The sequence below is a fragment of the Melanostigma gelatinosum genome (genome assembly GCF_949748355.1).
Source record: "Melanostigma gelatinosum genome assembly, chromosome: 16".
NCBI lineage: Eukaryota > Metazoa > Chordata > Actinopteri > Perciformes > Zoarcidae > Melanostigma > Melanostigma gelatinosum.
In genome coordinates this window covers 20,804,608-20,946,107 of record NC_136649.1, presented here as the reverse complement: position 1 = coordinate 20,946,107, position 141,500 = coordinate 20,804,608, and the positions used below count along the sequence as shown (strand labels likewise).

Below are 141,500 nucleotides of genomic sequence, written 5' to 3'. Positions count from 1 at the left end.
CACTACAACACGAACACTGTTGTCAGAATGTTACGTGCAAAGAGTTCTCCGCCTGTGAATATTCTGTCAGTGCAAACCAACTTTTTAAACTTCCTGTTGAGTTTGTCTGATTTGTCTTCGTCCTCTAGACTTTCTCCAAAGATTGGATTCCCCTGGAGTGAAATAAGAAGAATTTGTTTCAGCGAAAAGAAATTCATCATCAAGCCCATAGATAAGAAAGCTCCTGTAAGTATGTAACGACTCTTAGTCCTCCGTAGCATATCATGTGTATGTAAAAATGTGTGAAGATAAGTTACAGATTTGCACCATGAAGCAGCAGTAATGTGGTGCACATTTACAGAAAAATAACGGGATTAAAGTTGTACAAATCGTATTAAAAAGCCCACATGCAACAATTTTAGGTACATTTGTACGTACATTTTTTCAGGTATCTGTGCAAAGACAACAGACTCTGACACGCTTAAAGTTCAATTCAAACATTCTTACAAAAGAAAAGCTTTTTAACGCTTCCTTTCATAATTACATCCTTGATATATAGGAAATCAAACATAAACCTTGAGGACGTTTATTCGTCAAATAAGTTGGATATACTACATTTTAGTTCGAGGTTAAGAAGACGGAACCACAACTATACAGACGGACCCTGACACTTTGTTCACTTCTAAAGGATTTTCTATTCTATGCTCCACGACTGCGAGTCAACAAGCACATCCGGCAGCTGTGCATTGGCAACCTTGAGGTGAACATGCGCCGCCGCAAGACCGACACCATCGAGGTTCAGCAGATGAAGGCTCAGGCCAAAGAGGAGAGGCTGCACAAGAAGATGGAGAGGTAAGGGAGAGGGCTTTTAAAAGTCTAAAAGTCACTCGCGTTACCGTCATGGTCTCTCAGCATTGGGATTTGAATCTTCAGGCTGTGATGAATATGTATGATCAGTCTTTTGTTCTTGTGTTCTGCAGGGATCAGCTGGAGAGTGAGAAGAAGAAGAGGGCGGCCATGGAGAAAGAGAAGGAGGAGATGGAGAGAGAGAAGCAGGCGCTGATGATGAAGCTCTACCAGTTTGAAGAGACAACCAAGAGAGCAGAGAGAGGTGAGACGGAGAAGCTCAACTCGGACTCCTTCTGGACCATACTGGTCATATTACGCTGTTGGGAACGTAGAGGAGCGTGTTTGGGTCATCAGCATCTAAGAAACTGAATTCTTGACATCAATGGAATTATTAATGTAAGTAACAATTATTAACGATTATTAATAACAACGGGGCACCACCCTGCGAACAGGGACCAATAACCAAACGATAAAACTAAGTCTCATAATTAGTAGTCACTCATAATGTCAACAGTCTGAGTATGACTACACATTCAGTGACAGTGAAGGTTTAAGTTCGTACACAAGGCTACGACATCCAGTTTTCATTACACACATATGCACAAGTAATCACAGACGACTGCTCCTTAAAGTATAACAGAGTTTATCAAATCAAAATAATAAATGATCAAATCAAGTAACATTGCAACCAAAAAATACCATCATACACTTTTATGTCTAATACCTAAAGTCAAATGAATAAAATGGGGAAGGATATATGTACAAGCCAAAAAGAACAGGAACCACCACCTCAAGTGAAACAAATGATTTATAATTGCAGCAGAATGCAGAAAAAAAGAGTTCCCCCTGTAGAATAATTTCACTGACTTTGTCCTGCAGAGCTTCAGGAGCAGCTGGAGAGGGCCATGAGGCTGGAGGAGGAGAGGAGGAGGGTGGAGCAGGAGGCGGCCCGGCTGGAGGCTGAGAGGATGGAGGTCATAAAGAGCCAGGAGCAGCTGGACAGGGTCACGAGGCTGGTGGAGGAGAGGAGGAGGGTGGAGCAGGAGGCGGCCCGGCTGAAGGCTGAGAGGATGGAGGTCATAAAGAGCCAGGAGCAGCTGGACAGGGTCACGAGGCTGGTGGAGGAGAGGAGGAGGGTGGAGCAGGAGGCCGCCCGGCTGAAGGCTGAGAGGATGGAGGTCGTAATAGCCAAGGAGGAGCTGGTCAGGCAAGCTGAGGACCAGATAAAGAGCCAGGAGCAGCTGGTGAGTACACGGTGCAAGAAGCACTCAAAGCTTTCACGTGAGAAAAAGTCGTGATAGAAAAACACTCATTACACACACAAAGCTCCTCCACTCAGGATGAACACACATGAACTGTTGTGATTGCAGTTTGAACTCATGCTTTCTTTTCGTTTGGGGGATTTCTCTGGGATTTACTTTCTCTTGCAGCGTGAGAAAATTATTTTCGACTCTTTCTCACTTTAAAGCTCCTGAGAAAATATCAAATATCCACGATGTCACTGAGCAAAACAAGGATGCTTTTTTGTTTTTATCACATTTTCTGAGCTTATTGGAAGTTAAATGTGAAGTCTTCATTTGTAAATGACAAGTACTACATTTATTCAATCGTGGGTTGTTTTGTTTTGTTCATCCATTCATAAAATGCAGTGGTGGGCCGTCAGGGAACGCCGGCCCAGCTGTTTTTTGTTGTTGTTCCGGGTTCAAAAGGTCACACAGTCCGTTGTCTGTTACGTGAGCTCAGTCCACCGAAAACATTATATTTCCCAAAATTTAAGCTCCTGCATTTTCCAAATGCACCAGTATTATTGAAATGTATTGTTCAGTTCGTAAGCCTCGTACCAAACGGTTTAATACGAATACGTGATGTTACACCCCTAGAAACAAATAACCGCTCAGGACAGCACAGAAGGCCCAGGTATAAAATGCACGGCCCGCCACTGATAAAATGCCACCGTGTTCAGATAGCCGAGTGTCTATTCTCGGGCTTTTTAACGACACTGGCGGTTTGTGCCGCCCTTAACCTATAGAAACACATTTGATCTGACAGTGAATATCTCTTGTGTGTGTGTGTGTGTGTGTTGCAGCTGAAGGGTAAGTGTGTGTATGATGTGAAGACGATAGTGCAGAGCATCACACAAGGAGCCAGAAATGAGCTGGAGAAGCTTCGTGCCATCTGGGTCTGGCTGTGCAACAACATCGGTGCGTATTTTACTGAACTACACTTACTTTCATATTGATGCTACAGTTCTGTGATACTTCACAGGCGTTTGCTGTTTTTCCTTTTTTTTGTATTAAAATAGATTTTTTTATGTGATGTACCTGCACATAATAGTCATGTTGTGGTGTGTGTGAATGTTGGTTGGTGGTGATGGTGGGCAGCCCCTACCATCAGCGTGAATGACGACAAGTAATGTGCATGCGCTTTGAGTGGTCAGAAAGACTAGAAGCTATACAAGTACAGTCCATTTTCACCCCCTTTGCTGTAAAGCCTCTGATAAAGATCCAGTGATATAAATGACCTTCAGAAGTCACATAATTTGTTTTAAAAAGTTCACCTGTGTGCAATCTAAGTGTCACATGACCCAACGGAGCACCATTAAAGAACATGGCTCCACAGCAAACCTGCCAAGAGAGGACTATATTACCAATTATGATTCGGATAAAAGGAATGCTGTCTTCCTAGAGTACGACGTGAGCGGGTTCCTCGGCCGCTCAAAGATGCTGTGCTCCCCGGAGGAGGTGCTAGCCACCGGTCGGGGCGTGTGCTGTGGCTACTCCAGCCTCTGTCGAGAGATGTGCCGGTAAACACAACTAAATTAAAGTCTTACGTCTCAGACTAAACCGTTATGCCTTCATTGAGATTTTCAAGAGCTGTTGAAAGAATACAAATGCAATAAGAGCTTCCTGTGTAAAGTGAAAAACATGTCACAAAATATGATTCCATAGTGCAGCACATTTTTCTGTTCAACAGTTCAATACAAAGTTTAAACCCGCTAAGCGCTCATTCTCTTCAGATTCTTCCACCTCGGCATTGTGCTGCGTCCTTCCCTTCTGAGTTGAAGATATAGTATCAATAATGTGGTTTTATTAAAGACCTACAGCACAAACATAACCTTGAACATGCGCTTAAGCACACCGGATAAAAAAAAAAAAAGAAGCAATAAATAAAAGAAGCAGTGAGCGCTCTGTTTGGTTTGTGTTTACAGAGAGGTGGGCATTGAGTGCCAAGAAGTGCAGGGCCACGGTAAGGGCGTCGGGTACCTTCAGGGCCAGAGCCTCAAGAATGTGAAATCCGACCACATCTGGAACTCTGTGCTTCTGGGAGGACAGTGGTTCCTATTGGACGCCTGCTGGGGAGCCGGACGTACAGATATGCAACACGAAAGATTCATCAAAAGGTTTGCGAAGGTTTCCGTAAAAGCTAGGATTGAGTTTGCCCTTTCGCTTATCGTCACACACGCACGAAACCAGCAGCGAGTTGAGTCTCAAACCAGTCTGCCGTCGCCATCTGTTGCCTCCAAGTTTAGACGATTTCTATTTCCTGACGGACCCAGAGGAGTTCATAGTGTCGCACTTCCCCGATGAGGAGAAGTGGCAGCTCCTGGACCCGCCCATCCCCCTGGAGGAGTTCGAGAGGAGGGTCCTCAAGACCTCAGGCTTCTTCACCATGGGGCTCCGGCTGATTCAGCCTCACCACTTCCACATCGTCACAGGTCCGTCCTCAGCTCACGGGCTGCAAATGTATCAATCCTCCTGTTTTTACATCATTTTAGGCACTGAAAATCAAATGATATGCATGTTATTTAAGTATTTGCTTCTGTGAAATGGATTCAAGCTATTATGCCCCACCAGCTCTTAAAAACAGATACTTCTGGTTTCCTCCTCAGATGATGGCGAGGCAAACGTGTCCCTGAGCTTCTCCAGGCCAGCGACTTTTAACTATAAGATCACACAGCACCAGGACCTTCGACATCGTGGAGCTCCAGAGCAGAAAGACTACAGCAACTTCGGCCTCCTGACGGTTTCCCACCGGAGCATGAATCTGCAGCTGCTGCCGCGCGCGAGCGGCGTGTATGACGTCAAGGTGTTTGCCGGGCCTTTGGCCACCAAGTCTCAGAGTTTGGTCTGCTCCTTCACGGTGGAGTGTCCGATCCCCAGGGCCATGGAGGAGATCCCAGAGAACCCTTCATTGTGTTGGGGCCTGCGGCCCGATGCCGAATCTCTGGGCATCGTGGGCAGCAGCCAGGGCAGCAGCCAGGGCAGCAAGGCCGCCGAGGCGGTAGAAGGCGTCTTCGAGTTGGCGTTGAAGACGTCCAGGCCTCTGATGGTGCAGTGTGAGCTGGTCCACCCAGGGCTGGAAGCTGCTGTGGCCAAGCGCTGCCTGGCTACGCAGATCCAACCGGATGTCCTGACCTGCCACGTCCTGTGCCCCCTGCGCGGTTTCTACCGGCTGTCTGTGTTTGTGCGAGACTACGAGAAAACAGAAGTCATGCTCAAGAACGCTGGAAACTTCCTGTTGCACTGCAAAGGGAAGGTGGTCGGACCGGATGAGCTCTACCCTCCTAACCTGAGCTCGGTGTGCGGGCCGGGGACCTGCACGTTAGAGGCGGGGCTTTCCAAATTCAGCCACACGACGGCGCTGGTGAGCACCCAGCAGGGCAAGTGTAACATCACCTTCCACAACCAGCGGGACCTCGAGATTCTCACTGAGCTCAGCAGAGAAGTGAACAAACCGGCAGCCGTCCCGCTGTCACGGCAGCTCTTCTGCACGTACACGGACAGCAAGGTGACGGTGAGCGTCAGCCTGCCCGACGCCGGGGTGTATCGGCTGGGCCTGTACGCCAAAATCACCCCCGGTAGAACTTTCAGCCCCATGTGTGACTTTGTTCTGAGAAACAGCTGCGATCGGCCGGGGCCTCCGTTCCCCGTCGTCTACTCCGCCTGGAGGAAAGGTTGCGTGCTCTTTGAGCCTCTCGTGGGCCTGCTGGAGCCCATGGCGTGGGTCCGCTTCAGGGTGAGGGTCCCCGGGGCCCAGAAGGTGACCATGATAGGGGAGACGCGGACTGATCTGAAACTGAATAAGAGCAGAGTCTGGGAGGGCGAGGTCTTCAGTGGAAACGGTCTCCAACCTCTGCAACTGGCCGCCGCCTCGGGAAACTTCAGTCACATGGATGTTTTATTGACCTTTGACATCAAGCAGCTGGAGGGTAAAGTGTGATGGTTCTCTGAGCGCAGCTGCGTAATAAAGGTATTGATACGGATTTATGTAAATCACATCCAAACTGTGAGCCACAATCATTCAGGTTTAACTGCCTCAACACAACATGTTCCTGTGAATGTGTCAATTTGTAGCAATGAAGTGATACAAATGCAACACCAAACTTACCTGGCAATTCTTTGGGATTTCTTTTGAAAGCTATGATTTGATCCAGGTCGTATTCAGTGGTGCTCAGCAGTGATGTCATACAGAGAGTGTATTTGTGCTTATTATTATGATGTTTTAAGAAATAAACCTGCATTATGAAATGATGGTTGTCAAAAAAGCGTGCAATAAAAATATACTGTGAAAACAACATCTACAAACTGGAGTCTTTTTTTCACACTGCAATTTTCAATTTCCACAATTACAGTATTACTCATGTAATGGAGGCCTGTCAATGACATTAAAACATTTGTTTTCATTCAAATTAAAGGTTAAGGTGCCTAAACATAATATCCAGAAAAATACACAAGTAGGCTACTATAAACTCAAGACCTGCTTGTATCCAGACCGAGGTTTTAATAGTTTTGAATCTTTAGTTTTTATTTTTATTTGAGTGTGCTTAGTAGTTCTGAGTTTAGTTTCAGTTGGTCAGACGTGTTTACTTTTTATACATGAGGTTTGTTTTTGTTAGGGCAGGTAGAATGCATCTATATAGAGCCAGTAGAGTGATGAGTGTTTACATGCGGGTGTCATAATAGCCCGGAAATAGCCTCAGTAAAAATACAAGTATACACTTATATGGTCCGACCTCTTCATAACTCTCTCTCCATAACTCAGACAATCATTGAATAAGTTAAATAAATCATCAACTTATGACAGCATAAGGTATAGATAGATAGATATCATCATCACCATCGTCATCATGTATCTGTGTGCCGTAGCACCCCCTGCTGGAAGAGGCCTTGCAATACACAGTACACACTAACTATATACTGGCTTTGTTGGGCAGTGCTTCACATACTGTACTGTAGGTTCAACTTGTCAAGACCCTGAAGATGAAACCAATGCCAAACTCCTGAAAAATGTGCATGTTTAAGACACCCTTGCTGTTTAGAAGCGCTGACAAACGACTGATAATTATGACTTTACACACCTGCCTGTTGAATTTGCCAAATATTAATTTATTCTACATCTTATATTAAGCCGTACGACTTGTGTTCCCTTCTTGCTAAGCAAGAGAGGTTTAAACAGGACATTTTATTAAAGTCTGGCATGAAGTTTATTTCAGCTGAATATACCATAATACTAGATTCATTTGCTGAGCAGACAGGCAGCCTGAGGTTTTGATATATTAAAATATTCTCCTTTTTCATTGAGAGCAACAGTTTGGAATGAAACTCACCCGGTATGGAAGATCATTTCTGACAAGAAAAGAAATAAAAAACAGATGGAAAGTTAGAAATGATCGAAAATACTCAATATGTCAATATCAATATGAATCAACTTGTAGAAATAACATTTAAAAATGTCAACTTTTCAAATCAAGATTTTGAGATGCTCGACTTGATGCATTTATATGTAAACAGATTCATGCATGATGAGAATCAACAGATGTGGAATGTGGACACAGTTTTGTCTTCTGACTGCATCTGATTCTCTCTCAGGAATCACTTTGTTGTCTTGTAATGTGCTGTTTGGACACCAGGGGGCGCAGCGTCCTCGTCTAAGAGTTTGAGCTTCAGCTACCTGAACAAACATCACTGGACAAGCTGTAAAAATAACTATTCTTTATTGAGAGACTCAAAGAAAAGAGGTAATAAATACAGAAAAGGGACAGAATCAGCATTTAACATCCAAATTACAGAGAAGGTTTCAGTTACACAGACAGGAAATCAGATTTATAAATGTTTTATGTCTTTTTTTTTAAAGTATGATGCCTGTTTCCCAAAAGCACAGAAGCATACAAACCATAAGAAATCAACGTGTTTGGCAAATGTACATCGGGATTATTACAACGTAAACAAGGATGGAGTTAAAGATTAGAACAAAGAAAGAAAGATTTGTGTTTCATGATAAAAATCTGAAAATTATCAAAAAATTAAATGCGAATACAATGAGATGATTTCAGAATTGTTTGCGTATTTTTGTTTATCTTGCAGAATCTTGATTATAACAGATTCGTTTAAGCTTTCTGTTAAATAATAGTCTAAATACAATCTTGTATTTACGAGATCCTTATCGTAAATACAAGATAAAGATCTCATAATCCCTAAATAATAGAAGATACAGATCTAATAATAAAAACATACAAATCTCATCAAGAGAAATATATTTCATAATCACATCTTTATTTTGTAATTACTAGATACGGTTCTCAAAAAACTTTATTTTATGATTGATTATGAGATTCTTAAAAGTCATAATTACAGTATCCACATTTCTTTCTCTTTAATTTGCAGTTCATTCGAGGATCCAGCAGGTTTTTATTTTATAGTTAGAATCTATTTTATGTAAATTCGATTATTCCATTTCAAATGAATTAGTGCTGATTATGGTTATTTTTAAAGTTATCTGGGTTAAAATTAATCAAATCAATTCAGTAATATTTTTAAAATACAAATAGAGGATATAAATTTGAGTATTTTCACTATTTTCTTTGTTGTACTTCAATTTACTATACTACATCTGTTTACAGAATCAAACACACTGGACTATTCAGTGAAAAGTGAATGATTTTGGTTTCTATTGTTTCTATTGTTGATGATGATGATCTCCTTTATTAAATATATATATATATATACATATATATATATATATGGTATATATGCGTGTCTTTCTATGTATTTTGTATACATGTGTATGTATCAGTTCTAGTTGGTATATGTATACAGTATATATACACAGTGTGTGTGTGTGTGTGTGTGTGTGTGTGTGTGTGTGTGTGAACATATTTCTATCTTTGTGGGGACCTGATCTTCTGCCTGCAAAGTAAGGACATTTTATTTAGTTTTTTCTTCTTAAAATGGCTTTTTAAGGGTTAAGACTTGGTTTTAGTGTCTTGGCAACTTTTGTGGAGTATAGAAGTACAAATGTGTACTTGTATTCTTTGTGAGGACATATTTCTCCACCCTCAACGTGGAGATATTTTGTAAATCAAAGATATTTTCTCTTTCATTGCCAGGATGTTTTGAGGGTTCAGATTTTTAGGTTTGAGTTACGTTTGTCATCACCAGTATAGAAGTAAAACATGTGTGTGTGTGTGTTTTTAATTGTTCTCTGTGAAGTCTCGGCAGACGCCTCGGACCAGCAGAGGGATCAACTCGGCGAGGCCGGTGAACTTTCTGGTGTAGAAGGCGTGGCTTTCCTTCGGCTCTGATGACATCGCTTTGACGTCGTCCATGGGTGCCCAGGCCACGCCCACCGAGTACATGGTGATGCCTGGTGATTGGTGGAAACAGGACATTTGTCTAAGAAGTGAACACAAGCTGCTGCTGTTTTTCCTTTATTTCAACACGCACCTTGTCTCTGTGCAGCCATCGCTGGAAGTCTGACGTCGTCGTACGATTGGCCGTCTGTCACCACGATGAGGAAGTTACGTCCTGGTCCCGTCCGCCTGGTGAAGAAAAACAAACAAATCTAATTCAGGCGTTTGTGTTTTTTTTCTCCTTCGGACACGATGAACCCTGCTGAAAGAAACTTCAACAATCAGAACACCACTTCAGGATTTTGTCACATTTCCCTGCAGGGAGCTTCCAGCACTTCAGAGTTAATTTTTAAATCTCAATTTTCTCTTTTTCTCTGTGAAAATGTTCGATTCAAATGTTGTTGTTTTTACGCGGGCAAACATTTTGTCATTTAGTCAGCAACTTTCAGGGGTTTTGAGGTGACTAACATGGTAGAAAAACAAACAAATATATTTATGTTTTAAAATCTAATCCTAAAGCCTCACTTACTCTTTGGGTAACTGGTCACCTGTGACATGCATCAACATGTTTTCCATTGCTGCATTTAATGTTTCTCAATGTGTCGCCTATCATTCTATATTTTCTCATCATCAAAAAACCCATGTGCATATCCAAACCAACAACTCGTTAGTCCGTCTCTCAATACTGTCTGTCTTCCTGCCTGTGGCTCTCAGTTCCAAACCCACTGGTTCCTACTGAAGATATAAATCTTTAAAAACACAAATAGATAGTTTCATTTTGTATTAAAAAGGCTCAGTTATTTCCTAAAACAGCTGGTCACTGTCGTTTTTATCAAACAAACAGGAGGAACTAGTGGATTTGTTGGGGACTATTTTCAGCGGCGGATGAATCCTCATTTAGTAGGATTAATTCATATTTAGTTTGTGTTTAAAAAAATGCTAATTATCACCAGCCTTCAACTTGATGGGACAGTTTCTAGTGGTGACGATGCAGACTGCAACCAACTGAAACTTCTCCCGTGTGCCAAGCGAGTAGGAGAATGACTCATAATGGACTCAGGTGTGTTGTTACCTGAACAGGTTCTGGGTGGTGTAGCTGATGGCGGCTCCAGTGGCCGTTCCCCCGTTCATGTAGGGGATCCTCCTCAGGGCGTTGATGGAGTCCTCTTTGTTGGAGTGGTCAAACATGCCGAACTCCAGCCTCTGATCGTAGGTGAACTGCACCGCACCTGGACATCCAACACACAGTCAGCAGGCTAATCGGCTCGTCAATGAATCAATGAATCAATAAATCAGTTCATTTTCATATTGTGAAGCTGACCGACGCGAGCTCCCACGTCCGAGACGTCAAAGCTTCTGGTGATTCCCACCAGGAAGTCCAGGACCAGCTGAAAGTTTCCCTCCCCGAGGCTGGAAGAACCGTCGATGAGGAACCCGATGTTTACCGAGTTGTAGCAGGTTTTACCTTAAGAACACACGTCAACATTTCCTCAGCTTGGCACTCAACTTATTTTACCACCAAGAACTGTGCAGGAACCATAACATGTGGTAATACAACATGTTCTATGACTTGTGGGACTTGTTGCAGGTCCAGTCTGTCAGGAAATCTGCTAACAACAACGGTCTTAGAACAGTATTAAGATCCAACTCTGCATGAAGCAAATGTTGAATTTCTAACACAGTCCTAACACAGCGGGAGGCTGAACTGAACCGTGTCGTGGTGCTGAGTGCTGAGTTGTAGTTGTGTCTCACTGCAGAGCAGGCTGTCCAGAGAGCAGAGCTTCTGAGCGAGAGGTTTGACGTGTTTGGTGGTGCTGAACCAGCTGGGCATGGAATAACTGAAGAAACCGTTATCTTTACACACCGCCTGCAGGAAGAAGAGAAACACCAAAACGTTTCAGGCTCTACACGTCTTTTATCTGGTAAAAAGTCTCTTTGCTAACAGAGGTTTAGTTTGGTAGACAGAGAACTAAATGCTGTTCAATGGTTCAACTCATGCTACATCCACACTACTCCGTTTCCATTTTAAACGCATATGATTTGCTACGTCTACACTGAGCGTCCACACTACGCCGGCGTTTTCGAGCACTGAAAACGGATACGTTTGAAAACGCTCCCGAAGACGGATAAGTTTGAAAAGAAGGTTTGTCTTTTTAGCACTATAATACCATCTGAACTAATCACAGTTTAAACCTCTTCAATCAATATTTTCTGATCAATAATCAAACTGATTCAACTGATTCTGTCATGTGACCCTGTGAGGAAGTCTGAATCATTTCACATGTAAATAAAGCATTTGGTGTCTGAATTAAACTCTGTTAGAATAGTTGTTATTGCTCATCAATATAACAGCTGATTCATAACTTTTAGAAAACGGTCGTGTACATTACATACGTATGTTTAATAAATGAGAGAAGATGTGAATGAAACGGGCACCTTCTTCATGAAGTCCTTGTCTGGCACCATGGCGAGCTCCTCGGGCGCCGGTTTGGCCACAGACACCAGGAAGACGTTAATGCCGGACTCTCTGGCCAACATGGCCGCCCGCTCCAGGTCGTCAGACGGCCAGCCGTCGATCAGCACCATCATGACCCGAGGGTGACCCCGCCTACCCCCGGTCTCCTGGGTGAAGAAGGTCTCCACCGCGTGCATCATGGCTTTACCTGCCACGAGACGAGGAACCAGTTAAAGAGACGCTTTAATGCAGGTTTAACACCATTACAGCCACCGAGGGGCTGCCAAAGCCTCATGGGAGCTGTAGTTCACCCTTGTAGTTTTATCTTGGTTAAAATGATGATGACAACAAATAAAATAAATAATAATAATAATAATAAACGATACAAATTGTCATCGTCATTGTTAAGGTTAGTGACTCATCAATGCTTTATGTTGTGTGTGTGTGTGTGTGTTACCTGTGTTGGTGTCTCCTCCCAGGTGGGTGAGCTCCTTGATGGCAAACAGCAGCTCTTTAGGTTGAGTGTAGTTGGTCAGTAAGAACTCAGTCCTGGGAGAATCACTGCAAACGCAATCCAGGTGAAAGACACGCCAGTTGAAAATGTTGTCTCAAGTAAAAGTATAAAAGTATTATGAGCAACATGTACTTCAAGTAAAAGTCCCGTGAGAACCACAAATCCCTCAAAAGAAAAACAGCCATTTTCAGCTTTGTGACGATGCATTTTCCAGCTGATCCAAGAGGCCTTTGAAAGAGTTCATTTAGCTGAAGAAGTAGAAGGAATTGCTTTTGATGTTCTATAACCGTAGCATGAGAGCAGCAAGGAATTAGCAAGCTAGCTAGCTAAGTAGCTCGCCCCTAAATGAGTAAAATTTAACAACTTAATGCTTCATCCATAACACACTAAAGCACAATTTATTTTTTTAAAGCAGATAATTTAAAACTTTTGGAATTTATTTTCTTGAGCATTTTCTGGAAATTTTCTTTCATACACATATTTTGTTTTCTATTTTGGATTCTGAATTTGTTAATTATTTACACGCTTACCTGTGTGTGTGTGTGTGTGTGTGTGTGTGTGTGTGTGTGTGTGTGTGTGTGTGTGTGTGTGTGTGTGTGTGTGTGTGTGTGTGTGTGTGTGTGTGTGTGTGTGTGTGTGTGTGTGTGTGTGTGTGTGTGTGTGTGTGTGTCTCACCTGGCCTGGATCAGTCCTATATGCGGCCCTGTTGATCCGACTCTCAACATGGCCGCCAATTTGGTGACAAAGTTCTTCTGGAGGTTGAACCTCCGCTGCCCGATGTTGTTACTGCTGTCGATCACCATGGCGATATCCATCGGACAGTCTGCATACACACACACACACACACACACACATTAAAACAATCTTAGTTCATGTTCAATCTTTTAAGTCCAAAATATCAAATACACCGAGCGCACAGTTTACCTTTATTTCCGCCTGTCAGAGCTTTCTTCACTGACGGCTTCTTCAGTAGTTTCTTTGCTGCAACACACACACGCACACGCACACGCACACACACACGCACGTCAGCTAGGGTAACAGTATGTCTGGTGGAAACATCACACTCCTGTTGTGTCTGGAAACTCCAGGAAAGAAGAAGAAAAAGTAGTAGAAGAAGAAGAAGAAGAGTCCTGATAACAGGAAAAGTGTTTCTTTACTCCTGCGTCATTTCTGTAAATTTTCAAAACAAAGCTGGAATTCAAATAACAGCATTCTTCAATAATCACCAGCATGAACAGATTTATTTTGTAATCTGATTATTTTCTGCATATTTTTTTTGAGCGTCCACCATATTGTAGCCGCTCAGTAACGTAGCGTTGGTTCTTCTTGGTTCTGGAACAGCTTTTACGTTAGTTGATTCAGGAAATGAATTGATTTGTTGCACAGCTCTTTAAATAACATACTTTTGAATGATGTAATAATATGTATCATTACCTGGTAGTGCTGCTGTAGGCAGGGATGTGGTGCTGGTCTCACTGGTCAACTCCAGTGGGACGTTAATAGGCTCTGGTCACACACGTGCACACGCACACACACACACACACGTACGCACACACACACACACACACACAGGTTTAGCTAATTAGTTTTGCATATTAAAGTATATTTAATGAACAAACATCAGTCATATCTGGTAGATTTCCTTCATTTCAGTGAAGCAGTTTCCCAGTTTAACCTTTGGCCAAAGATGTTAATGATGATGCAGTAGTATTAATATTACTATATTTGTACAGTACACGGTATTGAGGAAATAAACATTTAAAGCTGCATTAAGCGGCTTGTTTTAGGAGGCGGTGGAACGCCACAACAAGCTGTAAATCTTGACCCTTTAGGCCTACTCTACTTACACAGCATGTGTAAACTCCATCTACTGGTTGAAAGCTACTAAACAAGTGAGTAAGTGGACCTTGAGTTGTTGGTCAAACTGCTGATTATGAGGTCAAGGACGAAGATCCAATTTCAACTTTTAAACCAACGTGGTCGAAAAGTCCTCAGAGTGCTCAAGTTTGAACAACGAAGAAAACTCCATCAGCTGATGAAGACGGTGAGGTGCTGTTGAAAGCTCCAGAACAAGCTCGGACCTTGAGCTGAGATTGTTTTGTGAAAGACATAAAAAAAATGGAAAAAAATGTCCAATGTGACTTCAAATATCTTGTTTTTTTTCCGGACCAATAACCCCAAAATGATTAAACTTCACAGGACAATAAACTAATCAACCATCCGATCGATCGGATGAACAAAACGGGCTCCGACCTACTGGTGAGGCTGAAGGAGGCGGTCCAGCGGGCCAGGGCCTGTGATTGGATGTCGTGTGCGTAGGAGCTCATGTAGTTGTGTCGTCCCTGCAGCTTGTGAACCCTGACGGGGCCGCCGGACCGACCCAGAACCCCCCTGGAGAGCCGAGACACGGTCAGAACATCAAACCTTTAAACAGTTCGTCGGCTGAGCAACACAAACTTTATTCTGCTTCTCATTCTACGTTTGAACATACGAGTGCAATAATTGAAGAATAAAAAAAATATCAAAACTTACAACCAAATATGATGAACAAACAAATTAAGAGTGTGTTAAAACAAGAGTTGTAGCTTAGCATAAAGACTGGGAATGGAGGGAAACAGCTAGCCCGGCTCCGTCCCAGAGATGTGGACTCGAGTCGACTCGTGTCTCTGTTTTTATGACTTGAAAGAAAATAAACGACTTGTGACATGATGACTTTAAAATATTCAACTTAAAATATCAAAAATGGAATGACAGTCGGTGTGGTGATTGGATGACGATGCTGTCTGTCAAGCTCCTCCCGGTGCTACCCGATGGTTTATTGATCAGATCAAATTATTTTAAATTAATTGTGTTTGTTAAAACGTGATGGGGAGAGAATATCTTTTTAATTGAGAAGAATTTATAAAAATTTAGGCTTTTAAAAAGACATTTTTGTGCTTTGGCCAACATGATACACGGCAGCCAGAACAGACCACAATATGTTGTAATATATAAATAAGATGATAAAGGAAAGGACACAGAATCCTTATTATAATGAAAGTACAATAAAAACAATGGTGTCTCTGGACTGACCCCGGATCTGAGAACAGGAAGCATTGTTCGATACATTTAAGAGATTCAGACTTCAGAGGGAAGTGTGTGAAACTAAAGCAGAGAGGACAGGAAGAAGAGATGTGAGCCAGTGGAGGAAGGAGTTTCCCCCCCCGAGGCCCTCAGCAGAGGAAGGAGGAGGTCATTCAGGGTTGAGAGCTTAATCCTTCAGCGCTGCACATTCCTTCGTGGTGTTGGTGTTTAGTCGAGGTTCAGCAGACAGCAGGACTCCTTATTATGCCACATCTGCAGCTGCTGTCGGTCGCAGAGTCTTCGATCCACGTGTCTGTCCGGCTACGCAAACCTCCAGCTAACCTGCCTGACTTCCACCAATCAGCACAGAGATCTGCTTCAGTGTGACGAGTGTGAAACGAGGACGCAAAGAAAGCAACAATAAAAGGGTTCGAAAACAATCGACCCACCTGTGGACGGCAGCTCCGCAGACGGAGGAGACGGAGGCGTAGATCCCCGTCCCGAACACCGGCACCCTCCGCTGGGTGCAGTCTGGAGGACACAAGACCTCCACGCCGTCCTCCACCAGGTCGGCTCCACGGGTCACACAGGTCACCGGGTACGGCACTGATCAATAACACAGCGACATCAGAGGGACTCAAGCTAATTCATCCGTACGGTTTGTCTTTGAGTTTTTTTGTACTTTCTTTGTGATTTTTCTCTATTTCATGTTTTTCTATGTCTAAATGAAATGGATCCTCATATCCTTAAAGATATATTAATTATATACAAAACCTCCGTCCATATACATGTAAATATGTGACAATATTATAATAAAAACAACAACAAAGTAACAATTACAAGAGTAATTATATTGATTTCCCAGCAGCGTCTTTATGGAAAGTATAACCAAGGCTTGAAACTAGTTAGCCAGCAAACAGCAACAGGCTAACGTTAGCGGTTAGCCCTCAGAAACAGAAAGCCAAAAGTCAATGCATAAATTGCAGAAGTGTCCGATGCATTTAAATAAACATTGGCTAACGTTAGCGTTCGTCGCTTGTTGTTGTGACCGCTGGAGTTCACGTTACCAGAGCGACGTAAAGAAGTCTTGCATCACTTTTAAGGTTTAAGATAACGTTAGTCCCTAGATTATGTTTCCTTAGATTGTGGGTCGATCACCTTTTTGTTGATCAGTTCATTTGTTATCGATCTGCCTTGCTAATGCTACATCTGTGTGCGGAGAATTATGCTAACGGTACGGATATAGTGCAAGACATTCATGCATTTAGTGTCTAAATTCTGAGGGGATCATTTGGCCTCTAAGCTTCGTTTTTATGTTGAAAGCTAAAGGAAATAAAAGAAACTGAAAAATATATATTTATATATATATGAATATGTTATCGGTTACAATGTTTTCAGCTGTTAACTTGTGAAAGACTAAAGTTAAAATAATAGAAGGAACACATTTAAAAAGGAGTTTTTAAAAAGCAGGTTTACTGTTACATAACAGTATTCATGAGAGAGAGTCAGAATTATTATATTATTATTCAGGATCATGAATCGCCTCTTTGACTTTGGATAAAAGGAGCTTTTCATCTGTTAGAGCGAAACAGAGCTTCAGACATTTTGTATGATTCAGGCTCAAAATAAACAACTTCTGAGGATCAAGAAGGAGTCACGCAGAGAAGTTTAAAGTTACCGCTACGTGTTTCTGAGAGCCAACAGAAACAATTCATGATGAAGAAGAAGAAGAAGAAGAAGAAGAAGAAGAAGAAGAAGAAGAAGAAGAAGAAGAAGAAGAAAACTACATTTAATTTAATATAAAAGTGTTCTGCTGCTGCTCCAAGTTCAGATCCAGGAACACTAATGTGTGAAATGATTCAAGTCCTCTGATGAAGAAGAAGAAGACATATAAATGACTGAAATTACTGAAATGACTTAGTTAGGTTCAGGAAAAAAGAAAGAAAAAAAAAAAACAGGAAACATTCAGGACTGACCGCTAGATTCTGATCCAGACGTTGAGGAGATCAAGAAGAAAAGGCCTGCAGATAAAAAGAAAGATCACATGAACCCGTCATCAAATACACAAGGACAGACAAGTTAAACCACAGAAGAAGAAGAAGAAGAAGAGCAGCTCACCTGTCAGAGGCAGCAGCACAGACAGCTGAGACATTTCTGCACCTGAAACTGTCATCAATCATCAACAATGAATGTCATTAAACGTTTATATATCTGTCTGTACACATGATGACACTCACTAAACTATACACATGAAACAGGGTTAGACATTCACGTCTTCACCAGTAAACAATCAGAACACCAGACAACCAAAATGAGTTCACACTGTACACAAGAGACACGATCAAAGAACACGAAACCAGTCAGCAAAGCAGGTAAGTGATGGTGAACCAGTTAGTAAATGGTTAATAAAATCAGTCCGCTGGTACGGAACGAGTAGAACATTTAAGTTAACTCACACATTAGCTGTTCGTCAATAAATCAACTGAGTAAACTGGTTAAATCCACAACTAACTCAGTTTTACAGGCTGTTTATGTACATGATAGAACATTAAACAAAGACTTAAATAGAATAAAGTGTATGAAACCAGTCAGAGAGGCTGTGAACCAGTTATCAAACAAGGTCAGTCACAGTAAAGATTACAGTGACTGACTGTTAAACCATGAAACAATGAATTAACAAGTCAACTGTAACCAAGTCAGCACACAAGATAGACGATACAGATGAATTATAAACAACACAAAACCAGTTGGCCAGACATCAAACCACTCTAGTTACACACAACCAGGCTGAGGGAGGACCGATTCACATGGAACAGCACTACGTAGTTAGAATACAACACAATGAACTCTGTTGATGTTGAACAAAAAAAAAGACGTAATCAGATTACCAATATTTTAAGCAACACAATTGGAGATTATTGGCAAGATTACAATTTCAAAATTAGTTTTAAAAAGGTGCTAAATACAAGATACAAGGAGCATTTATACAGCCTCTCAACATGGTGACTGTTGAGCCGGAGGCTAGGAGCTAACAGTGCTAACTGCGGTAACAGTGCTAACAGTGCTACCAGTGTTTACCTGAGGGCGAACAGAAGGATGCGTAGACGTTACTCCACTATATCTTTACATAGATGATAGTTGTTTGATGAGATATTAATGATCTGAAAGTCAGATTTAAGATACGAACATGCACACAAACACATTACGAATTCTCCCATTTATACGTAACCCAGGAAACAGGAAGAAAATCACACAAAATACTTTTCTTTTGTTTTCATAAATTTGGTTTTGAGGTAATCCAAAAGTAACGGAAAGTAATCAAGTTACTTTACTTTGATATTGTGATACTGAGGGTTTAGATTAGTTACTGCATTTTTAACAGGTAATTGGTAATGGATTACATTTCTAAAGTTATCCTCCCAACCCTGTAAGTAAACCAGTAAACTGTCAAACCAGATCAGTCAACTCAGTTAACTAGTCAGCCATAAACCAGTCAACTAGTTAAGAACAAGTAGTGGTTAAAACAACAGTTAATTAAAGCAGTCAGTTCACTAGTTTCTTACATGATGTATGGTTACACTGAGATAACCAGCCAGTAAACAAGAATACAATGAGAAAAACTGTGAAACTGGTCAGCAGTAAACCAGTTACCCAGTAAGCAAACTATTCAGGCAATAGGTGAACCAGTTAGTTAGGTAATGGTAAACCAGGTAAACGTCAGCTTGTAAAGACCAGTCAAGACAACAGTTAAGCAGTCAGCCAGAAAAAAAACTCATTTAAAACTATCAATCAATTAGTAACCACTGAGATCACCAGTTAACAGACAAAGTCAACCAGCAAACAATCTTTAAACCAGTCTTCCAACTATTGGGCAGTCAAACAAACAATTCGTAAATAACCAGTAAAAAGGTTAAAAAGGTTAAAAAGGTCAGTTAACTCAGTAACCAGTTAACAATAAACTGCTCACTACTACTATTACTGCTACTAACTAAACTACATGTTAACCAGTCAACCAGTTATTAGACAGTTCAGCCAGTCTGTGAAACAATGCAAAATCAACAGCTAACTGGTTACCCGGTCAGTAAAAACAATTAATCGTTGGTCAGTCAGTTAACTTAGCAGCCGGTTAGTAATTACTAATTACTGTTGAACCAGTCAGTCAGTAAAGAAGTTGGGTTAATACGGTCAGCAAGTCACTTTGTTTGGATTTAAATCAGCCAATCAATCATTCAATCATCCATTACTCCAGTCATTCATTAGTTCAGTCATCCATTAGTTCATTCATCCATTAGTTCAGTCATTTATTAGTTCAGTCATTCATTCGTTCATTCATTCATTAATCAGTAAACTCGTCTTACTGTTTCTTCAGCAGCCGTCTCTCAGGAAAACTGTTCAGAGTTTATTCCCTGGAAGCAGCAGACGGTAAGCTGATGATGCTGAGCTGGTGTCGATCGCCCCGCGAGAGAGAGAGGCAGCCCTTTAAATAAGCTCTCACACACACACACACACACCTTACAGTTGTGGCATCAGAGGGGGAGGTGGGAGGGGCTTCACTGACAGGTCGACCTGAGAGAAAAACATAAAAATGAAAAACTTTCCACAGTTCATTAATGATTCAACAGCTGAGTGATGTTTACTGTTTACTTATAGTTGTTACTTTGTAAACAAGTTGTTCTCTTCATGGCGTCCATGTCAAAAAAAAGCGTTTACAGTCTGAACATTACACCTGACAATACACATTATTGTTATTATTAATTTAAAAAGCCTTACTTTACAGGGTTGTGTTGTTCTCCCCATGTTTAGAAAAAAGACAATTTAATATTGAGGTTTATCCAAATGTAGAGCCTTTAATAGAAACTGGTTCCCATCAACTCATCGCGGGTAAAACGTACAAAAGAATCAACAAAACTAAAGAGACGAGTCCATTAGTCAGCAGATGTTGCAGCTAGAAAGTTGGGTTTATGACTTTACAAATGTTTTTGAATTTTATGGATAAAACAAAACAAGCTAAGTTTTATCTGTGCACACAAAATAACTGTTAAACTTCGTTAAATTCACAAATGTTTCAGTTTCTAGTCGTGAGTGCTGTAGTGTTCTTCTGTTGACAAAGATGAAAATGTAAAGAAACGTGCCTTTAGACCAACTATGGTGGTCATCTTCATGGAAAGAATCTCTCAGTGCTGGCGAGGCATGGGGGAGTTTCCAATGTACAATAAAGTCTGGATTGAAGTCTGTTTTTTGGCAGATGATGTGATCTTGTTCATGAGTCTCAACAAAACCCTCTGAGGATCAGGGAGGAACGAATCATTTCATTGGTTAAACATATTTCCGCAAATATTCTGCAGGTGTGTTTATTCAGTTTTTGTAATTTTCTCAGCAAATTGTTCTGAAGAAAAATCTGGTGTTTTGAGTGAAAAGGTTTGACAAGGAATGTTTCTGACTTTATTCTAGACAAAAATAGTCAAATTAGTTGAATGTAGCCTTCAAAACCTGAGTGTTGAATTTGCTTTGCACCAAAACAAAACCTGATATTATATCTTCCACAAAGGTTTCTGGCACGTATTGACGACTCATCGCTGCAGGACTCGTCATGTTGGCCTCGTTCTATCACCTCTGAAGCTCTTCTCACCGTGGACGGCCGGCTCAGGTAACGTTACCTGTGTGGAGGTACCTGTACAGGATCACCAGACAGCAGCGGTCAGGAATTCAGCTTTGGCCAGCTCCCAGCCGGCCGCCGGTAAAATGAGAAGGGCGAACAAGAAAATGTCTGGAGGAGGAATGTTTCTGCAGAGAGGGAGGACATTTTCTGAAAGGCTTTCATCGAGAGACACAGATAAAAAGATATGAAGTATACACGAGAACAATGCTTAAGAAACATCTCTGTGGGCAGATTACTATCAACTTGTTTCAGATGGAAAACATTACAGTACATTACAGTCATTTAGCAGACGCTTTTATCCAAAGCGACTTACAATAAGTGTATTCAACATCGGTTTTCGAGAGAATAACCAGTCACCAGAAGTCACAAGTGCATCTCCTTTCTTCAAGCAAGCATCTAAGAGCATAAACCAGAGCCAACGTACAGTGCAGAAACAAACTCATGCAATAAGTGCCACAAACTAATATGAATACAATAAGTGCAATAAGCTAGTATGAATACAATAGATAAAACAAACTACACTGTATTTGTGAGTCTGTTTCAGGTCTCAGCTCCTCAACAACACGTTTCCCATTTGATTGAAGCTGTTCTGAGTTTCCAGACATGAAAGTCTGGTTCCTGTGGACAACAGGAAGTGACTCACAGCTGGAGCTCTTTACGTTTCTGACGAACGTGAAACTCTGCTGGTTAAATCATCAACTGTTTTAGAAAATATCTGCTTCTTTCATAGAAAGTCAAAAGCTACAAGAAGCCTGTGGACATAAAAACGTAACGATGAGATCATTAAAGCCACACAACGTCCATTCTCACCTTTCACAATAAAAGCCTGAGAACTTTACACTGCTTATCACTGCGATGAGGGGAAAGCTTTCAACACAACAAGTACATACAGTAACAGTCGATGAACAGTAGATAATACGAGGAAGAACCGGAGTAACCAGCAAACCTGAAACTTGAGATGTTTCGGATAATAACAATAAAAAGTGCTCAACGTCCATGCTTGCTGAGTTCAAGTCACCTCGGTCAAGGATCTGTGTGGGCTCTTTTTATATTCTCTATATATGTATATATATATATATTAGGGGTGGAACAATACGCGTATTCGCATTGAACCGTTCGGTACGAGACTCACGGTTCGGTACGCATGACAATACATTTGAATTAAAAAAGAAACTAATTTAACAACCTTTATTTAACCAGGTAGTCCCATTGAGATTAAAAATCTCTTTTGCAAGATGTAAGTAACAATACAAGATGTAAGTAACAATACTACATAACATTAAGGAGCAGTTTTTGTTTTTTATGCTTATGTGTTGCTAAGAAGACACCCCAGAAGATGAGTCACTCAGGTATAGTTCCATCATTGTTCAAAGTCAAAGAATAACTTTGTTAGTTTTAATGAATAAATGTATTTTAAAATCAAGTACATTTCTCTGGCATTTATAGTTTTCTACTGAACCGAAACGTACCGAACCGTGGCTCCACTGTATCGTACCGAACCCAACCGTGGATTTTGTGAACTGTTGCACCCCTAATATATATATATATCTATATATATCTATATATATATATATATATATATATATATATATACACATATACACACTATAGTAACAGCTGTAGCAGCGTTTTATTGATCGCTCTGCTCTTGTTTTCTGTGGAGACAAAGTGGCGTCAAAACAGGACAGGTTCCATTTATCTGTCCTCACTGCTGTCCTCTTTATCTCTCTGATCTCGCCTGAATCTTTTCTTCACTAAAACTTTATTGTTCCAGTTGATTAAATATGAACATTGGTGTTAACATTTAATTAAGGTTTCCTCTCATCCAGCACATTAAAACTGAACTCCCACGTTGATCAGCAGCTGCTGACAGTCACAAGTGTGTGTGTGTGTGTGTGACAAGAAAAAATGAAAGCTGCGACTTCATTTGTCATCAATTTAGCAGTTGGTATTAATTATTGAATAAATTAACAAATTATATAATTTATTTATTTTAATGGAATAAATTAACTTATTCTATAAACTTTACTCTTTAAAATATAACAATTCAATATTTTATCCAATAATTATCCCATTAAAAAGACAAATTAATGGAATTTCTATAAGATTTTAAACCAGCTATTCTCCTCCTTTTATCCCATGTTTTTCATTTTTTACCTCCTGTTCCTCTTCCTCATTATTTCAGCTCACGGGTCAAAAAGTCAACATAAGAGGGTCGACATCACCGACACCGAGCTGGGATTAACTCTGTGTGTGAGTGTGTGTGTGGTCTCTGCAGTAGAAACAATACAACAGATCCTCCAGCAGAGACCGGTCCACCGTGGACAGACCCAGATCCTCCAGCAGAGACCGGTCCACCGTGGACAGACCCAGATCCTCCAGCAGAGACCGGTCCACCGTGGACAGACCCAGATCCTCCAGCAGAGACCGGTCCACCGTGGACAGACCCAGATACTCCAGCAGAGACCGGTCCACCGTGGACAGACCCAGAGCTCCGGAGGGAGCAGGAGAGCTCAGTTCCCAGCAGCAGCAGCAGCGTCGTTGCCTCCTCCAGGAGCAGAGCTTCTCCTCTCTGGGAGCCGACACCACACTGCTGGAAACCCAGGACGTATTGCTGGACCCGCTGGAGGGAAGGGAGGCACGGGAGAACCAGACCCAGGACTACCACTTTAGTCCACAGGGACCACCAGAATCAACACAAGATAAAAGTTCTTCGCAGTAACATTAAGTTTTAACCTAAATCCAATTTATCATCTCTAAACTACACTTTTACTATTTGAGCTAAATTACATGAATCTAGCGTTTAATTGAAGTTTAGTTAAACTTGTATTCGTTTTCTTCTATCAGGGCCTCGTGGAAATAACATCAGGAGGCCAACCTATGAAGTCACACACACAGATTAAAATGCCACGGTGACATAATCCTCGAATCGATCTCCTTGTTTTTTTTGGGTGTTTGAGCAACATGGCAGCAGAGCTGAACCACACTGAGCCAGGCTGCCTTTAAAGTGATGGATGGTGTGTGTGTGTGTGTGTAGTACCACACACTCGTCCTCTCAGTTGACAGATTTTTCCAGTTCGTCTGCAGGATAAAAACAGTCGAAGGTTAAATGAGGCGGAAAGTTGAAGCGCTTCAAAACGCTTAATGTTAATTTAGTCACCTCTCTGTACAGGTGAAGTTACAGAGCTCACAAACAAACTCCAAAAACATACAAACAGATGAAGAAGAAAGACGTCACGTTGATTCTGAATCACCTGAAATCAGTTCTTCAACCATCTCAGAGAGCTTCGTGGGAAAGACGGAGAAAGAGGCCGAGACTGTTTTTATTTAGCTTTATTAGTGCTGAGTGGAAGAGACAGAAATCACAATGAAGACAGGAAGTGTTTAGTCCATTTTTTTTTTTACAGAAGAGTTTAATACAAAACATCTGGAATAAAGAGGTCAGAGATGGAGAGAGAGATTCACATATCGGTGGAGTCGTCACTTCTGACCGAGCTGGGAGAGCTGTGGAGACAAAGGAAGCGGTCAGAGGTCAGAGGGTGGACCGAGTACAAGACAGGTGAGCGACGGGAGGACGGGTGATGAAGAGGACAGGTGTTGCGTCTCACCTGTTTGGTGAACTGAGCAGCGTTGGAGAGTTCACTGCAGCCATAAACGACCTTCTTTCCCTGTTTGACCTGAAAACAGAGAACAGAGTCTGTGAAGGTAAACAAAACTAATTCACTGAGTCATCAACCTCCAGTTCTTTAAAGAGAAGTCAAAGCTTCATGTGTTAAACCTGCATTCTCTCTAGTGTCCACCAGGGGGCGACTCCTCTGGTTGTATAGAAGTCTATGAGAAAATGACTCTACTTCTCTCTTGATTTATTACCTCAGTAAACATTGTAAACATGAGTTTATGTCTCAATCTCGAGTTTCAAGTCTTCTTCAATACAGCATGATGTTCATTTAGTACATTATGGTCCATTTAGAGTCACACAGACCATAAAGCAGGGGATGCTTTAGGGCGGGGCTACACGGTGATTGACAGGTCGACACCAGAGACGTTGTCTGATCAACTTCATAACAACAGACGTGACACATTTCTAACTAATTGTACACAGAATAATCAGAGTATCTTGCAGTAGTACTAGCAGTACTACAGTACCTTGGCGTAGTCCACCAGGTTCTGGTACTCGATGTAGTTTCCTCCTCCCACCACGAACACGATGGCCTGAAACACATCCACACTGTTACAACAACAACATTACCCATCATGCACTGCAAGTCTGTTTCTCAACCCTGAACCTTTCATGCTCACATTTCTTTCATAACCAAATATTTGTTTTTAATGTTTTATTCATGTTATGTATTTATCTTAAAGAAAGAATTATTGGACATTTTAACAGATATTGAGAGCAGACAAACGATTTAATTATGACTTAATTATGATTTAATTATGACCTTTCAATGTAACGTTTCTGGTTTGTTTTCTATTATTAACGTCTATTAGTTTCACAAAGGTTAGGACATTGTTAACATTTAAATTATTATAATTATTCATTAGTTATGACCGAACAACAGTCGACACTCATCAGGAGATAAACGGTAAAGCTTGTATGTGAAGATGAATTAACTAAATTAAATAATAACTGACTGAACTCACCTCCTGAAACGGGTTCTTGTTCCTTGGAATGGAGCTGAAGAAGAAGAAGAAGAAGAAGAAGAGCCATTACCCAACTCTCTAGAAGTTACTGAGAGTTAAACAAAAGATGATAAAGATGAGTCAGAGTGGTACCTCTCGCTGCCTCGCAGCATCTTTGGGTCAAAGTATCGATAGTCGTCTGTTTCCTGAAAGATCAAAGAGACAAACAGCTGATTCATTTGTTCTGGATCTGAAACGAGCAGCGTCTCTCCAGTTAAAAACACCGTCAGCTGGTTCTGACAGTTTATATGATAAATATGTGAATATACATCATAAAAACTGTCTCCATGGTTTATTTGATGTATACAGACTGAGGCTGCTTGATTACGGCAAGAATCATAATCCCCATCACACACACACACACACTTCTTTCATCTTCCTCCCAGTCCTGTCTCCTCTTCCAGGTTCACAACAACAGGATCTTTGTTGGTCGTCTGTAACTGTAGACACTGAGAAACCTGCACAGTGTGTGTTTCTGTGTGTGTCTTTGTGTGAGTGTGTGTTGGTGATATAATCTCCTCATCACTGTATGTGGGGTATAAAATAGTCTCAACTCATCACAGTTTGCTTGTCTGATTAAAAGCTACAGAGACCAGCTGTTTCATGAACGATGAAACCGTCTGAACCAATGAGCTGAGAGCTAAACGATAAAGTAACACACATACAGAGTAACACCAGACTCCACCGGCTAAATGTTGGTAAAATATGGAATAAATAATAAGACGAGTGAGAGAAGAGAAACAAACTCACAGGGTTGGACTTCATCTCCATCAGGTTGTCCAGGATCCGAGTGACGGGAAGGTTCTGGAACACAGATCATGTGTTTGGGTGTCACATTAAATCAGTACGGAAGCCTTTCTGGTTGTTGTAGTGCTCATTCTGTCCACACGAGGCTGAAGTGCACCACTACCTCATGTTCTTATCTACCTAACGTAACACACAACACATATACGTCGTGTTCTTTTAAACTGGCTTCAGTCTCGTTAAGAGCATGAGGTAGTGGTGCCTCTTGTGGACAGAATGAGTATTACAACAACAAACACTTAATAATGTCACCTGTTTTTAAAGTAGCTGAGAAAACCTTTTTTCACTGAATAGAATCAATGTCAGTTTGAATGACGCTGTATTCAGAAGACTTTCACCGGTTTAATGTGAACACAACAGTGACTTTAGAGTAGCTGGTGGTTCGGTTCGGTTGTAGTTCTATTTGGCTAAAAGACGTCCACAGCGGTTCATCTCTGTGTGCCTCAGACAGACACTTCAAAACACCTGAACTAATAGAAAAGTGAGAATCACAGATTTTGGTGAAGTGACTGAAAACCAGAGTCCATCGAAATCACACCTGTGTAATCTAAGAAAAGATGGGTGAAAAACTACTTTCACCCAACTACTACGAAATATGTTTTTCATTGTATTTTATGAATTTTATGAACGTTAGATGCCTTGAAGAAAGTACATCAGCTATATTTAGGATGTTTACCTTCCTGCTCTCATCAAACACCAGACTTCATTCATAAAAGCAGTGATTTGACCTCAGAACTCAGGAGTTTCTGGTCAGTTAGTTCGTGTGACTCTTTAAAACATCATCAAACATCTAACGAGTCCTTCAGGCTGTGAAGCATCGGAGCCACAAAGTCATCATCAGTTCACTCACATGTTGTTTGAGCACCAGGTTCTTCACTCCCTCCATCACCAGCTGGGAACCACTGTTCATCACTCTGGAGAACAGACTGGGGAGGGGGGGGTGGGGGGGGGGGAGGAGGAGGAGGAGGAGGAGGAGGAGGAGGAGAGGGTTAATCTGGTATTCTGAAGAAAAGTCCTGTTTCGATTGAAAGCGTAAATACACATACAGACATTAAGATATGAATGCTGATATTCCTGTAAACCATCTGCTGATGTCTCTGGCACTACAAAGAGTACCACTAACACTTCCACTACTACTAATACTAATACTACGGCGACTAATATTATACTGTAAAACCTACTAGTTATAGGTGATGACGTGTTTTTAGAGACTCAATTAACGCTTCAGCTAATTTTAACTTTTATTGAATGACCAACAAACACTTCAACTGCTTTCATCCGTCACATTGTGCTCACGTTGACATAAAAAGTACGATACCACGTATTAGTACACAGACCAGACAAAACCATGTGTATATATAATATACATGTATAAATCAGACTATGGTACGTACAATGTCGCAGCCGTATTTATGCTGAGGCGACGTTATTTGAAGGGTTGATGGAGCAGCTACAATGTTAGCATAGCACTAAAGGATCCAAACTCCATTCACAAAACAAGCGTTCTAATAGAAGTGTTGTTGTAAGAAAAGAGCTGAGAAAGCGTGAAGGATAGTAAATGTTAGGATGTAAATGAAGGACTGTTGTGTTAATAAACAGCTAACTGAGTGTTTGTTATTTAAAAGTGATGAAATCTAAATGGGACTAAAACAGACGATATAAAAATAAAAACAACTGATTTCACAAGTCATGAAATAATAAATAAAAACATGAAGGTTTTAAAAATTAAAAAGGGATGTGATCTAAAAATCTACTGTTAAAGACACCGAGTGTGAAACTGTTTTGTTTTTTTTACCCCATGGGTTTGACTCCACTGTTGCCGTAGTTAGCCGGGGTGGCGGCCATCTTGGTAAACGCCCTGGAAAAGATGGGAGGAAACCAGAATGACTCAACACTTTCATTGACGTCAGAAACATGATTTAATTCATTTATAATGAATTCTTCAGAAGTGAGACGACTCGTTACGGTCACCTGCTCTCTTCTAGCTGAGGTTTTATACGACTATGGGACAATCCAGTTGTTTCAGTGGAGAGTCTGGTTCACAAATATAAAAGTTAAAACAACAGACTTACTTCCACTGCTTGATGTAGTTGAGAGGTGAAAGGTCGCAGCCTGCGTCCAACAGAGCCGTCTTATACTGATCCAAGTCAGACTGAAACACAAATCAAGTAACAAGAAGAGATCAAACACTTAAGATCACGATCTGAAAGAGAGAAACTCTTAAAACCACAGCAGCGTCTTAACAAGCTGAATATATGAGACAAGCAGTCCGTCTGTGGAAGAAGAGACACCACGAGCACGACTTATGGTACGTAATGTTTAGCATATTAGCTTGTTAGCATGCTAACATTCACGCTATGTTTACCAAGTCAAATGGAGGAAAAGCTGAGATGTGTATCCGAGTGAAAACCTCTCCGTCCCAAAAGCTGATGTCACTGACTAACGGAGGTGGATTGTTCCGAGTCGTTCTGCAGGTGGAGCAGCAGAACTCTCCTGGAGCCACTGATGACTGCTTCTGAACCTTTGGGGCTAAAGTTCTCTGGTCATGATTGATTGAAATACTTTCTGGAGTTCATGGGAATGAGTGCAAACATTGTCTAAACATGCTAAAGAACTTACTTTTTATTGTCTTATAATATTTTCTTATAGCAGCTGGTATTGTCACTATTATTAATGATGTGTAATAATGTGCTTAGAGCTTGTTAGGAAGTTAAACAGCTCATAATTCATCTCTAATATCTATTTTATATTCATGTGAAAACGTCTCCTTCAAACTACTGGATTAAAACTACATTTTACAGATCACATGTGAACAGATCATGATAACGTTATAATGTACCTTCAGCCAGTACTCATGTTCACTGAGCAGAGCCTGAAGGCATCATAATGTAACTGAAGTGAACCTTCGTTGGTTAGCCGTTAGCGGTGCTGCTAACGTTACTAGCTCTCCTCCTGTTGGTTTAAACACTGATTGGTTGTTTACAATGAAACATTATCAGAGATCAGAGACTAGAAACACATGTTCTACTGAGTCAGTAAAACTTTATTTACACCCTGATGGTTAACGTTAAAACTTAATTTACACTCTGATGGTTAACGTTAAAACTTTATTTACACTCTGATGGTTAACGGTAAAACTTTATTTACACTCTGATGGTTAATGTTAAAACTTTATTTACACTCTGACGGTTAATGACGTTAAAACTTTATTTACACTGTGATGGTTAACGTTAAAACTTTATTTACACTCTGATGGTTAACGTTAAAACTTTATTTACACTGATGGTTAATGACGTTAAAACTTTATTTACACTGTGATGGTTAACGTTAAAACTTTATTTACACTCTGATGGTTAATGACGTTAAAACTTTATTTACCCTGTGATGGTTAACATTAAAACTTTATTTACACTCTGATGGTTAACGTTAATCTGTGTTATTAAACCACTACTCCATCCATTCCACCACTAAGACTGACCTCCTGGTCAATTAGATCTTTAGCAGCAAACTGAAACTAATAACAATCACAGTCGCTGTCACTTCATAAAGGACGGGAGGCATTTTCTGCCAAACCAGACCTGATCCAGGTCTGACCGAGTCTCGGGGAGCATGGTTTCAATCATCTTTGTTCTATCATAACGGCTCATCATGAACCTAGAGCCAAGAAGAAGAAGCACCGTCCAAAACGAGTCCATCGTTTCCAGTGTCATGAGGTTTTTACATCTGTTTAATCCATTTATACCTTCTGCCAAAACCCACGGGAAGAACTGGAGGTCTGTCTTCTGAGACGCAGAGTGACTCTTAGTTTGTTTGATTTCGGGCTGCAACTAACGATTATTTTAATAATCGATTAATCGGGTGATTATTTTTTCGATTAATCGATTAATCGGATAAAAGAAAAACAAACAAAAAAAGCATTAATTTCCAACCCTTTGTTCAAAAACAGAACTGTTTTTCAGAAAGTGCACAAACAGGTTGCTCCTTGAACATCCCTGAGCTGCTAAAGTAATAATTAAAAAACAAAAAAACAAATGGACTAACACAAAAAACATGCATGTGAACAAAAATATGTATATTTTAATTTAAAGGGACCTGAGCTGTCAGAACAATAAATAATTTATAAAAAATAAAGAAAAATACAAATCAGAAAACTTAACAGGATTTGTTTGAACGTCAGAACTTGTTCTCCACACTACACTCACAAACTGAATCATCACCGTGGTGCTCCCGTGCCATATTATGTCGCTTATGCATATCTTGCAATGAACACACTTTTTCAATTTATTAAGTGTGAAATGCTCCCACACCTTGTACGACCATCTAACCAAGCCACACGACCCAAACCACCTAACCACCCACCTAACCATCTAACCAAGCCACACAACCCCAACCACCTAACCAAACCAACCAACCACCTAACCACCCACCTAACCATCTAACCAAGCCACACGACCCAAACCACCTAACCACCCACCTAACCATCTAACCAAGCCACACAACCCCAACCACCTAACCAAACCAACCAACCACCTAACCAAGCCACACGACCCAAACCACCTAACCAAGCCACACAACCCCAACCACCTAACCAACCACCTAACCACCTAACCAAGCCACACAACCCCAACCACCTAACCATCCACCTAACCTAACCAAGCCACACGACCCCAACCACCTAACCATCCACCTAACCTAACCAAGCCACACGACCCAAACCACCTAACCAAACCAACCAACCACCTAACCAAGCCACACGACCCAAACCACCTAACCAAGCCACACAACCCCAACCACCTAACCAACCACCTAACCACCTAACCAAGCCACACAACCCCAACCACCTAACCATCCACCTAACCTAACCAAGCCACACGACCCCAACCACCTAACCAAACCAACCAACCACCTAACCATCTAACCAAGCCACACGACCCCAACCACCTAACCATCCACCTAACCTAACCAAGCCACACAACCCCAACCACCTAACCAAACCAACCAACCACCTAACCATCTAACCAAGCCACACGACCCCAACCACCTAACCATCCACCTAACCTAACCAAGCCACACAACCCCAACCACCTAACCATCTAACCAAGCCACACGACCCCAACCACCTAACCATCCACCTAACCTAACCAAGCCACACAACCCCAACCACCTAACCAAACCAACCACCTAACCATCTAACCAAGCCACACGACCCCAACCACCTAACCATCTAACCAAGCCACACGACCCCAACCACCTAACCAAACCAACCAACCACCTAACCAAGCCACCCAACCCCGACCACGTAACCACCCACCTAACCTAACCAAGCCACACGACCCCAACCACCTAACCACCCACCTAACCTAACCAAGCCACACGACCCCAACCACCTAACCAACCACCTAACCTAACCAAGCCACACGACCCCAACCACCTAACCAACCACCGAACCAAACCAACCAACCACCTAACCATCTAACCAAGCCACACGACCCCAACCACCTAACCAAACCATATTAACTTCCACTGTTACTCTAAAGCTGTTAGAATTGTGGCCTATCTTCTATTTGCAATTAATATGCATTCAATCCAGTTAAATTATTTAAATGAAAATGATAATCTACTCTGGCTAAAGTAATTTATCAAGAGTAAAATAATAGCTGTGATCTATACACACCTCTGCATTACAACCCGCCGAAATTAAGGTACAGGCACCTTAACCCTCTCATTACTTCAGAGTTCTTGGGAGCAACGTGGGACTGTTGGGACTGTTCGTACACTGGCTGTGGTCATTACAGTGAACGGTGTGTACAGTGTGATGAGGACACGTGAGCCCTTGTTGCTGTACTTTATCTCCTTGGAGCAGAGGCTGCATTTAGCATAGCTGGAAATGAAGACGCTGTAGACATCTGACCGCTGATTGGCCAAGACTCGACACATCAACGATGTTTTATTGCGAAGATCACGACATCACCTTTTCCCCTCGTATGACTCTAATCTGAGAAACGCTGGCTGGCCAGTTGAAACCCCCCCCCCCCCCCCCCCCCCCTAAAAAAAAACAACTCTACGGATCTACACGATTCACGTGGATGATGTATTTTTCACTCAAAACGGTGAATTTCACCGAAAAGTGACAGTTTTGCAGGTATGAACCTAACCACGCAACCAACCAACCACCTACCCAACCAACCACCTAACCAACCCAAACCACCCATCCACCTAACTAATCAACCAACCTACTGCCCAACCAACCAACCAATGCTCTTTGTGTTTAAAGGTGAACTTCTCCTGAAGGTCTTTCACAGATGAGGCTCAGCTTTAAGAGAACAATTGAGACACAAGAGCCAAGTGGCTCCGGTTGTGGTTCAGTCACTGGTTTCCGTGACTCACACTGGTCTGTGGTCCCAGTTCATTACACAATGACAGCTCCAGTAAACCACTTCTGAACACATTCGCCACAGCAGCGGTTTGGACACACTCACATTGTTGGAGAATACAAAGCGGAACTGATTTGAAATGAAAACACGTTCCTCATCATAACGAAAAGAAGCTGTACTTTTACTCAGTGATATTAGTTATACTGTTTACTGTAGTTATATATGTAACTACAATTTTGAGGTACTCTGAGTATTTCCACTGTGTACCATACACTTCTACTCCAATACATTCGTTTGATAACTTCAGTTAATTTGCATATTGAGATAATTAATACTGAATATAAATCAAAGTATGCTTTATATTATTGTCCACCATGATCTGGGTGAATACTGGATTCTGATTGGCTGCAGGGTGTTTCTTCATTTGTGTGTGTGTGTGTGTGTGTGTGTGTGTGTGTGTGTGTGTGTGTGTGTGTGTGTGTGTGTGTGTGTGTGTGTGTGTGTGTGTGTGTGTGTGTGATACCTCTGAAGGAACCTGCTGAGCAGTGATGTAGTAGATGAGGAAAAGTCTCATTTTGTCTTCGGGGGTTCCGGCTGATAAACGCAAACATTTAAAGACACTTTAATTTGTTATTTTACTGAAATTAAATACATTTAATGTATACATTTTATAAATTAAATAAAGTACAAGACTGTGTGTGTGTGTGTACCGTCGGGGTCACTGATGATGTCCAGCAGAGATTTGTCTAAAGTTGACTTGCTCATCAGTTTCTCTTCGTACTCAAAGTAAACGTCCAGTTTACGACTCTGAAGACACAAACAGCATCAAGTTACTGTATAAACTGTGTACTAATACTACTGTATAAACTGTGTACTAATACTACTGTATAAACTGTGAAATAATACTACTGTATAAACTGTGTGCTAATACTGCTTTATAATCTGTACTAATACTGCTGTATATAATGTGTACAAATACTGCTGTATACGTCGTGTACTAGTACTGCTGTATACATCGTGTACTAGTACTGCTGTATACATCGTGTACTAGTACTGCTGTATACATCCTGTACTAGTACTGCTGGAACTGGCTGAGGTCAGTAATGATGAACCCATGTGATGGAATGGAGCCGTGTGATTGGTCGGCAGCGTGTGGTACCTTGATGTGGTCGAGGACGGCCGTGGCCACGTTGGTGTGCAGGTCGATCAGCCTCTTCTTCTCCAGCAGCTCAGGCAGAGAGCTGCAACACAAGAGCAACTTCTAACAAACACCTCAACACTTTCATCTGGAGTCAAAATCTACGGAAGCCCAGAGAGGATAGAATATGAATTCTGTTGATCCATTTCCTTAGTCTGATCTAAATAGTTTTCTTTTCTGTGTTTATGTCTTAAGAACAGGTGAAAAAAAGGGTTTTGTCAGGATAAAGTATTTTATCCATCTGTGAAACAGTTGTTGTTGTTGTAATACTCATTTTGGCCACAAGAGGCAGAAGTGAAACAGGCATTGGGTTTCAGCTCCTTCAAACAATCGCTAAAACTACACCTTTCATAGCTAAAATAAAACGTTATCGGTCCTTGAACACATCATGTGTGATGAGGGCTTCAGTCAGAAATGAAGCTTAAAATCATATTTCATCAAAAACATTGTATTCTTCATGTTCTCATTATAAATCTCTCCACTAATAAAGCGTTCACTTTAACCACATTGTGTAAAAACATTAAATTGTGAGCTCCTCAGTGAAACTATCAAGTCATGATTGATTCATTGGAGACCAACAGTCATGTGACAACAAATCAGAGAAACTCTGAAGACTGAACTTCAGGAAGTGAACACAGAGCAGAGAGGAGAGAGGAGAAAGGAGAGGAGAGGAGAGAGGAGAGCGTTTTTTCTTTTTAAGGATTGATGTCATTATAACTCTTATTCTACACTAAAGACATGTTCTAGTTCTCTATACTTCTAGTCCTGATGGTTCTGTTTCTATAGAGGAGCAGGACTTTTATTTTGAAGGGAAAATCAAGACCACAGAGAGAAATGTGACAGGAGCCAAAAAAATGCCCCAAAACAGCCTGCGGTTCAGAGGAGAGAAAAGTATTTAGATCACTTAGAAATTGATCCCAGGGCCACGATAAGAAAACTCCAACACGTCACCACAAACACATCTGTAAATCCCTTTTTACAGTTAAATTTAATTCTTTGAGCAGCAGGTTGTTTTGAGTCTCTGTCACAGTTTCATGGTTACAGATGTTGTGATGGTGGAAAACAAAAACAAATTTTCCCTGGCTCTGTGCTCATCTGTCCTTATTGATGAACCTGAGAAGGTTTACACTGAAGGGGGAAATTAAGTAAAAAAAAAAAAAAAAGAGGGATTCTCAGGCACAGCGTGGTCTGATGGATTTTTGTTTGGGGATTTGTTGAAGGGAAACTTACTGGAAGTCACTTCTCCACAAAAACAGTTATTCAATGTTATTATTTTAACAGGCTGTTCAAAGAGGAAATAAAGTAATTCTCTCTGCACAGCTTTAAGACCTGATTTGACTTTCAACAGCAGTTTTTATGTTTCTCATAAAAATATCTGTCTGTTCCTTTGGCCCTATAAAAATTGATCTTGGTAGTTGTATAAAAGAAACTAAAGATTGTAAAGGTTCTGCTGAATGAAGTCAAAGCTTCATGTGTTAAAGCTGCATTCTCTCTACTGTCCACCAGGGGGCGACTCCTCTGGTTGTATAGAAGTCTATGAGAAAATGACTACTTCTCTCTTGATTTATTACCTCAGTAAACATTGTAAACATGAGTTTATGGTCTCAATCTCTAGTTTCAAGTCTTCTTCAACACAGCATGATGTTCATTTAGTACATTGTGGTCCATTTAGAGTCAAATAGACTATAAAGCAGGGGATGCTTTTGGGCGGGGCTACACGGTGATTGACAGGTCTCTACCAGAGACGTATAGAGAGTATGTTCTCTTTACAGACATGTAAGTGTAATCGAATGGTAAAATAACTCAACTACTCTGTGGTGATCAGTACCTGACAGCAGAGGTGAGTTTGGCTGTGTTGTCTGACAGCATGCTGATGGCTCCTTCATCTTCTCCCTCTAAACCCTGCAGACACAAAACAACATGAGCAAACAATACCGAACTGGGATCAACTGGAACCAACTTGACGAGTTGGACTCAGGGACTAAAAAGTGACCCCTAGGACTGAAAAGCTCTTGAGGGTTTAAATATCACCTTTAGAGACTTGGACATTGTCTTGATGACTTGGACATGACTTCAGGGACTCTGAAAAGCTCTTGAGGGTTTAAATATCACCTTTAAAGACTTGGACACATTAACTCTGGGACTTGAACCTGACTTCACTGACTCGGATGTCAACATTGAACCCTGAAAACGACCGATTTGTGACTCAAATGTGACCTCTGACTTGGACTTGAGGTTCGACTTGTTAACTACAAGCCATTTGTTGACCACATTGACTACCATGATGTGTGCGTCTCACCATGATGCACTTCAGGCGTTTGACCTCGTCCTCCTGGGCTCTGTAAGTGTCCAGCTCCTCCTGGACCGACTCCGCCACCTCTGGGAATGGACTGAAACACAACAAGACCAAACCAATAAATGAGCTTCTGACTTTAAAAACATGCATCAACAACAAAACCTGAAGGGTTTGTCCCAAACATCAACACTCCGGTTGGACAAAAGAGTTCGTCAAGTACAATAAGATATCATCAGCATATAGATTTCACTTATGATGTTGTTAGCTGCACTTAATGCCTATTATGAGATAATTGTGTCTTTTTGTATGTAGAATGATCTTCATGTGTGTTGATTAATCACAACTACACAAATTAGAAATGTTTCAGGGTGCGAGAATTGTTGATCGAATGTCAAACTGAGCATGAGGTGAAGACAAATTTTCAATATTGTCCTGATCCGAAAGGGACCCGCAGACAGTCAGACCTTTTTCAAATAGACACAAGAACAATCAGACCAAATCCAAAATGGGGTGGAGCCAAACAGACCCTAACCCCAGACCCAGAGAACCTACTCAAGAGGGAACTGAACCCACATTGGTGCCAAGCCGGTACCATCCTACATGAACTGAAATAGAGCATTTGTGTTATCAATAACTAACCAACCAGAAACTAATACGAATTATATTTAATAATAGTCATGATGGCTAATGTTAGCCACCTGTAAATCCAGACCTTTATAGCCTTTATACTTGTTACTCTGTTTGAAAATTAACTAAATTAGCATTTTCCCTTTGTTTGGCTAACGTTAGTCAGCAACATCTCTGCAGCGGCGTCCTACATTAATATGGAGATAAGACAGTCAACGCTGGTAAGAAATAATCATTGTCAAGGTGTGAATTAAAAAAAAAAAAAACTTAAATGTACTCAAGGACGTGAATGTCAGCAGAAACATTTTTATTTGGGTTTCTGAAAGACTGCCGGATGAACTGATAAGGACCCAATGATTAAAGCCTCATTTAAAGAACTCACCTGCCCTTATGTTTCTGCCAGAACTTGTCGGCAGCAGTCAGGTCATAGGTCTTTCTGTTCTTCTTCTTTGGTCTGGCGCCGGCGGGAGATGGCTCCGCCCCCATCCCCTCCTCCATCACCACCCTGTTCAGCTGGTAATCCTACAAAACACACACACACTTCCATAAAGGTTGGCTGTAGTGCAGCTGATGCCCCTCTCTGTGTTATTACTTGTTTTTCCTGCATTTAATGACCTAAATCTGCTCTTTAAGTCTTCTTAAACGCACTGAATCCAAAGTAAAAAGACACTTCAGTTTACGGCCCTAAAGTCCTGGAGGAGATCCTCAGACACCTAATGAAAATAAAAACAGATCCGACACCAACAGATTCAAGCCCAGAGAGCGCTGCAGTGTGCAGGATATCTGGGACGAGGTCCAGACCGAAGACACCCAAGTGGATCAAAATATCACTGTTATCATGGGAACAGACCAGGGATGAGAGCCCTGCTGGGAAGTAGACGGGTGAGCTCAGACTCTGGACTAGTTTATAGGAGAGAGAAAGAGAGAGACAGAAAGCTGGCATAAAGGGGCCACAACAGAAACCAGATCAGGGTCTGGATTCTGGACCAGACATTAAAAACTAAATTAAAAAAAGATGGCGGAGAGTTATGTCACCCGTTTCCAAAACATCTTCAATTTTAAGTTTTATTTTCATGACTCTGATGCAGCAACACGTTTCTCTCTACGACTGGTTCATGTATGTTGATGTAAATGGTGATGTAAATATTCACATACATACATACATACATACATACATACATGTTCGGTACGATACAGTGGAGCCACGGTTCGGTACGTTTCGGTACAGTAGAAAACTATAAATGCCAGAGAAATGTACTTGATTTTAAAATATATTTATTCATTAAAACTAACAAACTTATTCTTTGACTTTGAACAATGATGGAACTATACCTGAGTGACTCAGCTTCAGTCACTGATGTTAAAACCCACAAACCAAGCCAGAAATCTAGGTGTAGTTATGGATTCAGACCTCAACCTGAACAGCCATATCAAGACAATTACAAAATCAGCCTTCTATCACCTGAAGAATATATCAAGGATTAGAGGACTTATGTCTCAACAGGATTTGGAAAAACTTGTCCACGCATTTATCTTCAGCAGACTGGACTACTGTAACGGTGTGTTTACAGGTCTCTGTAAAAAGTCCGTCAGAAAGCTGCAGCTGATTCAGAACGCTGCAGCTCGAGTCCTCACTAAGACCAGGAGGGTGGATCACATCACTCCAGTTCTGAGGTCTTTGCACTGGCTTCCTGTCCAACAAAGAATTGACTTTAAAATCCTGCTGTTGGTTTACAAAGCACTGAATGGTTTAGGGCCAAAATACATCTGTGATCTGCTGCTACCTTATGAACCATCCCGACCCCTCAGGTCGTCTGGGACCGGTCTACTTTCTGTTCCCAGAGTCAGAACTAAACATGGAGAAGCAGCGTTCAGTTTTTCTGCTCCACATATCTGGAACAAAGTCCCAGAAAGCTGCAGGTCTGCTGAGACCCTCAGCTCATTTAAATCAAGATTGAAGACTTTTCTGTTTGCTGCTGCCTTTAATTGAACCACATTCAATTAATATATCAATCAATTTCCTGCATTTCTGCATTTTACTGCTGAATTTTATTTCTTACACCGTTTCTTTAATTGTTTTTAAATCTCCTTTTCTTTTGCCTTATGTTTTGATGCTTTTAATGGTTTTATGTGAAGCACTTTGAATTACCTTGTTGTTGAAATGTGCTGTACAAATAAACTTGCCTTGCCTATATACAAATATTTACACCAATATGTAAATTTTCTTATGTATATTGATGTAAATATTCTCATGGATATTGATATAAATATTCTCATGTATATTGATGTAAATATTCTGATGTATATTGATGTAAATATTCTTATGTATCAGAGGAGACTTGGTACCAGCAGATATCAGTCATAAATAACCTGGATCAAGGCCCAAAAACAAATATAATGTGTGGCTCCTGATGACATATATTTGTTTATGTCGTGCATCATATCGATGTTTTAGCGTCTCAAACATTGGTAATAGTCAGTAGAATTACTAACCAGCTGAATTTTGTTCCTCTGAAGGACAATTTGTCCTGAAAGATGAAAGAATAAAACCTTGATGTGGATTAAATTACAGATGTGTCTGGTGTGAAGTGTTGGAAACATTTGTGATAAACTAAGAACACAACTCAACACATTTAACACAGGCCTGCTCGTTTATAGACGTTTTAATGAGGAAACGTTACATATTATTAAACCTTTAACTTTGCCGGATTTACTCTGCTGGTGCCAGTAAGAGTGTGTGTGTCAGAGACTGATGACGTGTTACGTAACACATCCATGTGGCTCCAAATTCCAGTGCTGTCATCAGTAACCTCAGCAGCTGACAGCGCTCTGGCTCTACATGTGGGTGTGTGTGAGAGAGAGTGTGTGTGAGTGTGTGTGTGTACCTTTGAAGATCCCTGACACCCACACACACACACACACACACACACACACACACACACACACACACACACACGTGTGTGTAAACGAAGGGTTCTGCTCTTTAAACTCCAAACAGGAGCAGCTGCTGCTTTGTTTGTGTTAAATGTATTTAAAGAGGAACTGGTCAATGTTTCCGTCTCAGTTTTCTAAAATAAAGTCAAAATAAATCTTCATGTTGAACTCTAACCAGCTGTGAGTGGGTCTCCTAATGAGTACTCACGAATGCACCACATGTGGATTAATCCGCCGCAGAAAATAGACCCCAAAGTCTCCATTTCCTCCTGTTTGTTTGATTAAAAACTACAAAGACCAGCTGTATTAGGTTTGCAGTAGGAACCAATGGGATTGGGGCTGAGAGACACAGACAGGAAGTCAGACAGATAAACTAAATGTGAGTCAGTGTTTGTAAAAACCCTTTGGTCGTCGTTATTTATAACATTTTAATGTGTATGATTGACAGCTCACCAGGACGTCGTGGATCAGCGCCTGATAGGTCCAAGTGTGGTGGAGGGGCGTGGCCATGTCCACGTTACGGTCGGCCAGGACGAACAGAGGCCTCTGGAAACTGGAGAGGAGAATCATTACATCACCACACAGAGCACTGCACTATGGGAAGTGGAGTTTCCCCATGACCCCCACACTGTTTACCTGAACTGTCCGGCGGCCATGTTGTCTCCGGTGAAGAGACTGTTTCTGGCGTCCCGCAGGTTCTCACGGAGCTTCTTGTCCAACTTCTACAACACACAGAACCACGGTCAGAAGAACAAATAAATATAAATAATAGATATTATATTAAAATAGATATTATAATATATTATTTATATATACATTATCATATATGTTATGATATATATAGATAGTAAAGTTTCTGAAAATTGTATTGATAAACTGTTCATTAGAAAGGAAGATCTTTAAATGAAGTAGCAGATAAAATGAAGGCGCTTCATCATATTGACGCCATTTTACCATAAATTAGTAATGGAATACATTTTAAAGCTAAAGTGTTATAAAGGGAACGTAAATATCATCACATCACCAAACAACAACAATAAGATCAATAAGTTATATATCAAAACATTTGGAGGAAGTAGTACTTTATTACATTTCCTAGTTTAAACGGAACGTCAGTTTGGTGGAGACAAAGGTGTAAAAACTACAAACATGTCTGCTTGTATCAGAGTTTTTGTTCCGACATCATTGAACCAATCAGATCGACTGAGGCCAGCGTGAACTCACCACGGCGACCATCTCTGCTGCGTTTCCACGGGGACAACGAATGATCGGCACTGCACCTGAAGAAGAAACAAGACAACAACAACAACCCTTTGAATACAGTCATATCATCCATAAACCTGTAGAAGAAGAAACAAGACAACAACCCTTTAAATACATTCATATCAATCATAAACCTGTAGAAGAAGAAAGACTTTAAACCAGGAGAATCAGTGTGACAGTGAGGTAACACCTCCCCCTGGTGGACAGAAACTACACTGAGAAAAGGTTAATTCCTGCCTGAGATAAGTTAGTTTGTTCTTTATGAAACCTGATGATGTGTTATGTCTTTGTGGTAGAAAGCTGCTCTAATCTAAACATAGACTTAAATCATAGTTCAATCATTTGTTCAATAACTCAAAAGGGTTAAATAGAGAAATCAGGGTGCTTCTTTATTCATCACCAAACTCTAATCACCCAGAGAGACACGAACTCCCCCAGAGAGACTCTAGCTCACCCAGAGAGACTCTAACTCCCCCAGAGAGACGAACTCCCCCAGAGAGACTCTAACTCACCCAGAGAGACTAACTCACCCAGAGAGACGAACTCCCCCAGAGAGACTCTAACTCCCCCAGAGAGACTCTAACTCACCCAGAGAGACTAACTCACCCAGAGAGACACTAACTCACCCAGAGAGACTCTAACTCACCCAGAGAGACTAACTCACCCAGCGAGACACTAACTCACCCAGAGAGACTCTAACTCACCCAGAGACTCTAACTCACTCAGAGAGACTCTAACTCACCCAGAGACTCTAACTCACTCAGAGAGACTCTAACTCACCCAGAGAGACTAACTCACCCAGAGAGACTAACTCACCCAGAGAGACTAACTCACCCAGAGAGACTCTAACTCACCCAGAGAGACTAACTCACCCAGAGAGACTAACTCACCCAGAGAGACTCTAACTCACCCAGAGAGACTCTCACTCACCCAGAGAGACTCTCACTCACCCAGAGAGACTCTCACTCACCCAGAGAGACTAACTCACCCAGAGTGACGAAGAAACAGAACAGACTGTCCACGATGGTGTCCATGATGGCCTCCATGTCCGTGTCCTTGAGGTCTGCTCTGTTGATGGCTGCAGGGGAGACATGCAGGTCAGAAACAAAGGTGAGACAAGTAAGTGAGACTGAGGAGACGGACTAATGTTGTCTGTAGTTTGTTTGGGTTCAACTGGATTCAAATGGACCAATCGGGAGCCATTCAGGAGTAAAGAAAGGGTCACATGACTCAGGCGCAGCTTGTTTATTGGACAGAGTTGTAGTAATGTTTGAATAATGGCTTTTTATTCCACCTCACTCTACCCATAATCCTTTGTGTTTTGGAGCTGTGTGTGTGTTACCATGGTAGGAGATGAGCTCCTTGTTTAGATGGCAGAGGGTAAACATGTCGTCTTCCAGAGTGATGAAGTTCAGGTACTGATCATACACCTGAGACACAAACACACACAATTCATAGACATAAATATAGTTGTGATCTCTAACTCTGAGGATCTCTGGCACTCCAACATGATAATAATAATAATGATAATAATACTCTGATGGTGTCAGATAATACAGAGTAACCATGCTAACCATGCTAACCTTGGTGACTTGTGCGACAGCGTTAGCGGCCAGAGCAGCGCTGGCGACGTCCTCCAGTTTACTTCTGCTGATGGCCGAGATGAAGTTGAGGAAGTAGGACTCGTACAGCTGGTTCCTCAGGTCCTGAACCAAAAATAAATCATTATTATTAATTTCAATTGATTGTCACTAATTCACCTCTGTAGCCTTCTGCTAACGACGTCTTTCAGGCTTCTGATTGGCCACAAATCTTCACCTTCTTCTTTGCGTGATTGGCCGACATGGCTTTCGAGCAGGGGTTCTTAACCTTTTTGACCTCGGGGCCCAACTTTTCAAGTACAAAGTGTCCCGGGGCCCATTCAAATATGAACACCATTAGTTTAACCAATTGATCTCACTCTTGGTTTGATTTGTATTCAATAACTATATTGTTACCCGTTTACCCTATTTTGGAGCAAAACCGCCTAAAATGACATACCCAAATTGAAATGGCTGTAGCTTCTGAACCGCTCTGACTATATGCATCAAAAGTGTCAGAACACCTGCAGGTCATACAGAAACAGAGCAGTGGGCCTTTGGAGTCAGTAAAAATAAAAAAGTATCTTTCAGTATAAATAACTGTCTGTGGCTGTATCTGTACAGGTAAAGGACAGTATAGGGCTGTAACTACACTATCAGTGAACAACTGCCTCACATGTGAAGAAGATTGGACAAAGTATGACCATTCTACAGTGTTTCTTCCATGAAGAGATCCAGGCGGAGCTCTAAAAGGATATTTGGAGACCCAAATGGACACATGGTAACCAAATGATATTCTGACACACTAAAGGTGTTTCTCCCTTTATATTTTGATATTATATTATTTTCCTTTTATTTTTAGCCTTTGCAAATTGCAAAAACTAAGTATATATGGTCGAAGACGTGGTGTGTGAGTAGCGGACTTGCTGTGCGTGCTGTGCATACAAAACAAGAAGCCCAACAGGCTTTCCCACGAACGTTGGATGTTTCATCGCTTGGTGTCGCTTTATTGTTGAAGGCTCCAGTGCTTCGTTTGATAGCATTAGCCCACATTCCACACACTGAGCCCTCGGCTCTGCCTCGTTGCCTCCGTTCACAAAGCCGTACTTAAGAAAGTCAGGATTGTACTCGCGCACACATTTAGACTTTTGGGGTGGTATCGCACCACTGTCTTCTTCATTTTTTCTTTTTAAAAACATATCCATAACTTTCGCTACAGGCTAGCGGCTAGCTGAGTGTCGTCTTCTGCTTATTGGAGCTTGTTAAACAACTGACTGATGCAAAACTTAAATAAAAAACTTTTTGCAGCCCTCTAGGTGGCAGATTGCACCTAACTAAATATCCCTCAGCTAAGCCCCTCCCCTTTTACAAACTATGGTGGCCTTCAGGTAGAGAGAGGACGTTAGTACTACTATGAGCTGCTCTTATCAATACTCTTCTCTTATTCATGATAAAATTATTGTTTTTAAAAAGATTTATAGAATTTTAAAAACAAATAAATTCAGAACAGGATGAGAATTTATATTTAAAATATATGTAAATATTGTTAATGGAGCAGCAACAGTTATGTTTAAAACTATAAAGTAATTTTATGAAGTCTTTAATATTCACTGCTGGTTGATTTGTCGCAGAAAAAAAAAAGTTTTTCATGATGTTCTTGTGCCTGTAGTGAGAAGGACAGGTTAGACAGACAGGTGAGACACGCAAGTGAGACAGACAGATGAGACACGCAGGTGAGACATGCAGGTGAGACAGACAGGTGAGACACGCGGGTGAGATACGCAAGTGAGACACGCAAGTGAGACACGCAGATGAGACAGACAGATGAGACATGCAGGTGAGACAGACAGATGAGACATGCAAGTGAGACACGTAAGTGAGACAGAATAATTGCGTCTGTCTGTGTGTACCTGGCATATCCTGTCGATATTCTCCTCTGTGGGCATGATGAAGTAGATGGCTGGAACATCTGGGATCGGATCTCTGTCCGAGTGAAGCAGACTGAAAAGAATAAAACACACAAAGTAAATGTCATACTTAAACCTACAAACAAGCTTTTCTATCTTTGTGAGGACCGAGCTGATGAAGAGATTTAACTTGGTGTTATTGTGAACAGGTGAGTCTCTTACAGGTGCAGCGTGATGCCCATGTCTCTCAGCTCTTTGACGGACAGCAGAGGGGAGATGATGTCCTGACCAAACCTGTCGTATATCAACACCTGAACACACACACATAGTAATAACTTACTACTCTAAAATAAAAAGTTGAACTACATAGTACTTAACTTAATGAGACAGAGCGTTTGTTACCTTCCATACTGGCTCAGCTGCTGTGTTCTTCAGTGGAGGAGCGTTGAAGTTCAACATCCGCTTCAGAGCGACTGTAGAAACAGAGAAACACAACATGTGGATGAACTACTGATCCTTCAGAGGGTCCTCATGTTATCTACGAGAAACTATCTCTGTCCTGTGTTCACCATGTCCCCTCTGTGCTGTGTGTTCCATCTGTCCCGTGTGTTCCCTCTTCCCTCAGCCCTATGAGTGTCCTCTGTCCTATTTTCCCTCAGCCCTATGTTCCCTATGTCCCTCAGCACCCTGTGTTGTATAACGACAGTAAATTAACCTTGACCTCACTGACAGTCCTGTAGTCCTGACTCAGTTAGTTTTACATCTGAAGACACTACGCTGAATGATTTCTTCACCGTAGAAACAGGCTAGCTTCACCTAGCTAGCAAGCTAACAGTAGCGTTAGCTAACAAGCTACGCTGCTGGTTAACCCGTCATTTAACTATATGACAGTTTAGTGAGTTCATTAATATGAATGTCAAAGAGACGTTTGAGGAGATGAAATCAGTGTATCTGCTCAACGAGCGGCACCTTAAAGCTAGCTTTAGCTGGTTAGCTTTAGCTACAGTCCCGGATCAACCTCTTCCGGTCTGACTCTCTGTGGGTCGTTTAAACTCTCCGCCAGCGGTTACCCTCGCTGTCGACCGCTGAAAAATAACCATTAAATGAAGAATAATATCAGTTTGAACCAACCTCTCTGCTTCTCCCGGACGGACGCCGCCATGTTGGATGTTGTTGGTGGTGACAGAGCGCCTGATGACGTGGCAAGCGAGGCAAAGAGGAGAGAAATGTAATGAGTTCTCACTCTGCCGGTTTCTCCAGAGACAAACAATAAGGAAATAAGCACAGAGGTCTCACTCTGCTGGTTTAAACATGGACAAACAACTGATTTAACTTTCTTGACTCGACTTTATACTTTCACATATTATGAGTTCTAAAATGATTACGCATTATTATCAATTTAACTACAAAACAGTTTATTAAGTTGTTTATATTACCACTATTCTGACATTAATCATCATCACGTGTGCAGCAAGATGCTGGAGATGTTCTACCAGTCTGTTGTGGCCAGTGCACTTTACGTCACCGTGGTCTGCTGGGGGAGCAGCATTGGAGCCGGTGACACCAACAGACTTAAACTAGTTAAGAAGGCCGGCTCCATCATTGGCTGCAAACAAGACAATCTGGAAGAGGTGGTGGAGAGGAGGACACTGAAGAAACTATTATCCATACTGGATAACCCGGACCACCCTCTCCACCGCCTCCTGCAGGGACAGCGGAGCACTTTCTCCACCAGACTGATGCAGCTCCGCTGTCACAAGGACAGATACAGGAGAACATTCCTGCCTTCTGCAATACGACTTTACAATAACACAGCTCTGGCCAGATCATCCTCCATATAACTACACACTGCTCACTGTTGTTTGCTGGGGTTGACTTTTGCACTACTGTTCTTCACCTAGTCAGATCATTTAACACTATTCTATTTCATTGTATATACTGTGCATTTTTGTTGTTTTATCTTATATGTTCTATCTTCTGATATTTAATTTGTCATACTCTGTTATTCTATTGTGCAGTTTTTAATACTTAATATTTTTGGTTACTTTGCTAATTGGTGTGTCTTGCTGCTGTAACACAAATTTCCCCCTGGGGATAAATAAAGTACATATCTATCTATTAATCATCAATAATGATATATATATATAAAATATAATGCATACAAATATATATATATATGTATTGTATTTTACATGTAGACTACCGGTATTTTCACAGTGCAGGAAATAATCTGAAAATTTCATGTACATATTTTTTATTATATTTTGATCGTCAATTAGTTTTTTTGACTGTTTATTGTTATGCACTAAAACACTGAAGCGAATTCCTCGTGTGCTTCAAGTCATTTATTATCTTTTCCACTTCAGATATGTATAAAAAGAAAAACATGCAGGTTGTTGGATATTTTAACAAATTCTGATTTTATTTGCTTCCTGAAATGTTTGAATTTTTGGTTCAATCAAGTAAAGAACTTTATTATAAAGTTTGTTATAATTAAATGTGCCTATTGGATATAATCTTAATCTGAATCATCTTTATTGGAATTTGACTCCGGTTTCCACTCCGCTCTCAATGTACAAACACAAATTTACAATAAACAACAAAAAAATATATATAAAGAATGAAAAAGGGCAGCAAAAAAAAGTAGAACAGATGTAACGTACACATATTCATAATGTGAGTCAGAGATGTTGAGTTTAGTTCTTTAAAGTTTAAAACATGAAGAAAACACAAAACACAGAAAACAAGAAAGTTGAAGAAAAGGACAAAAATAAAGTGAAAATCAGGAAGTGAACAAATTATTATGAAGATATTAAAAACACTTTATAACTGATCCTGTACAAACCTAAATAATTCTACACTGCAGCGCTTCATTGTTCGTGTAAATCTTCCTGAATTTACCGTTAATAAGGATGTCGTTTTAAGGTTATAATCTATAAAATATATCACAGTATTTGTGACATTAAGGGTATTAGGGTATTAATACGACACATATTGTGAGGATCCTGTGGTTGTAAGTTTAGTTTGAAACTGAAAACATTTTATAATTTGGGATTCGAGCCAATCAGGAGGCAGCGATGTGAAGTCTTCAAACAACACGAGAGAACGAATAATAATAAATGTTCCTCAGAATCTGATCCAATCAGGATCTTTACGTTTTTATTTCTCAGAAAACAAAAAACAAAACAAACAAACGGAAAATCTCATCAGAACAAGAATCAACAGAAGGGACGCACCGACACTGATATCAGGATATATATAATATATATATATATTATATATATATATATATATATATATATATATATATATATCACAGTGTTACAGTCTGATCAATGATTCCAGTCTGTTCACACAGATCAATAATAAGACGCTGCTCTCTGATTGGTTCTCCGTATCACCTGATGGTGCGTCTCTCATTAAAAACTTAAAACTATGTACAATAAAAATATAAGAATCAAAAGTAACTGCGAAGATAAAAGTTGTAAAGTCATAAAACATAAAAGATATTTATCAATTTACAAAACCTGATGCAGAGAATATTTCATGACATCACAGAAAAAAAAGTTTGTATTGTTTTATGAAGTCAAAGTTTCAGATTTTTTGAAATCATTAAATCATTTGACTCTTCATCTCCTCCTCTAGCTGGCTGTGAGGAGGTGCATCTGGTGGCTAACTGCCTGCTCCATGGAGCTCTTGAAGGCCTCGTAAGAGGAGGAGATGGGCAGCAGGAGGCGTCTGGAGTCGGGCTCGCTCTGAGGGAAGAGATGTTCGTCCCTCAAAAACTCCTCACTCCTTCCTCCTCCTCCTCCTCCTCCTTGCTTTGCGGGATGGAGGAAGGAGATGGAGGGAGAAGGGAGGAGGCCGGCTGCTGGGAGCTCCTCAACTCCCGTGGAGAAACGAAGGAGGTCTTGCAAGGAGATAGAGCTCCTCCCAACTGAGGAGAGGAGAGCAGAGTGAGGAGAAAGGGGAGAGGAGAGGGGAGGGGGGAAAGGGGAGAGGAAACAAGATGGGAGGAGAGGAGAGGGAACAAGAGAGAAGAGAGGAGAGAAATGTATTTCCATCCTTTAAATAAATAAAATAAAGTCGTTTTTGGTTCAATGGTGAACAAAACCAAAGCTTCTGTTGCTGTGGAGACGTTTACATTTAAACCTCTCTGAGGTCCTGGGTCCAGGATCCACTCAGGAACCTGAGTCCAGACTTGAAGTTCAGGACCCTGAGTGGATCCTGAGTGGATCCTGTCTCACCTTCACAGTCCAGCAGGAAGCGTGTCCAGAAGCTGCAGACGGGCGTCTCTCTGCTGCGTCTGTCCTCCTGCTGGGAGACGAGGACGCTGAAGATGTGAGCGAGCGTCTGAGCCGACAGACGAGCCGAGCAGAAGACGTGACAGAAGAGCGACGGGTAGAGCTGCACCTGCACCACGTTTAACAGGGTTCAGGTCTGTGTACTGGTTTAGTATTTAACATCACGTCACATCTTTCTCCCACAATATTCACAGCGATAGTCACTGAAGAACAGAACATTTTCATTTACTGGTTAAATTGATGAAATGAGATGTCAGATTTGAAGCTGATGCATTGTGGGTTAAACAGACACAGGAAGAAGCACAGATGGGTTAATACATCTTTAAGTCACCTGATCAAAGACACCCAGCGTCTGCAGACCGGCCCGAAACCTGCAGGAGACAAAACATTACAAATAATAATGAATAACTAGTTGGAGGGACCAGAGTCGCAAGAGAGGTCTGCGTACCTCTGCAGTGGAAGCTGCATCCTGGTGATCATGGTGAAGCCGACCACATCCTCCACCAGAGCCTCTCTCTCCTCCAGGCTGCCGATTGGTCGGTTGCAGCCGGCCAACTCCAGGAACTCCCAACTCGCCGCCATGACTTCCTGCAGCTCATCCACAGACTCCGCCTCCGCCATCTGAAACCAGCAACAATCATTAAACCTTTGGCTGGTGAGCAGCCTGTACCGTGTGTAAAGCGTCACTCACCCGGCTGACCCGGCGGGTGACGTGCGTGTCGGGGGTCATGTGCATGAGGCAGAGCGGGCGGTTGGCCGGGTGGTTGAAGAGACACTGGTAGAGAGCGCGGGAGAAGAAGCCCACAGGAGGACCACCGTGAGCCAGAGAGAGAGCCAGCAGGCAGCCCACGTCGAAGTACAGGTCCTCCCTCACAGCTGCAGACAGAACACAGCGCCATGAACCAACCACGGGCCTCATGGGCCCTTCAAAATAAAAGTCCTGCTCCTCTACAGAACCATCATGGCTAGAAGTAGAGAGAACTAGAACATGTCTTTAGTGCAGAACAACACAGTTATGATGAAATCAATCATTAAAAAGAAAGAAAGGCAAGTTTAATATCTTTGATAACTGCAGCGAGACAGAGCTCCTCCCAACTGAGGAGAGGAAACAAGAGAAGAGAGGAGAGGAGAGAGGAAACAAGAGAAGAGAGGAGAGGAGAGAGGAAACAAGAGAAGAGAGGAGAGAGGAAACAAGAGAAGAGAGGAAACAAGAGAAGAGAGGAGAGGAGAGAGGAAACAAGAGAAGAGAGGAAACAAGAGAGGAGAGGAAACAAGAGAAGAGAGGAAACAAGAGAAGAGAGGAGAGGAGAGAGGAAACAAGAGAAGAGAGGAAACAAGAGAAGAGAGGAGAGGAGAGGAGAGAGGAAACAAGAGAAGAGAGGAAACAAGAGAGGAGAGGAGAGAGGAAACAAGAGAAGAGAGGAGAGAGGAAACAAGAGAAGAGAGGAAACAAGAGGAGAGAGGAAACAAGAGAAGAAAGGAGAGGAGAGAGGAAACAAGAGAAGAGAGGAAACAAGAGAAGAGAGGAAACAAGAGAAGAGAGGAGAGGAGAGGAGAGAGGAAACAAGAGAAGAGAGGAAACAAGAGAAGAGAGGAAACAAGAGAAGAGAGGAGAGGAAACAAGAGAAGAGAGGAAACAAGAGAAGAGAGAGGAAACAAGAGAAGAGAGGAGAGGAGAGAGGAAACAAGAGAAGAGAGGAAACAAGAGAAGAGAGAGGAAACAAGAGAAGAGAGGAAACAAGAGAAGAGAGGAGAGGAGAGAGGAAACAAGAGAAGAGAGGAAACAAGAGAAGAGAGAGGAAACAAGAGAAGAGAGGAAACAAGAGAAGAGAGGAGAGAGGAAACTAGAGAAGAGAGGAAACAAGAGGAGAAACAAATGTATGTCCATCCTTTAAATCGATGAAATAAATAATATAAAGTAGTTTTTGGTTCGATGTGAACATTCAGTGAAATCTTTTGTTGAACAGAACAAAAGCCTCGACTTATTTGACAAAAAATGTAAAACAATAGAATCTAAATATCCACCATGTTCCCAATGTTGGATAAATAAACTGAGACTGTTATGAATATTAAACTATGAACATGTTTCCAGCCTCCCCTCCCCTGGTTAAAGAAAACGCTTTATGAGAGGAGCGATTTATAATGAGAACATGAAGAATAAAGTGTTTTGATGCTTTGTTTCGGTTGCTTTCTTTGTGTGAAGTGTTGGTCATACATGATGTGTTCAAGGACCATCGGAAAAATGAAAGATCCATACCCTGGGAGTCCAGCGCCAGGTTCTTGGATCTGTCTGGACCCTCGAACACCACAGAGTTCTGGATCTGCTGCACCAGCAGCTTCAGGAAGTACTGCCTGGCCGTGTCGCTGTCCCGGAGGCTGCTGGGAAACGCAGTCAGCTGGTCGTCTTTGAACCTGGACGGAGCCAATGAGAAGAGACGAAAGAAAATGTTCAGAGGAGTAAAACACGTTGATTAATAACCGGGTGGAGACTAACGTCACTGAAAAATAAAAAGGTGCGTTTGTCGTCCGCTCACCGGACGGACAGAGTGCGTGTGGGATCAAAGTCGGGCCTCCTGACAAGCTCCACCCCTGCAGACAGAGCCTGGTCGCCATCCACCTCCACCTGCATGCTGAGGGGACCGAGCTGACGGCCCAGAGCCTGCAGGATCTCTTCAGGTGATCCGGATCCAACAGGTAACGCCGGCCTGAGAGAGGGAGGAGTCACGTAGCTGTCAATCAAATTTAAAAGGACCATTCATCATGACAACAAACACCGGGAACAGAACCCAGTTAATCAACGGTGCGTTACAGCCAACAGAGGAGAGGTGCGTCAGGTTCGTGGACCTCTTACAGACGATGGAGGACAGGGGAGTTACGTTCTCGTACCTCTTACAGCCGACGGAGGAGAGGTGCGTTAGGTTTGTGTACCTCTTACAGACGAAGGAGGAGAGGTGCGTCAGGTTCGTGCACCTCTTACAGACGACGGAGGACAGGGGAGTTACGTTCTCGTACCTCTTACAGCCGACGGAGGAGAGGTGCGTTAGGTTTGTGTACCTCTTACAGCCGATGGAGGACAGGGGAGTTAGGTTCTCGTACCTCTTACAGACGACGGAGGAGAGGTGCGTTAGGTTCGTGTACCTCTTACAGACGACGGAGGAGAGGTGCGTTAGGTTTGTGTACCTCTTACAGACGAAGGAGGAGAGGTGCGTTAGGTTTGTGTACCTCTTACAGACGAAGGAGGAGAGGTGCATTATGTTCGCGTACCTCTTACAGACGAGTGGTGCGTTAGGTTCGTGTACCTCTTACAGACGAAGGAGGAGAGGTGCGTTAGGTTTGTGTACCTCTTACAGACGAAGGAGGAGAGGTGCGTTAGGTTCGTGTACCTCTTACAGACGAAGGAGGAGAGGTGCGTTAGGTTCGTGTACCTCTTACAGACGAAGGAGGAGAGGTGCGTTATGTTCGCGTACCTCTTACAGACGAGTGGTGCGTTAGGTTCGTGTACCTCTTACAGACGACGGAGGAGTGGATGGGGGACAGGTGGCGTTTGGACAGCAGACTCCTCCTCTGTCCTCCCTGAGGAGATGAAACCAGGGAGGCTGGAGGAAACAAGCACAGACGTTATATGATGATCTAGACCCGATCCGGTTCCCACCAGTGATTCATAATTAATAAACTACAGTGGGTCCATCAGAGACTCAGACCTCTTCCATCAGTCGCCTGTGTGCAGTCGCTGCAGGCCCAGTCTCTGGTGTCCGACTTCAACCCAGAACACTTCCTGTGACTCCCTCTGGAGCCACAGAGCCGGCAGCGAATCACCTCGAACCAACTGAAACAAACGACGACAACAACATGGTCACACACTGTGTGTGCTGCTCCAGTTACAGTTTACAAACCGGATCAACGATGAAGCAGCAGAACCAGACATACACCTGGTGCCTCGTACCCACAATGCAACACTTCCTCTGACAGATGTGCAGAAAATGAATTTTAATTTGAAAGACTTTAGAACTCAAAACAAGACTATTTGTTTACAAACAAGAACAATAAAGAAATGTGGATTATTTAGTCAGCTACACATCTTAGTGAGTTTTCTTTTTGTTGCTTTTTTACATTAATATGTCAATTTAATAGATTAATTTAATAAAACATTGTCAGCCTTGATGTGCAGGATCAGGATGGTGTCTGTAATGACCCCTGCAGCCTGTAGAGGGAGCTAGTTACATTCTTAACATAGTTCTCCACCACTGCAGGTAAACAGTGTGTGAGTCTAACATCGTGAATGAAAACAGGAAGATCAGAACTTAAATACCCCGTCTTGGCCGAGTGCGTTCGCCCGTTGTTGCAGAGGCAGACGAGAGCGTCGCAGCGCGCGTAGACCTCCAGCAGCTCTGAGTACGCGTTGGCCTCCAACTCCCATGATGCATCTCTGCAGACGAGAAGAAATTGAAAAAAGAGGTCTCCTGCTTTAAGCTTCATCCACAATAATAGCGCGTTTTTAAAAACCAAAACGTATTCATGTGGATGTACGAGCATCATTTTAAAGGTCTCCGTTTCTGTTCGTCCACACGAAGATGAAGAGTTCTCAAACTAACACGCCGTCTGTAGCGTCTTCAAACGCCTCTGATTTTTGGGGTTTTAAACCTCCGTACTAGTGTGGATGTAGCCTCATTTTTCCCACAATCCCTTGCCTGCTGTGGTCATTGCCTACTGTTGTAGATTTCAGGTGTGATCACATGACCACGTTACCTCTCTGGGATGTAGATTCCCATCCTCAGCATCTCCTCCTGGAAGCTCTCCTTGTTGCTACAGAGAGTACATCTGAAGAAGAAGAGGCCGGCGCTGTGGGCCTGACGCTGAGACACAGAGAGAGACACACATTATATATATATATATATATATATATATATATATATATATATATATATATACATAAATAAATGCATCTTTATATTCCCACATTGTGTGATCTGCTTATGAATTATTTTGTATTAATATTAATTTATTCTTTTTTAATGGCACCACCTTTACGGCTGGTGAACATAACAAAATAAAACAGACCTGCACACAGTCTCTGTGGAACCAGCTGGCGTGGCAGGACGGACATTTGAGGATGGAGTAGCTGAGGACCGGATCGATGGGGTCCAGACAGACGGAGCAGGTCTGAGGCAGACTGAGGTCTAGACCACCACACAGAGACTGAGTAGGACTGTGGTCTGGACAGTAAGACCTGGATACAGAGAGACAGGGAGACCACGTAAACCTTCTCATCGGGGAGGTCAGAGGTCATCAGTGCTATCAATGCTAGTACTGCTATCAATGCTAGTAATGCTATCAATGCTAGTAATGCTATCAATGCTAGTAATGCTATCAATGATAGTAATAGAACAAAGGTGTTTCCTGTGTTCACTCACGGGAAGTGTCCCGTAAACTGAGAGATGAAGCTGCGTTTCCTCCCACAGGGGAAGTGAACCGTCCTCGTGCAGCTTCTGACGTTACAACCGACACAAGCTCCCTTCCGCTTACAGCTGCTGCACATCTGGAACACACGTAAACACACAATAAACATACAGAGATAAATAAGATAAAGATCTCTTTAATCGCTCACCAGTCGAGCCGAGCGGCGGATCTCCTGTTTGATGTCGTCCACCAGGAAACCGAAGACGCCCTCGTCCTCTTCTCCTCGCTGGTAAACTCCACAAGACGTCAGCTGAGACACAACACAGGAGAACAAAGCATCACACCAGACCCCTATCACACCTCCAGATCCCCATCACACCTCCAGACCTCCATCACGACCTCCAGACCTTCATCACGACCTCCAGACATCCATCGGGACATCCAGACCTCCATCACAACAACCATCACTCCATCACAACCTCCAGACCTCCATCACAACCTAAATCACTCCTTCACTACCTCCAGACCTCCATCAGGACCTTCAGACCTCCATTACGACCTCCATCACAACCTCCATCAGATTCTCCAGACCTCTTTCACAACTTACAGACCTCCATCAAAACCTACATCACAACCTCCAGACCTCCATCAGAACATCCAGACCTCAATCACAACCTCCAGACCTCCATCAGAGTCTCCAGACTTCTTTCACAACCTCCAGACCTCCATCACAACCTCCAGACCTCCACCACAACCTCCACACCTCCACCAGAACCTGTTGATACCTCAGGAGTACCAACAGGTCCGTCTGTGTGAAGAGCTTCAGATCATTAAAACACAGACTCACCAAACAGAAGTAGTGGACGGAGAGTTTGTGCTCTTTGAGAGTCACTTTCTCCCCAAACATGGCCGGGTCATCATCACTGAGCCTGCAGAGAGCACAACCTGAACACACAGAAAGTATTATCATAGTATACTGGTGATCACATTTAAATACGAAGCTTCTTTCACACACAGTTCCTCATAAATGACTGAGTTTAATCTTTTAGATTTTCAATGTTCACACACATGAAGAACATTCAGGAACATTCACATCTTTTCACACATGTGAAGACAACAAATAGACATCCAGAAGATGGAGGAACCACAGCACTTATGGATGACAACTGCTTTAAAACGAAACAGAAGAAGAAGAATAAACAGAAGATGAAGAAGAAACAGAAGATGAAAAAGAAGAGGTGACAGTTAACAGTCGATCACTCACACTCATCTGAGACCTGAGAGCTCCTCGTCTTCTTCATGTTGATGTGACGCGGCTCTGCAAAGATAATAAAAATAATCTTTATTTGTACAGAAAAAGTACTTCAGAGAAAACGGAAAATACAGATTTTGTTTTTAAGAGTACAATTATAAATCTGAAGAAGTTCAATTAAGCCAAGAAATAGAGACAAAGATAAAAGACAATGAATTATTATATATAATGAAAGTATTAAAACTATTTCCCAGATAAACTGGTAGTGAATGAATACAGCTGCTGATTCAAGTGAAATAGCTACAAATATGTATATGTTACCATCGAACATATTAACAAACCATACAAATACATCTAACGTTACCGAAACATATTTTTATTAAATTATTAAAATTAGAACAATCAGAGAAACACGTTAAAGTGAGTTTTACAAGAAGCTTAAAAGTCACAACGTTTTAAAAAACAAACTTAAATGTATCTTCTTTATGAAGAACATTAAAAGAAGAACTTACTTTTTACATTCAGAGATGAAACGTGTTAGATTTGGATTTGTTCGCTTCGTTTCGTGACGAGTTATTGTTTGTGTACTTCTCACGATCCGTTGAGTTATTTTAAATTTCCCTCTTTCAGAACACAAAGGAGCTCATTTCCGCTGCTTCTTCTTCTTCTTCGACAGTTCGGCTCTTTGTTTCCGGTTTGACGCTTCATCGCCCCCTGGTGGACGGACGGCGAATAGCCTCAAGGCCAGTATCTCCACTTTCTGCTAGTTTATACTTTTACTCAAATACATCTCAGATCACTACGATCAACAAAGTCTTATCTAAACCTATAATGATACCAAAATAATACATCATATAATGTAATAAAATACAATGTAATGTATATGTAACATAATATAATATATTATACAATATATTATATTATATATTATATTATATAACATAATATATTATTATATAACATAACATATGTATTATATATGTATAATGTATGATAATATTGGCGGTGCAGTTTACCAGGATCCTCTGTGAGACTGAAGTCAGGGAGTTGAGTCAGACGTGTCCTTACCTTCCTCTCATGGGCCTCGTGCCAGTGACACATGTGGGCACTCGCCCTGAAAACAACTCAGACTGTGTCGGAGACAGAGAAACAGAGGCAGCAGCAGTATTTTCTGTCCTATAAATGTCCATCATACATAACTTCTCTTTTCTGCTCCAAACACGTTCTGAGTTGATCCAATTGTTGTTGTCTAAAAACCCTGTTTTTATCCGTTCTTCCACTTGTTCGTCAGTCTGTCTGTCTTTGACACACATTTTATTATTGGAGGTGAAGATTCTGGCATCGAGCTGCTCAAGCTTGGACTCACTTTGACTTTTACCCACCTTATCTCTAGTTAATTGTCTCCTGTATCTTCAGAACAATCTCGCATAATTACAAGTTTGAAAGGATACACCAAACGTCTTAAACACTACAAGTCAACACACGTCTGTCCCACACACCCGAATGCGTGAGAATACCTGTTTACTGTTACATCAATAAATTCTTTCTCCCCGGGTGGAATTCTTTTTTCCAGCATCGGAGCGGCAACCTCGAACCCCGTCTGAGGAGGAATCAGCTAAGATCACTCCTCCGATCCCGTCCTCGTCGCCATGTTGATTATTTGTATTAATTTCCCTGTGAGAAATAAACGTGATGAAAAACTGTCAAAATGTCTTGAAGTATATTATTGACACTGATAATAATTCAGCTGAATGGTCAGAGCTCTTTCCCTTTTCTTACAAGTTACATAAAAAAGAAAATACTGATAAATGGCCACAACAGCCAGCATATTAAAATGGAGTTAAACGCGCCGGTATGACAGCTGTCATACAGCTGTCATACAGATGTGTGACAGATGTGCGATCACTACTTTAAACGTAAAGACAAGAATTGAGGAGCTCAGGAGAAGAGTTTCTGAGGGGAGAGTAACTCCCTTTGGGCGTGGACTTCAGGCTTTGAAACTTTACAACCTTTTAACATACAAAGATATATATATATATATATATAAATATATATAATATACATTCTACATACACTGCACACTTGTGGTCAAACTACAAAAAAGAGAGCTTACAGAGACTTCAAGTAGCTTATAATGACGCCATGAGAATACTGTTAAAGAGACCGAGATGGAGTAGTGCTAGTGAAATGTTTGTGGCTGCACGAGTCAACACTTTCCAAACTGTTTTACGTAAGAAATCTCATGTATAAATTCATTTATTGACTTAATGACTCTGAAAATGATATCAGAGTTGTTTTAACCAACATAAGGTTTAGTAGCACACGAGACATTGGTACAGCTGTCTCTTTGTAAGGCATTGCTAGGCCTCCGTACTTTAATTGTTTGTGTCTGTCATTTTATGTATCTGTCTATCTGGACCCTGAGTCTGAAATAAAGTCTATCTGTACACTAAAGGACAGAGAGGAAGCAGAAAAGATCAAAGGTCCTCTTTAATGCTTCAATCATTATAATACAATAAAATAATATTATTCTGAAGTGGTCCATTGTGCTTTTCCTGTAACAGAGTACTTCTACACTGTCATATTAGTACTATTACTGTAACAGAGTACTTCTACACTGTCATATTAGTACTATTACTGTAACAGAGTACTTCTACACTGTCATATTAGTACTATTACTGTAACAGAGTACTTCTACACTGTCGTATTAGTACTGTTACTATAACAGAATACTTATACACTGTCATATTAGTACTGTTACTGACAGAGTACTTCTACACTGTCGTATTAGTACTTTTACTGGAACAGAGTACTTCTACACTGTCGTAAAAGTACTAATGTACTTTTACTGAAGTAATAGATGTGAGTACTTCTTCCATCTCTCACAGGAGAAACTTGATAAAGAGCAACAGCAGAGTCAGTTTGAATCAGGAGTTCACTAAATCATCAGAACTAATAAATCAAAATAAAACTATTCAGTGAAGGAGAAACAAACTGACAACACATGATGTATGATCACCATAGCAACACATAGGAAGGTGCTGGATGTGTTTAGACCCATCAGGCTCCATCAGTCCTCCCTTCAGGGCTCTGTTTTTATTGTGCCTCTCTTGTTTCGGAGTAGTCCTGGGAGGAGATAAATCCACGAGGGAGGGATTTAAGAGTTGCGTCATTTTGGAGGCAGAGGCAGCTTTCCAGATGTGTGAGTCAGAGCTGCATTTGAGTTCTGGTCTCAACCTGTGCTCGTGCACAGTGAACGTCGGGTTCTCCTGCCGCATTTGATGTCAGTAAGATTTCTTTGGTATATTTGTAATATTTTGGTGCGTTTGAGCGCATCACTGCTGCTTTGCATTGATTCAGAAGGTGTAACTTCTTCAGCGTGAGTTGGTAGTTGAAGCTTAGGAAGCTTCACTTCCTGTGGAACATAGCCCGGTATAAGGAGAAGGTTAAAGGTGCCTTAATGAGAGTGGAGAAGTTAGTGCCAGAGGGTTACAGACAGCGATTCTGAGGTATTACCACCAGACTTAATGTTGACTTTGCTGGAGAGAAAAGCATTCTTGTTGATGGTGTAAGGCTGAAGGTCTGTGAGCTTGTGATGTTGGAGGAATTTAAAGGTTGTGCGTGATTGTGTTATGTATTTCAATGAGCAGAAAGTGCCCCCCCCCCCCCTGCAGACTCTGGAGGATAAGTTTTCTCTCACGCACAGAAATGTTTTTCTCAAAGCGGGATTCTCCTCATTGTGACTCTGGTGGCACATATGTGTCACGTGCCAATGTTTCTCAGTTAAGGGAGGGGGTGTTAGGTGCCTTGTTGTGTCTTCTATCTGCTCTGTCTTTCCAGGGTCCATTCGGGTGCCACCCTTGAGTATTGTCATGCATTTGATGCTGCGAAGTCTCTCCTCTGCAGTGCTCCAGTGCTGTGTGCTCCCAACTTCTCTCCCCCCTTTAAGCTTGAAGTCAATTCTAGTGCTTCTGGAGCCGGTGTTTTGCTGTTGCAAGAGGGCGAGGGCAAGGTAGATGTGTGCCATCCTGTGTGCTACTTCTCTGCGAAGTTCAAGCGCCACCGGCTGAACTACTCCATCATTAATAAGGAGACTCTAGCCATGCTTGTCGCCCTGCAGCATTTTGAGGGGCATGTTGGCCCCAGTTCCTCGCCGGTGACTGTGGACACCGATCACAACCCTCTTATCTTCCTGGCCCAGATGTACAACCATAGCCAACGGTGTTAGGCACTGCTGGTGCAAGGTTTTAATATTTAATATAATATATACCTCTTTATGTACGCAGATACACACTGAGGACAGACACACAGACGGGCAGAGAGACGGACAGAGAGACGGGCAGAGAGATGGTCTACCTGGACGTCATGGATCACTTGTTGATGCTGCTGCTGTTGCTGTGGAGCTCAGGTAGGACTCTGATTTAGAGATGATGTGTTTTATTACAACATTTACGTTGTATCTTTAAACCAGAGAACACACACAGACACACACAATCACATAAAATGCAACGATGTGCCCTAAACTTTGCAAATTCAAGTTAAAATACCAGCCGTATCAGAACCGTGTTGGGATCTGGCAGAAACCTGTTTGGTTGTGAGACAAGTAGGACAATTAAGTTGTTAACATTAATTAAATTATTAATATCAATCAGATTAATAACATATCAATAATAACGGGGCACCACTCTAGGATCAGGGATCAGGGACCAAAGGATTGAACATTAGTATTCTACATTCAGAGTGAACAGTGAAGGTTTGAATCACATCACGCTGTTATTACAACACATATGTACGAAATAATCATCGAAACTGCTCCTTAAAATATAACAGTTTATATAACTACCATTACTGATTAAAACCGATAATATGAATCAACAAACATCTATTACACAACTACAAGCAGACTACCTAAAGACAACAAACAATCACGTGGTGAGGAGTTTGCGAGTGTGTGCGTGTGTGTGTGTGTGTGTGTGTGTGTAGGAAAAAGGTGGGGCAGCATCAAAACAATCTAATACGTAGTGGAATTTGTGACAAAAAAAACAAATGTGTCTATTTCTCCAGGACTCCAAGCTGAAGGAAATCACACATCAACAGGTAAATAGAGAAAGAAAAGAGAAACAAAGAACCAATGAAGCAGAAGTCAAGTTTTAGTTTGATATTATATGAATTCAATTTATTTATTGACTGACGACTCTCTTGTTTCTGTTCAGAACCTTTGAGGTTGGTGGGAGGAATCGGTCGCTGTGCAGGAACTGTGGAGATTAAACATCAAGGAGACTGGAGACCAGTAGATGGCTATGACTGGACCCTGAAGGAAGCAGCTGTTTTCTGTAGAGAGCTGGACTGTGGCTCTGCTTTTTCTATGGGATGGAGAAAGAAGTCCTCAAAGAGATCTGTGTGGTTCATCAACACCAACTGTGTTCAGTCTGGATCTGCTCTCAAGGATTGTATAACGTCAGGTTCCTCTCCCTCCATCCTGGATCTCACCTGCTCAGGTAATCCCATCAGTGACATCATCTCTGATGGGATCCTTAAGGAGAGAGTCCAGCCCCATCTCTTTTAGATTTTAGGGATCATTTAACAAACAGATTCATATTCTGGGTCACTGATCAGATAAGACAGAATGTTATTTAGTGTCTGGTGTCTTTTATCTCTTTCTCTTTCATCTTCTATCATCTCTCCAGACTCTGTCAGGCTGGTGAATGGGACTAGTCTGTGCTCAGGCAGACTGGAGGTGAAGTCTAACCAGTCTAACCAGTCTAACCAGTGGTGGTCCTCAGTGTGTGAAGATGACTTTGACCAGCAGGATGCAGAGGTGGTCTGTAGGGAGCTTGGCTGTGGGGCTCCTTCAGTCCTCCAGGGGGCGCTCTATGGAGAAGTGGAGGCTCCAATGTGGACCAAAGAGTTCCAGTGTGGAGGCCGTGAGTCTGCTCTCCTGGACTGTAGAAGCTCAGGCTCAGATAGAAACACCTGCTCACCTGGCAAAGCTGTTGGACTCACCTGCTCAGGTAGAAGAGGAGCTGCAGCTTTGATCTGGTTCATTTCTGTTCTACTGAAACTCACTTTGTTCTTTTACTGACGACTCTCTTGCTTCTGTTCAGAACCTGTCAGGTTGGTGGGAGGAGACAGTCGCTGTGCAGGAACACTGGAGATGAAACGGGGAGACTGGAGACCAGTATTTGGCTATGACTGGAGCCTGAAGAAAGCAGCTGTATTCTGTAGAGAGCTGAAGTGTGGCTCTGCTGTTTCTATAGGACGGAGAGTGGAGTCCTCATTCAGATCTGTGTGGAAGATCAACTTTGACTGTGTTCAGTCTGGATCTGCTCTGAGAGAGTGTTTAACATCAGATTCCTTTTCCTACACCCTGGATCTCTCCTGCTCAGGTAATCCCATCAGTGACATCATCTCTGACAGTAATGTATCCAGGTGGACACACACATGCAGCAGCTAGAATGGCAGCAGACTTGTCTGATGAGCTGCTGCCTCAGTAAAGCAGGTGCTGAATGCACCAAGATATCTTCATATGTGAAACCTCCATGTCTGCTGCTTCAGGAGTCCTCTGGGCCGACCACCAACCAGCCTGAAAGGACTCCTCCTTCAGCTTCACAGCTTTCTTATTCACTGGTTTCCACCAGCAGCTTCTTTGGTTTCCACCATAACAGGCACCAATGACCTACTGGACACAACGTAGAGCAGCTCAGCTCAGCCGGGGGCTCGTCAGTATCTCCACACCGTCCTTCACCCTGGACACTCCTTAAGGAGAGAGTCCAGCCCCATCTCCTTTAGATTTTAGGGATCATTTGACAAACAGATTCATATTATGGGTCACTGATCAGATAAGACAGAAAGTTATTTAGTGTCTGGTGTCTTTTATCTCTCTCTCTCTCTCTTTCATCTTCTATCATCTCTCCAGACTCTGTCAGGCTGGTGAATGGGACTAGTCTGTGCTCAGGCAGACTGGAGGTGAAGTCTAACCAGTCTAACCAGTCTAACCAGTGGTGGTCCTCAGTGTGTGAAGATGACTTTGACCAGCAGGATGCAGAGGTGGTCTGTAGGGAGCTTGGCTGTGGGGCTCCTTCAGTCCTCCAGGGGGCGCTCTATGGAGAAGTGGAGGCTCCAATGTGGACCAAAGAGTTCCAGTGTGGAGGCCATGAGTCTGCTCTCCTGGACTGTAGAAGCTCAGGCTCAGATAGAAACACCTGCTCACCTGGCAAAGCTGTTGGACTCACCTGCTCAGGTAGAAGAGGAGCTGCAGCTTTGATCTGGTTCATTTCTGTTCAACTGAAACTCACTTTGTTCTTTTACTGATGACTCTCTTGTTTCTGTTCAGAACCTGTCAGGTTGGTGGGAGGAGACAGTCGCTGTGCAGGAACACTGGAGGTGAAACATCAAGGAGACTGGAGACCAGTAGATGTCTCTAAAACAACCCTGAAGGAAGCAGCTGTTCTCTGTAGAGAGCTGGACTGTGGCTCTGCTGTTTATGTAGGACGAAGAGAGGAGTTACCATCCAGAACTGTGTGGTGGATCGACTCTCGCTGTGTTCTGTCTGGATCTCCTCTGAGGGAGTGTTTAACATCACATTTCTCTTCCTCCATCCTGGATCTCACCTGCTCAGGTAAGCCCATCAGTGACATCATCTATGACAGTGATGTATCCAGCATTCAGGGTCCATCTTATTCAACGGAGGGTAAACATGAACTTTCATCATCTCTCTGTGTTTACAGACCTGATGCTTCAGCCAATCATCTCTGTGTCCTCCTCAATGTACGGGGTCTCCGAGGCCCAGCAGCAGGGGGATCAGGTGCTCAAAGGCTCCAACTTCACCATCCGCTGCTCTATCCAGCCACAGTACCCAGGAGGCTCCTTCCAGCTCACCTTCACCTCCTCCAACTCAGCACACAACTACACCCAGCCAGCTGTCAATCACTCTGCCCACTTCCTGTTTCCTGCTGCAGAGCCCGCCCACCAAGGAAGCTACAGCTGTGTTTATCACCTCTATGTTTTTTCTCATAACTTCTCCTCTGAGAGCCGTCTGCTCTCCATCACTGTCTCAGGTAAGCTGACTGTTTACATGCAGGTTTGAAGATGATTGGTCCAAACTGACTGAAGATGATCAGCTGACCACAGAGTCCATGCATGTTGTTGTTTCTGGAATGACACTGTGACTCCTATCATTGTGTCACATCACACATGTCATATAGTAACCAAACCTAAACACAGTCTATAAATGACAACAGCTAACAATATACTGTAGGACAGAGCAGGTTTGGTTACCAGGATAACTCTGGTTCTCTGAGAACTGAAGCAGTTTCTGACGTGACCAATCACAAAAGCTCCACTGCCACCACATTAGTCATAACACCTCTTAGCCCCCAACTCACCATTTTCAAGTGTAGTTCCTCCACCAATCAGAAGAAAGAAGGGCTGTGTGCTCTGATACCTCACACAGAGAACCAGAGTAATTCTGGTTCTGTGGAATTCTGTGGATTTCTATTCCATTTACTAAAAATAACAAACGTGTATATTTCTTCAGGACTCCAGTCTGAAGGCACGAACTCATCAACAGGTAAATAGAGAAAGAAAAGAGAAATAAAGAACCAATGAAGCAGAATCAGATCATTTAATAAACAGATTCATATTATGGGTCACTGATCAGATAAGACAGAATGTTATTTAGTGTCTGGTGTCTTTTATCTCTCTCTCTTTCATCTTCTATCATCTCTCCAGACTCTGTCAGGCTGGTGAATGGGACTAGTCTGTGCTCAGGCAGACTGGAGGTGAAGTCTAACCAGTCTAACCAGTCTAACCAGTGGTGGTCCTCAGTGTGTGAAGATGACTTTGACCAGCAGGATGCAGAGGTGGTCTGTAGGGAGCTTGGCTGTGGGGCTCCTTCAGTCCTCCAGGGGGCACTCTATGGAGAAGTGGAGGCTCCAATGTGGACCAAAGAGTTCCAGTGTGGAGGCCATGAGTCTGCTCTCCTGGACTGTAGAAGCTCAGGCTCAGATAGAAACACCTGCTCACCTGGCAAAGCTGTTGGACTCACCTGCTCAGGTAAAAGAGGAGCTGCAGCTTTGATCTGGTTAATTTCTGTTCTACTGAAACTCACTTTGTTCTTTTACTGACGACTCTCTTGCTTCTGTTCAGAACCTGTCAGGTTGGTGGGAGGAGACAGTCGCTGTGCAGGAACACTGGAGGTGAAACATCAAGGAGACTGGAGACCAGTAGATGTCTCTAAAACAACCCTGAAGGAAGCAGCTGTTCTCTGTAGAGAGCTGGACTGTGGCTCTGCTGTTTATGTAGGACAAAGAGAGGAGTTACCATCCAGAACTGTGTGGTGGATCGACTCTCGCTGTGTTCTGTCTGGATCTCCTCTGAGGGAGTGTTTAACATCACATTTCTCTTCCTCCATCCTGGATCTCACCTGCTCAGGTAAGCCCATCAGTGACATCATCTATGACAGTGATGTATCCAGCATTCAGGGTCCATCTTATTCAACGGAGGGTAAACGTGAACTTTCATCATCTCTCTGTGTTTATAGACCTGATGCTTCAGCCAATCATCTCTGTGTCCTCCTCAATGTACGGGGTCTCCGAGGCCCAGCAGCAGGGGGATCAGGTGCACCAAGGCTCCAACTTCACCATCCGCTGCTCTATTCAGCCACAGTACCCAGGAGGCTCCTTCCAGCTCACCTTCACCTCCTCCAACTCAGCACACAACTACACCCAGCCAGCTGTCAATCACTCTGCCCACTTCCTGTTTCCTGCTGCAGAGCCCGCCCACCAAGGAAGCTACAGTTGTGTTTATCACCTCTATGTTTTTTCTCATAACTTCTCCTCTGAGAGCCGTCTGGTCTCCATCACTGTCTCAGGTAAGCTGACTGTTTACATGCAGGTTTGAAGATGATTGGTCCAAACTGACTGAAGATGATCAGCTGACCACAGAGTCCATGCATGTTGTTGTTTCTGGAATGACACTGTGACTCCTGTCATTGTGTCACATCACACATGTCATATAGTAACCAAACCTAAACACAGTCTATAAATGACAACAGCTAACAATATACTGTAGGACAGAGCAGGTTTGGTTACCAGGATAACTCTGGTTCTCTGAGAACTGAAGCAGCTTCTGATGTGACCAATCACAAAAGCTCCACTGCCACCACATCAGTCATAACACCTCTTAGCCCCCAACTCACCATTTTCAAGTGTAGTTCCTCCACCAATCAGAAGAAAGAAGGGCGTGTGCTCTCTAATGTCCATTAGGCAGCGACTCCTCAAACACGTTCCTGCCAGAAAAGATAGAAGAAGGAAGAGTAGGAGGCACTCAATACAAGGCAGATCCTCACCGCAGCAGTAAAGTACAGTAACTGTAACTCTGTCACACAGAAGCCCAACTGGTGAACTCAGGCTCGGTGGACGGGTCACTGGACCTTAAACTAATAAAGTATAGTTTACTGACTGTGCTCGCAGTGGCAGATTTTAACACAACAAAGCTCAGCAGAGTGGAACAACAATATCACGGCAGCAACAAGCACAACAGTTATGTTACACAACACTCAACGGGACACAGCGATGCGTAAAACACTCTTGAATAAGGAGGAAGTGTTTAGGAGAGGAGACAAGGACAGGTTTAAAGAGTCTAAGCACAGGTTCAGCCATGAGGTCAGAGCTGCTAAACAACTGTACTCAGAGAAATATCAACAGCAGTTCTCAGCTAATGACTGCTTCTGTCTGAAAGGTTCTCACACTGAAGAATACTCAAGCAGCACAATGCTTGTTGTGATTCTATGTCATGGTGGGTGTGTTGGAGATGTTTGGATGTGAGCTGCTGTCTTCTTAACTTCGGACATTTCTTTCTTTAGCCCCTCCCCTCAGGATGCTTTGCTTTCTATCACGCCACCCTTGTTAATACGATTTAAATTATTATTATTCTTTTTTTAATCATAAATTTCCTGATTTTCGTATTCTCACAACATATAAAACCCTTTAATATGCTCTTCTGTGATTGGCTGAAACGGATGGAGACATCTAAAAACAGTCTTGTTTGTAATGCAGGTTCAACTGTCTGAATATAAATGTATCAGCATCCAAATAAGTTTTTGATGAAAATTGCAAATACATTTAAAGAAATATGTATTTGTGGATTTCCATTACATTTACTCAAAAGAACAAATATGTGTCTATTTTTCCAGCCTGAAAGTAATCACACATCAACAGATTAATAGAGAAAGAAAAGAGAAATAAAGAACCAATGAAGCAGAAGTCAAGTTTTAGTTTGATGTTTTATGAATTCAATTTATTTCTTGACTGACGACTCTCTTGTTTCTGTTCAGAACCTGTCAGGTTGGTGGGAGGAGTCAGTCGCTGTGCAGGAACACTGGAGATTAAACATCAAGGAGACTGGAGACCAGTAGATGGCTTTCACTGGACCCTGAAGGAAGCAGCTGTTTTCTGTAGAGAGCTGGACTGTGGCTCTGCTTTCTCTATGGGATGGAGAAAGACGTCCTCAAAGAGATCTGTGTGGTTCATCAACACCAACTGTGTTCAGTCTGGATCTGCTCTCAAGGATTGTATAACGTCAGGTTCCTCTCCCTCCATCCTGGATCTCACCTGCTCAGGTAATCCCATCAGTGACATCATCTATGACAGTAATGTATCCAGGTGGACACACACATGCAGCAGCTAGAATGGCAGCAGACTTGTCTGATGAGCTGCTGCCTCAGTAAAGCAGGTGCTGAATGCACCAAGATATCTTCATATGTGAAACCTCCATGTCTGCTGCTTGAGGAGTCCTCTGGGCCGACCACCAACCAGCCTGAAAGGACTCCTCCTTCAGCTTCACAGCTTTCTTATTCACTGGTTTCCACCAGCAGCTTCTTTGGTTTCCACCATAACAGGCACCAATGACCTACTGGACACAACGTAGAGCAGCTCAGCTCAGCCGGGGGCTCGTCAGTACCTCCACACCGTCCTTCACCCTGGACACTCCTTAAGGAGAGAGTCCAGCCCCATCTCCTTTAGATTTTAGGGATCATTTGACAAACAGATTCATATTATGGGTCACTGATCAGATAAGACAGAATGTTATTTAGTGTCTGGTGTCTTTTATCTCTCTCTCTCTTTCATCTTCTATCATCTCTCCAGACTCTGTCAGGCTGGTGAATGGGACTAGTCTGTGCTCAGGCAGACTGGAGGTCAAGTCGAACCAGTCTAACCAGTGGTGGTCCTCAGTGTGTGAAGATGACTTTGACCAGCAGGATGCAGAGGTGGTCTGTAGGGAGCTTGGCTGTGGGGCTCCTTCAGTCCTCCAGGGGGCGCTCTATGGAGAAGTGGAGGCTCCAATGTGGACCAAAGAGTTCCAGTGTGGAGGCCGTGAGTCTGCTCTCCTGGACTGTAGAAGCTCAGGCTCAGATAGAAACACCTGCTCACCTGGCAAAGCTGTTGGACTCACCTGCTCAGGTAGAAGAGGAGCTGCAGCTTTGATCTGGTTCATTTCTGTTCTACTGAAACTCACTTTGTTCTTTTACTGACGACTCTCTTGCTTCTGTTCAGAACCTGTCAGGTTGGTGGGAGGAGACAGTCGCTGTGCAGGAACACTGGAGATGAAACGGGGAGACTGGAGACCAGTATTTGGCTATGACTGGAGCCTGAAGAAAGCAGCTGTATTCTGTAGAGAGCTGAAGTGTGGCTCTGCTGTTTCTATAGGACGGAGAGTGGAGTCCTCATTCAGATCTGTGTGGAAGATCAACTTTGACTGTGTTCAGTCTGGATCTGCTCTGAGAGAGTGTTTAACATCAGATTCCTTTTCCTACACCCTGGATCTCTCCTGCTCAGGTAATCCCATCAGTGACATCATCTCTGACAGTAATGTATCCAGGTGGACACACACATGCAGCAGCTAGAATGGCAGCAGACTTGTCTGATGAGCTGCTGCCTCAGTAAAGCAGGTGCTGAATGCACCAAGATATCTTCATATGTGAAACCTCCATGTCTGATGCTTCAGGAGTCCTCTGGGCCGACCACCAACCAGCCTGAAAGGACTCCTCCTTCAGCTTCACAGCTTTCTTATTCACTGGTTTCCACCAGCAGCTTCTTTGGTTTCCACCATAACAGGCACCAATGACCTACTGGACACAACGTAGAGCAGCTCAGCTCAGCCGGGGGCTCGTCAGTATCTCCACACCGTCCTTCACCCTGGACACTCCTTAAGGAGAGAGTCCAGCCCCATCTCCTTTAGATTTTAGGGATCATTTGACAAACAGATTCATATTATGGGTCACTGATCAGATAAGACAGAAAGTTATTTAGTGTCTGGTGTCTTTTATCTCTCTCTCTCTTTCATCTTCTATCATCTCTCCAGACTCTGTCAGGCTGGTGAATGGGACTAGTCTGTGCTCAGGCAGACTGGAGGTGAAGTCTAACCAGTCTAACCAGTCTAACCAGTGGTGGTCCTCAGTGTGTGAAGATGACTTTGACCAGCAGGATGCAGAGGTGGTCTGTAGGGAGCTTGGCTGTGGGGCTCCTTCAGTCCTCCAGGGGGCGCTCTATGGAGAAGTGGAGGCTCCAATGTGGACCAAAGAGTTCCAGTGTGGAGGCCATGAGTCTGCTCTCCTGGACTGTAGAAGCTCAGGCTCAGATAGAAACACCTGCTCACCTGGCAAAGCTGTTGGACTCACCTGCTCAGGTAGAAGAGGAGCTGCAGCTTTGATCTGGTTCATTTCTGTTCAACTGAAACTCACTTTGTTCTTTTACTGATGACTCTCTTGTTTCTGTTCAGAACCTGTCAGGTTGGTGGGAGGAGACAGTCGCTGTGCAGGAACACTGGAGGTGAAACATCAAGGAGACTGGAGACCAGTAGATGTCTCTAAAACAACCCTGAAGGAAGCAGCTGTTCTCTGTAGAGAGCTGGACTGTGGCTCTGCTGTTTATGTAGGACGAAGAGAGGAGTTACCATCCAGAACTGTGTGGTGGATCGACTCTCGCTGTGTTCTGTCTGGATCTCCTCTGAGGGAGTGTTTAACATCACATTTCTCTTCCTCCATCCTGGATCTCACCTGCTCAGGTAAGCCCATCAGTGACATCATCTATGACAGTGATGTATCCAGCATTCAGGGTCCATCTTATTCAACGGAGGGTAAACATGAACTTTCATCATCTCTCTGTGTTTACAGACCTGATGCTTCAGCCAATCATCTCTGTGTCCTCCTCAATGTACGGGGTCTCCGAGGCCCAGCAGCAGGGGGATCAGGTGCTCAAAGGCTCCAACTTCACCATCCGCTGCTCTATCCAGCCACAGTACCCAGGAGGCTCCTTCCAGCTCACCTTCACCTCCTCCAACTCAGCACACAACTACACCCAGCCAGCTGTCAATCACTCTGCCCACTTCCTGTTTCCTGCTGCAGAGCCCGCCCACCAAGGAAGCTACAGCTGTGTTTATCACCTCTATGTTTTTTCTCATAACTTCTCCTCTGAGAGCCGTCTGCTCTCCATCACTGTCTCAGGTAAGCTGACTGTTTACATGCAGGTTTGAAGATGATTGGTCCAAACTGACTGAAGATGATCAGCTGACCACAGAGTCCATGCATGTTGTTGTTTCTGGAATGACACTGTGACTCCTATCATTGTGTCACATCACACATGTCATATAGTAACCAAACCTAAACACAGTCTATAAATGACAACAGCTAACAATATACTGTAGGACAGAGCAGGTTTGGTTACCAGGATAACTCTGGTTCTCTGAGAACTGAAGCAGTTTCTGACGTGACCAATCACAAAAGCTCCACTGCCACCACATTAGTCATAACACCTCTTAGCCCCCAACTCACCATTTTCAAGTGTAGTTCCTCCACCAATCAGAAGAAAGAAGGGCTGTGTGCTCTGATACCTCACACAGAGAACCAGAGTAATTCTGGTTCTGTGGAATTCTGTGGATTTCTATTCCATTTACTAAAAATAACAAACATGTGTATATTTCTTCAGGACTCCAGTCTGAAGGCACGAACTCATCAACAGGTAAATAGAGAAAGAAAAGAGAAATAAAGAACCAATGAAGCAGAATCAGATCATTTAATAAACAGATTCATATTATGGGTCACTGATCAGATAAGACAGAATGTTATTTAGTGTCTGGTGTCTTTTATCTCTCTCTCTCTCTCTCTCTCTTTCATCTTCTATCATCTCTCCAGACTCTGTCAGGCTGGTGAATGGGACTAGTCTGTGCTCAGGCAGACTGGAGGTGAAGTCTAACCAGTCTAACCAGTCTAACCAGTGGTGGTCCTCAGTGTGTGAAGATGACTTTGACCAGCAGGATGCAGAGGTGGTCTGTAGGGAGCTTGGCTGTGGGGCTCCTTCAGTCCTCCAGGGGGCGCTCTATGGAGAAGTGGAGGCTCCAATGTGGACCAAAGAGTTCCAGTGTGGAGGCCATGAGTCTGCTCTCCTGGACTGTAGAAGCTCAGGCTCAGATAGAAACACCTGCTCACCTGGCAAAGCTGTTGGACTCACCTGCTCAGGTAGAAGAGGAGCTGCAGCTTTGATCTGGTTCATTTCTGTTCTACTGAAACTCACTTTGTTCTTTTACTGACGACTCTCTTGCTTCTGTTCAGAACCTGTCAGGTTGGTGGGACGAGACAGTCGCTGTGCAGGAACACTGGAGGTGAAACATCAAGGAGACTGGAGACCAGTAGATGTCTCTAAAACAACCCTGAAGGAAGCAGCTGTTCTCTGTAGAGAGCTGGACTGTGGCTCTGCTGTTTATGTAGGACAAAGAGAGGAGTTACCATCCAGAACTGTGTGGTGGATCGACTCTCGCTGTGTTCTGTCTGGATCTCCTCTGAGGGAGTGTTTAACATCACATTTCTCTTCCTCCATCCTGGATCTCACCTGCTCAGGTAAGCCCATCAGTGACATCATCTATGACAGTATCCAGCATTCAGGGTCCATCTTATTCAACGGAGGGTAAACGTGAACTTTCATCATCTCTCTGTGTTTATAGACCTGATGCTTCAGCCAATCATCTCTGTGTCCTCCTCAATGTACGGGGTCTCCGAGGCCCAGCAGCAGGGGGATCAGGTGCTCAAAGGCTCCAACTTCACCATCTGCTGCTCTATCCAGCCACAGTACCCAGGAGGCTCCTTCCAGCTCACCTTCACCTCCTCCAACTCAGCACACAACTACACCCAGCCAGCTGTCAATCACTCTGCCCACTTCCTGTTTCCTGCTGCAGAGCCCGCCCACCAAGGAAGCTACAGCTGTGTTTATCACCTCTATGTTTTTTCTCATAACTTCTCCTCTGAGAGCCGTCTGCTCTCCATCACTGTCTCAGGTAAGCTGACTGTTTACATGCAGGTTTGAAGATGATTGGTCCAAACTGACTGAAGATGATCAGCTGACCACAGAGTCCATGCATGTTGTAGTTTATGGAATGACACGGTGACTCCTATCATTGTGTCACATCACACATGTCATATAGTAACCAAACCTAAACACAGTCTATAAATGACAACAGCTAACAATATACTGTAGGACAGAGCAGGTTTGGTTACCAGGATAACTCTGGTTCTCTGAGAACTGAAGCAGCTTCTGATGTGACCAATCACAAAAGCTCCACTGCCACCACATCAGTCATAACACCTCTTAGTTCCTCCACCAATCAGAAGAAAGAAGGGCTGTGTGCTCTGATACCTCACTCAGAGAACCAGAGTAATTCTGGTTCTGTGGAATTCTGTGGATTTCTATTCCATTTACTAAAAATAACAAACATGTGTATATTTCTTCAGGACTCCAGTCTGAAGGCACGAACTCATCAACAGGTAAATAGAGAAAGAAAAGAGAAATAAAGAACCAATGAAGCAGAATCAGCACTCAAGTTTTAGTTGCCTCTTTTGTTGATTCAATTTCTTGACTGACGACTCTCTTGTTTCTGTTCAGAACCTGTCAGGTTGGTGGGAGGAGACAGTCGCTGTGCAGGAACACTGGAGATGAAACATCAAGGAGACTGGAGACCAGTATTTGGCTCTGAAAGGACCCTGAAGGAAGCAGCTTTTTTCTGTAGAGAGCTGGACTGTGGCTCTGCTGTTTCTGTAGGACAGAGAGAGGAGTCCTCAGAGAGATCTGTTTGGTGGATCGACTCTCCCTGTGTTCTGTCTGGATCTGCTCTGAGAGAGTGTTTAACATCACATTCCTCTTCCTCCATCCTGGATCTCACCTGCTCATGTAAGCCCATCAGTGACATCATCTATGACTTCATCACTGACAGCAATGTTTCCGTATATGTTCCTTCCTCTGTCACAGTGACAGTCAGTGGGTTTCCATTGGACTGAACTGTAAAGTTATCCAGGATGACATCCTGAAATGTAGAGAGGTGGACTTGTTTCTGGAAGCTTCAAACCCTCCATAGACTACTGAACTCCACCTGAGAGGACACACCTGTCTGTCTGTCTGTCTGTCTGTCTGTCTGTCTGTCTGTAACATCACGTCCTTATTCAGGGTCCATCTTGTTCAACGGAGGGTAAACATGAACTTTCATCATCTCTCTGTGTTTACAGACCTGCTGCTTCAGCCAATCATCTCTGTGTCCTCCTCAATGTACGGGGTCTCCGAGGCCCAGCAGCAGGGGGCTCAGGTGCACCAAGGCTCCAACTTCACCATCCGCTGCTCTATCCAGCCACAGTACCCAGGAGGCTCCTTCCAGCTCACCTTCACCTCCTCCAACTCAGCACACAACTACACCCAGCCAGCTGTCAATCACTCTGCCCACTTCCTGTTTCCTGCTGCAGAGCCCGCCCACCAAGGAAGCTACAGCTGTGTTTATCACCTCTATGTTTTTTCTCATAACTTCTCCTCTGAGAGCCATCCGCTCTCCATCACTGTCTCAGGTAAGCTGACTGTTTACATGCAAGCAGAAAAGGACTGAAGAAATCCTAAAAGTTAAATTGCTACAGTTCAAAAAATGTAAAAGATATGAAAAAGCTGAACCATGCGGTAATAGTTCAGGGTTTTCTCAACAGTTTAGAGTTAAAATAGTGTCTGTATTATATACGTAGACACGTATTGTTGGAATGCTGAAGCAGCATTCCAACAATACGGGTCAGTGATTGTAGATTTCCGGGTCAATGGGAGCTGTTCGACTCATGTCGTGTGACGTGATGACTGTCCATGTGTTTGTTCAGTTCCAACACCTCTGATCATCAAAGCGGTCGTCCTGCCGCTGACTCTGCTGTTGGTGATCGTTGCCCTTTACTTCTACTGCAAGGTACTGACACACGTCTGTTGTTTAGACCAGCGACTGAAATGGAGCTTTCAGAACTGTCCTGTCTTCAGTTCACTAAACACGGACTGTCATGTCTCCCCAGGCCAGCAGGGGGCGGATGCCGTACAGACAGAAGAACACTGAGCTGGATCAGTATAACCTGGGTGTTCCTGCAGCTGAAGGAGCTCAGGGAGCAGAGTAGCACCTCCAAGGAGCTCATCTCACATGCAGATGGATTTCTACCACACAATCATCACCAGCTCCCTTTTATACGCATGTTCCCTTAAACCAGAAGGCTGAATATGAGATCACATTATTATAGCCTGTCTGTGTTACTCTCAACAATGTGCTGGTCTCTCCATACCTTCTGACTTCCTGTCTGTGGCTCTCAGCTCCAAGCCCATTGGTTCCTGCTGAAGACGTGAATGTCTAAAAACACCTCACAGATATAAAGTTTCATTTAAAAGTAGACTTGAGAGCAGGTTTACCAGAGAATTGTAAAGTTTATGGTCTCAATCTCTAGTTTCAAGTCTTCTTCATACAGCATGATGTTCATTCAGTAAATGATGGTCCTTTTCTCATACGATCTGACTTCTTTTTACGACCAGAGGAGTCGCCCCCTGCTGGTCAGGAGAGAGAATGGTTCAACGTAGAGGTTCTTGCTGAGAGTTAGATGGGAAGTATTTTCCAGTATTTCCCACTGTCGAAAAACTGTCAAACTTGAAATGTGATGTGATGAATAATGGTCTTCCTGATCGGGGCTTCATCAAAAACAGACAGTTTTAACCTTCCTTGAATGTTTCTAAAAACAGAGAATTTACCAGGTGATGTAATGCCATAGCTGACCTCTGTGGAACTATTTTTGTATTTGACATAGATAGTCAGGTCTGTGGCCAAAGTAGAAAACAGCAGATGGTCCAGCCACAGGGGGCCAATACAGGGATTTGTCGAATGGATACTCCTTCTCCTTCTGCAAGACATCAGTTAAAACGTATACATTTTGTTACCTAACAGCTCAATTTAAGTAGAACTCCATTCAGTATTCATTTAATTTGGTAAACTCTTATTCTTCACATGTATGTTGACTTTGCTTGTAGAAAAAAATTAACCATTTCCCATATTCTTGATTATAACCAAAAATACATTGTTCTTTTCAAAAAACGTATTGAAGATTTCTCGGGAATTATTTGGATATTATGCACCCGTAACACAAAGCATTAGCATATAACCATGCTGAATCAACACCTTAACAAAAAAACAATATTAGAGGTGTTCTGGTGTCCTAATTAGAAACTATATATTAACAACCTTTTTCCATAACAGTATTTTGCTGCCTTAAGTGTTTCTGCTATTTTGTCCACCCCCTGCTCGCTGTACCACATGGTGATATACCAAATATACATACACAAACCATGACATAAGGATACGCCGCCATACTGTCGGCTCGTGACTAACCTGCTGTAGTTTGTCCGGAACTGGACTTCAGTCAGGAATCCGAGAGGGAAACCATCTGGACCAAACGGTTATTTCTATACATTCAGCAGGCTTTTCTCACACAGCACAGGGGGATACACATCATGACGATGGTAAAATCACATGACTACATTATATTTTACTGACACTGAATACAGAAATTCACAAATCTTCTCTGTAAATTATGATTTGTTTCAAGGTGGATAAAGGTGGAAAAGCAAGTCAAGAGCAGAGAGCATCATCATCCATCACCATGTGCAAACAGTACTTATATACATCGATCAGGTACAGGTGCAAGACCTGAATCAAAAAGTTTTTACGTGTCATTTCTGGCGCTTTTAATGTCCATTGTGTGTCACACATGGGTGTTAAAATCTTCCCACATTCCCATCATCCTGACTCTCTTTTAATTTTGAGGTACTTGTACCTTACTTGAGTATTTCCAGCTTTATGCTTTTCTATCAGGCGTCAACTTCCAGGTCTGAAATGTTTTGCTAATGTGAAAGTGCCTCAAACTTGCATTCTTTCTAATGGCCATCAGGGGGCGACTCTATGAGACTCTTCAGTCTATGAGAAAATGACTCTACTTCTCACTTGATTTATTACCTCTGTAAACATTGTAAACATGAGTTTATGGTCTCAATCTCTAGTTTCAAGTATTCTTCAATACAGCTTTGAATCATGGATTTAACTTGAACCCTTTCACAGTGTGTGTTTTGGGTCATGAAAGTTTATTGTAACATTTTGGTCCCTAATAATGTCTTGTTCAGAGTTCGGTTGTACTTTGCTCCGGCCTCTCGTGTCACTTCTGGTTGCAAAAAGCCAAGATGGCGAAGGTCAAAATGCTTCAAAACCATAGTCCACAAAACATCTTATTTACAGTCCACAGCATGTTCAAGGGGAATATTTTACTTTTTACTCCGTTACATTTATCTGAAAGCTATAGATTTTGCATTAAAGAAACATTAACTTATAAAATATGTATTTCTAAAAAACAATGTAAAACAAAAAGCATCTAACTCAACCCATTTATGACCTTCGAGATGCATATGAGTTGTAAGCACCTCCTTGATATCTTAGACTTGTATAGTTGCACTCTTCACACTTTTTATTGCAACTTTTGCACAGCAAATCTTGCCTCAAAGTTTATCTGATATTATTTTTATGGTACTGCAACACTCACAGGACACGAATGCAGGACTTTTACTTGTAATAAAGTATTTTCACATTGCTGCACTGCTACTTTTACTGTGGTAAAGGCTCCTCGATGATGGATTTCTCACCGTAAATTTGTTGAACTGCAGTTCAAATATGATCAAATCCCTCATAATAAAAGGAACAAAAGTTTACCTTTTTTGACAAAACATTGTCAGAAATCTCATTTGCACATGCCAGAAATAAACTTAACGTAATGTCACGTCATGTCGCCTACAGAAAAATATCACAACTTGACACCAAAATAGGCCCAGAAATACAACAATTGGTATTTGAGGGTGGATCTTTTTTTCTCTTCCATCAATCGGAGAGACCAAGTCTATTGTGGCATAATTATCTGTGATTGACAACCAGTTTGTCAACCATTGTCAAAACACAGAAAACCTCTTCCCATCTGCCACTCCAAACTGCTCCCATAAGTAGTTTGCATCTGCTGAAGGATCCAGATGTGATTTGTACAGCTCTGCACACTCCATGTCTGAATGGCTCATGCGTTATGTTCGACAGTCAAGACTTCTGTGACGCATCATCGTCCTCCGGCTCAAATATGGAAAATGGAAAATATCAAAAAATGAAAATAGAAAATGGAAAATATCTAGCCTGGCTCTGTCCAATCAAAGGTAAAAAACAGAGCCAGGCTAGGTGTTTCCCCCTGTTTCCATTGTCTATGCTAGGCTAAGCTACTGGCTCGCTCCAGGTAACTATCTAATAAGATATTTGCCGAAGAAAGTCAGAGTCAGGCTTGAGGAGGAACGGATACGGAGTTATGTAATTAGGATACAAACAAGGTAATTATATTCTGTAACGGTTATAGAAAAAAAACGTTTCTAAATATAGCATTTAACAGAACGAACAATACATTACCTTATTTATGCGGCCACATTACAACACAAGTCTCACACAATGATGTTTGTGAAAAAATGCTTTAACTGAGTGGGTGGGTCCCAAAGGATATGAAAAGACAATACCCACCACAGCCACAGCCTGTTCACCCTGCTGCCGTCTGGCAGGAGACACAGAAGTATCCGCTGCCGTACCACCAGACGTCAGAGCAGCTTCTGAGGGCTGAGACTCCTGAATTCATCCTCCTCCCTCCCTCACATATACTTTTGTTTTTGTGCGTTTGTCTTGTGAAGCAATATGGGACTACATACTGCATTTCGTTGCACAACCCTGTTGAGAATAAATGAGCCTTGTAACCGTGTGAATGTTGCCATTGCTTTGTATGTGAAGCAGAGAAGGGTACCGTACAATGCGAGTTATCTCAAAGCAGGATCGTTTGCACACTTTTCCAGTTCATCCAGATTGTTCTTGTTTGCCGAGAGGCATCCCAGCGTGAAAGGAAATTGACATGTGTGCTGCTGCTGCTCAGAGTTAAAATCCTAATGTGCCAAATGATTGGAGTCCTTGGATGATGAGAGCATTTTCACAGCTGGAAGGCAGAACTTGCACTGTGACCTTGTTCCCCTTATTCTGCTACGCATACTAAATAAGGGTGGAATTCAAGTATTGAAGTTACTTTATGATACTTGCTTTAGGTCACAGAATACATATTTTAGCATACAGATGTGAGAGCATTGATCTTCTCATCTGACAAGGAAGTAAATCAGCATGTTTCCAAAAATGTTGCACTGTTCCTTTAAACAATCCATATGCAGCATGTTAATATGTGAGTCGAGTTTTACCTTTGGTCAGAGCCAGGTTAGCTGGTTTCCCTGCTACCTGTTATTCTGAGCTAAGCTAATCACCTACAGACACATATTTTCCAAAATGTTTAACCATTCCTCTAATAGTGTGCTTCACAAGTACCTGATTGTCGTGTATTTACTGCACTCTGGCTCCCGAAGGACTGATGGAAGCATCACAATAGAGTTGTTGATTTAGCCCGATGATCTTCTTTAAGAGCTTAGTCGTGTTGTTAAACTAGTCCAGTTCAGTGTGTTTCAGTCAGTGCCGGCGAGGATCTACTTGTGTTTATGCACTTTTACTACGTTAGGGATATGTCATCGTGATTTTTTTATTTTTTATTTCCACGTTACATAACACTGCAGAGTGTATGACTGATGCTCCAGCAGTTTGGGCCGAGAGCTCTGAAAATCACAATAATAGAGGCAGAGACACAGAAGTGATGAGTCACATTGAGTTATCAGTGTGTGTGTGTGTGTGTGTGTGTGTGTGTGTGTGTGTGTGTGTGTGTGAGCTGTAATACAGTTCTGACAATCACGATTTCTTTGAATAAGGTTTTAGGGCAACATGAGGCGACTAGAAACCAGTAAGTTGTCTGAAATTGTGCAGCCTCAGTCACAAATACGACGAAGGAAAACTTTAAGGAATAACCCCCGACTTAAATCAGCACCTCTGGAATGATTAACAAAAACACTGCAACGTCTTCACATGACTTCTTACACAATTAGATCTCAAGTGAAAATATTGCATTTCTTGAAACACATTTTTGAGAAAGTCTTTGCTGTTTACAGTACTGTATGCGTTTCCCCTTCCGTGTGTCCTCCTGTTTACTGGGATTATAGCACCACAAACATCTCAACATGTCTATGCTGCGAGGACCGCCAAGTATCTGTTGTCCCCTCGGCACCATAGACGCACTGTGCTGTACTAAAACGTGCTGCGCTGAAAGGCTAGACGGAGCTGCGTCTCTTGAACATCCTGAACGGGGACAGAATGTGTAGGCCCGTCGTTATGGAGCTTATGCTCGAACACTGACGCGGACTGCAGACGCAGCCTGTTGAGCCGGTCTCCATGTAGTGAGGACAGTTACTGTAGGCATCGGAGAACGTCAGCTCCTGAGGGATCACGGTGGGTACGGAGCCCTGCAGCTTCTCCTTGCTGCGGTACCACAAGCAGGAGCATATAGTCTGGAAATGCAGCACCTCGGTGTAGACACCTTTGAAATCTTTAGCCTTGGCGGAGTCGTCTGCTACAGGTGTGGAGGTCGCGGCTGAGACCGGCAGTAGGCGAGCCACCTCTCCTCTGGACATCAGGGCCCTCTGCTTGGCGTCCCTGCGCTCGTCCTCGGTGTTCATGGTCAGGAAGCGAAGCACCACCAGGTTCAGGAACGCTCCGACCACCGTCAGGCCCGTCAGGATGTAGACAAAGCAGAAGGCCACGTACCGGGGGTCTTTCTGCAGCGTGTCGTCCCGCTGCAGAGCCACGTAGTCTCCGAAGCCGATGGTGGTGAGCGTGATGAAGCAGTAGTAGAAGGCGTTGAGGAAGCTCCATCCCTCGCAGTGGGAGAACGCCGCGGCCCCCACGCACAGCGTGCTCATGCAAGAGAAGAAGCCCACGGTCACCATGTTCGCCATGGAGACCTCGGTGTGACGCATCGCCAGGCACTTCTTGGCTTGGTGCAGCAGGTACCTGACGAACGTGTTGATCCGCTCGCCCAGGCTCTGGAACATGACCAGGGTGAGCGGGATCCCCAGGAGGGCGTAGAACATGCAGAACACCTTCCCTGAGTCGGTGCTGGGCGCCGCATGGCCGTAACCTGAGGGAGCAGAAGTGGGAGTTTTACACCTCGGCACACGTGAAGTTAGAAGTTGTCTGAGCAGCTGTGATGCAGAGAGGCAGTTTGACCTCCTTTGACAAAAAGATTCTTTCATCTTTCCACAGGGAACTAACACACACTCTCAGTTAATACAATTGGTTGGTCACCTGGCATCGGATCAGCCAATATCTAAATTAAATTGCAAGTGTCTGGTTTCAACCAGTAGAGGGCAGTCACTACGGATATTAACACAATATGTAGAATTCAAACACTTTGCACTAAGATGTCAAGAACACTAAATACTCATTGGTTTTCAGCTGAAAGAAATCTTTTGAGGTGCATTTTAAAGCCAATATAATAAGACAGAACGAACAATACATGAAGGAATTTTAGTTTCTGTCTCACTAAAATTATGTTCCTAGTATTTTATCTATTCATTTATTTAACCAGGATAGCTTAATTGAGATACAATGATTGCAGTAATGTATGTTTTTGAGGGTTTCTTTGTAAAGAAAGGCAGCAAAAACGATGAGTTACAAACAGCATTAGACAGATTAAACCAAATATTTCACAAAATAAAACAGAAATATGATTCCAAAATCATGAAGGCAAATTTCTAATGGTCATGTGAATGCTTAGCTCTATGACTCCAATGCAGTGGTGGAAAGGTCCTGCATTCAGAATTTAAATAGATTTAAATAGATGAAAATACAAAAGCACGAGCGTCAAAAAATATCCTGAAAGTACCAAAAGTGGATTATAATTATCGATGCATGAATGTGTAGATTACTTGTGAATGTGGAGCTATTTTTTTAATTCTACAGCCTAAACTGCTGGGCTTGTGAATTCCCAAGGAATCAATAAAGTCTTATCTTAACCTATAATAATATATCATAATTCATTTATTGATTATATTTTGTGTTATTAGTCCCAATCTGCTAAGAAACTATACAATATGCCTCTGAATGGTGGAGTAGAAGTATAAAGCAGTAGAAAATGACAATAGCCTTTTCAAGTAAAGTTGAGTAAATGTACCTCTACTCACGTGTAATGTTGAATGATGTGCACGAGCTGAGACAGAGAGAGGGGGAGTACACTTCGGTATTCTTAAATCCCCGTCTCCGGCCCTGCACTGAGCATCTTTAAAACATGCTTTTAATTTGTGTGAATCGAGAAAAACTTCCGGCTCACCTATGGTCGTAATCACAGTGATGGCGAAGTAAAAAGAGCCGGCGAATTTCCACTGGACCCCCGCCTTGTGCGGTTTGAGATGCAGGACGACGAGCTCCAGCTCCTCGAAGTTCTCTTTGGTCAAGTTGTACTTGCGCATGAGCTCGTGCTTCCTGGCGTCGAGCCTCCGCTTGTGACCCCTCTCCTGCTTCGACTCCAGGGTCTCGAAGACGGCCGCTCCCACCACCAGGTAGGTGAGGATGCTGACGATGAGCGCGAGAGTCCTGGCGTTCTGTCGCTTCATGGTTCACCAAAGAGTTGCAGGTGTAGGTAGGTGGGTGGGTGGGGGCGTGTGAGGGAGGGGAGGAGGGGGGAAGACTCCTCTGCGACCTGCTCCTGATGGACTCCGGATCCAACAGAAGAGGGGGAATCTTTGGAGACGGAGCTGTCCTCTCAGCACCACCCACACGTCACAGTTGGGTTGCTACTGTATTTAGACTATTTGTCACCGACTTATAATTAGATTGTGCAGAAAAGAAACACAAGGGGCAATCCCACACTGTCAGAGAGGTAGTGGCTCGAATCAACAGTTACACAAAAAAACACACACGCGCACACGCACACACACACACACACACACACACACACACACACACACAGTTCTTACCTTAGGCCAAAATGAACAAGTTGACTCCTCAGCAGAGCCTCCAACGAGCTAACGTTGATACATTTACCTTGTGTGTGTGTGTGTGTGTGTGTGTGAGATTCAAGTCAAACATTTGCCAAGTGACTATTTAAACAGAGTGGCTCTCCCGACTTCAGAAGTTGTCTAGCAACCCGAATGACAACCTTCTTTTCTCCGTGAGTAAATATTTGAAAAAACCACATCCTTTCTTCTTCTTCTTGCCTTCAGGTGAGCTGCTGCAGGGTTCTTCAGCTCAGGCTTTAGTCACGCACACGAAATGAAGGATTTAAAAATGTATCAGGGTTAGGGCATGGAAGAGGACATTATTCATGAGATGTTATACATAAAGTCAGAGGCTTCACTGTTAATGAAGGATAATGAAGGATAATCCGCTTTAAATTGTAGCTGTAATTAGCGTTTTATTTTGACAACCCGGACGATGCCATAGTGATGTCATCAGGGTTATAGTTTAAGACTACACACATATTTATAACTGAAAGTGTAAAATAGAAGGGGGGGTCTGAGTTTGAAAGAGATTGAGTTGCATTATGGGAAATGTAGGAGACAGGTTTTTTTTGGAGCTTGAACGACTACACAAAAATATACAAAATGGCTTTAATACAATGAACTCAGATTATCTAGATACGGGAACTCTCAAAGCAGAAGGTTGTTTAAATAGAAACATGGGATTAGATGTTGCTGTGGGGGGGGGGGGGGGGGGGAGGATTTTCTTCTATCTCTGATGTGAAAATCATAACACCACGTGAGATTGTAAGTGTATTGAAACTTGTTAAATACACAGTATTGCTATTTGGACACAGATGGAAACAGGTGCACGAGGAGCTGAAACTATTAACGGAGAGAAAGGTGACAAGAAAGAATCAACAACAATTTTTGATAATCGATAAATTGTTTTATGTCATTTATCCAGAAAAAATGCCATTCAGCATCTCAAATGTGAGGATTTGCCGTTTGTCTCTCATTTATGTTTCTATAAATGGAATATGTTTTGGGTTGGTTAAACATGCAACATAATGACATGACGTAATAATCAAAAAAATAATCAATAAGTGAAATTATTGTTAGTTCCAGTTTTACAAGTCACTGATTGCAATATGGGACATTCATTGAATTAACCTAAATTTAACCTCTTCAGTTTGGTATAACAACAAAACTCAAAAGCCAAATTGCAATTACGTTTTTGATCGTTTATCATATGTAATTTGTTCATACAGGATATCGGGTACACACCAGCTGTCTGATATGTCGTAATGGGACTAAACAGCACATTGGAGATGTTTGAGTGCTACAAAGAAAAGAAAACACAACAAAACTGCTTTTCAAGCAAAAGTTAAACCGTCAAAATGAAACTCACGGAGGAACTCTTACGCAGATCAGCTTCACGCTTTTCTGGGTCTTCAAAATCAGGTGTGGCTGCAATTACATCACACACTTAAGTTACAGAAAGCATTGCTGAACGGGGGGGGGGGCCTTCATGAGGTATTCGGACGAGCTCTTCAGGTCTCTGAGGTGTTCTACAAGGCCTCAAACTCATCGATCCTCTGCTTGGTGTTGCCCATGCGGATCTGACGCAGGGTCTTGTACTTGTCGCGGCCGGCTCGGCGGTTCTCGGCGTGGAGGACGTCGTTCTGGGTCTTCTTGTTGTCGTCTCGGGCTTCTGCCAGCTCTGAGCTCAGGGCCTGAGGGACGGGACGGAGGACATTTCACTCATTCAACCTGAGAGTTTTACACTGCGTCCACTTCACGAGATCAAATCTAAACGCGATATATTCTCACATTGGTACATTTCATCCGATTGTTTCAACACACTCAAATGTCCCACAATCAATTTGTCAGAATGACTTGCTCGTTTTCCAGAGAAAACGCTTCCTCTTGTCGTTCTTTACTTGATACTCAACTCATGTCTGGTGGCTTCCTGATCGACTGACAGACGAATGTCTCTTTGTGTGGTTGTTGATTACGGCGCTACATTATTTCCGGTCAGATTTTAGACCACTGAAAACATTTTAAAGTTACAATCTGGAAGATCTCCGTTCATCACTGCGCTCCATTCACAAACACAATCATTTCCCCTCACAAAACCCTGAACCCACCCTTCCAGTTATTTTGTAACATGACTCAGCTCGTCGCGTTAACGACGAGTGGGTGCTTCCATTTGAAAAACCCAGAAAACAGGGCAGATGGACCCACCCTTTAACGATGGATGAATATAGTTATGTGTCTAAAGATAACACCGTAGGCTAATAAATGTTCTCTTTTTTGGGGTAGGGGATTGTGTCAATTCTTTTCTTATTTTTTGATCATCATGTATTTTGCAAATCAAATCAAATCTAATGTAATCTGAGTTCTACTGTGTATTCAAATGGAACAAGTATATTGTATAACAATTTACTTGAGCTGTGGTGGATCAGGTTTTTATGCAAACTTGTATGCTACTTAAGTAGCTTGCTTTAGGGGGGGGTTGTATCCCGGGACCCTGAACTCACCAACAGCTGTTTCTGCAGGCGCTGGTTCTTCTCGGCCTCGGTAAGTCGCTCCTCCTCCTGGCGGTGGTCGTTGATGTCCTGCGTCTGCAGCTCGGCGCTGCAGGTGCTGTTCTCTTCGCTGTGCTCGTGGTCGCTCTCGCTGTCCGAGGAGGAGGAAGAGGAGGAGGAGGAGGAAGCAGGAGCTTCAACAGGAGCCTCGACAGGAGCTTGAACAGGAGTTGAGATTGTAGAACTCCTCACGTTGTGCAGCTCCTCCTTCGTCTTTATCAGATTCTCTTCCACTTCCATAACCTGGGACGAAGAGGAGAGGTTTTGTTTAGTTTATTTGACAGGGACAGAACAAAACAGTGTTAAGGAACCAGAGTTAGCCTAAAAGCACATTTTCATCTGTTGTCACTGGACAGATAAAGAGAGATACATGAAAAAGGATATCAGCGTCTTTCACTGTGTTGTAGTACAACATCTGATCTACACATACAGACTGTGAAGTAATGGCATGTATTACGTATCAGTATGTCTGTGACAGTTTATGATCAAATGAAGCGAGCAGGCAGAGCTGGACTCTGATCTCAGGTCTTTATTTCACTTTTGAAAAACTGGTTTATGACGACTTGACTTTGTCTTTTTCACGAACGGATGTTGGTTTTATTTATTCATTCGAGGATTCTAAGCTTCATTTGCCAAGTAATGTATTTGATGAAATGCAACGCGGTGCGCTAAAGGACTAGTGTGACAAATAAGGATGAGAAAAAATAAACATAGGGTGTAAAATCTTGCATGGATGTCATAACTTCAAATATGAAACGCACAGGGCAGTGCATGGGATTGTTATATGGTGAATTCATATGCATGTATATTTCTCTTCCAACACCACAAGCTATTAACGGGTCTTTCCCTTTCAGAAATTGAGTGTAAAAGGCCTCCAGCCTTTATTTATTGACTAAAACATTAAAGTGTGTTCTGAAACATTTAATAAGTATTTATATATTGCTCATAAATGCTTAAAATAAAGTCTGAAATACATCCCAGATAGCCGCTGAACTAAATATAAATGAATCCTTTTTTGTACTGACAACACGGAAGATATAGAGAAAAGAAAATGCGTGATCGCGGAAAAAAAACAGCAACTGAGAAGTTGATGAGCGGGAACGAGAATGTTATGACATATTCCTGGTAATACCGTACAGGTACATCTTTTGAAATGTCACCTTGATGTGCCATGACTCAGCCTCTTCCTCCTTGACTCTCTTGATCTCCTCCAGCAGAGTGATCTTGGCGCTGTACTCGGCCAGATCTGCAGACTGAGGGGGGGGCGGGGGGGGGGGGCACAAACCGACAGTGTCGTTAAAAATAGACACGACATGTCGAGAATAGACACTCGGCTACCTGAACACGGTGTCATGTTATGAATGGATGAACAAAACAAAACAACCCACGATTGAATAAATGTAGTACTTGTCATTTACAAATGAAGACTTCACATTTAACTTCCAATAAGCTCAGAAAATGTGATAAAAACATAAAAGCATCCTCGTTTTGCTCAGTGACATCGTGGATATTTGATATTTTCTCAGGAGCTTTAAAGTGAGAAAGAGTCGAAAAGAATTTTCTCACGCTGCAAGAGAAAGTAAATCCCAGAGAAATCCCCCAAACGAAAAGAAAGCATGAGTTCAAACTGCAATCACAACAGTTCATGTGTGTTCATCCTGAGTGGAGGAGCTTTGTGTGTGTAATGAGTGTTTTTCTATCACGACGTTTTCTCACGTGAAAGCTTTGAGTGCTTCTTGCACCGTGTACTCACCAGCTGCTCCTGGCTCTTTATCTGGTCCTCAGCTTGCCTGATCAGCTCCTCCTTGGCTATTACGGCCTCCATCCTCTCAGCCTCCAGCCGGGCCGCCTCCTGCTCCACCCTCCTCCTCTCCTCCTCCAGCCTCATGGCCCTCTCCAGCTGCTCCTGAAGCTCTGCAGGACAAAGTCAGTGAAATTATTCTACAGGGGGAACTCTTTTTTTTCTGCATTCTGCTGCAATTATGAATCATTTGAGGTGGTGGTTCCTGTTCTTTTTGGCTTATAAACCCTAAATATGCAGCATTTTGAATGTGGGTGATGTAGTTTCTGATGCATTTGATGATGAATTTGACACAGTGTCTATAAATACCATACAAGTTGATAATTAGAAGTATGGCTTTTGTATTGTTGTTTTTATGTACTTTTTCTATGTATTTTATTGCATTGCTAATCGTTTGTGGATGTTTGATCAGCCTGCTCTTTTTGGACGAACCACACCTGCCAGCATCGAGCTTGTGAGCTGATTGGTGTAGATGATGTAGAGATATGGGTGTGTGAAAGGTGCGAACCACAAACTTTCTGACCTGACGAAGATCAAAGTAGACTTGAAACGTAGTCATTTATAAATCTTTGGTGCACGGAGTGGAGTGCAGACGTTGCCTTTTTTCTGATTCTTGTTCTGGCAGGCTTTTATCTGCGTGATGTGCGTTTCATTAATCTTCAACACCCAGGTTGGGAACTTCTGATTTGAAGCATATGAGCAAAAGTGTTTCCCAAATCAGACCATCCAGCAGCCCGGGACTTGTTCTTCGTGCTTTGCATGTTGTCACAGCATTTTCTAGTGCAGGAAGCTGCGTTCTTATTTGTTTTACGAAAATACGCAGAAATCAGCTGCAATCATTGTTTCAAAGCCATTTGATGCAAATTTAGGGAACTTTCAAAGACAAGTCGGCCCTGTTAATCTCTGGCTCAAGTATTTGTAAGCAAATACAAACATATTCACTTCACTGTTAACCTTTTTAAGATAAAGATGTATTTCAGTAAACAGAAGAGGGCGGTAAAGCCTTGCTACTTCTTTAAGTTTGAAACGTGTAAGACAACACAACAGAACTTATCCTGTTGATTTCCTTCAGGAGCGTAATATGACCAGTATGGTCCAGAAGGAGTCCGAGTTGAGCTTCTCCGTCTCACCTCTCTCTGCTCTCTTGGTTGTCTCTTCAAACTGGTAGAGCTTCATCATCAGCGCCTGCTTCTCTCTCTCCATCTCCTCCTTCTCTTTCTCCATGGCCGCCCTCTTCTTCTTCTCACTCTCCAGCTGATCCCTGCAGAACACAAGAACAAAAGACTGATCATACATATTCATCACAGCCTGAAGATTCAAATCCCAATGCTGAGAGACCATGACGGTAACGCGAGTGACTTTTAGACTTTTAAAAGCCCTCTCCCTTACCTCTCCATCTTCTTGTGCAGCCTCTCCTCTTTGGCCTGAGCCTTCATCTGCTGAACCTCGATGGTGTCGGTCTTGCGGCGGCGCATGTACAGCTCATGGTTGCCCATGCACAGCTGCAGGATGCCCTTGTTGACTCGCAGTCGTGGAGCATAGAATAGAAAATCCTTTAGAAGTGAACAAAGTGTCAGGGTCCGTCTGTATAGTTGCGGTTCCGTCTTCTTAACCTCCAACTAAAATGTAGTATATCCAACTTATTTGACGAATAAACGTCCTCAAGGTTTATGTTTGATTTCCTATATATCAAGGATGTAATTATGAAAGGAAGCGGTAAAAAGCTTTTCTTTTGTAAGAATGTTTGAATTGAACTTTAAGCGTGTCAGAGTCTGTTGTCTTTGCACAGATACCTGAAAAAATGTACGTACAAATGTACCTAAAATTGTTGCATGTGGGCTTTTACCAATACGATTCGTACAACTTTAATCCCGTTCTTTTTCTGTAAATGTGCACCACATTACTGCTGCTTCATGGTGCAAATCTGCAACTTATCTTTTACAGATTTTTACTAGTGCTGGGCAAGTTAACGCGTTAATTTCGCGTTAGCGCATTCATTAATTAACGGCGACAATAATTTTATTGCGCGTTAGCGCATTTTTTAAATTTATTATAATTATAATTTTTTTTTTTTTTTCTTTTTTTTATTTTATTGAAAGACAAGAGACAATACATATACATAACAACAAGCGGATGACAAGAACAGTGGGATAAAAGCCAGCAAACATCCTACAGTCAGACTGTCTCATGTTTATCGTTTTGTATTAGAGATGTGATGTCCCTTCAGGGTTGCCGTAGAGAAAAGACGACTTCCGCTGCTCTCCCTGGAGACTAGTGGACATCGCTGCAGTAAAGTCAGCAGACACTCAGATCTCCGTGGTCCACTCAGCAGACACTTGCATGTCAGTGCACCTCTATGCTGACATTCACCGTAAACGCATTTAAACGGCACAGATCGGGAGCGAGCGAAGGACTTTGAAAGTTAGCGGAAACATTAACGTGAGACAACATCCGGGTTCTTCAGACGAACATCCGGTTTTCAGAATAAGATGCCAACAAAGTATGAATTACATTCACATGAAGTATGAAACATGCTACCTGCATCTCGTGAACCAAATGTTATTGCCCTTTTATTCATATAGCAGTACTTTTAAAATAAAAGTGTGCAATACACTACTTTTGAATTCATGATTGAACTTTGCCATAACAATGCGATTAATCGCAAAAAAATCCATGCAATTAATCGCGATTAAATATTTGAATCGTTGCCCAGCACTAATCTTTACATACACATGATATGCTACGGAGGACTAAGACTCGTTACATACTTACAGGAGCTTTCTTATCTATGGGCTTGATGATGAATTTCTTATCGTTGAAAGAAACGTTTCTTATTTCACTCCAGGGGAATCCAATCTTTGGAGAAAGTCTAGAGGACGAAGACAAATCAGACAAACTCAACAGGAAGTTTAAAAAGTTGGTTTGCACTGACAGAATATTCACAGGCGGAGAACTCTTTGCACGTAACATTCTGACAACAGTGTTCGTGTTGTAGTGGAATCAAGAGAATTCGGTCAATGGCCATGCGGTCAGACGTGTTATTTAAAACTTGACCGACTGGAAAGGGAAGGTAGCAGAGGTCGATGACTGCTCGTGTGTTGCCCTCCCGTCTACAACTGTTTGTCATCAAATCAATAAACACTACACTTATGATGTCAGGAGATACTTTGAGAAGTAAGTTCTGTGCGGCAAAACCAGTGAATCAGTGAAACTGATTTGTTGACTCACTTGTCGTCCTTCTCGTAGATGTTCAGTCCCAGAGCGTCGACTCCCAGCCACAGGTCTGAGCCCTTCTTGTTCTTGATCTCAAAGTAGTTGACGCCGTACATTTCCAGGTCCTGAGCGATCTTCAGGTACTCAATCATGGACTCTTCCCTGTTCAGGGTGAACAGACGGATGAAAACACACTGATTTCATCCGTTTATGGGAGCATTTCCTTTTCAATTCAAGCATTTATCTTCTACTCAAACAGGTGAGATGAAAGAGTTGATTCTTTTGAGTTTCACAGACGAACACAATAAGTCGGGTTGGCTTCCATTTCCAGCTCCATTTAGGTTCAAAGTCGGTAAAATACACAAACTTATGATCGAATCCGTCCTATTTTGTAATATGAAAAATCACATTTAAGACACGCGATCCATGAGATCAGTTTGAGTCCCCGATGAAGGCTCGATGCCAAAATGCGTACGAGTTTGTTTTCGGCAGATACAGTCTTCAGTTGAACATCAGTGGATTTATCACTTACTTCAGCATCGATCTGTGCTCCTCGTGCCAAACCTGGATCCTCTCCTCCCACTGCTCCTTGGACAGCTTGTGTTGTTCCAGCACTCTGAGGGGAGAGACCGGTTATCAGCAACCCACTGGTGAACATGGAGACAGTCCGTGTGTACCGACAGAGCTAAATCAAACACATGCTGCATTGTCTCGTCTTGTTATATCTATCGTTGGCCAGTGCGAGTGTGTAATAGTACACAGCTTCATATTTGAGCCATTGAGGGAGCTATTCAGCTGCATGATTTCCATTATTTTACAATTTATGGAAAGTAAATTCACAGTAAATGGTAAGTCTTTGTTGGTTCACCCTTTTTAAGTCAGTTAAAGCAATATATGTATCATTCTTTGCTCACAGAAATCAAAGCAAAGCACATATTTAGAGGCTTAAAACAAGTTTCTTCTCCGACAATAAAACAGTCTTTTCACGTAAACCGGTAGTTGCTGTCTGGAGAGCAGCGTTTCCACCAATATTCATTCATCAATACATTTATTTTCAATTACACAGATAATTAACACTTTCAAGGATTGAGAAGTTGTACTTGACAGGTGATCTCAGGCAGTGAAGTAGATACCAGAGATCACTCAGAGCTCACACATTCTCACACTCACCTCTTGGGCAGCAGGCGCTCGGAGGACAGGTAGCCGGGCTTAAGCGCCGACTTGTCCTGCTCTCCGTACTTGGACTGGACGGCGTAAGAGGCCAGCAGCACAGCGGACTCTGGAGGACAGTAGATCTCCTCCCCCAGAACGCCCTCCTTCACCTGCAAGAAGAAAAGCCTGCGGGTGACGTCCTGGATCAGCTCCTCGGTCACGTCCTCTGGGTAAAACTTGGCCCTCAGCTTGAACTGCAGGGGAGTCTCCTTCCTCACATCCTGGACCATCACCTGAGCAGAGCACACGTCATAAAAGAGTATTGGAATGAAGTAGAGTAGAGAAGGAACAGAGTGAAGCAGTGTTCCATGACAGTATGACGGAGTAGAGTAGAAAAGACAATAGAGTGTGAACATATAGAGTAGAATACAGTACAATGGAGTGCAATAGGATACAGTAGAACAGAAGCAGGATAGAGGAGAATAAGGTTAAATATAGACGTGAACATATATTGTTAACTTATGTTAATAATTAGTGAAAAAAGATAGAAAGAATATCTTGGAGTAATGTAAAGTAGTTTTCCCAATCATGGGTACTTGCAGGAGTAAGTACATATGTAAACATGAACAATTCCAGGATCACGGTGTCTTCTATGAAAGTCAATTGTTACAATGTATTCATTGAAAGTATTTCAGTAACAGTATTAAATACCTTCCCGTTTAAAATCCATTCTAATTAGCACGTTTGGTGTTGATTAAGGGTAAACTGTGAACCAATGCAGTAGAGTAGAGAAGAACAGAAGAAGAACTGCAAGAAGAGCAGCAGAGAAAGAGCAGGTCAACAGAACAGGATGATGAACAAGAGCAACACGATGCGTCAGTTATCAGCACGCTGACTCAGTGAAATCACAGATTCACCTTCTTCTCAGAGTTCAGCCAGGTGATGAATCCTTTAGAGTCGACAAACTGAAGCCCAAAGTACCACGTCTCACGCAGACCGATGGTCCTGGCAACCTGAGAGAGAGAGAGACAGAGAGAGAGAGAGACAGAGAGAGAGAGAGAGACAGAGACAGAGACAGAGACAGACAGAGAGACAGAGACAGAGAGAGAGAGAGGGAGAGAGAGAGAGAGAGAGAGAGAGAGAGAGAGAGAGAGAGAGACAGAGAGAGAGAGAGAGAGAGAGAGAGAGAGAGACAGAGAGAGAGAGAGAGACAGAGAGAGAGAGAGACAGAGAGAGACATAGAGAGACAGAGAGAGAGAGAGAGAGAGAGAGACAGAGAGAGAAAGAGACAGAGACAGAGAGAGAGACAGAGACAGAGAGAGATAGAGAGAGAGCGATAGACAGAGAGAGAGAGAGATAGAGAGAGAGGCAGAGAGATAGACAGAGACAGAGAGAGAGCGATAGACAGAGAGAGAGAGAGAGAGACAGACAGAGCGATAGACAGAGAGAGGCAGAGAGACAGACAGAGAGAGAGAGAGACAGAGAGACAGAGATAGAGATACAGAGACAGAGAGAGATAGAGAGACAGAGAGAGAGAGAGGCAGAGAGACAGACAGACAGAGAGAGAGAGAGACAGAGAGAAAGACAGACAGAGCGATAGAGAGAGAGAGATAGACAGAGAGAGAGACAGAGAGAGATAGGGAGAGAGATAGAGAGAGAGAGACAGAGAGAGAGACTTCACTTCTTATTTTCTTCACACTTCTGCTCCTGACGAAACAACCTTTGGTTTGAGGATTAAGCACAGTCTGTAAATCAGTCTCACTTCTGATAATGTCACTGTGAACAGCTGAGGTGGTGAATATACTTTAAAGCCTCGGGGACCCCTTCATCACGAGCTGCCCGTCAAGTACGAAGGTTTAAGTCTTTACACAGAGCGCTCCGGGGAATACTGTCGTACTGTTGGGTGGTGAGGTCACCTTTCAGTACAAGTTATTCATCATGTATGTGTGAGTGTTTTACCTTTTAGAACAGTGTGTGGAAGGATTTCATCAGACAGATTGCTTTAAGAATATGTCTTATCTTAAGTTTACAACATGACTTTGACAGAAAGTCAACATATTTGGAGAATTGCAGTTTTAACTTGACAACAGGAGAATAATTAGCTGCACGTTCTGTACTCTTCTTCTAAACATCAAATACATTTTATTCAAATTGTTTCACCTTTGATATAATTCATTACAATGAAGTTTTTTTTACCAATAGGATACATTTAAATGAAGTATTGTCAATGAATAATTCAAATAATAGGAGTATCTGGAGAAGCCTGGGAGTGCTACCATTTACCTTTCTACACTGTTGTATTTCTACAAAATATCTGAATACTTCTTCCTCTACTGAACACGACAGCATCAAGTCGGGTCTACTGACCTACTGACTGCAATCAAACACTTTGCTCAACATGTTTATGGACAGACATGAACAGAACTTCTGGTGCAGCTATGCTCTCTGTGCTCAAGGAAACTGAAAGCACCGAGTTGAAGTTCCCAACTCAGACAACAATGATCCCACGAATCAGCGTCCTGGTGCTTTTCATACAGTAACATACGGACCTGGTCAAAGAGCTGCTTCCCTGTGGTGTTGGGGTGGAAGGAGAACTCCAGCTCTGCGTCCATGGTGGTGACGCGAACGTTGACCTGAAGCGAAAAAGATCAGTGAGTCTCGTGACGACATGGATATTGGTTTGGAAACACAACTCTTCTCATTCCCGTTCATTTCGAGCATTTATCTGTTTTCACTGATATATATTGGAATCCATCAATCCTGCATCTGCCGTACCTTTTCAGCCCGATTTAGCAGAAATATTGCTTTTTATTTTGGGCACATTTGACGGTTACATTATGAAACAACTTTTAAAGTAAAAAACTTAAATAATAGAGTCCGTTGTGTGGAGCTGTGGAAAGGATTGTTCATAAACCATAATTGCTCACTATCTCATCAGACTTTGGACTACCCTTGCGAGGTGCCACAAGGTTGAACATACGCAGATTAAAATATCAAAATACTCCCTGTTTGCCAAGTTGCCTTTAGACTTGACCATTGTTAGTAAGATCAACCTCTTTTATTACAACAGCAATTAAACTGGCACATAAAATCTGACTTTTTATTGTTTCTAGAATTCATTTTCTGAAGTATTATTCTCAATATTTTCCACAAAAGCCCAATAAAATTGCATGACCCTGGCCTGCAGACCAGATTGGGCTTGTAGCAGTTTCACAATCATTTTATGAAGTTTCACGAGAGCACACCCTGCGTGTCATAAAGATAAACCCACTGAAACGTAGGCAACAAGGACTGGAGCATCCATTTATGAAACCGCCACCATGTTTCTCAACTGTTTCCACTTTCCATGATCACAAGATGACTTCTTAACTCCACGACGTGCTGCCGATGCATTGCTTCCACTTTGAGGTCCAAACTTTGGAGGCTGTTTATGTTTCGTGTATATTTGTTTTGGTATCTACCGGTTAACTGTTCAAATTACAGCGCGAGTTCAACTCTTGAGTCACTTCTTCAGCATTTCCCAGAACACAAGCGATACCTGCCACCATGACTCATAATGTTTGAACTCAAGCTCGTTTAACATCAGTGAAATCGCGGAGGCAGACGTCAGCGTGACCTCTTCAGAGGGGCTTTCTCCTTGGAGAGTCAATAGAAGCAGCGCTGCAGTCGTAATGCACAATCCGGCCTTTCTTATCAGTTCACCTACAGACTGATGCTGAATACTTAAGTTCATCTCACTGGGAGAATTAGGGACTTATAGCAAATAAATACATCAGGGATTCTTTTGTTTAGGATGGAACATTGATTGTTGATGAGTGTCTTATAAAATCAAAGGCAGTTAAACCAAACGGTCATGAGTTGTTGGTGAAAGTTAACTCTTGACATTTACAAAATCACTTTGGTCGTTCTGCACGACCACACAGACTAAATGCGGCACTGTTCCCTCCACGAAGTAGCATTTCAGGAACACTGTTTCTGCCAGGAATGTGTGCAGCATGGGTCAAACTCTACATTTGGTTAATGAGTAAATGCCAAGAAGAAACGGTGCCTCTTAGAAACAACTCACAAGCTTGAACATAGAAAATGATCTGTGATCAAAACGGTAAAAAATAAATATGGTTGACCCTTAAATTTGTTTTTTTAAAGGTGTTTCTCCTACAGTATTTAGACAGATGAATGTACAAAAACACCCCCCCCCCCCACACACAACTTAAACCAGGAAGAGACATTTCAGTGACGCAGTTAATCTTTTCACCAAAATCATGAGAGTCTTACTGTTTTGGGCATCTTGGCTCCGGTTGGTGGACGAGCTCCAGCAGCAGAAAGTGTTTCCCAGGCGGACCGAGGCTGCAGTGGTCGACTCCCAGCAGAATCTCCACCTGATAAAGGACGCGGCTCCGCTCTCGCCGGCAGACTCGAGGGCAGGGCTTGTGTCCTTTGAACTCGGCCGTAGAACACTCACAGTGACGTGGGAGGTTCAACTCGGCTGCTGTCGCACAAACGGACAGACTTACCTCCAGGGTGACCGTCCGGCGGGGCAAGACGCACGGCTCCACCTCAAGTCAATCACCTGCCTCACCACCGAAACGGATGACCTTTGATCGGAGCATGCAGGGCTCTATAAGCCCAGACGTCCTGGTTACGCTGCCTGCTTGGAGGTGACACGAGTGAGTCATGAGCTGTAATAAAGCCAGATCACATCAAGATAACGCCTCAACAGCACTGAGCGGTAACGCTCAAGTGAAACAAACGTAAAAGGTTTGAGATTTACAGACTTTAATGATAAATTGTACAAAAACAACATAAGGTAGAAAACAGTCACAGAGCTGCAGATTCAGTGGTTTTTAATTCCATAGATACTCTGCTGGACGATGCATTCAATGACAACGTGTTTCACTAAAATCTAGAGTTTAAGCAATTCATGGAAAGAATTGTATAGAGCAACAATGTATCGAGCAACAATGTATCGAGCAACAATGTATCGAGCAACAAGGCCAGATCTCTTTTGGCTCCAGCTTCTCAATGTGACGACGTTCTGCTTTTTTTTTTTTGTAACATTTAATCACTGTTCCCAGGAAAGAAGTCCTGGGAACTCTTCACTATTTTCTGATATTTTTAAGTCGCATTCCTATTCATGATGAAAAGCATAGTTAGTGGCAGCCATACTAAACCTTAATTGGAGGGAATCTGAGGGGCGATGTTTAGTTTGTTAAATACGTCTGGTCTGTCGGCTCACTCTTCCTTTTCTAAATAGATAGATGGTGTTTTGTGTTTGTGTCTTTCTACGGAACAAATCAAGCTATGTTCCTGTATGTTCATTCACTCAGTTTATTATTTCCCTGAAAAATAGAAAAGGCTACCGCTGTAACCACATATAATGCACTGCAATACCTCTCCATTCAAAAAGGTATTTGGCTTATTTCTACTTCATTTGAGTTCCACTGTGCAGAATGGCCGCGTGTAGTTTCACACGAGAAGGATGTTCCCACAGATAACAGAGGATCATTTAAATATGAATACAAAGTGTTTGTATCATTATGTATTTTGCTCGTCTCTTGTACACATATTGCGCTCGGTATATTACGCTCTGATTCTGGTGAAAGAGAAAATATTAAAAAAGCAAAAATACTTTTTTGTCACAACTATGTTTTCCAAAAAGGTAAAATGAGATTAAAACTCATCTTTGATTTGAAAATGAGGCTGGTCCTCTGGTTTGAAGGCTGCGTCGGGACTTCCATCGGCCGTGAGGATGCGCGATGCTGTGTAACCCACGATGGGATACTTTGTTTTGTACGTCTCTTCAAATATACTGTCCAGAGACTCCAGCTGCTCGTCAGTGAGGCCCGTCTGTGGATGCACAAATGGAAAACAAGACCTTTGATGAGCAGATCATGAAGCCCTTTGAAGTCATTAATATCTTTACAGTAAGTCAACAAATGAACATGTTGGTAGCAAAAGAAGAAAAGTACAGGAAGAGCAGCCTGGAAGTGAAGAAAGTCCTCTGACACTTGCTGTCGTAAAAACAATTTACTTATTCGTCATTTGTGCTGAAATGGTTAGTTTTTACCACCAAATCATTGTTTCTCACATTTGAGTTGGTGACTCATTCTGCGCTCTTATACTACAGTTACGCCTTATTCAAGAAGTCTCACTGACATCAAGACATCTTTGCTGGAGACAAAAGAACAAATTATATTTGTACAACACAACATAATTACAACAGGACAATTCAGTCACACAACGCAGTCTTCCCACATGCCACACGTACTATTCAAATATCAGTAAGTGGAACTTTAAAGTCCTTCAGAAATCCTGTTGTATCAAATATCCTCAATTCATCACCTGAATGAAGTGCATCTTGGTGTGAAGGAGGAGAGAAAGTTATGCATGTGATTACAGTGTTTATGGCCTTGATTGATTAAAGTCTTTTCTTTTACCTGTCCGGTCCCAGTGTTTCTGATATGTAGACTTTGTGTGCTCACTGCTTCTTCCTTTCAAAAGTCTACTGATACTGTTGGAAGAGCAGACCGACTGACAGGTCTACGGTGTGCGTGGTGCATTCAGACGACGCTGGGAAGTTTCAGTCTAGTTGCATAGTTTATAAATGCAATGCTGTTTTTGCAGCCGACACTCAGGTGTCAGAAGTCGGTGCTCCCCGCCATGGGAGTCAACCACAACTAATACACTGTCACGGGGAAACACTGCGGTCCAAACAACTGCTGGGTGAATTGTTGCCGGGACAAAAACACTGAACCTACAGTATCTGATGTCAGGTCTGCCGGGTCCAGGGACATCTTAGCCACAGCTCGCGTGGAGTCCTTGCCTACCAGGGCGTTGTAGGCTGCACCTTTTCCATAAAACTCTGCAATGTGCAAAATAAGATATCAATTCAAAACATCTGTGCATTTTGAGTGGACAAATGTCTGGCCCGAGTGCAGATTTCAAATGAAGGCTCTGGAGAAGGACTGGAAAGCTTTCAAGTGGGCATCAATGTGTTCATTTTACTTTCATGTCACAGTTTTGTTTGAATGAATAAAGCACATTTAAGTGACAAGGCAATTGTTTTTATTGTCTTATAACTCATTATAATGTTCAGGGTTTGAGTGGTGGGTTGTAGTTACCTTTTCCCTTGGTGACATCAAACACAACTCCTTTTACTGCCATGTAGATAGGGTGTCCCTCCTAAAACAGGGAGGGGGAAACAACGGAAAGGAGATACATGGTTATCGCGCGCACATGCAAGAATGGATTATGGGTTGAAAATAAAGTTTACCACGCTGCCGTCGTATCTTTTCAGCTCCTCCTCGGTGAATAGTCGGACAGGTTTCGTGGACGGTTTGTATTTTAATTGAAAGTCTTCTGCTGCATTCGCAGAGAGGACAACAACCAGGACACAAAGGCGCGCGGTTGCCATACTGTGATTGTGTGTTTGCACGAGCTTGGTGCGCTTTGAAGCTGTAACTGCACTCTGGAGTTGGTGCTGCATTTAATGCCGTCGGAAATTTTAGTGTCACCCAAAAGGGATGTAATGATTCATGATTCTCAGGCAACACACACACACACACACACACACACCCTTTATGTAATTTTTTCTAAACTCCTTTTTATTGTTTTAATGTTGCCGACATTTCACCTTAACAGTCAGTGTAGAACAGCCCATATCTAAGAACATCTACTCAAGTACCGTACTTAAGTACAATTTTGAGGTACTTGTGCTTTACTTGAGTATTTCCATTATATGCAAAGCTACTTTTTGGAAGCAAATATTGCACTTTTTACTCCGCTACATTTATTTGACAACAGTACTAGTTACTTTGCAGATTCAGATAAATAATAAATTATTTAAATAAACTAATAAATGATTACCTTTACCTGCTGCAGCATGAGTGAAGCTTACACATACACGGATAATTCATTATGATCATAAAATGTAATATACATTCATCTGAAATAGGCCATTCTGCATCAGGAGTTAAATTATCTACTTTCATTGATATGAACACATTTTGAATGCAGGGTATTTACTTGGATATTTCTGTTTTGTATTTCATGCTTATGCTTTATGTGAAGCACTTTATATTACTTTGTGCATGTGTGTTATATGAATAAACTTGCCTTACTTTTTCCACCACTGTTAACATTAATATGAAGAGAGAAATGGCAACCATGAACCAATCAATCAACAGGTAGGTTACTTGGTTTAAAGCTCCTTAAAGGAGATTTACTGAAATGTTCATGGAGAAAATGAATGAAGTATTTATGTCCAACGACTTGCATAATGTGCACCTTAAGGCAGCACAAGGTTTCAATCTAAGGGGAGGGGAAGGAAACCAGGAAACGTCAAGGACACGAGTGTTACTATTGGAGCGCGGGCTGTAGGTGCCTGTGATGGGATGGGCCAAAACCAATATGATCGTGTAGTGTGTGTGTGTGTGTGTGTGTGTGTGTCTCTCTCTCTGTAACGCGGAAAACTGGGACCTAAACACGGGGGGGATTACATTTCCTTTAAAATGTCTCTGTTATTTATTAAAATAAGTTTTCAGACTTCGCACAACTAGTCCAACGGTTCACCTGGAAGAGCAGAAATAGCTTTTTGTAACTGAAGGAAGTGCAGAGGAATGCTCGGGAAAGAAAGATCCCGGTCATACCGTGAGGTAACGTCAGGTCAACTACCTTCGTGTTTACACGCACTCTGTTATTTGTAATGTGATAATCAGGAGTCAGAAAGCTGCGGGTTTATTAACTGTCCTCCTCGCTTGACATCATGTGACGGTACAGCTGACGGCTGCTGTTTAAAGCCACTTCCTACAACATGATATTAGCTGACTTCATGCTTTCTATGAGTCTAGAAGTTTATACTTCTACATTTCAGAGGCAAATGTTGTATTTTTTACTTCACAGCAGCTGGAGTTACTTAACTGATTCAGACTTTACAAATAAAACACACGATCACTTTCTAAATATAATACTTCAACATTAAAAAGTTAAAGCATCTGTAATAATATTCCTCTAATATGATGTAGGCCGATACAATAATATTGCTCTCTGAAATGAACCCAACAATTACTTTTACTTCAGTAAGTTATGTACATTTTGCAGTTACTACGTTTTTACTTCCCTGAAATCTTATATTCGTAGGATTTTTACTTGTTACTGTATTTTTGTACAGTCAAGAAATATTCTGCCTCAAATCAATTTTCCTGAAGTAAAACTACAGCAGTATCAAAGTACTGTGAAAGTACCAGACGTTAAAGTACTCATTATGCAGAATGGCTCATTTCAGAATGACATGCATTATATTACTGCATTATAATTATTGATGCATTAATGTGTACATCACTTCAATGTCGCAGCTGGTAAAGGAGCCGCTACTTTTAATCACTTTATAATTTATACTGCATGGTAGTTTAGCTCTTCTCTGATCTTAATACTATATAACAATGTATTTGTTGATTGTATTTTGTGTTACTAATCTTAATCTTAAGGTGTCGAATGAATGTAGTGAAAGGACAATATATCCCTCTGTGCAGTAGAAGTGACTTCTTTTCTTCTTCTCTATAACCGACTAAACGATCTTTCTTTGGTGCGACTGCACTCCGCTTCATTGTCCCTTTCCTAACCTCACAGTTCATTGATGATGATGAGGATGAGGCTGGTGATGAAGGGAACACACAGTCTCCAGGCTTCTTTGACGATGCCACTGAAGACCTGGAGCGCGAGGAGCCCAACGACGGCAACTCACAAGGTGACGATGACCTGCTGTGTGACAACACGGTGGACACTTTCATCTGCAGCGTCTCACAGACTCACGTTTGACACATTCAGCAGGGTTTTGTTCCTCCGGGTTTCAGTGTCCTAGTTTGGCCCACTTTCATTACAGAGGACGACAACAGGGGAAACGGTCCACCGAGGAGATTCGGTAGAACCTGCCTGAGGAATTTCTTCACGGTGGTGCTCATCTTCATCTACCTGCTGCTGACGGGCGTGGCGGTGTTCCTGGCCTACCAGACCATCTCGGACTTTTTGGAGAAACTCAACCACCCTGTTATGTCCGTCACCTACAAAGAGGTCGAGTCCTTTTCAGCACCAGGTTCGTAGAAATATCACACACGGCTGCTTTAGTAGGTAACAGCCAATGCGGGCAGAAAGAGATTCAGATCTTTTATTTCAGTAAAAAATGCAGGAATCTAAAAACGACTGAAAGTACTTGTTCTGCAGAATGATTTATTCCAGAGTGTAAAACACGTAGCCAGCATTTTCATGTTGCAGCTGGTCAAGGTGGAGCCGGTACAATTACTTTATATGCTGTTGGGTTGTTTCATCAAGAGCAGACCGCTGTGATCAGAATAAGTAGATAAAAACAAGCCCAAAGAGCATCTAACTGATACTCATTAATATGAGGATATATATACTGTATGCCCTTATGTATCATGTAGCCTACTATATATGTATATATACAAGTATGTGTAGATTACCATATAGAACTAGTTTGAATATGTGTGTGTGAGAATATGGGCGGATCAGTATGTGTATTATTCATAATCAGACATTAAATCAATTGAAGCTGATGATGCATGATGATATCAACTTTCATCATGGCGTTGATTCATACAGTCGAGGTTTGAGTTGACACTGAGCATCGTAGAACTCCAAAGTAGACAACCAATACATCCAAGGGCTTGCTGCTGTGTTTAAGTCTCAATACCTCATGATCCATTGATAATCATGTGTGTGTTTTTGTTGATTCTTTGCGCAGGTATCGCTCTGTATCCGGGCAAAGCTCTGCTGTTGAGCTGCAAACATCATGACCACGACCACATCCCACCTTTAGTGGACCCGGGAAAGCCTCAAGAAGGAGACTGCAGGATCACCAACGTGACTTACTTCGGGCCGTTTACCAATCAGACGGAGGTCAGCCTCCCTTTTTTGAAGCCGCCAGTTTAGTTTATTCTGTTGCTATGCAGATTCTGGCGCTCTTGAACATTTCACTAACTTCATTATTTTATGTGCCGATTTCTTTATTCATAAACGGACATTTTCTTAATCACTCCCTTGGTTTTTACTTTTTATCTTTGAATGTAGTTACCTTCTCAATTCAGTTACTGAAAATAATGGAACCTTGTTCCCTAATACCGCTGATTGAGTTTGTTTATAACTGTGTGTGTATATATACTTGTGTATGTGTATTATACTAGCTACATATGTTCTGTAATGTCGATGTTTACCTGAGTTCTTTGTATGTTATATTTTGTCAATAAGAAAAACAACAAGATCAATAAATAGGCCTGACTCTCATATTCGCTCCCACAGAAGACGGCTGTGGTGGTCCGCGGCCCAACTGACGTCAGAAGCAAAGAGTTGATCTTCATGCAGTTCAGTCACAATGAAACAGAAGAGGACTTCAGTGCCATCACTTACATGCTTTTTGCCAAGTTTAGTGACTTGATTCACAGGTAACTGCGAACACAAGTGTAGACGATCCGGTGATGTCTGATTGGTCTGATTGATGGGCTGGGGTCATATAGGATTTTCCTGGTGTGTTTGTTTTGCTTCAACTTGTGAGGAAAAGAATCGCAACATAAATAATGCACTGACCGCTTGATACCTTCCACAGGGAAGTATTTACATCATTTAAACGCCAATTTAGTGAACCGTGACAACTTAGTGTATCTACGACTTCATGCTTTATGAAACAAAGATTTGACTCGGTCACATACATGCATTTACTTTCAGTGACACCTGTGTTCTGTGTTTTCTGACTCTAGTGCGAATAAATCACACTTCATGAGGGATTGTGAGAGGAATTACTCCATGTGGACTTTCTCTGGAGGGTTCAGAACCTGGGTCAAGATGTCTTTCGTGAAGACGTCTGGGAAAAACAATGAAGCTGTCGAGTTTCGTCAGGAGGTATTTATGTGCGACCGGTGTACTCCTACTAACACGTGATGATTTTAGAAGCGTTAATGCAATCGTTTGTGTTGGATCTTCTAGTCCGCTGTGGTGAAGTTCAATGACAGAAGGCCCGAATCAGAGAAAACCAATCAGCTCTTCTTCGCCGTCTTTGAATGGCGGGATCCTTATATGCAAGAAATCCGACTGGTGAGTCCTCCTGGACATTTTATCCTGATGAGAACTGTCTGTGTCAGTGTATCAGTCTGTATTACAACTTTGCCTTCTTCCGAACAGATCGTGACGGCAAATCCCTGGAACTCTGTCGCCATTCTGTGTGGCGTCTTCATGGCTCTCTTCAAGGCTGCAAATTTTGCCAAACTCACGATTCAGTGGACAATCAGAATGCGTAAGAGGCATCTGAGGAACAAAACTCGGGAACTGAACCAAATAACCTGAAACGTCTTGCAGAAAAACACTGATGACACAATCTGACAAGATCCGAATTATCCAAGTGTTTTTTATTTTCACAAGACTGTGATTTTTATTTTAGGTGAATACTTAATAATCTTTCAATGATTGGTAAATATTCTCCACACTAGGGAATATTTATTCATAACATGTTTTATAGATACAGGGATATGCTCTCACTGAATACTATGATGGATTAATAATTTCCAAATCATGACCAGTTTGACAAGAATTTCGTGAATTTTTACTTGTTGCATTTCAAAATATGCTTTGTACACACGTAAAATTGTTGCTGAAAGCTGAGGCACTCAAAATGTTTTCGGGTTTGAGAGCTTTACAAACGATGCTTTAAGGTTTGTCTGTTTCAGGTGTAAAACTAAGAAAATGTGAACTTTGGTCAAAACGTTGCTGGATTTTATAATTGTATTATAAAGGGAATATTGGAGTATTTTATGTTTCTGTCCTACTTTTCTTTCAAGAAAATATCCCTTTTGAGTCACAACGCATTAGAAATATATTGATAACTCTAAAGGGATTATGCTGAACTACTTTTCTTCTGTCAGAGTGATCTGCTGTTTTATTTTTGTTTAAATCTGTGCTGCCCAAACTTTGTCTTTGTCGTTTGTTTTGATTTGAAAATAATGTAAAAAATATATATTCATTGTTGTTAAAGTTCACTTGAATGAATGTCTTAATTGTGTCGTTTTTCAAGATTGTATTTCACACGCTATGTTGTTAGAACTGTTGGGAAATAAAACGTTATATTTGTGTTTGAATGTTGTGGTGAATAACGACCTTAATGTGTTATGAACGCACCTGCTGCTTGACGCTTCCCAATTTAATAAAGTATAGATAATCACATAATGCGGAGTCTTAACTATAATTGTGAGCTCTTATAAACTTCGTTTTTATTGTCATTATTTACCTATTCTGGCTAAAACGGCTCCAAGTTGTAATAGATTTAAATATCCTGAGTTACTTGTGTAACAATCACAAAACCTGCACACTTACAGTAAACACTGAACGGTGGTGTGTTCTTGAATGCCTCACGGGTTGTAGTTTCGGGGCGAGGAGGAGGGAGATGTTGCAGTTAAACACCACAGAAGAAGAAGAAGAGGATGTTGTTAGCTTCAGCGGTGGATGAGAACATGCAGTAGCCCCTCACACATTTGGATGTTATAAAGGTAGTCAACAATAATATCTCAGCATTTACAATGCCACAAAAACATTGTCTTAGCTGCACTTCATCACACTTTTACAGTGGAGTAAATAATTGACATACGAGTGTACTAACGTCGGTTTCGCTGGCTAGCATAGCGTTGCTAACTTGCTAACGCTAACGCTAGCTGTTACTTTACAGTTACGGTTAATTCTGTTAGAATAAACTAATCGTATGTCTGCTGATCTTTTTATTAAGCTGGTTTTACGCTCACCATAGTTGTTAAACCGCTTTGGGCAGACTTGGTTTCACTATCTCTCTTTCTCTGCTAGTTAGCTAGCTTATGCTACATTTGTGGAGATCTCTTTAACTCCTCAGAGACAAATTTTGCATGCATGCTGTCTGCAAAAGAAAGCTCTGTGGGGAATCATTCCCCATCAAACGTCTTCCTCTTACTGTGTCTGTTTTCAAACAGTGATACCATAGGTGTATCAGTAGGTAATATCTGATTCATTTGGTGTGTTTCACTGTCCTGCCTGCTGCTGCCCTGTAGAGATCCAATGACTGAAAGGAAATATGACCCAGGGATCTCACTGGTGTTATAAATAGCTGCCCTCTGGTGCTTTGAAAGTGAAGAGACAATTTGATGGAGGTTTTGTGAGACATGTCAGAATATATGCCTAACTCATGAGGCTGGTGGGACCTTACACATGGTGTTTATTATACACACTCTATGATAAACTTCGCTGTTTGACTGATTAATCACCAAGATGGTAATGATAAGAAAGTTGTGTATAGACAGATAGAAAACAGAACACTGCATGTACGGTAATTATAAGAAGAAGGCAGCTTTCATTAGGTCAAAGAGACAATTAAATGGCATCATTTTCTCTAACTGACGATCAGATTGTTGCTTGAAGAAGGTGTATGTGGCCATTACTTGATAGATGAACTAATTACTGGAGCTGCTTTCAGTGTGCAGCAATTCCGCCTCATGAGATGAAGATGATTTTACTGACTACACCCTGTTTTTCTATTTTAAATATTTTACAGCCCTAAACTTCAACAATATAGATGTTGTTCTTTTTTGTTGTTATAGTTTAGTTTTAGACGGTACTAAAGCTGTTATAAAGACATCATATTTATCTCAATATCTATAAACCAGTAACATTTTAGAACAGAGCAAGGTCTCCACACGGTCAGTTGCTTCTTCTTGAGAAGGCCATGTTAGAAAAACCTAATAACCACGAGCCTCAGCAGCCTTTGACCCGTGGGTGGCGGTAGTTTCTAACTTTGTTGGTGAACCTTTAACACGTCCAGACATATAGCTCCGATGCTGCCTCCGGCCCACAGAGCTCCTCTGTCAGCAGACTGGAATTAGACCAGTGTCCAGGTTGAACTCTGCGCTGACATTTGGGCAGTGGTACCGAAGCGTGTCGTTGAAGAGTGTGCTTGATTAGAGAAAATGAGCCTCGAGCTCCCTCCGCTGTGTTGGTTCGACGAGTCTTGAGTTCACAGAATTGTTCTTGATCGTCACAATATTCACACTCACCACAAAATATATTTATAATTCAGGGTGGGTTTGTTGCTTTGCCCTCGTACGCTGTGATTGATGAGACCTTTTTATTTATTTAATTCTCTCCATTGACAGTAATGAGCTGATTTATCCTGTGTTCCAAGATGGCGAAAAACAGAGAGTGCATCCTCTGTGAAACAGTCCACTCCTCCAAGCAGGTAATTCACCCTAAACGCCGACACACACGATCACAATTGTAAACGCTGTATTGTTTCATGCGAGACATTCAGGAGCTCCGGCTACATTGACGCTGGAGTTACACAGGTTCTTTTTACAAAATGAATATTTTACATAATGAATATTACAATCAATTCCGCATTATTCTACATACATTTGCTTGGGACTGTTTGCGTTTATTATACTGTTTTAAATATATTTTGCACTCATCAATATTTCAAGCATTGAAACGACAGCTTTGCTTTCATCTTGTGAGCAACATTTTTTCCAGCTAATTAGGTATTTTAATGGTTTGTTTAGCTTCAGAAGAATCACATTTTCCTGCAGAGGAACATTTTATCCTTCAGTTTATTTGAAAACTAAAAAAGAAATCCAATAATGGCTCAAATACAAACTTTATGTTTCAATGTGTGTCTGCAGGAGATGGATGAGCACATGAGAAGTATGCTGCATCACCGCGAGCTGGAGAAGCTCAAAGGCCGGTGAGTGTTGTCACGTTTCTCCAAAAATCCACAACATGCACAGATGTCATGTCATTATACATCATGACTCAGGATTTCACAATGATTTCTTTGAAGAAATTAGTAATATCGAAACATTTTGCTTCCCAAATATTCATGGATACCCCGAGATCTAGGAGTTTTACTATCATGATTTCAATGCACTATTTTTAAACACATTTGTAATGTCGGTGCTAAATGATCGAAGAGTTTTGTCCGAATGTATTTGGGTCATGGGGCACGTGTGCGCTCGTGTGCATCACAGTTATCGGGTGAGTGGATATACGGGCAGCTGTCTCCACCGCGGCAAATATATTTAGACACAATCTCTCCGGAACAACAGGCATGACCGATAGAAGGCAACTGGCTATCTTGTGACCTCCCGTGTAGATTAGTAAAAGCATGTGGCCCGTCGCTCAGAGGGAGGAATCTGGAGCGGAGAAAATACTTGATGGAGGGACGGAGTTGTTGCTACGTTACTGTGATTTCACACAAACATTGATGTGCAAAGATGGCATCTTTTTAAACGTGACTGTCGGGGAAATTTGCATGAAGAAAAGAAAAGATTCAAACAGTATGCAGCAAGCGCAACGAATTATAAAAGAGAAGGTATAGTTTCACACGAGTGCGTGGTGATTCAGAGAACTGTCTCTGCAGGAAGGGGGTGGCTGAAGCTTAACTTTAGCTACAGCTTGAAGGAGCTCTGAGCGAGGTTCACGTTGACTTAGAAATTGCAATCTCAGCAGAGGAATTCATCACCACGTCCGGTGGTTGCATTTCTCCCAGCACCGCAGCCGAGAAATAACGTGGCAAACACATGAAAGTAACCCGATCTCACGGATAAAGACTTGGCCAACCGCACGAGGGGTCAGAAAATGGCAGCATGCCACGACACAGATCTGAAAAAGAGAACTGAGAAGGAGCCAGCAGAGTCACTGGGTGGCATACTTGGGAGAGGTTTTGAAGTGGAAGGCGATATGAGCAGCTGCACAAGGCTCCAGTTACGCAGGCTTTGCTCGGGATTGGTCAGCAGGATGCTCAGGCCCCGTTCTAATAACACATGCTAGGCTGGAGGGGGGCCGGGTGCCCGGCTCTCTGGGAGGAGTGTGAGGCCAAATACAGGCATCGCCTTCTGTAGAGTCTCAGAGCGCAGCGGACACCATCATGAAAGAGGACTAGGCTGCGGGCGCCGTGCCTCTCTCCCCTCCACGCGTCCCGGTGCTGTGCTGCACGGCTGGTTCTGGTGGCTGGACATAAAACAGCTATAGATGAGCCCGGCTGCTCCGCCTGCCCTCGCCCTGCCGCCTATGGCCCGCTGAAGAAAGGAAAAAAAAAAAAAAACAAGATCAGGAAGATTTTTTTTGAACAAGAGAAAATTACAAGTTAGCTACCTCCTGATCTGTGACACATAGAGAATTCGGACAAGTTATCTTTGAAGGATTGTTGAGTATTCTCCTCTCCTGATTTTATTTTGACTTATAAGTAACAGAACCTGACTAGATCAGAACAATGCCCGAAGGAACGATTGAACGCCCGCTCTCGCCTTCCCTCCCCAGGGACTGCGGACACGAGTGCAGAGTGTGCAAGGTAACGGTGGCGAGCCTGACTGATTACGCCAGCCACATCTCCAGCCCCACGCACAAGCAGAATGCGGAGGCCGCAGAGCGAAAGCACGCTGGGAGCGGCCGCGACGAGGTCTACTTCGACCGGGCTCTGGTGGAGCTGATCGAGAAGAGAAAAGAACAGATCAGGTAAGGAGGGGCGTGTTTATTCCTGGAAACATTCTATTTGTCAAATACATTTTCTTTTCAGTGCTTTTAATAAACTGTTAATTAAATTGTTTGTTTTGTCAATATGAGAAATCATTTAAAAAAAAAAATGTGTTCGAAAAAAACACCATATTTGATATTTGTCAACGTGGCATTTGAGCTCTAGTCCAGGGCCAGAAAGAGATATTGCCGTTTAGGCAAATCTATTTCCATTACAATATGTCTTTCTTTGTTAATGTGTTAAGATTTAACCACAAATGTAAGTGACCGCTCACGTGTTTGTCGTTTGTGTACATGCGCCATGTATAGTCACATTCTAGCTCGGTGGAGCCTACGGGCCTGTTTTAGCTGCTGCTTCGAGTTGAGCTGCTGCTGGAGTCGTATGTCAGGACTGCAGCCTAAAATAAAAGCATGACCGCACACACAGAGTACAGGCACTCGCCTACTGCCCTGGAATCAATTACAGATATTTTCCTTTGACATATATAATTGTGGTTCTAGGATTGAAAACTCAAACCTGCAGCAGAAACGAGCTGCGAACACAACTTCTACATTTTACATCACCTTTAAAGTTGCCTATTTACATATTCATCTAATCATTCATGAAAACAGCTGCCTGTTGCGGCTGGAAAGGATGCTGTTGAGCGTGAAACAAAACGATGGAAAACAGGCTAAAATGTAGTGAAAGATAACGACACATATTGATATCTGTCTTTGTTTTTTTTTTAGAAAAGAAAAGGACGCTGCTGCTGCAAAACTGGCAAAAGAAGAAGGCGATCGAAGGAGAAAGGAGGAGTTTCAGCAGAGGTTAAAAGAAACGAAGGAGCGTTACCGGCTGGATTGTGCCTGGAAGCAGCAATCACAGGGGTTCAGTGGATCCAGTCACCGCAGAACCTGGTATGGGGGCAACCAATATAATGCCTACGCAGGGGAGGGACAACCCTGGCAGCACGGCACACAGGGAAAGAGCGCCACCTGGCATGCTCGGGAGCCTCCCAACTTTCAAAGATGGGCATCTGGAGAGTTTGCTGGTGGAAGCTTGCATTGCCAGGACGGGTTTGGCAACACGCAGTGGGATCAGGGTTCGTTTTTTGGCAATCAACGAAGTCGACTGCCTTGGCTCAGCAACGGAGGCAGCAGTAACGGGGTCTATGGTCGAAACAATATTTCCCAGAACCCACCAAGGAGCCGGCCCCTGAGCTTTCTCGCGCCGTGTCCTACGTATCCACCTCCACCAAATTCTTTAGCCCGGGGTAACCAGTTTCAAAATACAGGCAATGAGCAGAGAGGTCCGCAGGGTGATGGGTTTCAGAACGGCCAGGGGCAAACAGCAGAACCCGACCACAACAACAGTAAGAGCTCTAAGACCTTCGGTAGCAATCCAAAGCTGGACAAAGCCTGCCGCTGGTCACCCTATCCAGTCACAAAGGGTTTTGAATCTGCACCACATAAGGACACCAACCCAAACCCATCAGAGCAGTACACCAAAGTCCCCAAACCCCAGACACAAGACAAGGCCCGGGAAACCAGTGCCTTTAACAGACAATCCCGACCTGAGCAGAAACCGGGGCAGTTGACCTCAAGTGGACAAAGTGTGGGAGAGAAAGGAAAGCAGAAAACGAACCCCCAAACCAAATCCAGAGATAGTAGTACCAGCAGCAGTAGAAGCAGCAGTAGTGCTCAGAGAGATGCCCCCCAGAGCGCCACATCCGGTCCTTCCAATCAGAAGGCAAATAAGCCATTGCCGCAAAAAGAGAAGAAGATGTCCTCCCTTCCTGGTCTCAACAGTGGAGCACAACTCAGCAAGGCCTCCAGTCAAGCGCTCGCACAGTCAAAAGCCACCGTCAAGCAGAGCGGACTCAGTTCTCAGGCTCCGCTCATTGAGCCCCTTCAGTCCAGGCAAGAACGGCAGCTCCCAGAAACCCTCAAGAAAGCCCGACAGATTGTGTTAGAGAAGAGGAGCTCCTTGGAAAGCTCCAGAAACAACAGCATGGAAGTGACTCTCCACATTGCGGAGGAGCAGCAGAGGGATCGCGTACAGAGTCAGATGGGAGTGAACAAAGAAAACAGGCAGAAAGCAGCTAAACCAAATGTGCCGGACCCCGTCAGGCTAGAGAAGCCTGCATTGCAATCGTCAGACAGCAGCCGGTTCCTCCAATCATTGCAGGTTAGCACCTCTACCACGGAGAGCTCAGAGCCCGCGGCCGCGAGCCAGGACGACGAGGAGAACAGCAGGAGAGCGGAGAAGGAAATAAGCCCGGCGGCCCCCGAAGAAGCCGCCATGCAGGCCGCTGACGCCGGGCAGAGCTCAGAGAGTGACACCTCCAGGAGTGGCGAGGCTCAGACGGAGTCGGGCTCAAACGCGTCAGGTCCGTCCAAACTCGACCTGCCTCCCGTCTTGAAACGTGACCTGACCAAACACATCAGCTCCAAGAGCAAAACCGGTGGCCACGAGCCCAACCTGAACATTGCCAGACGGGTGAGAAACCTGAGCGAGTCGCGGAGGAGTGACACGGAAAAGGACTCGGGCCTCAAACCGACTGTACGGCAGCTCCTCAGCTCCTCTGGGTCTCGACGCAATGTGAACTGGGACCAGGTGTATCAGGAGGTCAGGAAGAAGCAAGACAAAGGGAAAGGCATGCCAAGGTGAATGTTCGATCTTACATTTGGAGTGTCAAAAGTTCTTTTTGATTTGAGTTACTCACGTTATGTCCTCTATGTCCTCCAGGTTTGGCATAGAGATGGTGCCGATCGACCAGGAGGACCAGAGCCAGGAGGAAGAAGGCATTCCCCTGCTGGAGGGTTTCCAGTGGGAGTCGTTGGTGGACATCCCCACCACCCGAAGACGCTCCTTATCAGAGAGCAGCGTCGCCCCGGCCTCCACTCACTGCCTGTTTACATCCCTCGTGTCAAAGGAGACGGAACAAAGAGAAGCCCTCAGCTCAGAGGAGCAGGGATCCAACGGTTCTCCCAATCCCACATTCGCTCAAGGGAACAAAGACCATCAGCAAGAGGTGGAGCAGATGCTTGACCAGTCAGAGGCTAAAGAGGCACCGAAGCAGCCAGACAAGCTAACGTCTGTGACGTCTGTGAAGGCCCTCCAGCGGTCTGATTCGGTGCTCGGGGACAGCAGTTCGGGGACGGAGCTGTACGACGGCCAGGGAACAGGAAAGAGGCGGAGAGCAGCTCGGGTGAGTAAAGGACACGGCGTTAAAGGGGAACTCGTATGTTTACAGGTCTCGGGGAGTACGACTGCATGTGTCTACTTTAATGTAGTCAAGAGTGTGACTCTTTTCTTTCTTCCTCATAGGACGTCCCAAGTGCGGAGACGTCTTGCTTGGAACACAACAACAAAAGAAGGAAAGTCAAATCCAAAAGAGGTACGTGTCTGTGAGTTCTGCTGCATTATTGAAGTATATGTTTTTCTTTGTACTATATTGTCTCAGCTAATGTAATTTTAATGCTTTTGGTGGAATAATTTGACAGCGTCGATCCAAGTTCATTTTTTAAGATCACAAAGACGATTTTGGAAACGCTGAGTCGTGCCAATCTACCGACGGCTCATACGTGTGTTTTGGTGCAGAGCGTTTACAGATCGACCGGCTGCTGGCCGTGTCTCTGCGGGAGGAGGACCTGAGTCGCTCCCTGCAGACTGTGGACGGCAGTCTGATCCAGGCCCGGGCCGCGCTGGATGCCGCCTACATGGAGGTGCAGCGCCTCATGGTGGTGAAACAGCAGGTAAGCATGTTGATTCAATAGCAAGTCAGTGTGCTTTAGTTTGCAAGTGTTAGTTCTCTCCTGGAGAGTTGCCTGGTTTTTGTGGCCGGCGCAGTTGAAGCAGATGTCCGCAGTTTACTGAGTTTTAGCGAGTGTTGGTTGTCTTGGCAGCCTCGTCATTACATCTACTGATGAGGTAGTGCAGGGCGTCTTAAAGGGTACCTGTATGTACCATATGGGCAAAGAACCATGGTTACATATGTAAGTTCTTATTAGTGTGTGTGTGCGTGATAGGGATAGTATTTTGGTAAATATTCACATATTTAGGCCCCTTACTTTTCTTACTTTAGTGCTTCTAGTTTTATTTTATTTTATTTTATTTTATTTTATTTTATTTTATTTTATTTTATTTTATTTTATTTTATTTTATTTTATTTTATTTTATTTTATTTTATTTTATTTTATTTTATTTTATTTTATTTTATTTTATTTTATTTTATTTTATTTTATTTTATTTTATTTCATTTTACGAGCAGAAATATTCATTTTTGATGGTTTTGTCTCACTCAGGTGACTGGAGAGATGAGCACACTGAGAAACAAGCGCATTGAGTTACTTAGAGGGATGCAAGGTAAGGACTATGAAATACATGAAATCATATTTTATTAAATAGTAACTTTGCCTGCCAGTGACCACAAACTAATTCGACTTTTTTTTAATATACAAGGTAATTTGGAGGAAGGCCCTCAGGTCAAACTGAAAGAAGAAAAGATGGATTCAGTAGACGCTGAGCCCCGCGTGCCGTCCTCCATGCTGCCTCCCTCTGTCGCGGCTGCTGCCCCCAGTCCAGGTCCTCCCGCCTCCAGCCTTCCCTTCGTGCCTGTAGTTATCAAGCAGGAGCCTCAGTCGCCTGTCTCTGTCAGCTCAGAGTGGGACCCAGTGGACAATATAACCCACTGTGCTCACAGCACCACTCCAGAGCTGCATGGCGCTCCTGCTGCAGCCTCTTCACCAGGTAACGGCTCACAGTACATTTCTGCCGGTGTCTTCGTGCATTTACGCCGATGGACAGATGGTGGCAGTTATATGCAGTCAAAAAACAACTGCTATCTAGCAAAAATGGATGTAAACATTGCTTGCTCCAAAATATCCCCAGATGATGTTTAACGAGGAACGGGATGCATTCAGCACATTAGACCTCAAAGATGTGTTTTGCTGTGTTCATGGGGTTTGTTTTTCCACTGTTCAATAACTCAAGGGGAAATAGAGAAAATGTCCATTAACCATTAACTTAATAACAATGTACTGATCCATGCGCATGTGAAACTCTTGCAGATCCGGCCCTTAATTCTCAGCCATCTCCTGAAACAAAACAGTCCCCAGACCAGAGTTGGGAGAACTTCAACGACCCTGCAGACTGCAAAGAGAGCTTATCGGGTCTGGTTGAGACGATGGAAAAGGCCAAACAGGCATCGAGGAACTGTCTCGCCCCTTTGCCCGACTCCAAAATCCCAGCCAGCAGGAGGAGCTCTGAGGCGGGGAGCGTTGTTGACTCTGCAGCCACGCATTCCTTCGAGCCCCCCCCCGTCTTCAATCTGCCCGCCTCTCCGTCCGAACTGAGGAGCGGAAAGCGTGTGAGGAAGCTGAAGAAGAGGAAGGTGCTGAAGAAGGCCCAAGGGACGGAGCAGCCCGAGAGCAGCGACACGGAGATAGATGGCGACGCCTTGAGGCAGAGGTGGCTTCGACCGCGCAGGAGACCAAGTGGGAGCTCTGTGGTCAGCACCTCCACGCCGCCCTCGGAAGACAGAGAGGGAGACGTGAACATGGAGGTGGGCGAGGTGGGCGAGTTGGGCGAGGTGGGCGAGGTGGGCGAGGAGGCCTCCAGGCGGCTGTTTCCCACCGCCCAACTTGAGAAAGAAGACCTCAAGTCCCCCGAACACATGGTGGAGCTTCACCAGGCGGCCCCCGCCGAATGTACGGTGAACTTGGATTCAGAAGAAAGCATGGAGGTCACCGCGGCCTGTCAGCAGCCCCACGTGGACGCGCCGGCTCCAGCTTCCCCTCCGCTTCAGGTCCCGGACTCCTCCAGACCAGAGACGCAGAGCCTGGCCTGCAACGAGGTCACCTCCACCAGTGACATCGACGTGTGTCGATCCGAGAGGTGAGACTCATTCTCGACCTCTGGAAACAGCCGTAAAATAAATAAATATGTATTAACTCGAGGTCCAGTTACCGGCTTCCCCTGGAGCTTTCAACATTCACATTCTGCCGGCTAAAGACCTGTGATGATCTTTTGTCCGAGGTCTAATCACAGATCATTCAGGATTAAACCCAAACTAAAACCACTGCTTCCCTGCTTCTCTCCACACAGCGACCTGCCGTTTCCCACCACGTCGCCCAAGATAACGAAGACCTCGTCGGGTAAGTTCATCTCTGGAGAGTCGCTCCTGTTCCAGGAGGAGGCGGGTTCTACTCGGAACACGTCCGTACGACACGCAGAGTGGAAACCCAGCTGTAGCAGAGAGGGAGGGAGATACGATATTGTTATAATATGTGGATAACAAGCGCACACCTTCAGACGGTCTCTCCTGGAAGTAGTTTTGCACTCGTTTGTTCACGTTAAAAGTGACATAAATATTTCTGTCAAAGAGCTGGAAAGAGAAACCCGACTGTCTCACCTGACGGATCCCTTAATATCTGCTTTTTTACGATCATGTTTCTTTGCAATGAAGGAAACTTTGGAGCGATGGCGGCACACCGTCACTCCGCGGGTAGAATTGATGTTTGAACACAAAGCCAAAACCTAAAACTCGTACCACCCTCTGAGCAGCCAGGATTAGAAATGCCGTCCTCTTTGAGCAGGTTAAAAAAAGACCCTCCGAGTGACCAAATTACTTTTTATGGGCAAGATATTCATAGAGGTGTTATTTGACTTTCAGTGCCGCTGTATGAATAGACACAACCTTCTGATAACGCGTATATTTATCCTGAGGCGTACCGATCGTTGGTCTCATTTAAATGTTTATCCAGAGAAAAACATACAAACCCGCGTACGACATGCTCTTCATCTTTTCTCTGTGTGCTTCACAGACGCCTCCTCTGACCACGGCGAGGAGGATTTGCCCACCGAGGGTGTGTTCGAGGGCCACCAGGAGGCGGTGACCGCCATGCAGATCTACAACGGGGTGCTGTACACGTGCTCAGGAGACCGCACCGTCAAAGCCTTCGACCTGGTGGTGGGTGTCGTCAGGGGGGGGGTCAGGGGTCAGGGTGTTTATCTGTGAAGGCAGCAACCCGACTAACTTGTATTTTCTGGCCGTTGCAGAGTCATAAATGTGTCGGCGTGTTCGAGGGCCACGGCTCCAAAGTGAGCTGCCTGGTGGTGTCCGCGGCTCCCAGTATGCATCAACGCCTTTATTCTGGTTCCAGTGACCAGAGCGTCTGCTGCTACAATCTCAAGGTAAAAACACCTCTGATCACAAACACACGACAGGATTATTATTGAGTCACGAATTGAGTCAAGTGCACTCAGTCGACGCTGTTTCACGTCCACAGACGCGAGAACTCGAGCAGCAGTTCTCTCTGTCGGACCGAGTCCTCTGCCTCCACAGCCGATGGAAGATGCTGTACGCTGGTCTGGCGAACGGCACGGTGGTGACCTTTAACCTCAAGGTAAGGGAAGCAAGTGTGAACACAGCATTGTTGTAAATGTGAAGGCTTCTTCAACGGGACGATTCGCTGCTTTGCTTTGTCTTTTGCGATCCTAAAACTGAATATCTGTGGAGAAAAAAAGGAATCGTGTCGGAACATGTATTTCTCTCTGTTGGCGCTCTGTTGATGAGGGAAAGGTGAACCGGCGTGACTATTTTGGTTTTGCGATCATTTGTTTAGACAAACAAGCAGACGGACGTGTTCGACTGCCACGGGCCGCGAGCCGCGAGCTGTCTGGCCTCGTCGCAGGAGGGAGCCCGCCGGATCCTGCTGGTCGGCTCCTTCGACTGCACCATCAGCGTGAGGGACGCCAAGAGCGGCCTGCTGCTGCGCACGCTGGAGGGCCACGCCAAGACCGTGCTCTGCATGAAGGTAACCCGAGCCTCAACTGCTTCCTTTTTCCACTGAAGACATCCATCCATCCAAAACAAGCGTATTATCTGAGACAACAACTGAACATCTATCCCTGTCTCTATTATCTCATGTTTGACTCCTCTTTCTCGCTCTCTCAGGTGGTCAACGACCTGGTATTTAGCGGCTCCAGTGATCAATGTGTCTACGCACACAACCTCCATGTGAGTCACCCCGTTTATCTCTTTATTCACAAGGATTTAATGTCACTCTTACATGTTCATGATTCCTCCTTTGAAAATGCAGGCCACGGTATTAATACGCACTTTGTGCTTCTGTGCCGCTCGTGCAGACAGGGAAGCTGGTGCGGGTCTACCAGGGCCACAGTCATGCTGTTACCGTCGTATCCGTCCTGGGGAAGGTGATGGTGACCGCGTGTCTGGACAAACTGGTGCGCGTCTACGATCTCCAGGTCGGCATCCTAAACACATCTCTGTCTCTACATGATATTTGCCTTTTAGCCACAATTAGCTCCTTTACATTCGGGTGTGAAATCAGATTTCAACCTGTTGTTCTTTCCACAGTCTCACAACCAGCTGCAGATCTATGGTGGACACAAGGACATGGTGATGTGTATGGCCATGCACAAGAACATGGTGAGAGTCCTGCTTCTTCCAGAGCATACATCATTAGACATCATCAATTCTAACTCTGTTAAATGATTTGATTGGCTCCCCAAACATGGTGAAAATATTTAGTTTTTTGTTCTGCCACGTTTTTTTTAATTAGATTTCAACCAGCTGATGTGTCTTTCTAACATGTACGATGAACACAAACTCAGAGATCTGATTGTAATTGTTTGTGTTCATTTTGTGCTTCAGATCTACACCGGTTGTTACGACGGCAGCGTGCAGGCCGTCAAGCTGAACCTGATGCAGAACTACCGCTGCTGGGTGAGACGAGGGACGGGGGGGCAGAGCTGAGGGGTGGAGTCTGTGGATCAAGAGAATTTAATCAGATGAACTCTCTTTCAGCCAAATGTATATTCTCGCTGCGTAGCTCGACGGCGAAGCAGATCAGCAGAGATCTCTCAGATCTGCGGCCGTGCCGGGCGTCGGTGATTACCGGTGTTTTTGTGTCGACAGTGGCACGGCTGTTCGCTGGTGTTCGGGCTGATGGAACATCTGCAGCAGCACCTGGTCAACGACCACACCAGCACCAACTCCCAGGTGCACAAATGTCGCTGGAAAAAGTGTGACGGGTTTTTCTGTGCACGCAACAGCCTCAAGCAGGTATTTTAAAAAAAAAACAGCATTTCAATGTCCTTTAACGTCCGTAGAGGAGCATGTTTTGGTGTTTGATTGAGAGGATGCGTCTTTGTTGCAGGGGATGCTGGTGCACATGCAGAAACATGCTGAGGAGACTGAAGTGGAGGCTTAAGGGTTTCTCCTCCTCTGCTGTCTTTAACCTCCCATATTGGGGGGGGGGGGGGGGATGTTTCTGGGACCCACTTGACTTCGCAGCGCTCCTGTTTGAGCCCGACGAGTGGCGTCTGACGACTCCATCCTTTTATGTTCGACGTTGGAATCCAACCATAATACACTGATGACAGGAGGCTTGGTTGTGCTGCTGTTTGTTTGTTTACGTTCTACAGAAACACGCCTTCCTCTCTCTGTCTGACCACTGCAGTTCCTCTTTTCACCGACCAAAGTAAGACAAAGAAACACGAGACTTTTTATTTATTGAAGAAACTTCAGCGTTGCCGGTATCCGAGGGATTTGTTCTGCTTTTCTGTAGAAACCGCAACAGAAGGCGACACTCGTCCTCCAGGCTGGTCACACTATGGCATGGGCTCCCAGATGTTTTATTGTTGTAGTGCAGTTGTGACGTGTCATGTGGAGAGACCTATTAAAGTTGACATTATTCACTCAAATGAACCTTCTGTTAATGACGAGTACATTTTAAGTTTTCCCAGATGGCGTTGGAGTTCAGTGTGATTTTTAGTGTTTGAAGGAGTTTCATTGATGCGACACAAATTCATTCATTTATTTATTTCTGGTTTTTATTTTTGTTCTCAGAAAACAAATTTTAACATTTTTGTTGTTGCTCAGTGATATTAAGCTGTTGAGGGACTTTGGCCTGAAGATGCCTTTTAGAGAATTGACATTTGCAGTGATAACTGAGGCGTGGTGTGTGTGTGTGTGTGTGTGTGTGTGTGTGTGTGTGTGTGTGTGTGTGTGTGTGTGTGTGTGTGTGTGTGTGTGTGTGTGTGTGTGTGTGTGTGTGTGTGTGTGTGTGTGTGTGTGTGTGTGTGTGTTTAACCCTGTTCTTCACGAGTGAGCGTGACGCACTGTTTTTATTGCTTCTTACAGATGTTTTTTGCGGGAGTTTATTTTATAATTGGAGCATCAAGCAGAAGGAAGCAGAGCTGTGTTTTCCACAGTGAAGATAGTTTTCTAATGAAGTGTGGAGGTGAAGGATGTTTCGCGGAGGTGTAGATGGGAGGAGCTTGAAGGGAAGAATTAGGATTCATCTCCCATGCCATACTTCACCCCCTAAAAACAGACGAGTTGGTAACAAAGCCACATTTGAAAAGGCAGATTCGACCGGTTTGGTGCGACTACAGCCCTCTCGGTTGTTAACCCGACGTTTCTCACAGCCGCCGTCTTCCAAACTCACTTCATCCGCTCGTTATTTAAGTCTGAGAGAAGCGTGCAGTTCATCTCTTACCTGGCATTCCTGAGTTTCTTCAAGTTTTTTCAAGTTGTTATGAAACATGTGAAGAGATATTTTTTAAGAAAGTGCAATCTTAGACATTGTTAACAATAAAATAAAAATGGTGCAACATCATAAAACAACTGTGTGTCGTCTTTATCTTTTACATTTATTTATTTATTTGGTTAAAGATGCAGTACACTCATTTGACCAAAGCCTTAATAGGAAAAAAATAAAATAAAATTCACAAAAAAGCTGCAGTCCAACCCATGAGCCATATTCTGTCAAATCCATATTTGTAACCTCTAATAAAAACTCATCCATCCGAATGAAGAGCTGAACGACTGGACAGATGTGGGGTGATACTGTAGAAGGAACTCTGTGAGGTATTATGACAGAAGAGAGGTTGTGTGTGTTTGATGCCTGAGAAAAGTTTGGAACGAGTGTCTTTATAAATAAAAAAGGCGAATGGCTGAAAGGATAGACCGATATTTCGATGATAATGGAAGGACGAGAGCAGAGAGAAATGCAAAAGGCCGAGAGAGAGGTGACTATGAAGGAAAGATGAAATGGAAGAAGCATGGTGAACATTTTGGGAGTAAAGAGCAGAGCTGAGGGGAGGCTGGAGGTGAAGTGGATGAGAGAGAAGGACAATCGGGCACACTGAATATTGAGGTAAAGGCTGGCAGGTCTGGTCCTCGTGTGGAGTGGAGCTAACCTGGAGGAAGACGGGTCTGTCTACGCGTACATGGTCAACTGGAGCCACTGAAGATGGAAAAGATTCAATAAGTCCGGCGGTTTAAACAAGTACACACGATGGATGACCCTTTAAAATGAGAGCAACAATTCAAGTGAGTCCTCGGGAACACGCAGCAGCTGCTTCAAAGGAACACATCTCTGTCTGTCTGTAGCGCTCACCTCCAGGACACTGAGTCGGATTGTGCCGTCTCCATCCTGATCGAAGGCCTGGAACGCCCCTGGAGAGAACAAACGGCAACACAAGTGTGATCCACATCATCCGAGAGCCCTTTAGAGACACCAAACTACCTAAAGTTACACAGACACGAGAGGGAGATGCTTTATGGTTCTAGACACAGCTGAGCTCGCTCTCCTGTCTTGTGAGCTCTGACGGCGGCTGTATAATCGTTCACTAATAGAGTAACTTCTCAAATACCCTGTTGTCCTCGTAAAAGGGTCGTGGGAGACGGGAGCATGTATCGCTACGAACCTTCTTAACGGCTGAATGTCTGCTCGTAGGTTTTATATCTTTCAACCTCTGGGGAGAGAAACATCTGTACCTGACACTAGGCTTTAGTAACATAGTAGTAATGGCATTATTACTACTATCATGATTATTGTTGTTATTATTTCGACACTGAACCTTTCCTTTTAAAAACAGATATATTACACAACAGCGATGGCAATTTTTGCCGCCGACTCACTGAACATGGCTTCGAGGCGAACCAGGCAGCTGATGAAGCTGTCGAAGTCGACGTTCATGCCCTCGTTGGCGTAGCGCATGGTGATGATGTCGTACAGCTGGTTGTTGAGGCGGAAGCCTGAGCGGGACACAAGACACGTGACTGTACAGTGAAGAGAACATTTAGAGGGTGAGTTCAAGCTGGAGGTTCATCTGCAAGCACACACTTTCAAATAAGCCCACAAAAAACATGCACGTTCACGCCACAAAATAGGATTCAATGTCGTGGTTTTTCAAAATGTTGCATCCCATGATGCATCATTTTGTTGTTGTATGTTTGCTTTTAAACTCTGCTAACAGTTCAGCGTTGACACAGTTACTGTGTATTTTCAGGCCTATTTGCAAACATCACAATACTGTTTGAACTCCAGGAAGCTTCATCTTTTAAACAGTACAATAACTATATTATAACTATATTATAGCGTATTTGAACCAGTAGAGTACAGTAGTTTGAAAAGCTCTATTTTGAACAATTAAGTGTGATTAAGTATATAGCGAAGCTGTATACTTCATTTATATTAATGTAGTAAATATACAAATGTCAATTAGATGGAAATTAGTATGAGAAATAAAGAAAAAGAGGAATACATTGTTAATAATAATCATCCGCTAATAATGAAGAGTTTGACCTGGACAGATGTGATCACTATAAGAGGTTTCCACTGTTCATGAACACTGTAAACAACAACAACCTGAAGAGATCAGTTCACCAGAAACACAAAGGTCCTTCAACTGTCTGGCCGCTCAGATATTTTGGGTTTCATTTGCTGAGGCTTTGAGATATGTTCCTCTGAAACCTGTCTTTCCTGATTCATGGTTCCTCTGGATATCATTCAATTCTCATTCGTCGTCATTGTATCAGAAATCTAAGACACAGAAATCTCACACCCCGTTAAGAAGAGTGGTTACCTGCATCATTGACAGCATTCCTCATCTCGTAGCTGTTGATGCTGCCGGACTGATCGGCGTTATAGTGATTAAAGATTCCCTGAAAGAGAGCAAGAGGGACATTTGATGCCTAAACTGCTGCTGGCAGCGAACTCTTCTTTTCAGATCGACTTTCACTGCGAGTGAATAAAAGAGGGAAACGCTGACTGAGAGGAAACCTGCATCCCCACCTGCCACTGTTTGATCTTATTCCACAGATGTCTGAACTCCTGGAGATTGAGTCTACCTGTCCCGTCCATCTAAACAGGAGCAGTTAAGACCAAAGTCGTGTCACATATTTCGTCAGAAAACAATCACTTGATGACTGATGTAAAAGGGCTTTATCTTGTGTGTAGTTGTGGATATCCACTGATAGAATACTGGTGCAGCAGACACTTCTTCTCCAGAATGTATGTGAGTAATCTGATAGTAATAAAACATCCTGTCCTGGCACTTTGACTGTGTAATAATCTAGCGTCTTCTCGTGTCGTCGGCGGTCAAAAGCATGTCGCTTGATGCCAAGCGTGAGCGCGTTTCTCCTCAGTGTGACCCGTCGCCGTGTCCGTGTGGTGACTCGAGGCCTCGGGCCCGGCCAGCGTCCACCGCAGACCCCGTTCGGGGGTCTCGGCAGGTTGTGCCTCCTCCAGACAACACAGCAGGCCCGATGCACTCGATACAAAGGATACGTCCATCAGAGCGATCATGCTCCTGCAGCTCTCCAGGCTGAAGCCCTCTGTGTTCAGGTCTTTATCTGGAGGGGAGACAGGGACACGGGGCAAGACTTAGACGTCAATTAACGTCATATAATTATGAACTAGTTTCAGACTTAGACCTAAAATTAGACCTTTAAAACCCCTGTTATAGATTAACATCATGCATTTTATCTGGAGCTGGGGTGGCCAAACTACGGCCAATATTTTACCATTTTACCATTTCTGCCGGTTGTGTTTGTTACATCTTAATATGAGACAGATTTACATCTTAATCTTTGACGTGCACACTGAGACCATGAACAGAAACCAACACATACATATTGCAAGTGGGCACTTAGGCCATGCACTGAATTAGAGCACAATTACAGAAATACTTTTTTGAAATATGTGGGTACACCAATAAATGAAGTTATTTTGACAGAAAATCTATTTTCTGATGGAACTGGACTCACGTTTGGTGATCACGCTGTTGAGAAGGTTTTTCAGTTCGTTGGCTGTGATTTCCATGTCCTGCGAGAGCGACCCGAGTGGAGGAGGAAACACACGAGAAGGTAGAAGACGGCGAAGTCATTCACGAGGATCGTTTGAAAACACAAAGTGGTTATTCTCGCTGTACTTCTGGTACTCACATCGCCGGCTATCTCCTGAAAGATAGTCCTGAACTGCTGGTCCTCCTCGCTCTCCTCCCCCGCGGAGGCCGGCGCCGGCTGAGACGTCACCGAGCCACAAAGCAGAAAGAGATGAAGAAACAAGGAAACAAATGTGGAGATCAAGTTTGTGAAAAACTCTCTTTGCATGGTACAGAACTGCCTTCATGTGTGTTTCTATTATTCATTATGAAGGATTAAGGACGCCGGGTGAACATGTTGAAGAAATAGCTTCGATGTGTTTTCATGTGACTGGGTGATCCAGAACACTGCACTCTTTTCTGTGGCTTTTCTGCAGCAGTTTTCCCGTCGCTTAAAGAAAAAAGACGAGACAAAGCTCCAATTCTGCCGAGTCATGAAAAGAAACGAAGGACACTTACCACGGGATGATCGGCCTCGATCCTGTTCTCTATCTCCCTGGGTGAAGACGAACAAACAGCAGTCACGATGGTGACAACAACATCTCATCAGGACCACTCATCTGTTTACTACAGGCTCGCTACTCTCACCAGGTGACAAAGCAAGCAGTGGCACCCTGAGCTCAGTGTGCTTAAAACATAACTGACTCCTGAAAGTCCCATACTCACATTGGACTGAAAGATCAAACACGATTCCACTGACACTCAATGAAGCTGTGAATAGAATGCGTCAGTTCAGTACCACCTGATGCTCCTTCCAGTCACGAGTGCTTTCTCTTGGGTTGTTCTTATTTCGGGCCTTCTTGGTCGTCGAAGGCGTCCTCTTCTTCATTTTGAGTCAGATGGGGTTTGAGTGAGTTTGTCAGTTGATAAATGACTATGTGATTAACCCAAGCAGGTTAAAACTACTGTTATTTTACAAGCAAAGAGGTGTTCGATCTAAAGCCATGTGTGGTGCACGTCCGTCCCACCGGTCCTTCAGAGCTGCTGTCTGTCCTCCACAGCTGCAGGGAGGCGGGTGTTTGTTGATTTGCTTGAATATGCAGAATTGAATATTTTTGAAAAGTTTACCGGATCGTGCTCATATCTGAAGTCGCTTGTCCTAAAAAAGATTCCATAACAGCTTCGAACTGTGGCCGATTTCTTCCAGTTCTACAAATCAAATCGCCGTTAAAATTGTTTGCTCTTGGTGGTTCGTGTCCCGCCCGCCCGGCCCCCCGACACAAGCCCACCCTCATTAACACACACACACACACACACACACACCCGCACTGACAAAATGCACATGCTCGACCGTTCAACTTGGTCTTTTCTAGGCTCAATCAATCCCGCTGCTGTTTAATATCAACAGGTAGGGCTGGGTGTGGTTGGACATTTGGCTGTATTTGAAGTTTTTGGGTTCAATAATGTAACTTTTGGGATATTTGTAATATGTCAATAATTCACAGACATCTTTCTTGTCTCGAGTCCAAAAGCTGTAGTTGTGATTTCTCACAAAGTCTCGCAACACTTCTATTTCACTATTTTAATAAAGTAACATTTGAAATGACTCTTCATCGCGTACAGAGGAATTAAAACAGTTGAACATCACGTTTCTAAAGTTTGATTCCTCGACACCGGACGAAGAGCCGAGTCAGGTTTCAAACAAAACCTTTGAAATGTAAGTTTACAAGTATTTTGAGTCATTTCTTAACTAAAAAATGCCAAATATTTGCTGGTTCCAGTTCCCCAAATGTGGGTAATTGCTGCATTGCTTTGTCTTCGTCGACAATTAAATGAACATCTTGAGCTTTTGAATGGAAACAAGACGTCTGAAGACATCAACCCTTTGACTCTTTTCATCGCTCCCCGGAAAAACAACCGGTTAATGGATTAATTGAGTGAATCGACTGATTAATCAAAGGTTCAACTCCTCAGCCCCCCTGCTCGCCCCCCCTGCTCGCCCCCCTGCTCGCCCCCCCTGCTCGCCCCCCCTGCTCGCCCCCCCTGCTCGCCCTCACCCACTCACTCTGAGGTGTTCCTCTTATCGGAGAAGACTCGCAGGATGAACTCCCCCTCCTGGTGCGGCTCGTACGTGGAGGGAACGATGACGTACTCCCCGGGGCTCAGGCGGAAGCGCTGCGTCACCTCGCGCAGGTTGATGTAGGACTTGCAGCGAGCTTTGGAGGCGTTGAACAGGAAGAAGTCCTTCTGCATGTGCTGCTTGTTCCCGTGCATCTGGAACGGGAAGGAGACGCTGAACGGAGAGACAGTTCCAACACTCACAGAAGATGTAAATATGAAACCAGAAGAAGAAAGAATTCACAGTTCAGCACTGTTGTGTAGGAATGAGTGATGATAATAAAAGATGGAAACATAGAACAAACAGGATGTCATCAAACCGCTGCTCCTCTGAGAGGTTACACCTTCCTTACCTCCTTTGGCACCTGCAGAGAAACAGAGGCAACGTCAGTGTTTGTGTCATGAGGGTGCAAATTAAAAGCTCATTTCTCTCATGGTGACAGAGGGACATTCAAAGAAATGTATTAAACATGTGCATCAGAACTAGAACAAATGGCTCATCAAAAAAACTCAAATGATTCATGCAATTTATGTATATTAATGATGGAACATGCCACAAAGTGCTGTATAATGAATTAACATGATGATATTTAAACTTAATGTGAAAAAAACAAAAAAAACACACTTGACCAAAGTCTGTCACACAATCTCTCGGCGGCGACTAAGAACAGGACACCTCGTAAATGGCGAATCCGATGGTGAAGAGGTTGGCGCCCATCTTGCGCTCTTTCCGCCTGTTCTTCTGCATCAGAGCCACCACGAAGGTGCAGCCCACCACGTTGTCCTCGGGATCATCGTCCTCCTCCAGCAGACGGAGGCGGTACTGAGGGTTGGTCCAGAAAGTGTCTGCAGGACATTTAGCGTTCGGTTGTTGTTCTTTTGAAATGAGTGTTTTCCCGCATTGTTCTTTAAATACATCACGGTGGCGTTTATTACGTTTTGAGCGGTAGAATAAAACTCAAATCTATTTAAAAAGGAGCCATTCAGGCTCTTTCAATATAGACAGAAAAAGAGTGCATCTTCTTATTTGATTCTCTGTATTCTCTGTTATCGACAGACTAAACTGGCCGTGCATGCATTGAACACATCGACACGTCAGAGGACACGGTGCCTGATCTCCTGCTGGTGTAAGTTGTTGTGTTCTGCAGACTGAGGTACCTGGGTAGTTCCTGCAGCCCCCACCAGAGCAGCCTCTCACCCAGCGACCCTCGTTCACAGAAACCGTCCACTTGTGGATCTTGTCGTCCTCCAGGGCGTCGGGGGTGAGGTTACAGATCTCGATCTTAGTGTAGTTCTTCTTGAAGTCCTCGAATGACATCCTAGAGGAGATCAGAACACTGACATCTGGCACCACAGTTCAGCACAGTGCAGTTCCCGACTCTCTCCAAATACCGATAAGAGTCAATGCTTTTAATACAGGGTGCAGATCTTTTGTTTGAATTTTGGATCTGGATCCTTTGAAGCGTAACAACATGCGTCTCACCAGAACTCTCCATCCTCGGCACTCTGGTGCTGCAGCTTCTCTTTTTCGGCCTTAGAAAGAGTGGCCCAGTCCTTAGAGCTGTTGGAGAGGACGGGAAATCGTGAAATCGCCTGAAGTGACGATTGAGTCCAGGGATGCTGTCACACACCTATCGCTCACTATCGAACACTGATATCGGGCCGATACGGACACACACAGCTGGTTCAGAGACCTCCTCAGTCCCCGTACTGACGCATGGGCTTTGGATATCAGATTATTATTTTATGTGTCAGGAAGCATCCGGCTTGACTTCATCATTCTTTCCTAACTTTTTAAAATGCAAATACAACAAATACATATGTCGATATCAATGCACTTAAGTTGTAATAGAGTGATGGGATCTAATACCAGACCGAACCATCGTCACGATACACGATACAGCTCTCGAGTCTGTATCGGAACAACGTCCAACATCAGTTTCGGAGCATCTCTGGTGACGATGGGGCCGATCTACTCAATTCGTTTCGCTCACGTCTTCGATTACACGTCAACTGTTTGGAGTTATTTCATGCTTCGTATGCCAACAAGTTCTGCGGCTATTTCATGTCTAAAATCGACTTTTAAAAACTTTTACAAAGTTAAGAAAGCGATGTCCAGGTCAAGCCTGATGTTCCCTCCCAGTTAAACGTGTGGGATCAGCAGCCCAGGTATCGGTAACAGTATCGGGACTGAAAAAGTGGGATTGTGCTCCCCTAGATTTCAATAAAGATTTGAGTTTGATTATTTTAATCAATGGAAAAGAAGGTTTTAAGACCTTGATCCATCTTTAGCAGCTCTGTAACAGAAAGGTAGGGCTGACAATAAAAATATTTCATGGAGATTTAATGATGGTTACTTGTCGCTCCAGGGACCGTTCCACTCCACTTGACCCCACGGGTTCCTGAGGCGCACCAGACGCACTTTAGACTCCTTGTGCTGAGACGGTTTACACTGCAGGAGAAGTGGAGATTCTCACGTGTGAACTCATAGTCGCTGAAACTGTATTTAACTGAAATAATCTGTTTTAAAAGCTTGTCATTGTTTACCTCCTCCACTGCCGTCACAGAGTAGGCGTGACCCTTCACCAGCCCCGTCACGGTGCGAGTCTCAAAGCGGGCGGGAACCAGCGACTGCAGACACACAACATACACGTTGCACCCGTTCACAGTGGAGAAATATTGAAAACACAACTAGCAGCTTATTTACAGTAAAGCTCTTCATTAACAAATATAAATGACACGTTTTTGCCAAATAGTTATCAGAATCTTTCACAATATTTTTTCATGAATGCTAGCACACTGTTTTATTTCCTGCATGTCTTTTCTGTTTATTATTATTATGATTTTATTGTATTTATTTTGTATTGACGTTGAATCTATTTTTGTATTATTTTAATAGTCTGATTTCATTTGCATCCCTGAAATGCTTTAATCCTGTTTTAATGTAAAGCGCTTTGTAACATTTGTTTTGAAACACGCTAAATACATACAGTTTATTATTATTATTAACATTTTTATGATTATCAATGCAATTTTGCATGTCAAAAAAACGTGTTCAGGTGTATTCAATATAGCGTGACATCACTTTAAAGTGTGCGTACAAATGCAGCAAACCTTCAGTGAGACAAAGGTTTTTCAGTTTGGTCTTAAATGTCTCCTCTGATGATGATGACAGCAGAGACGTTATCAGTTATGAACCAGGGAGTCGTAGTCCTGTATGTAATGTGTGGCTCACATCGATGGAGCAGCCCATGAGGGAGCCTCTCTCCAGAGCTTTCATCATGATCTTGTAGAGCTCTTTGGGAGCTTCCTTCATCTCGTAGAACTCCGTGACTCCACCAGTGAAATCCTCCATGGCCTCGGTGGTGTTTCCGCCCTTCAGGGCCTCGTAGGAGCCGTGCAGCCTAAACAGATAAGAGCACAGACTTTTGTTTTAGACCCATGTTTTAATCCGATTACAAGTCATCTGGGTTCCTTTGGCCTTGATTATGTATCTTAGTGAGACACTTTCCCAGTTAAATAAAGTTACTTTTCACCTCCCATCATTATTTAGCTCTAACCTTTAGCAGTAGTGTGTTTGCATGCAAAAAAAAGGTGCATTATATGAGACAGACTGCTTCTCGCTTTACTTTCTTAACTTTGTGCCTCCTCGTCTCCTCTCTCCTCCACCTTCCTGTGACCTGGAAATCAATCTCATCTTGAAAGGACGTTTCAATTCCTAAAACGCATCTGGAGGAGAGAGGACGCTGCCGGAGTCGCTACGAGCGAGGATGCACAAGAAGAGGTTGCACAAGAAGAGGTTGCACAAGAAGAGGTTGCACAAGAAGAGGATGCACAAGAAGAGGATGCACAAGAAGAGGATGCACAAGAAGAGGATGCACAAGAAGAGGATGCACAAGAAGAGGATGCACAAGAAGAGGTTGCACAAGAAGAGGATGCACAAGAAGAGGATGCACAAGAAGAGGATGCACAAGAAGAGGATGCACAAGAAGAGGTTGCACAAGAAGAGGATGCACAAGAAGAGGATGCACAAGAAGAGGATGCACAAGAAGAGGTTGCACAAGAAGAGGATGCACAAGAAGAGGATGCACAAGAAGAGGATGCACAAGAAGAGGATGCACAAGAAGAGGATGCACAAGAAGAGGATGCACAAGAAGAGGTTGCACAAGAAGAGGTTGCACAAGAAGAGGATGCACAAGAAGAGGATGCACAAGAAGAGGATGCACAAGAAGAGGATGCACAAGAAGACGCCTTTGTGGAAGTCTTAAACGGGGCGTTCCTGTCACATAATGACATGTTGTGAATTGAAATAAAAGTAAGAATATAAGTTGTGATGAACGCTTTAATGTTCATCTGATGGAGATGGAATAGATGGACAGCGAGTACAGCAGCTCTTCTTTCCTCCCCAGCAGAGTCGAATAATTCAGCACTCACTTGGCGTAGGCCTTCTCCAGCAGGGCGCTCCAGAACTCGTTCCTCTCTGCGGACTTAGTGAAGACCAGCTGGTTGTTGAAAGTTGGGATGCGGTCATCAATGACGACGTCGACCCAGTCGCCGTAACGCCAGAACTGAAGGACAGAAGGAGAAACAACGCTGAGGACGAAGGACGAGAAGATGTTCCTTCAACTTCTGCAAACTTTAGAGAGACACTGAACAGGGTGAATAAAATAACTCGTAGACATCACCATCAAACCTCCCCGGTTGACATGAAGGGAACTATTTTTGTGTTTCATGTTTTCTAAAATTGTATGTTTAAATATGCAAATGAGACGTTGTCTTACGTGCTCATTTAGATACATTTCCAGATGTAAACATTGGATAAAGTCAGATTCAAAATTCTTGTTTCATTTTGTTAACATGTTAGAGTCAAAGGATTATATTGAGACAATTGTTTTTTTGCATGACAAGTTTTCTGAAATGTTGTGTTTAAATATGCAAATGCAGGATTATCTAATGGAAACTTTTGGGGAAAAGCAGTAAAATAAAGCCCTGAACGTAGTCCAAAAATAGCCCAAAATTTGTAAATGAAATGACTTTTTGCCTGCAGTGTCTCGCTCTCTGTTTAAGACTAATCAACGTAGTCCTCCTCATGTGTTTCAGTGAACCTGACGGTTGTTGCTGACCTGGAAGTGGAAGATGCCTCCATAGCCCTCGGAGAAGCTTTGCTCCGGGGGAACGACGCGGTAGAGAAGCTTCTCATTCAAGGTGAGACAGGCGATGGCAGCCAGCAACCAGCAGTCGCCTGAACACAGACAACCATTTCATTTCATCAAACACAATTCTAACATCTTAACAGCCACACATCGTACATGGAAAGAACTGTCTGAAGTCTTTTCATTGACATTCGATGTGATCTCTGAAACCTTCTGCTGTATAGATTCTGTCATCGCCTTTCCTTCATTCGTCAGCTGCCACGTTAAAGAACACGTATACCTTTTCACCCACTCACAACAAAACCAAAGACGACAGGGACTTCTTTGCCGGACCTATTTTTGTTTTACTGGAGGAAAAGACAGCCGCCGAGCGCTGACGTCTGTGTTCTCTGATTTTGTCCAGGTGTGTGTTACTGGAAACAATGTAACGTTTTCAACAGGGACTGGTTACCAGTGTCTGCCAGGACCTTTGTCCCTTTTGGTCGCCCCTTTATTTGCAGCCTGAACCGAACAACAATGAGAAGTGCTGCTGGTTGGATTCCCTTCCAAAAGACGAAGCACAATACGGGGAGGCCGCTGCAAACGGAGAGAGGCCGCGTGCGAGGGGATCGATGGGATATTTGCTACCCTGTTAGCCCCCAAAACCGCCTGAATGTACTGTGACTGAATGATGAATGCACTGAGAGTGGCTGCATGCTTTATGTACAGCTCACCTCACGCAGTCCTGTCACACTGCATGTGTGAGTTTTTCTTTCAATGAGAGAGTTTAAATAACACCTAGAAACCGTTAATACGCCAGCAAGCAACACCAGGACAGTGTTTCAAGGTGGACCTCTTGCTTTTGTCATTCCACAGATGTGTTCTTCTTGTTATTTGATCTCATTAACATGATGATGGGGTTGATTTTAGTCTGTCGTCATTGAAACTTTCCGTCATTGTGTAAAATCTAAATTAAAATCCACCTTCGTTTCACAAAATGAAGTGTAAAGAGGCACGATTTACCAAGGTCTCCCTGGCAGATGTCTGTCCGACTCGCTCCTCCAACAATGAACTGAGGGTTCTCACAGATTTCCTGTTGACAAACAACAATAGTAAACCAGTAATCGATCTCATATCATCTGATTGTGCGAGTCTAAGGACTGATGCCTGTGATTTTGACTGGGGTTAAATTACAATCATCTCTAAATAGATACGTAATAAAACATCCATAATGTCAGAGCATCGAAGCCAAAACAAAGTCATAAGAACAAAATGAATGTCCGATCCATCTGAGTGGGACTGTCTGGCGGGCCGTATATGGATCCCATCCGAGTCTCCGGGTAAAACCTCACAGCAGCAGTTAGTTTCCCGCTCAGGTTCGATGATGCCATCCCCACCTCCCACATGTGTGATCCATCCCCTCCGTACCTTACCCCGATCGAATCGCCCTCTCTCCTACCTTGGGCCTCTTCCAGACGATGTTCTTGACCTTGTTGGACTTGTGTCCGAGCTCCTTGAAGCCCAGAGACTCCACGGTGGCCGGGAAAGAGTCATCCTCAAACTGGGTCTTCCTCTGGAGACACTCCTGCCTCAGCGTGTTGAAGTCCTGGGCGTTGAAGCGGAGGGGCTTGTTCAGAGACCCTTCCCCGTCTCTCCTCTCTCGTTCCCGGATCAACCGGTCACAGAAAAAGCCGGACGGCGTATACGGCATCTCGTCTCAGCTGACTATTTCCTTTTTTTAAAAACTGGCTTTTGCCACTTGTACTAAAGTCTTACAAGCCTAAAACCCCTGGCATAAATCCAAACAGCTAGTGTCTGATGAGCACTTTCTTTGCGTGACGTCCCCCTTCCCTTCGTCACAGAGTTGATGCAAAAGCTCGGTGTGAAAGACTCCACATGCATTCACCGTCCTTTGCATTACCATGCACATACACACACGTGTGCACAGAAACTCACACATCACATAAACCACCATTTGTTGCGCTCCCATTGGCTGACCTGGACAATGCTCTGTGTGGTGCTGTGGTGCTCCGGTGCCATCATTGTTGGGTGACACAAAGGGCCAGAGGGCATGTAAAGAGTGGTGGGTCGATGCCCTGCCTCAGCAGAAGGCATTCAACCCCTTTAAACCTATTCTCAATGGAGCTCAGCGTTGAGCAGTCTCAGCACAACGAGAGCAGGCCGATGCTATGAAGAAGAGTATCAGCCATCTTTTAGCAAAGTACAAATTCAATCCCATGTTGTGGGTATTGTTAAACAGCATAGATGACCACCAATAGACGGCCAGTGTGATTCTTACAGGTTAAAGGTCAAAGAAACATAATGTTCAGTCTGACGTGACGGTCTTTTTGTCTCAGATATGAATGCTGCAAACAAAACACAAAAAAACACTGAATACAAAAACTATTTCTGGGATGGAAATAGAAAAAATAGATATCGGTGTTATCACTATTTAATGCTGTCGTGACGAAGTCTCAGCGAATCCAAATCAGTGCATGAAACATCGTAAAAACAGTTTTTCTTTGTGGGTGATTAAATTATTTCCGCTTGATTTATATACTATGTAAAACCATTTCCAAAAAAGATCCTGTAACTCATTATACCTCAAAACAATAATTTAGTATCTTGAGATAATGAATTACTTCGTATCTCAAAACTAAGTCATCATAATGAGAAACCTCCTCAAAATAATGACACGGTTTCTCAGATGAATGACTTAAAATCACAAAAATAATGCAAAATAAAGAGTTAGTATCTCAGAAGTAAGTCGTTATTTTGAGAAAGTTTCTTGGTATTTTCAGATACTTTGTCATTATGTTGAGAAACTAAAAAGAATAAAAGGTCTGTCACAGGAAGAAGCTGCTCGTTGGTGAATTTTTTATTCAGTAAACTTTCACTGCACAACTTTAAAAGCTTTAATTGATTATCATCAACAACCAATCTTGAGAAATAACAATCTCATTGTTCGCAGATTAAACTGTTTCTTCTGTTCTCTTAATGTTGCTGACCAATATTTTAAACGCATACAGTACTCGATGAAGCAGAAGTCAGTGGAGGGATTTGCTTACATTTATTTTTTAAAGGTTCTAAAAAGTAAATCTGAAGTTCCAAAAAAGTGAAATAATGAAAACATAATCATGGAGTGGTTCATGCAGTCCCCTTTTTGCAGGTTTCTATATATTTATATGATATACATTGTACTTCCCAATAAAAACTATTGTGGCAGGTTTACCTCCCATGAATGAGAATCCGGAGCAGAGAAAGTCAGTGACTGACACATTGAGTGAAAAAAGTAAAGTACAATAAATAATAAATAGTCCATTTGTTTTATTAAACGAAGTTAAAGACACATTTTTACTCACCATCCTTTTTGGCCCAATTATCCCATAAACTGTTATCGTGTCTAAAAGTCTATATTTGAAATGTAATAATACATTTAGCAGTTTTTTGTTTCTTAATCTTTTTATCCTTATTTATTATTTACTTTAATTTGGCTTCCAACCTCTCCGGCACAAACATCTAATTTGTTAAACAAAAAACATTTTTACCATGTCTTTGTATATGTGCAAATAAATAAATGTTTGTTCATTGCTGATTATTGTTGTCATTATGTTCTCTTTCTTCTTCTTCTTTGTAACTGAACATGTTGATGTTCTTTATCACAGCACTTTGCTCAGCTTAAGCTGTGCTTAGATGAAGTCAACTTTACTTACTGACCAAACTTGTGAATGTCGGTCCAACTGTGAACTTGTAGAACCAAAAAAGAAAAGAAAAGTGTGTTTGTTTGATGTTTTTTTAGCTCCTTTCATGTGTGGTCTAAAAATGGATGCGTCTTCAGGAGGTGTGAGTTGTGACTCACCGGCAGAGCAGACGGCCTGACAGCATGCTGAACCTGCGCAGGCAGAAGGCCTTTCTGTCACGGTAGATGAAGGAGTGGCCGTCGTCCAGGTACAACTCACCATCAGCGACTCCCTGCAGAGAGAAGGGGCCGCAGTCAGGATACCGCTAATTCAATATAATATATATATATATACACCGGTATATAACATATACATTTGTAACCGGAGAAGTCACCCCCTGATGGCCATTAGAATGAAAGCAGTTTTAAGGCACTTCCGCATTGGCATCACATAACAGTACTTCATCAACTCCAACTGTCATGTCCCAAATGTTCTCATGGATTTTTAATTAAATATTATTTAATACCACACGTTCTATACAAGTAGACATTTTCTTCTCGTTTTTTATACTGTACTTTTCATGATTTAGACTTCTTTGCTTATTTTCTCATTTGTTTTTAGCATCTCAATCATAGCATATATTCATATATGTTTATATATTCATATATAAATATATATATATATATATGTATTATATATATATTATATATATTATGTATATATATATATTCATATATGTTCAGGAGCAGAACACAGTTTGGCGTTGGAGGATGTTTACTACAGTAGTTCATTGTATGAAAAAAAACATAGTAAAAGTCAGTATCACTGCATTTAGTTAACATATTTGTTTTCTGTTTCCCATTGTCAGGATCCAGGATCCCGATCTGACCCGTTGTGTGTTTCCCCTGATCTCCTCTCCTCATGTGTTCTGTCATTCCCCTGTTTGTTATTGTGTACACCTCCCATGGCCACACCCTTGATTGTGCACAGCTGAGGACACTCCAGCCGATCACCTCCTGCAGCCTGCAGCCTGACACACCAGACTCAGGTCCCACTAATGATTCCCTTGTCACGATATAAACTCTGGTCCTGCAGTTTGGGGTTGTCAGGTCGTACCGTCTTTCACCCGCTTCAACCCCATGGCATCTTCTGCCCTCCTTGTGTTAAACGGATTACACACGCCGTCAAGCTGCCAGCCCTCCGGTGTCGAGCCACGGGACTCACACCGTCGATCTGCCTACTCTCTGGTGTCGGACCACGGGCTCCACACCTTCACACACATTCTAAATAAAACCTGTTTATATTAACTTCTGTCTCCTGTGGTCTTGTGTTTGGGTCCGACCTGTGAACTCCCGTGACACCCCTAAACACAGGTGTGTGTGTGGATATATATATATATATATATATATATATATATATATTACTACTAAATGCATTTTTCAGTTAGCTGTGTTACTTTAATCTTGAATGTACCCTGAACTCTAGCCTGACTACCACACGCACAAACTGAAAAATAACAGTTGTTCATTCTTACTGCCAAATAAAATAAGATGCAGAAGAACATTGAGAATATGTGAGTTAGAAGAATCAATGACTATTGTTATCTTTCTGTTTCTTTGGGGAAACAATAGGGGTTGAAGTCTGTTTACTGGGTTGATTGGGTTTAAGTTAATTTAGGTTTTAATCAGATAGTTAACGAGTTAACTCATTGTGGTTAGTTTAAATTAAGCTAAAGTTAAACAACACATTTAATGGGCTTTTATGTGACGTTAACTGACTTAGCGATGATGATAAGGTTATCCCAACTGATGCTAACGTTAGCTAACAGCTACGATGAGGTTATCCCAACTGACGCTAACGTTAGCTAACTTAGCTACGATAAGGTTATCCCAACTGATGTTAACGTTAGCTAACTTAGCTACGATAAGGTTATCCCAACTGATGTTAATGTTAGCTAACTTAGCTACGATAAGGTTATCCCAACTGAAGCTAACGTTAGCTAACTTAGCTACGATGAGGTTATCCCAACTGACGCTAACGTTAGCTAAATGTCTGTCTGTTTCTTCCCTCCTCACTATACTAACATCTCTTGTCTCTAATTTATTCTCAGTCAGATGCCAAGATAATTGGACAGAGGAGACATGCTTCCAAATAAGATGTCCTGAAATAAGATGACAAAAATAAGATGTCCTGAAATAAGATGACAAAAATAAGATGTCCTGACGTGTTTATCAAAGTGTTATTTACTACTTTTTTTCATGTTGGAATGAAGGTTAAATATTTAACTGCAAAGTAGTAATATGTGTTTGATACCTCAATGTTTTTGCATTAAATCATTCTGGGATGTTAGCTGATTGATTGGATGTGGCACAGCCCTACCGAGAACATTCTCCACCAGCCACCACTGCTTGTGAGCGTGTTTTTCATTTCTTTACATTATCTACGATAGCAAGAGAAGAAGCTGCACAAGGGGGCGGCATTGTTGCGGCAGGTCAAGCACTGCAGTACCTGCCAATAGCAGAGGAGGGCGCCGTTGTAACAGCAGCCGAGAGCCACGCTGTGCTGCTGTTTGTTTGGTGGGGCCCTTTGGTTGCCATGTAGTGGTTCGATGGCTTAAAGGTGTGGAGTAAAAGGTATGTGTGCAGCTCGTGAACAGATGGCTCTACGATCTGCACGACGTACAGAAAGTCACCTTGTTACAGAGCTTGTTTCCTGAACAGTTTACTGCTTCTGTTTGAAAAACTGCATTCATCTTTTCCATTCAGAAACACACTTCTGAGGAAATTCCTCCAGCTTAATGATAACTCACACTTGCGATGGTTTTGCTGAGCGGCCGTCACTCGGACACACGGTGAAGGCCGCAGGTGATTTATCACAGCCGAGGTAAAATTACACCGTCAACAAATCCCTCTGGGCTCACACAACACGTGTCGAGAGGAAACCCGGTGATCCTGGCCAGGTGCTGTGAGCACAAGAGTGCGTGCAGGAGGTCGAGAGAGGAAATGACCCATTCACACATGCAAGAACACTCATCAACCTGTCATTATACTCAACCTCGATACTGTATAAGCCTGGACATCAGATCTGAGACCAACAGGAGGTGTGATATGAGGGCTCTCAAGATCCTGCCAAGTCCAAGAGGTGGTTTCTGCCACAAAGCAGTTCAGATTAGATTTGATACACGTATTCATATTCCCCAGAGGATTCATTATCATAACTTCGGTGCTGACTTAATTTGACATTTGACATTTCATGCAAATTTTTCCAATATTTTGATTAAGTAACAAAATACCGGCATGAGCAAATGTTAGCTAACAGGGTATGCTAAGATAGTGCACATGGTACATATTTTACCCGCATAGCATCTGCATGCTAACATTGTTATTGTGATGCTGGTGTTAGCGTTTAGCTCAGCTAAGTTTCGGAGATCCAGGCCCAGGCTCAGAGGCCTGGCTGCCTCATTATCTACCCCAGCGCAGAGGCTTCCTCCTGGGCTCGGAGTCACCGGTGAATACAAATGCTTATGGCAGCAGCTCGTCCTTGTTTTTTTTCTGCTTACACACTGGATCCTTATTATCAATTACAGCACCAGAGGGCCTATTGATACGCATGTGCTGAGACGGGGCGCCGCAGTGGAAACAGATGCATCCAGCAGCACTAATCAACTGCACCCCATGTAATGGCAAATGACATTGGACGGAAGGAAGGAGGAAATGAAGGATAAGAAGGAAGGAATGATAGGGGGAGGGATTGCGGACAGAGGGAGTATCTGAGACAGCCATGCATATTCAACCAGAGCAACGAGGACCAGATCCTGGCTGGTCATCTGCAACGGATGAAAGTCTTCTCCGGAGGCTCTGGATTGATGCGTTCAGGCAGACTCCAACAGGACAGAACCGGCTCCCCGAGTTAACATTTCTCAAGGCAGGAGGTTGTACGGGTGCGTGTTTCACCAATTTCACACGCTGGATTTCATTTGGCCAGCGTGAGGCCAGTGATGATGATAGAAGGGTGGTGGCTGATTATGAGACAATAGGCCCCTAGAAACATACATGCTAAAGGCCCCACCATCTCTCCTACATAGGAGCAAATCACAGACTCAATATGTAATGTTTTGTGTCTCTTTGTGTGTAACTCTATGTTGTTTTTTGTCTGTGGTTGTTTTGCCCCTTGAAGTAGTCATTTTCTATGTCTTTGTCTTTGTAGTTGTTTTAAGTCTCTTTATGGTCATTTTGTTTCTCTTTAGTATTTTGGAGTAACTTTGTAGTCACTCTGTGTCTCATTCTGTCCATTTTGTGTCTCTGTAGTCATTATAGAGTCTCTTTGTAGTCATTTTGGAGTCTTTAAGTAGCAGCTTTTTGTCTCTTTGTAGTCATTGTGTGCCTCTTTGTGGTGGTTTTGCCCCTTTTTGTACCCTTTAAATGTATATCTGGATTTAGCTGTAGCAGTAACCCATTCAAACATGGAAGCAATTATGTATTTTGATTTAACACTTTAACAACCTTGTAGAAAATGATGAACCTTGGCTGCATTACCAATAGGAAAAACTCCATGAATTTGTGTTAACAGTTAGTTGTAGTTATTTTTTAAGTCATTTTTAAGGATCAGCTTTAGAGTGAGTGAAAAGTATATGTGGTAGATTTCCTGTTCATGTCTTTCTTTAATGCTCTGAAATTACTTTAATATGTTTTTGGGAGTGGAAACTTTTGGAGTGGACTACGTGTGCACAGACTGGTGAATGTAAAGATTATTTACACAAATAAACTTTATTATTTTAAGTGGTCTACTTTAGAAAGTTCAATCAAAGACAGATGTTAAAAATAATAAAAGCCTGTTGGCAAAGACATGTGTGTGTCCGTATTGAAACTGGTAGGGCTGATTTGATGGCTTCCACCATTTCACACATGTGATAGAGTTTAAAGTCCTCCGTGTTGGGCTCGAGGATGTGAAGTATTCTCCCCGTTCTGTAGTCGCACTTATTGTTAGAAAAGCAGGAAGACCGTGTGTGGTAATCTCTTTAAGAGCCTAAAGATCCTCTTTTACAAGACTTAAGAGTGTGTTTAGGAGTAGATCCATTCATAAGCAATAAAACCAGTAAACTACTGGTCGCATTAACTCTGACGTGCAGATTTTAAACTGCATTTCCAGATGTGAACACAAATGTGCAGGTTGAACACTAACACGGGTATTTGTTACATAAACTCTGTGGCACCTTTTGGTCCTGTGATGCCAGTAATTTGCCTTCGATAGTTAAATAAGAATACCAACAGAATTTGTTGTTTTTGTTAATTTAGAAGTTTAAGCCTGTTGTACTCCTTGAAATGAGTTTAATTGATTCTTGTATGTCTGACCTGATGTTGTTTCCTCTTATAATAAGATAATTACTTGATTTGTTTGTTGGCCTGGCCTATCTTTACTCTTTTCAAGTGCCACAATGAAAAAAGGTCTCGGAATGAACCATATCTGCTTTCACATTTGTAGATGATGATATTTCACTCTGTACTCTCATAAAAAATATAATAAAGTTACAACCTAAGCCACACCCTTACGGTCCACTGGACTCTTTCAATGAATCTATTTCTTACTCTTGGCTTGCCAGGGCTGCATGTGTGCATGAGTTGTAATAGCTGTGAGATACTTCTACACTTATTTTCCAGCCCTTAATAGGTTTATGAGTCTAATTTGACGGTTTGATGACTGAGGACCGGTGATTCAGGCTCACACCGCAGGTTGTCGGCTTCCCTCTCCTCCTGCTCGACAGAGGGAAACAAACGGCTAACACTTCACTAAGTGCAGCGTAAGTCACCGTAACTGCTTTACAAACGTGCTTACTGCCTCCACAATGCTTTCATTGTGATCATATCAGGAAATTATCCTCATTAGCTCTCGACATCATGGACCGACTATGTGCTGTTAGACTATTATGAGCCAGAAATATATCTTCTTGGTATTTACTGTAGCCCATCTACCCACGATCAAACTGTGAACGTTATTACTGCTGCAGGTTTCACACAAACATCTGGATGCGTCACCATGAAGACCAAGATGTTGGTATTTCTGTGCAAAAAGCTAAAGAGTGATGGAGAGATATTTGCGTTCTCAAAACTATTATTATCAGAAGAGGAATCTAAACACACTTCACCAGACCGTGTCAAAACACGGAAACACTGCACTTCAGACACGGAGCATTAACTCCCTCAGACCTCGTATTTCTATCCATCACAAAGACATTTTGCATTTTATTATATCCGTCTCCATGGAGAAATAACCCTAACTATTTGTTTCATGTCCGCTACAACAGACATTTCAATACATTTTAACCTTTAGTAAACCGAAAAACACATCGGTGTTTAGCTAGCTTAGCAGTAACTGCTACTCCCATTGTTGCATTAGTTTGTGGGTTACAGGTTTTTTGAAAAAAAGAGTTTAGGGTTAACAATAAGAGCTCTGTCCTGCTCTTTATTGAATTTGGGAAAGTTTACCAATCGCATGAATTAGCCCTTATCCAAATAAGCTTTTGTTTTCTCACGTTAAAAATGAAAACACGTGTGTTAGAGCGTAAACTACCTGAATGATTTTACACTTTTGCTCATCATACTTAAAAGACGTGAGCACCAAATGTTACTTTATTTCCGTAGTTCATCAGATGAGGATGCTAACTTTTTCCCTGGGACCTGTTAGCTTTAGCCTCCGTCTTTTAGCACAATATTCATGTATGCAGCCATTAAAAGTATACTGTGTGTAATTTATTCATCTTTATACAAGATTCTTGTTTTAAAACAGATTCTTGTGAACGATTGACTCAGAGTCAACTTTAGCACAATTAGCTAGCTAGCTAGAGTTGATAAAAAACCTGCTAGCAACAGTCATTTAAGCTAAAATCTGCGGATGTCGACTAGAAAAGCTTCTTTCTGTTTTAAAATGACTACAACTTCTTAGTACAATATATGTGGTTATCCATGCATGCGTTAACTATAGGCCTAAGCAGTAGTAAACATAGATTATTGTAATTTTAAAATTGCAAAAGTATTGTAGCTGAGTCCTTTTAGCATTTTTGTTCACTGTTTTTTAATTGAATTTATCTTTATTTCTGTCTTTAGGTTAAAAACCTAAGTTCTTAAACAGCCACAAAATAATGAGTAAATGTCAAAAACAAACGACAGCAATGACTGAAAAGGTGCAGGCTGAAACCATAGGTCATGTTATATATGCTAATATATATATCGCATGAACAAGCTACATTTGTGTTTGGTTTAACAGCCAGATTAGAGAATAATCTGAAAAATGCTTCATTGCCAAAGAATCCTCTGCATGTTTAGCAGAGTTGCCTCAGTACTGTCTGTGGCCTTGGTTGTGATTTCCTGTGACAGTGAGCGTCTTTGTTGCGGAATAAAAAAGAGAGGGTGACAGACAGGCGGCCGGGCACACTGGCCGTCTGTTGGGGCTTGTTTGTGTCTGTTGCCAGAGCAACTGTCGGGGGGTGGGATGGCAGAGGCTTCTGGTGGTGGGTGGCGGCTGCTTCGTGATTCACGGACAGCGAGGGCGGCCATGCAGAGCAAACGTTTGGCAACTGAACCCAAAAGAAGCAAAGAGGAAGCATCTGGAAAATCTCAGGCCGGCCTCAGCAGCCCCGTCTACCCACAATGCACCAGCAAATGTATGCATTTGGTAAAAAACATTTGAAGGTATTTTGATCTGCATCAACAAACATTACTGCTATTGAGATTTAAAGTGTTTTCCCTGACCTTGAAATAGTTGGCAAAATAATCCCACAGATGGAGTTTGGCCAGTTGAGGTTTACACATTTTTATTTTGTATTTCACTGTTTTCAACCTCCATACTCAACATGGTTATAATATCAGGGCCTGTATGTGTGGAGCTTTCATTTTATTTTTGCCATTCAGTGTTGTTCTACTTGAGCTATTGCTCTGTATCTGTTGTATTGATGTGGCTTGTATTGATTTTGGTTTAGTTTACACTGACGTAGTTTTGGTTTTAAGATTCTGTTGTCGCATGTTTTATGTCCGTCTTTTAACAACTTGGGGGCATATTAGAAATAAGTGTTCTCACTTTGTCATGTTATGTGGATTGTAGATTGGTGTGATTGTGTAGATTCCTAAAT

General features: G+C 42.9%; 11 protein-coding genes across 12 annotated transcripts in view; 4 read left to right on the top strand and 7 right to left on the bottom strand.

The window, feature by feature from the left end:
• Window positions 1–6,048, top strand: part of LOC306790076 (uncharacterized protein) — a gene marked incomplete at its 3' end in the record, with an annotated part of 9,845 nt that extends 3,797 nt beyond the window's left edge. Inside the window, exons 7-16 of the mRNA XM_079286174.1 lie at window positions 129–225; window positions 668–831; window positions 960–1,090; window positions 1,708–1,802; window positions 2,007–2,072; window positions 2,915–3,029; window positions 3,514–3,631; window positions 4,037–4,228; window positions 4,353–4,543; window positions 4,718–6,048. Of these exons, the coding sequence (XP_079142300.1) occupies window positions 129–225; window positions 668–831; window positions 960–1,090; window positions 1,708–1,802; window positions 2,007–2,072; window positions 2,915–3,029; window positions 3,514–3,631; window positions 4,037–4,228; window positions 4,353–4,543; window positions 4,718–6,048 (2,500 nt within the window). The remainder of the gene's footprint in view (window positions 1–128; window positions 226–667; window positions 832–959; window positions 1,091–1,707; window positions 1,803–2,006; window positions 2,073–2,914; window positions 3,030–3,513; window positions 3,632–4,036; window positions 4,229–4,352; window positions 4,544–4,717) is intronic.
• Window positions 6,049–9,298: 3,250 nt separating this feature from the next.
• coch (coagulation factor C homolog, cochlin (Limulus polyphemus)) lies at window positions 9,299–17,662 on the bottom strand (the record flags this gene model as incomplete). Its single annotated transcript, XM_079286173.1, has 14 exons — window positions 9,299–9,471; window positions 9,552–9,646; window positions 10,530–10,686; window positions 10,779–10,922; window positions 11,210–11,324; window positions 11,894–12,120; window positions 12,370–12,473; window positions 13,102–13,249; window positions 13,351–13,407; window positions 13,861–13,932; window positions 14,684–14,817; window positions 15,939–16,095; window positions 17,466–17,510; window positions 17,608–17,662. The coding sequence occupies 14 exons, from the start codon at window positions 17,660–17,662 to the stop codon at window positions 9,299–9,301; spliced, it is 1,683 nt and encodes a 560-aa protein (XP_079142299.1).
• A 6,803-nt stretch (window positions 17,663–24,465) lies between these two features.
• On the bottom strand, window positions 24,466–46,008 carry scfd1 (sec1 family domain containing 1). The gene is made up of 25 exons (XM_079286521.1): window positions 45,946–46,008; window positions 45,217–45,287; window positions 45,037–45,125; window positions 44,818–44,908; window positions 42,911–43,033; window positions 42,670–42,757; window positions 42,316–42,405; window positions 41,289–41,344; window positions 40,701–40,786; window positions 40,518–40,617; window positions 37,513–37,652; window positions 36,507–36,597; window positions 36,036–36,109; window positions 34,169–34,250; window positions 33,720–33,816; window positions 33,533–33,603; window positions 28,708–28,787; window positions 28,431–28,493; window positions 27,486–27,561; window positions 26,582–26,635; window positions 25,925–25,977; window positions 25,793–25,826; window positions 25,295–25,360; window positions 24,757–24,825; window positions 24,466–24,652 (listed from the first exon to the last, which is right to left on the bottom strand). Exons 1-25 carry the CDS (start codon window positions 45,974–45,976, stop codon window positions 24,629–24,631), a joined length of 1,899 nt encoding a protein of 632 aa, XP_079142647.1. The 5' UTR covers window positions 45,977–46,008; the 3' UTR covers window positions 24,466–24,628.
• Window positions 46,009–47,940: 1,932 nt separating this feature from the next.
• Window positions 47,941–56,394, bottom strand: g2e3 (G2/M-phase specific E3 ubiquitin protein ligase). The gene is made up of 17 exons (XM_079286219.1): window positions 56,280–56,394; window positions 55,780–55,833; window positions 55,363–55,460; window positions 54,724–54,825; window positions 54,530–54,654; window positions 54,177–54,345; window positions 53,865–53,971; window positions 53,428–53,544; window positions 52,820–52,944; window positions 52,621–52,714; window positions 51,653–51,823; window positions 51,376–51,530; window positions 49,810–49,994; window positions 49,567–49,739; window positions 49,450–49,489; window positions 49,062–49,227; window positions 47,941–48,751 (listed from the first exon to the last, which is right to left on the bottom strand). Exons 2-17 carry the CDS (start codon window positions 55,814–55,816, stop codon window positions 48,456–48,458), a joined length of 2,160 nt encoding a protein of 719 aa, XP_079142345.1. The 5' UTR covers window positions 55,817–55,833; window positions 56,280–56,394; the 3' UTR covers window positions 47,941–48,455.
• A 2,584-nt stretch (window positions 56,395–58,978) lies between these two features.
• Window positions 58,979–76,809, top strand: LOC306790261 (scavenger receptor cysteine-rich type 1 protein M160-like). 2 transcript variants are annotated; one of them, XM_079286429.1, is made up of 28 exons: window positions 58,979–59,050; window positions 60,054–60,175; window positions 60,832–60,864; window positions 60,981–61,265; window positions 61,455–61,778; window positions 61,872–62,153; window positions 62,684–63,007; window positions 63,101–63,385; window positions 63,495–63,824; window positions 64,304–64,336; window positions 64,498–64,821; window positions 64,915–65,199; window positions 65,309–65,638; window positions 67,103–67,387; window positions 67,914–68,228; window positions 68,322–68,603; window positions 69,130–69,453; window positions 69,547–69,831; window positions 69,941–70,270; window positions 70,752–70,784; window positions 70,958–71,281; window positions 71,375–71,659; window positions 71,764–72,093; window positions 72,548–72,580; window positions 72,699–72,983; window positions 73,316–73,645; window positions 73,940–74,022; window positions 74,123–76,809. In XM_079286429.1, exons 2-28 carry the CDS (start codon window positions 60,115–60,117, stop codon window positions 74,219–74,221), a joined length of 6,519 nt encoding a protein of 2,172 aa, XP_079142555.1. In that variant the 5' UTR covers window positions 58,979–59,050; window positions 60,054–60,114; the 3' UTR covers window positions 74,222–76,809. The 2 variants fall into 2 exon arrangements, with proteins under 2 accessions (XP_079142555.1, XP_079142556.1); XM_079286430.1 differs by lacking the exons at window positions 67,914–68,228; window positions 68,322–68,603.
• Window positions 76,810–79,343: 2,534 nt separating this feature from the next.
• On the bottom strand, window positions 79,344–81,686 carry kcnk3b (potassium channel, subfamily K, member 3b; the record flags this gene model as incomplete). The annotated part of the gene is made up of 2 exons (XM_079286476.1): window positions 81,401–81,686; window positions 79,344–80,209 (listed from the first exon to the last, which is right to left on the bottom strand). The coding sequence occupies exons 1-2, from the start codon at window positions 81,681–81,683 to the stop codon at window positions 79,344–79,346; spliced, it is 1,149 nt and encodes a 382-aa protein (XP_079142602.1). The 5' UTR covers window positions 81,684–81,686.
• A 1,330-nt stretch (window positions 81,687–83,016) lies between these two features.
• Window positions 83,017–95,175, bottom strand: LOC306790222 (ezrin-like). Its single transcript, XM_079286370.1, has 13 exons — window positions 95,061–95,175; window positions 93,335–93,418; window positions 91,703–91,798; window positions 90,804–91,078; window positions 90,166–90,249; window positions 89,649–89,795; window positions 89,193–89,289; window positions 87,810–87,973; window positions 87,551–87,681; window positions 86,373–86,533; window positions 85,780–85,872; window positions 84,572–84,862; window positions 83,017–83,764 (listed from the first exon to the last, which is right to left on the bottom strand). Exons 1-13 carry the CDS (start codon window positions 95,070–95,072, stop codon window positions 83,600–83,602), a joined length of 1,800 nt encoding a protein of 599 aa, XP_079142496.1. The 5' UTR covers window positions 95,073–95,175; the 3' UTR covers window positions 83,017–83,599.
• Window positions 95,176–96,454: 1,279 nt separating this feature from the next.
• Window positions 96,455–98,223, bottom strand: nenf (neudesin neurotrophic factor). The gene is made up of 4 exons (XM_079286368.1): window positions 98,059–98,223; window positions 97,907–97,967; window positions 97,544–97,647; window positions 96,455–96,632 (listed from the first exon to the last, which is right to left on the bottom strand). The coding sequence occupies exons 1-4, from the start codon at window positions 98,197–98,199 to the stop codon at window positions 96,456–96,458; spliced, it is 483 nt and encodes a 160-aa protein (XP_079142494.1). The 5' UTR covers window positions 98,200–98,223; the 3' UTR covers window position 96,455.
• Window positions 98,224–99,274: 1,051 nt separating this feature from the next.
• Window positions 99,275–103,941, top strand: pacc1 (proton activated chloride channel 1). Its single transcript, XM_079287099.1, has 8 exons — window positions 99,275–99,439; window positions 100,413–100,530; window positions 100,666–100,875; window positions 101,542–101,696; window positions 102,096–102,238; window positions 102,551–102,692; window positions 102,777–102,884; window positions 102,972–103,941. Exons 1-8 carry the CDS (start codon window positions 99,404–99,406, stop codon window positions 103,131–103,133), a joined length of 1,074 nt encoding a protein of 357 aa, XP_079143225.1. The 5' UTR covers window positions 99,275–99,403; the 3' UTR covers window positions 103,134–103,941.
• A 3,744-nt stretch (window positions 103,942–107,685) lies between these two features.
• znf106a (zinc finger protein 106a) lies at window positions 107,686–118,963 on the top strand. The gene is made up of 19 exons (XM_079287359.1): window positions 107,686–108,308; window positions 109,056–110,972; window positions 111,055–111,517; window positions 111,637–111,706; window positions 111,910–112,064; window positions 112,614–112,674; window positions 112,771–113,058; window positions 113,379–114,204; window positions 114,415–114,464; window positions 115,134–115,279; window positions 115,369–115,503; window positions 115,599–115,715; window positions 115,935–116,126; window positions 116,267–116,329; window positions 116,458–116,577; window positions 116,690–116,761; window positions 116,987–117,058; window positions 117,251–117,397; window positions 117,492–118,963. The coding sequence occupies exons 1-19, from the start codon at window positions 108,067–108,069 to the stop codon at window positions 117,543–117,545; spliced, it is 5,190 nt and encodes a 1,729-aa protein (XP_079143485.1). The 5' UTR covers window positions 107,686–108,066; the 3' UTR covers window positions 117,546–118,963.
• Window positions 118,964–119,408: 445 nt separating this feature from the next.
• On the bottom strand, window positions 119,409–131,409 carry capn3a (calpain 3a, (p94); the record flags this gene model as incomplete). Its single annotated transcript, XM_079286403.1, has 21 exons — window positions 119,409–119,585; window positions 119,739–119,797; window positions 120,263–120,379; window positions 121,210–121,288; window positions 121,419–121,487; window positions 121,914–121,978; window positions 122,393–122,450; window positions 122,570–122,647; window positions 122,968–123,004; window positions 124,514–124,722; window positions 124,920–124,931; window positions 125,243–125,412; window positions 125,725–125,885; window positions 126,050–126,127; window positions 126,924–127,018; window positions 127,114–127,197; window positions 127,802–127,970; window positions 129,001–129,134; window positions 129,690–129,808; window positions 130,722–130,791; window positions 131,158–131,409. The coding sequence occupies 21 exons, from the start codon at window positions 131,407–131,409 to the stop codon at window positions 119,559–119,561; spliced, it is 2,142 nt and encodes a 713-aa protein (XP_079142529.1). The 3' UTR covers window positions 119,409–119,558.
• Window positions 131,410–141,500: the final 10,091 nt, after the last annotated feature.

Bases quoted from the DNA above. Each gene is read 5' to 3' on its own strand.
- g2e3 (XM_079286219.1), bottom strand. From the start codon at position 55,816: ATGAAGAAGACGAGGAGCTCTCAGGTCTCAGATGAGT. The intron at 53,972-54,176 runs GTCTGTTTTATT...TCTGTGTCTCAG, and splicing joins TCCACAGAGACTGTGTGCAG to CGTCAGGCCCACAGCGCCGG. The intron at 49,995-51,375 runs GTATGGATCTTT...TTCTGTCTGCAG, and splicing joins CCTGGCGCTGGACTCCCAGG to CTGTGAGGGAGGACCTGTAC.
- scfd1 (XM_079286521.1), bottom strand. From the start codon at position 45,976: ATGGCGGCGTCCGTCCGGGAGAAGCAGAGAG. The intron at 45,126-45,216 runs GTAACAAACGCT...GTGTGTGTTCAG, and splicing joins CAGCTGAGCCAGTATGGAAG to GTGTTGATATACGACAGGTT. The intron at 27,562-28,430 runs GTAAAAAAAACA...CCCCCTCCCCAG, and splicing joins AGTGGAGTCAAACCCATGGG to TCTGTTCTCCAGAGTGATGA.
- pacc1 (XM_079287099.1), top strand. From the start codon at position 99,404: ATGCTCGGGAAAGAAAGATCCCGGTCATACCGTGAG. The intron at 102,239-102,550 runs GTAACTGCGAAC...TTCTGACTCTAG, and splicing joins TTTAGTGACTTGATTCACAG to TGCGAATAAATCACACTTCA. The intron at 102,885-102,971 runs GTGAGTCCTCCT...TCTTCCGAACAG, and splicing joins ATATGCAAGAAATCCGACTG to ATCGTGACGGCAAATCCCTG.
- LOC306790222 (XM_079286370.1), bottom strand. The intron at 85,873-86,372 runs GTGAGTACACGG...CCCCCCCCTCAG, and splicing joins TAAAGAGCCAGGAGCAGCTG to TCTGCAGATCTGGCCGAGTA. The intron at 83,765-84,571 runs GTGAGTTCAGGG...CCCGTCCCTCAG, and splicing joins GCCTGCAGAAACAGCTGTTG to GCCCTGAGCTCAGAGCTGGC.
- znf106a (XM_079287359.1), top strand. From the start codon at position 108,067: ATGCCCGAAGGAACGATTGAACGCCCGCTCTCGCCTTCCCTCCCCAGG. The intron at 116,127-116,266 runs GTAACCCGAGCC...TCGCTCTCTCAG, and splicing joins AGACCGTGCTCTGCATGAAG to GTGGTCAACGACCTGGTATT. The intron at 116,330-116,457 runs GTGAGTCACCCC...CCGCTCGTGCAG, and splicing joins TCTACGCACACAACCTCCAT to ACAGGGAAGCTGGTGCGGGT.
- nenf (XM_079286368.1), bottom strand. From the start codon at position 98,199: ATGGCAACCGCGCGCCTTTGTGTCCTGGTTGTTGTCCTCTCTGCGAAT. The intron at 97,968-98,058 runs GTAAACTTTATT...TCCCTGTTTTAG, and splicing joins AAAGATACGACGGCAGCGTG to GAGGGACACCCTATCTACAT. The intron at 97,648-97,906 runs GTAACTACAACC...TGCACATTGCAG, and splicing joins TGATGTCACCAAGGGAAAAG to AGTTTTATGGAAAAGGTGCA.
- LOC306790261 (XM_079286429.1), top strand. From the start codon at position 60,115: ATGGTCTACCTGGACGTCATGGATCACTTGTTGATGCTGCTGCTGTTG. The intron at 68,229-68,321 runs GTAGAAGAGGAG...GCTTCTGTTCAG, and splicing joins TGTTGGACTCACCTGCTCAG to AACCTGTCAGGTTGGTGGGA. The intron at 71,282-71,374 runs GTAGAAGAGGAG...GCTTCTGTTCAG, and splicing joins TGTTGGACTCACCTGCTCAG to AACCTGTCAGGTTGGTGGGA.